The following is a 136,114-nucleotide window of genomic DNA, read 5'->3' as shown; positions in this document are numbered from 1 at the left end:
GTGCAAATGGAGCAGAGCTTATAAAAGTGAGAGACCCTGTGACCTGTGGGGCATTTTGTGACCATTTTGGTTCATCTTGGGTGCAGCCCTGGCTGGGCTCTGGTGCTGCCCAAGGTGGATCCCTTGAGGAGATCCTTTTAATAAATCCCTACTTTATTCTTTAGCTCCTGCAGTCTCTGTTCTAGGGCAGCCTTCTCAAGGCATCAATCCCAGGGATGTGCTCCCTAACTCACCTCTTCTCCTCCTTCTTTCCTTCCAGCCTGACCGGGAAAGAAGCCCTGACCCACTTCCCGTCGCTGGGCGCCCCGGGGGGCTCTGGCCCGGGCAAGGGGCACGTGAAGCAGTGCGAGCTGCTCCAGCTGTCCCGCAAGCAGAAGCGGCTGTGCCGGAGGGAGCCGGGGCTGGCGGAGACGCTGCGGGATGCGATCCGCCTGGGGATCCTCGAGTGCCAGTTCCAGTTCCGCAGTGAGCGCTGGAACTGCAGCCTGGAGGGCCGGCCCAGCCTGCTCAAGAGAGGTACAAGGTAGTTGGTGTGCAGGGAAACGCTGGCTGCAGCCCCCGGGATGTGCCAAATTAAATCTCCCACAATGTCGTGGTAGAGAAGGAGACAGCACTCCACACTCCATTTTCAAAGCAACACTCTCCATTTGCAGAAGGCTTCAAACTGTTTTTATTATAGCATGCATGCTTTTTATACATTCTTACAAAGTTTGTAAGTTTACACTTTACTCACTTTACTCAGACAAACAAATTACTCATTGGAATAGGCAGCTGCAGGTTTCTCTTATTCATCCTTCTTTCTTTCTTGTTTTCTATGTCAATGACCTTGGTAGGAAATTCTTTCTGTGGTAGACATGGATCCTCTTCTCAAACTTCTCTCTGGCTCACAGAAGTCACTGTAAAACCTCTTCCACAGCTGTCATGCAGGGAAACTGGCTGCAGCCCCCAGGATGTCCCAAATTAAATCTCACATGAAGCAAAGTGACAGGAGTGCTGAGAGCTCTGTTTCACCCAGAGATGGGAGCTGGGCAGTTTGGGCTCCTCTGCCACAAAATAAGCCTTGTCCTCATCCTCCCAGCATGGTTTGTTCGGGATTGGAAAGTGGGAGGAGGTTCACATCCTTCTTCTCTGAGAGCTCCTTACACTGAGCTTCCTCCTCTGCTGGGGTGGTGCTGTGGGAAATCAGGGTCAGTTAAAGAAAAAAATCCTTTTAGTGCCTTGGATATTCATGTATGTAAACCTCTGTTATTCTCAAATACAAAATTTAAACCTCTTTACTGTTTGAAAAAGCTATTTATCTGCATGCAGACATCTCAGTGCATGTTGACAAATCTCTCCTAAGACTCTTTCACATAAATTTGGAGAAATTTGAGCAGAGTGGTCAGAAGACCCACTGGATTTTTGTTTCCCAAAATGATTTAGATGAAGAAATTGCCCTGTAAGGTCTGGATTTGAGGTAGAAGGGAACATAATAAATCCTTCCAATGCTTGAGAAAAATACAATGAAGATGGACATTGAAATTATTTCTTAATAAAAATTCTCTGAGAATGCATATAGGGTTTGCCAGACCTGTCCTGATCCAACCAAAGCCTGACTGTTACAGAGTTTCAGCCCTTCAATAACTTCTATTAGCACTTAGTAAGCTTCAGTCTTCTGATTTATTGAGTTTCAGTCCTTTGATAATGTTTAACAACTTAATGTTTTTTAAAAAAAGCACCTGAAGAAGCCAATATTAATTTTGATGAAAATCAATGCTAATTTTAATTAACATTGGGATCAAAACTTTTTAATGTTTCCTTTTAAAATTATCAATTTTTATTACATTAAATATCAACTTAATATTTTATTAAGTCAGCACATGCAAGATCAGATTTTCTTCATTCCAAGGCTCTAGTGTGAATTCTTAGCAGGCAGTGGAAGGAACTGTTCATGATCTATTTTGAGTGTCTTTCTCACATCTGCACCTTCATCAACCTCAAAGAACTTGAAAATGACAATTGAATAATCCTCATTTTCAAATAGCTGGAAAACATTTAATTATCTGGCAGTGGCATGCCTTAACATTTCCATGGGCTCCTGACTGACAAAATAAAATATCACCTGTAATTTCAAACCTGTTTTGGCAGATGGGAATAAGTGTTTGAAAACTTTTATTACACGATTTTAAGGATCAAGTGATGATTTAATACAGCCAAGTATGCTGTGTGCACCCCTGTGTGACAGGACACTTGGCTGGGAGCAATTATTAGTTCTCATTTTCCTTTAGCTTGCAAAGGGGTTTGTTTCTTTCATAAAGTACATGAACATGGCTTTCAGCTGCCACTTTTGATCTGTTTGTGACATTTGTTGGAACTTTCTTGGAAATTGTCGGTCATGCAGCTCTCCCCTGTCACCCAGGTAGTGATGAGGTATTTTAGAAATGTTTAAATCATTTGATATCACCATGGTCCTAGAGGAACCATGAAGAAAAATACAGATTTTTAGCAGTCCTAAATGGTCTTAAGGGTGCAAGAGAGTGAAAAAAGTCCTCCCCAGTGAGATGGGCCATTTTTGTAACAGGTGAAAAGCCACATTCAATTTGCAATCACAGCTGACAAACTTCTGTGACTAATCTGGATCATCAGTGCTTTTCCTGCTTCTAGAGATGCCAAAAAGCAAACAAAAAATAAGCCAAGGGTTTTCTGGTTCTGGAAATGCCAGATTTATTTTACCAGTCTGTACTGTTTGTTGCTCTTGATAGTTTTCTGGGTAAAACTGGGAAACTCCTTTTGCATTATCTGCAACCTTTCTGTGGCACTTATGACACCTATTACTCCTCAGTGATCCATGCAAAATCCTCCTGCATTTCTTCACCACTTCTTTAAAGATCCACAGAAAGAGTTAGACTTTAAATGGTTTCAAGCCACCTTGTTACACAGGGGCAGTTGGTGTCTTTATAAAAACATGTAAAGCAGTGATGCCCTTTTAGTGTCCTGGGTGTGCCATTAAGGGCTGCTGGAAGTCAGGTAAAGCAGGATTTCATCTCAAACAACTCAGTGGTCTGGGAAAGAAGTACCTTTAGCAAAGAGGTCAGAGCCAGCCACTCACAAAATCCTTCCTGAGAAATGAGAATGAGTGCTCTGCAATCCTTCCATCCCTTAATCCACTCCTTTGCCTCCTGCTGGTTGGACTCTGACCTTCCAGCAGTGGTTTCACCGTTGTCATGAGGAATCCAGGAATGGTACAGCAGAGGAGTGGTGACTCACAGATACAGAATTTCCATGATGGGAGATTTGGAGAAAAAAATTCTTCTGAGCAAAAAGGCCCTGAGCAGCTGGCATTGGAACCAGCCCTGCTTTGAGCAGGAGGTTGTTCTGAAGACCTCAAGACTCCTTCCATCCTAAATCTTTCTATACTTCTATAGCTTTTTTTGGTTGGTTGGTTTTGCTGTTGTTTTCAGAGAGATGCCTCCTCCACCTGCTCTGAAACTCTCTCACTCCTTCACTACAGCATTGAAAACTCTGATCCTGAGCATCTTTCCTTTGGCAGTCACCCCACAGTGAAACTCCTCCCGTTGCAATTTTCCCTGTGGTCTGGAGCACACCGCAGCACACAACAGTGGTGCCATTGCAGCAGAAATCCTTCTGTATTTATAGGCTGCCGAGCTAAGAAATCCTGCTGGAGAGATCAGGGCAAGGCTTGGACACATGGAAGGTCCTACCAGAGGGAGCTGGTTTGCTGCAGCCTCCTGAAATTCATCTCTGTGCTGGATGTTTGCAGCCAAACTGCCCAGATGTTCCCCCTGCACTGAGAGTTTCAGGTTCCATTTTGTCCCTGACAAGACATTCAGTGGGGTCAGGGGAGTGACCCATTCCCAACCCAGGCCCTGAGAGCTCAGAATTGGCCCCAGGCCCCACTGCCTGTGGTGACAGGAGCTCTGTTGTCACTGTGGGAGGAGAGATAGCAGGACACATGGAGCAGCCTCGGTTCAGATCCCAAACTGTGCTCCTTGGAGCTGATTGCTGCCATTTGTGGTGTGTCCTCCTGAAAATCCAGCTCCAGCAGCTGCTCTGCCACGCTGCCCACAAGAGCTGAAGAACAGCTTTTACTTCCCTCATTTGTTTTGTGAATTAACAATTAAATGGTGATTGATTCCTCATGACAGAGTGGAGGGAATCATCTTAGACTTTTCAGACAAGTATTTGGCAGCCTGCTGATGTTGAAGCTTTGTTTGAAGGAGACGGAGACGTTTCAAAGTCTGCTGGGTATCTGCAGTTGCTGCTGTCTGCAGTGGCCTGACCACAGCAGTGGCCTCTGATTTCCAGTGGGCTGAAAACTGGCAGGAAAACATGGGGAAACCAAAGCATCTGAAATAGCAGGAGCAGTGTGGTGATCCACAAAGTCAGATTTAGCAGGGGCTGTGGAGCCGACGGGGCCTGCTGGCTCCTCATGGCATGGGAAAGGACCTCCGGAATGCTCTCCTCACCTCTGGGATCAATGTGTCAGAGGGGATGTTGGGAATCTGGTAAGCATTTGGGGATTGGCTGCTGGAATGATTTAGCAGATTTAGGATCTCAAGTATCAGTTATCCTCTCTTAGCTTCTTTGGAGAGGCTTAGACACTGTTTGAAAATGTGTGAGCATCATGCTGCTGTCCACAGCCTGCATTGACCACGTCCCATTCCAGCTTTTACAAAACTTTTGGTGGATTTTTTGACATTCTTTCATTATCTTTAGAGTACCCTGAGAAATTTTGTAGAGGATCATCAACCAGAAAGATTAATTGCAAATTATTGCCTCAGTGGTCACGGTAACCAAAATGGTGAGGCAGACTGTTGGTTGATCTCCTTGTCTCCTCCATATTTCCCCAGCTCTCCCCTCATGCCCATGCTGTTGGTAGATCTTCATCTAAAATTCTGCAATTCCAAAGAGCTCCTATGAAGTCTACTGAAGTTGCTAATGAAGCCTCTCCATTATGTTCATGATTAGTCACATTTTTCATTCTTCTTGCTGGCAACCAGCAGGAGATCTCTTTGTCCTGCTCTCTTGGTCATGTTTATGGTGGACATCACTCAGATTTCAGCACTCAGTGTTCTGATCCACTATTACAGCTGCATGGGAGTTCTCTGAGGGAACAGAATGATGGAGAGATTTGAGGTTGGACTTGGTGAGTTCTAGAACTGGCTTCCAATGCTTTGCTCCAGGCAGGGCTCAGTGCAAGTCTAGGTAAAGTCTCTGTGGTTGTCTCTCTCTCTTCCTTTATTGCAAAAAACAGATTTTCCTTCTGATGTGAAAGGAAATTTGGCATTTTCACACGTGGAATATTTGTTTGCTTCATTATATTTTCTTACATGTAATGTGTAAGTGCTCTGTCTTCCATAAACCAAATTTTTTATATTTTGTCTGATCTTATCCATTCCTGCACTCAGAGCTATTGATCAGTCACCTGTCTCTCTCTTCCTTGCACTAATTCCTAAATTTTGGACTTGTTAAACAATTTTGCATTAATAGTTTTTTTCCTGTAAATGAACTCTAGAGGAAATATTAAGATTTTCCTCAGGACTGAATAGCAGAGGAGCTAAATATAAATAAATAAAAATATTTTAGCATTTGGGTCAGGTTTGTGTCAATCACTGTTTCTGAAACTTCTGTGAAGCTCATGGGTATCAATATTCCTATTCCTGTCTGATCTCATGTCTCTACACTCAATTTTCATTCAGTCATTGTACTTTGATTCCTGGTTAAAAGGTCATAGTCACACCATGACCTCAGGGATTGTAGCCAAGCTGGGAATCCTGCTTTGGGGAGGAGAACAGCTTCAGAACACACCCCCACAGTCACTGGGAGTAGATAATTTACAGGGAATTCAGAAAACCCACACACGTGTGTGATTTGCCTTCTGGCCAAGATGTCCTTCAACATGGAACCCTTCCCATTCCAACTACATGTGGTCTTTTCATAGAAAATACCACTACAGTCCCAATTAAAAACATTTTTTCAATAAGAGGTTGGATTTTGGGACACTTTCTCAGTCTCTACTACAGATTTCCTGATTTTATGACATAATGTGATTTCAATGATGGTCTGTCATTGCGCCAATCACCTCTGTGCTGGGGACAAACAGAGCTTGGTGGCTGTCATATTTTGCAGTTGGGTGTTTTCCCAGGACTGTTTGTCTGTTGCCACCCTTCCCTTGTCCACATTGAAGCAGTCACGGGTGAGACTGGGGTGTCACTACACCGATCCCTTCAACCTCAGTTCCTCTGCTGGGGATGGTGTGGGAGCGCCACAGGAGTTTGGTCTCTTGGTACTTCTAATTATTATGCTTGGGTTTAGGCAGGAGAGGCAGGGAGGTGCCTTTTCTGATCCTCCCATCTCCCAATCCTTCTCCCATGCAGGTTTTAAGGAAACAGCCTTCCTGTACGCCGTGTCCTCGGCCGCCCTGACGCACTCGCTGGCGCGGGCGTGCAGCGCGGGGCGCATGGAGCGCTGCACCTGCGACGACTCCCCGGGCCTGGAGAACCGCAAGGCCTGGCAGTGGGGCGTCTGCGGAGACAACCTCAAGTACAGCACCAAGTTCCTGAAAAAGTTCCTGGGGCAGAAGAGGATCGGCAAAGACCTGCGGGCCAAGGTGGACATCCACAACACCAACGTGGGCATCAAGGTAGGAGCTGCACCGGCGGGCTTGGGATGAAGTTTGGACTCAGTGCGAGTCTTCCAACCCATCCTGTGTGTGAGAGGAGTGTTCACTGCCCTGCTCTCACACCAGACCTGTTCACCTGTGTGTCCTGGGCCTTGTGGTGCTGAGAGTCCCTGGGGAATCTCCTGAGCTCTTGTGTGAGGAGATGCAAGTTGAGTGGCAGAGGAACATCCTGTGTCCTCCAGTGGTCCCAGGGTGGGTGACAGGGAGACACAAAGCAGTGACAGCGGTGAACCTCCGCAGCTGAATGACTCCAGGGGTTATGCCAGGGCCACAGGTGGTTCTGAGGACAGCTGGAGTTTAGAGCCAGTGGCATGTGTGAAGCAGATTAAAGACTGAAACTCTTGAGATCAATTATGAGTCTGCTGGTGAGTTGCTACGGAACGAGTCCTGTCACAGGTTCGGGTCAGAGAGACCATCACATTGAACATTTTGACCTGTAGGTTACAGGCTACTGACTCATCATTGCCTTCCGTTTACTGAGTCAAATTGTTTAATTAGAGCACTGTCTTCATTTGAATATACCAAAAGGAATCCACCATGTTGGAGATACTCAGTTTTATGACTGACTACTCCTACTGTGCCAAATAGAATTAATAAGAACTTATTTAAGAACTTACTTGGTGTTTAGCTGGTTGTCCTCAGGCTATCCACTCTCTGGCTCATCTGTCAACTCTGTAGCTATTCCTCTTCTTTGGTAGGGTTTTTTGGGTTTTTTTTTGGGTGTGTTTTTGTTTTGGTTTTTAATTTTTGTTTGTTTGTTTTTGTTTGGCTTTTTAAAAAAAAGTATTATTATTAACATTTTTTCCTCCACAGAATAGAAATAATGCAAATAAAACTGAAGTGCTTGCAGTACTTGTCTGTGATCTGAGGTGTTGCCTCTACCAGAACTAGGTCCTGGCAGATAATAACCACCACTCTTCTTCCTCATCAGGCAGTGAAGAATGGCCTCAAAACCACCTGCAAGTGCCACGGCGTGTCCGGCTCCTGCGCGGTGCGGACGTGCTGGAAGCAGCTCTCGCCTTTCCACGAGATCGGGCGGCTCCTGAAGCTGCGCTACGACGACGCCGTCAAGGTCTTCAGCACCAGCAACGATGCCGTGGGACACTCGGAGCTGGCGGGGCCGCACAGACACGGCCACTCAGCCAAGCAGCCCGCCCTGCCCCGCCCCACGGACCTGGTGTACGTGGAGGACTCGCCCAGCTTCTGCCGGCCCAGCAAATACTCCCTGGGCACCGCGGGCAGGACCTGCTCCCGCGAGGGCAACTGCGACAGCATGTGCTGCGGCCGGGGCTACAACACCCAGAGCCGCCTGGTCACCTTCTCGTGCCACTGCCAGGTGCAGTGGTGCTGCTACGTGGAGTGCCAGCAGTGCATGCAGGAGGAGGTGGTCTACAGCTGCAAGCAGTAGGGACAGCCCCGAGGGGCGAGGCGAGTCCAGGGGAGCAGCAGGGGGACAGGGACATGACTCTCTGCTATGGGGTGAGGGCAAAGGAGACCACCAAATGTGTGCATTGCTCTTCCAACCTCGGCATTGAGATGCTCCAGACCTCAGCATTGAGATGCTCCAACCTTGGTGTTGAGATGCTCCAACCTCAGCGCTGAGATGCTCCAGCCTGGGGAGAGCTTCTGTGTGAGCAGGGAAAACCAGAGGCTTTGTCGGGTATGGGGTTAGGAAGGAGGGACAGAGAGCAGGGGGGATGTGGGTACAGCAGAAACCCTCATGCAGCCACAAATGTCCCTCAAGTTCAAACTTGTACTCACCTGTGAGGGAATATCCTCCCTGCACCCCTCAGGTGCACTCCTGGAGATGCATTGGGGTAGTGACACTGGGACACTGAGGCTTGTGCCCTGGATCCTGCAGAGAAGAGAATTAAGGGACCGGGAAGGCCACAACCAGAGACTGGCTCCAGGTGTGGCAGGGCCAGCCGTGCTCCTGCACTGAGGCAGAAGGACTCTGGCAGTGGGGGATTGCCAGTGCCGTGCCCTGGGAGCTGGCTGAACCCTTTCTGCTGTCAATTCACCAACACACTGATGAATAATCTCATTTTGGCCCAGGAATTGTGCCTCAGGAATACCAGTTTACAAACGAAGGGAGCTCACGTTCATCACCTCCCAGGTCTGTAGTTCGGGTATGGGACTCCAGGTGCATTTTAACCACGTTTTAACCTTGCTGTTCCAGGTCACCTGGAACTGCTGCAGTGACAGTGTTTGAGCCACGGGAACTCAGCTGAGGGCTGTGAAGCCACCGCTCTGCAGCATGTGGCCTCACAGGGGGTATTTATTGGTGGTGATCCAGGGTGATGGTGTCAGTTATGCACCTCTCTTCCTCCTCCCCCCCAGTCAATCAGTCAATGAATGAATGAATGAATGAATGAATGAATCAATCAATCAATCACCATTTTGTCCTATGTGCAGCACACTCTGCCTGGTGCCCAAGGTGTGTCCCATCCCACAGTCTTGCCCTGTGCCAATGACAGGTAAAGGCTCTGAAAGGGAATTAGGAACCACAGGAACCGGGGCATCTGAAAAAGGTGCAAGTCACGAGTGACAATCCCTGCCCTGAGAAGTTGGGTATATCCAGCCCTGCAGGGTGAGGGAAGGTGACCCAAGGAAAAGAGCACAGACAGTTGGAGAGTCACGAGCCCCTGACTTTGAACCTTGTTTTTCCCTTTGACTTTTAGCTGAACACACCAGACACAGCCTGTTCAGTTCCTTTGGTTGTGATTTAAGGAGCAGTTTTGGGAATGGCAGTGAGGCACCCCCAGACCTGGCCACCAGGTAAATGCAGGTGTAGCACAGCCTCTCTGGGTGTTCAGCTCTCTGACAGTGCATTTTCCTGCTCCAGGGTTTTCCTGGTTCATCCTGCAGCAGCTCTGGATTGTCCCTGAGGTAACAAACTTGCTGTATTTACTCATTCTTGGCAACAGGTACAAACCAGCCAGAGTGGAGATGGGCAGGTGCTGCAAAGAACATGGGAATCCTAAAGCTCAAATCCAAATTCACTGGCAGTGTAAGGGGTGAAGATGCTGGTTTGGGTAGCCAGATGGGCTCATCCACAGGTGGAATTGGGCTGAATTCCAATAGGATGGAGCCCTCCTCAGAGGTGTGGGATCTGCCTGGGTGCTCAGCTCGGCAGCGTGGAGCTGCTGGAGTGGGGCAGCTCAGCCACTCATTTCAGCTGCTCTGAGCAATTCCCCGCAGTGAGGAGCATGTGCTCACACTCTCTTTACCTTGACTTTGTTGCCCTTTTGGTTTTTACAACTGTTTTTGACTTCTGCTCCCTCCAGTGCTGGCACAGAGCAGTCTCAGGGCAGATTGAGCAAACTGGCTGTTTGGAGGCCACTTCCCTCTCACCAGCTACAGGTCTTTTAAAGGGCTTATTCCTTTTTATCCCTTTTCTGGCTCAAGTTGACTTGAACTGAATTAAAGAGTTTATGACAGACATAATACTGCAAATAGGCCTAATTAGCCTTACTTTTTTTTACCTCCTAAATACCCAAGAGCAGACCATTATTTATATGTTACTTTTAATCCTTTTGGAGTTGAAATCTTCCCACGAGTCTCAATTTTGAGCACTCAATGAAAAAGCTTCCAAATAAGCTAAAATTGGCATAGTGAGTGAAATGAGCAGGAAACTCGCTGTGGCTGAACTATTGATCCCAAACCCTCTGCCCCACTGACCTCCAGCCTTGTCCAGCACCAGAGAGGAAGGGAATACCCCATCTCAGGAGGGTTCTTTGAGATCCCATGCCATTACATGGATCATTCCCATTTAAACAGGGACTGTGGCTCAGTGGAAAGAGCTGGATCCCATTCCTTGGGAAGCAAGTGGAGGAGACATCATTCTGTCCTCTTGCTCTTATCAAATCTGCACAGGAATTGCTGAATAAGAACTGGACAAAACCAAATTTCAGGGAAAATTAAGTTTCTTCGTGTACCAAAGGGGACTTTTGGAAATTCTTTGTCCTGTGTGGCTTAGAGCTGCTGGAGAAGATCTGAGGAAGAGATGGTTCATTCTCTGGTACCCTGGGGTGGGTTTGGGCTCAGTGGGATGTGGAGGTTTGGCATTGGGCTGGAGTGAATTTGGGTTGTTCACTGTGAAGCCAGGTCTGGACAAGGACATCTGATGTCCCCCAGCTTTGCTCTGGTTAACTCAGAGCCCTCTTCAGCCCCTCCTGACACTGCTGCAAATCTTCCTGTCCAACCCCTGCCAGGCAGCACAGCCTCAGGGGCTGGAAACCAAATGATGAACATTGATGGGAAAGAAATAATTTTAAATGCCTGATTTGAGGATTGGGAAAAGACTTGAGCATGGTTTTAGTTTGAGGCAACACTGATGTCAATCCTTTTGATTTTTAGAGATTTTTTTATCATTGAGTTTTTTAGAAATGGTGCCATGGATAAGGGAGGGACAAAGTTTGCTTGGGACAGATATTGTGGCTTTGAGGTTTTTATTTCATTCAGTTGTCCAGGGCTGTTTTGTTGGGTTGATATTACAAAATGTGATTTAATTCAACTGACAGCAGTGGGAGCAGGGAGCAAAACCTGAGTCTGTTTGGCCCTCAATATTCTTGGGCTTGAATTGTATTTTCCTCTGAACCAAGACCAAGCATCATCTTGAGTAAAGCTCTTCTGCCACCTCCTGGAGATCTGGTCTGTAAAGATCTGAAAGTCCATTTGGACTTTTTAATTGTGTCACACACCTTACAATGTACTGCAAATCCCGTGGATTTGGTTATATGTGTAAATGACTGGAATGACAAGGGGATTGCATTAGTCTTGACAAAGAAATCTTCTTGGCAGCAAATCTGAAACCTCATACCCTACCTATAAAAAAACCCTTTTCCAAGTGCAAATGTGCCTCATTGACTACTGATGGTAAAAGTCTGAGCTGCACAGACTTTGCTGGGAGTGTTTTGGTTTGGGCTGAATCTTTTCCTCTGCACCTAAAATCCAAATAACCTGGGAACAGCCATAGCTCCAAATGAGGGTCCTCACTGCCCACACAGAGGCTACACTGCTCACACAGGTTAGTCCCTGTCCCTCTTTGGACTTCCTAGTCCAGCTTTTATTGGTGGAATAGTGTGTTGCATTGCTGGGCTTGGTAGTCATGGATCCACCAGGTCTGTTGCAGGGAGGAAATAGAAATCCACCATCCATCCATGCATCCATGCATCCATCCATCATCCATGCATCCATCCATCATCCATGCATCCATCCATCATCCATGCATCATCCATCATCCATGCATCATCCATCCATGCATCCATCCATCCATCCATCCATCCATCCATCCATCATCCATCCATCCATCCATCATCCATCCATCATCCATCCATCATTCATCCATCATTCATCCATCCATCATCCATCCATCATCCATCCACCCATCCATCCATCCATCCATCCATCCATCCATCCATCCATCCATCATCCATCCATCCATCCATCATCCATCCATCCATCCATCCATCCATCATCCATCCATCCATCCATCCATCCATCCATCATCCATGCATCCATCCATCATCCATGCATCATCCATCCATCCATCCATCCATCCATCCATCCATCCATCCATCCATCATCCATCCACCCATCCATCCATCCATCCATCCATCCATCCATCATCATCCATCATCCATCCATCCATCCATCCATCCATCCATCCATCCATCCATCCATCCATCCATCCATCCCTCCATCCATCCCTTTTTACAAGGGGATGGAGTGACAAGGAAAGAGGAAATGGCTTCCCACTGCCAGAGGGCAGGCTTAGGTGGGATAGTGGGAAGGAATTCCTCCTCGTGAGGGTGGGCAGGCCCTGGCACAGGCTGCCCAGAGCAGCTGTGGCTGCCGCATCCCTGGCAGTGTCCAAGGCCAGGTCAGACGGGGCTTGGAGCACCGTGGGATAGTGGAAGGTGTCCCTGCCCATGGAGGGGGTGGAATGGGATGAGCTTTATGGTCTCTTCTGATCCAAACCATTCTGGGATTCTATAAAAAGTTTTACTGAACCATTTCTGATGTTTATGGGTTCCACCATCCCCAAGTGAGGAGCTGAACCTGCTTGGGAAGAAATCTCATCTTGGGAGGCTGCCCCATCTAATGGTTATAGCCCAGTAATTCCTGGAGGCTTATCCAGGGATCCGCTGCTCTGATGGAAGGGCAGGGCAGTGCCCAAAAAGGGCCAAAAGGGCCATGTAAACCAAATCCCACCAATGAGGGGAATAACAAACCCCACTCCTGCAAGAGTCACTCTACACCTCATGTCAGAGCTGGAGGCCAATTTCAGCAATATAATAAAGATGTCACTTGGGAAAAAAAAAAAAAAAAGTCTGTGCTTTAAGGGAAACAAAACTTTTGTCTACCTCAAGATGTACAACTTGTGTGACAAGACGTATGGGTGTTATTTATATTTCTTGTATTTCCTCTAGAAAGAAAGTGGTGCTATGGGGTTTAAGTTGCATTACAGTCCTGTTTGTACCTTGTGTTAATTTTTATATATTCATTTTGATGATAATGTGCATATTTGTATTGTCCAGTGTTGCACAAGTCTCTGTTTTGCTGTGTTCTTGTCAGTCAATAAATACCAGTTGTTTTTTAAGAATGTTCATTTTTGCCTTTCACCTCTGGGAAATACTTTTGATTAACCCCATTCCTCCACAGTCACAATGATGTTATTCCTGTAGTTCTCCTTTTCAGACACCCTGTGCAGGAGATAACTGGGAATGCCCATTCCTGCCCACCCAGCTGTGAGGGCTGCCCAGGTAGGCTGAGCTCAGGTGTTTTTGCCTTGAGGAAATGTGACTGTGGTGAGCCAAACCTCATCCAGGACATGTCAGTGGCAGCTTTCCTGGAGCAGCAAAACAAACAATTCTCCTTTGCCTGGTTGCTGTCCTTTGGCCGTGCCATGTGTTTGGGTGTGACAGCCTGTGCAGCTTGGGAACTGGGCTGATGGAACTGGGGCAGGTTTTGTTGAGCCTCAAAGACATGACTGCAAGGTGCCCTGTGCTCTGCAGGCTCTCCCAGGGGAGCTGTGGAACCCCAGCTCAGTCTGTGCAGGGAGGGATGATGGACTGGCCTCGTGCTGCAGTGACCGTGCCACACCAGGGGCTCCTTGCCCTTCATCTTGGGCACACAGGAGCTGCTGACTCTGGCAGTGGCTGAGAGTGCCTTTACCAGGTGGTCCCAAATAGCTCCTCCAGACCTTGGTTTGGCACCAGGCCACCATGGCAGGGTGACATTTCCTCACATTGTGGTGCTCAACACCACCACGAGGCCAGAGGAAGGGCCTTGGCCGTGGCTGTGTCTGATGCCCAGGCCAAGCTTGGTGTGGTTAAGGGCACATCCAGTGTATGCCCAGGCCCAGAGCTGCCAACTGTGGCCACACCAGAGCCACTTCACACTGTGGTTTTCCTTCTGCTTGGGATCCTATTACTTGGTCCCTCTTTCCCCACCACCATTTGAATCCTCTGCCCAGAATTTCCCTTCTGGACTGTCAGAAGGGTGTTGCCAGCCCTACGTGTCAGCACGTGGCTGTCCAGCTCTTTGGCCTGTACTGAGTGAAAGTGTGCCAGGAATACCCCCAGAGGGGTTGGGTTCTCCTGGGTAAAGCACCCCAGTACACTGGAGATGATCAATATATCAAAACACTCACAGCTCCTCTCCCAGCCCTTTTCCCACACCGACTCTTCAGGCTCTACTTTACCTTTCCCTGTTGTTTCCTAAGGTCTGCCCAGCTTGTCCCTCAGAGTGGTGCAGTTTGTGACAAATCTGCTTCCCTGGAAAGCTAAAGCAGCAGCAGAACTCTCTGGACAGGCTAAACTGGGTCAGTGGCATTTTCTTGGGGACTGGATGAGGCCAAGGGGAGCAGACCTCACATCTCACACTGTGTCTGTCTGTCTGTCTGTCTGTCTGTCACAGGCACCAGCACAGCTTAGGCTTGGGTCAGCCTGGGATCCCCAGGAATGTCCCTTCTCCCCCAAACCAGCACTACTGAAATGGGGTCACCACCATCCCTGGAGGTTCAGGGAAGCCACACAGGTCCCAGGTATCAGCCTTTTCAGCTGCCTCATGGATGAGCATTGGGCTTGTTTTGTATCCTCGCTTATCTCCAGTTAATGCTTCTCCTGCCCCAGTGTGGTACCTACAGAACCTCTTGGGTGGATGAAGGGTGCTGACTCAAGTGATTTTTTGGGACAGACAGTACCAGGGTGCGTTAGGAATCCCTACCCTGCCTGGCCATGCTGCCCTGGGTGTGGAAAGTAGATTTGTAGGAAATTCTTCAAACTTGTTTCTATTTCCATTTCTCTCTCAACAATATCTGCCCTATTCCATGGCATTTTTAAGTCAGCATTTCTTAACTCAAGGTTTGCATACAGATGCACACTATGTGAGCATTCTGTCAGGCTTTGAGAATTTTCTACAAATCCATTTCCCACACTGGGAAGCAGCAGTGGCTCCAGGCTCTCCTGGGTGCTCAGGGCACAGCAAAAGGCCAACACGAGCTGGGCTTTAGAGGGATCAGGAAGAGGAGCTATGGGGAGACAGGTTTTGCTTCTCTGCTGGAACACAATTGTCCCAGTGTCACCTTCAGCACAACCTTCTGGGCTGCTTTTGCCTCTCAGCTCTTCCAGGGCACCAACAGGCAGCAGGGCTTTAGGCCCAAGGACTAAACAGAAATGTCAGGTCTTGCTGTGAGAGGGAAAGGTCCTAGAGGGAAAAGTGGGGAGCTGGGTTGCAGAACATGGGGAGGTGTCCCACCCTTCCTCAGCAGTGTCACAGCACAGAGCCTGGGCACACAAGGGGCCAGCCCAGCCTTAGCAGGGGGATGGCTTTCCTGAGATCATCTGTTCCTGGGAGAATGGTGGTGTGAGGAATTTGTTTTCTTTGTGGTGTTGAGTGGAAGGGGTCGTGTGAGCACTGGGTGGGTGCAGTGAAACCTCCTCGTGCTGCTTGTTGCTGTCACAGTGGGATTAAAGTGTCATGGGAAAGAGCTCCTGGCAAAGCAGGCCAGAGGGATCCCTGCTCATTTGTGCGGCCACGCTGAAAATCCCTGGCCTTTGCTGGGTGCAGGAAATCAGGACCTGTGGGGCTGGGTCTTGTGGTTTGGAAGACGTGCTGGGCTGGGGCAGACACGCTGTGGCAGCTCCCAGCCATTCCTGCCACCTCTTCCCCAGGCACTGGGGACTCCAGGGAGCTCTTTGAAGTCACAGGAGAGCAGCAGGACCCTGGACACAGAAAGGCTTTTAAGGTCCCTTCCAACCAAAACATTTCTGTGATTCTGTGAGAAAACACAAGGTAGTTTGCAAGTCACACCTTAAATATAGGGAATGCTGGAAATGTCTTATCTTGGCACATCAGTGTCTTCCCAGTCAGGCTCCTTCTCTAAGCAACATCATGGAAGACAAAAGTACCATTGCTTTGGGGGCAAGCAGCTCAATGGAAACATTTCATAAATAGCACAAATCACAATCCTGTTTCATGCCATCACTGGGGGGCTCTAGCAATTCCCAGTCAAGCAATTTTTCCCTCTCCTCCACAACTGCATCTAAATGGTTGTGTAAATCCAACACCCCCTACAGAGACAGCAGCAAAGTGTGAACTGTGTGTCCATCTCAGCACTGTCCCCATTCTCAGCCTGGCTGCTGAAACACCACCTGAGGCTGTTTGCTCTGACATGTGGGGGTGATGGCTGGCTGAGATCCCTGTGCTCCCTGTACTGCTCCTGCAAAACCCCTTTCTGTGCCCTGGTTTGTGCTGTGGCAAAGCCAGGCCCCAGGACATGTTCCTGACCCTATGCCTGTGCGTGCTCCAGGCTCCACTTTTCTAAAACTGACCATTTCTGTGGCTTCCAGCCTAACCTTGGGTGTCTCGAGCTGCAAATCTGAGTGAGCCCAGGAAAAGAAGGAGGCACCTCCCGGGCAGGAGGTGTATTAAAGGTTTAGGACAAATGAACTCCACTCTACTTTTTACCCAGCTTATACAAGTTTTAAATCCCACAGCCGTGCCTGGGACAGTGGCCTCTGCAACCTGTGTTGTGTTTGCTAATGCCTTTCTTCTGCACTTGTCTGAAAGGCTTTGGGTAAAAGTTTCTGCCAGGCCTCATTTTTGAAGTGTATGAAACCTTCTGCCAGCTTTGCTTGGCCTGGCCTGGCTCTGGCTTCCAGCCTTTGATAGAAACCTGGGATGTGAGTTTGGAGAGATCACCTCAGCCAGCTCCCAGCCAAACCATGCATTCCTATCAGCATCCCCTGTGACACAGCAATTTGAAATATTAATGGCTATAGGTAAGAAATCTTGGCAGCCACATGAGACAGAAACTACCCAATGAAATATAAATAGCTGAAAACTTTCTAGACCTTTTGTCCATGGATAGAGGCACATCCCAAGTTTTCTGTACTTACTGACAATCTTCATTTCCTAGTAAGGTATTTTCCCAATGAAATTACATTTCTCTGCTCTTTTTCAACCCAGGGTTATGAATGTTTTCCAAAGGATTTTGGAGATTCTTCTCCTTTTTGTCTTGGTTAGTGGATATCAGGTCTGTAGAATCTGATGCCTTGGATCCACCAGATCTTGATGGTGTTGTCAATATCTGTTGGTGAAACATTTTAGATGCAGAAAAACCTCCCAAGACTCCATGGGAAAGGTCCTCAATGGCACATTAGAAGTGCTCAGCTGCTGGCCCTGTTTTAGAGCCCTGGCAGAACCCTTGCCAGATATTCTACCTGCAGGGATGCTTTTAGCTGAATGTACAACACAGCCCTTAGATTTTGTCACCTTTGCTCTATCTGCTGCCAACTGCTTTCCTACAGCCCTACAAGCAGCTGGGAATGGATTTTAGCTGTTGGATCCCAGGCCCAGCATGTGCTGAGCCAGAAGACATTTACTGCAGCACCAGGTGCAGTGTCATGAGATGGGAATGAGAGTTCTCACATTTCCACTGCTTTGCACCTTGATAGACCGGTGCTTATGTAGAGAAATTGCAGATGGCTGTGGAAAACTCTGCTGAACAGCTCTGCTGTGTCCCCCCATCCCACACCACATCCCCCCAGCTGCTCCAGGTGTTTCCTCTGCAGAGTTTTTCTGGTCTCCATCTGACCCTGGTAGGTCTGGAGACACAACTCCATGGATGGGCAGGATGGAGAATTGGACAATTCAACCCTACACTGCTGAAATGTCTCCATAAACTCTTGGATTCAGCTCTTGCCCATTAATTCAGTTACTCTGAGTCACCTGCTGGCTCTGCCATGGATCTGATCCTGCTTGATCCTGTTGTAGAGACCCAAATCCATGCCCTGGTGTTGCCTCAATTCCACCTTCTCCTTGCCTGCAGCCTGGTCTGATTTGGCTTTCCTCCAATGTCCTTTACCTCCCTTTGTTTTTTATCCAGTTTCTGTTTCCTCCCCCAACCCTCGACTTAACCCAAATTCTTTATCTTTCCCTCTGTGTTGCATTTGCCAAAACCCACCTGCCTCTTCCATTTCTCCATCCCCTCTTGCTTTTAGCAGGGAAGTTATTCATGGCATTGCACTGCCCCAGGCAAACTCCGGCACAAAAATACCTTGGGAGCACGGGGGCATGGCTGGGGTGAGTAGGACAGGCAGGGCTGCAGCCAGATCTCACACACAGGCAGCTGGAAAAAGGCCTTGTGTGGAAGAGAGAACTGCTGGGGGTCTCTCAGCTCCTGCTGTGGCCACAGCTGTCAACAGGGTTGGTGTCAATACTCACACAGTCACTTCTGTGTCCATCAGAGTCACCTGGTGCCAGAGCTGGGAGATAGAAACACGTACTTGTCCCCTTTTGAAAACCTCAGCTGCTGTCCAAAATCAAGCTTGTTTTGGTTTTCCTCTCTTTCAGTTCTGGGACAAGTTCTCCTGGTGTTTAATCCACTCCCTGAATTCTACAAGTCTAGAGATGGAGGGAAGGAAACAGAGGAAAAGAAAAAGAGCAGCAAGTTCCTCTTGGCTAAGGAACTGTAAGATCACACAACTAAGGAGACAACAGATCCCCAGGGAGAGCAGGAGGCAGGACACAAGTGCAGATGAGGTGGGAAACCTTTTCCCAACCACGTTTGCCAGGACAGGCTTGCCTGTTTCCCTGGACAAGCCCAGCAGCATGGAAGACAGGGAAATAAAGATCAGTGGCTTGTACTGATCCAGGCTGTGACTTTTGTGTTACTGACTTGGGAGAGGGGGAGAAGGATACCCTCCCTGCTATCTAAAAACACCCTGAGGTCACCTGAAACCAGCACATTTTACTTTTTTTTAAAAAATCTCCTTAAGCGCATTTCCCGCCCCTGAGCCGAGCTGCTCCCCGCGAGTGCCCAGGGGCTCCGGGAGCCTCAGCCCGTGCAGGTGTTGGGAGCACGGAGGGCTCTGCTCCCACCCCGGCCCCAGGAAGGATGGGGGGGCTGCTGGAGGGGGTGACACACGTCAGGAACCAGAGCTGCCAGCGTCAGGTCTCACGTTTCGGCTCTGGAGGGAGCTGGGTCAGGTTTGAACAGGAGGTTTTGTCTGGGGCTCGTAGCCCAAGGTCAAATGAGATTTCTGTGAGACAGACAGTGACATGTCCCACTGGGCTGCTCTTACAGAGATAACCCAACGCCCCCCGAGCAGAGGTTTGGGGATGAGCAGAGTGGGCCACCCTCGTGTCCTCTGAGGCAAAACTCCAACATCACCTCCTCAGCTCTGCTGTTGATGTGTTTGGGACTGTGGGCAGCTCCTCCAGGCCCTGCTCTGCTTTGGGCAGGACAGCACAAAGATGCCCAGGCTCATAGGAGGCCTCCAGAGGCTCACATAACACAGACATCAATTGCCTTTAGCATTAGTAAGTGAGGGCATGTGCATTCCTGTGGAAGTTTTGGAGGATAAGTCTGAATTCCAGCTGAAGGAGTGATGTCGTCCCGGTCTGCATCTGTGTGTGGGTGGAATTCAGTTTGGCCTAAAAGCACCCTGGGGCTTGGGAAGAGTAATGAACACTGTGGGAGCACTTGGTCCTGGGCTGTCTACCATTGCCATGATTTCAGTAAGAATTCATGTAAACCTCCAAAAAAGCTCAACTTCCACAGTGGCTGAAGGGTTTCTGAAGGAAAAGAGGACCACCCTCATTGCCTCCTCCATCAGCTGTCACTGTGCTCTGGGCCAGCACCTCAGCCCGTGAACGAGGCACAACTTTCCAACCTCATCTCCCCTGGAAGTTTAACTCTGGCTGGTCTGGCTTGGCTGCAGGTCCACCATGTGATGTCCTCATGGTCCTGAGAAGGTACAACCTGTGACAGCCACCTACAGACTGCTCTAGGTGTACAGGTTACCACTCTGTATTGCTCTTCCCAAGGGATGAATTTGGTCATTTAAAAAGCAATCAAGTGTAAGAAAAGAAAAAGAGAGATTCTAAAGCATGAGACCAAAGAGGTTTGTAGTGACTGGAAGCAGTTCCTTAATTCTCCTGTACTTCATTTTCTCCTTCTTTGATATGAAGAGAGGCAAATATGCCTCTCTCAAAGTGAGTGAGTCACTTCTCAATTGAAATAATTCTCTGCTAATAAATGGAAATAGAATAACATGACAGCCTTCTCTGAGGCCAGAGTTGCAGACCAGTGATGTAAAGGTGCAGTTGCTTTCACCTGCAACACCTAGCTCCTTCCTGTCCCTTTGGGTTCCACACAAGGTCTCCTGTATTTTTTCTACTGACTGGGCCAAGTAATTTGCTGCTGTGAAGTTAAAAGGAGAGGTCTGGGAAGCTTGGGGTCATTAGCAATGATGTTTAACAAACCTTGGGTTACTGGAGAAGTGGGGAGGAGGGGAAAAGGTCCTGTGGAATCATGGGCTGGTTTCACTGATGCCCAGGAGATGATTGAAAAGCTGACAGGAGATAGAATATAAATCTGTGTAGCCTCAGCTGCAAACTGCTGCCTCACATCGTCCATTCCCTGTTAGAATAAACAGATCTTGGAAGTCTCTTTCTGCCAGGTCTGCCATTTATCTCCCTCTTTGATCAATTCAGAAGGATATGCTGCTTTTTTCTAGGTATGAAGGATACTTTCTCTCATTCATTTGATGAAGTAACAGCATATATTCTGTTTTAAAAATCCAAAATAAAGATTGCCCATTATGAATCAATATAAATGAAACTGTAAGGGAATTATTCTGTAATAGGGACATTCCTTGCAGGGTTTGTTCCTACTGGTGATGGGACTGGTGTAAATTATTATCAGCAAAAGTTGCAGAAGACCCAAATAATTTTGCGTAATTAAATGTGTAATTAAAAACCAGAAGCTAGTTTTAAAGAAGGATTACATCACAACCAAAGTATTTAAATATCATGGTTGAGGACCATCCATGTCATGCCAGCACCCTGCGGACCCTTCAATATCTTCTTCACCAGGTCCCCAGTCTTGAATGCAACTCCCTTCTTTCTCCATTACCTGTAACAGGTATTTAGGAGTGGGTTTTATCCAAGTGCTCGGGCACGTGCAGTGTGGAGGGTGAGTCCCTGTCCAGCTGCAGGGCTGCAGTGTTCATCCCCTTCCAGCTGTGGGTTCAGCACAGCTCAGCCACCTCCCACACGGATCCTGACCCAGTCAGTGATGGCACAACCTGCACCCAGATCCTAAACCTGCACCCAGGAGAGCACTGAGCACTGTGAGGAAGAGGGCCCTGTGCTGGTAAAAATCCCACAAAGACATTCTGAAAAGAGTGCCTGCCCCCCTTTTCCCCCGGATCAAAGCGAGAGCGCTCAGAGCGGGCTCTGAAGGAAAGCAGATGCTGGGACTGGGTGCACTTCAGCCCTGTGTGGTCTCCTATCTCTGTTCTCACCATTGCCTTTGGGGACTGCTGTGTGTCCTCTGGGTGAGATGCTCTGCAGCCCATCCACAGTGCCCAGAACTACCTGTGAGCCCCCTCCCAACAAGATGCCATTTCTTAGATCTCTGAGCAATCTGCTCTGCTCAACCTCTTCTTCCCCAATTAATAACGTTGCTGTCAGGTTGGATTACAGCCCTCTGCCTTCTTTGTCTCAGCTTAAAATACTTGTGGTTTCATATTCTGTCAGAAGAGATATATAAGAGAAGAGCTTTTCTCAAAGTGCAGATGATGATGGAAAAGGAATGTGTTGCTGCAAATTCCTGAAGGAGCCTTTATTGGATTCCTCAGGACATATTGAAAAGCAAAAATATAGGGAGGGAGTGAACAGTACAGGGAGAACAGGGAGCTCATAGTGTGGTATTGTGGGAGAGATAAGACAAGCCTGTGGCTTGAGCAGAGATAACAGTGACGTTTCTACAGTTATCTAGGCAATTTCTGTCATTCCAGTTGGAGAAACGAACCCCCACCCAACACCTAAAACAGAACTGAATGTCCTGCTAAAGTTGCTTTATGGAAATGCAAGTCCCTTGCCTTTTACTGTCTTTGTGACAGGAAGAAATTTCCAGTGATGGAGTGACTGGACATGGGCACAGAAATCCTGAGTGATTTCTGCTGGAGGAACACACTTGCTTCTGCCCTGACTTCACAATATCAGCTACCACTACAACTCCTGCAGCTCAGAAACTAATTTCTGAACTATATAAGACCCCAAACTTGTCTCAACTCGGAGCAGAAGCAATTGTAAATCACATATCTGGAGAAGCACCCATGCCACATTTATCTCATAGGATTTATACCTTCTGGCTTTCCTGTGGGAGACAACATAGGTGTGGCATTTACTTTTTTTAAAACCTTATTTACTGATTATTTAAAATATTATTTCTCAGTGTCTCCGACATATTTTCATGTGAAGTGTTGTGTTTCCATCTGGATCTGTGTTCCCTGTAAATGAGGGATATTTGCTGTAACTCCATTTGGGCTTCTTTTGCTAACTGAGACAACAATTTTTCCACTTGTCAGCCTCAGATTTTGATACTGGAATAGACTGAACACCTGTATTTTACAGAGCAAACCCACTCCTGATTTAAGCTGATATCTCTGCATTAATTCTGTTGCAATCTCTATGCACTGGAGATTAGTTTCTAACTGGGAATTTGACAAGTTGGTAATTCTTTAAAGAAGTTTCAAAAAAACTTAGAAGTGTTACACCTACCGAGGATGAAATATGAAATGTGGATTTGAGGCTGATAAAAACAATAGTGATAAAAACAAAAGTATCCATCACTGTCCTTGGCAATGCTGGGATGGATTGAAGCTCTCCTGCCAAATCAGGACCTACCCAGAGAGAAATGGAGGCGGCCATGAATAGAATTCCCATTTCTGGGAAGAAGGGTAAACTGTGCCAATAAAATCAAGGTCCACAGCTAATATCAGACTTGATGATGTGAGAATGGTTTTTGATGTTCCACCCTCAGAGTGCGTTTATTGAAAACAGTTTCCTCCCAGTAGATAAACTAAAGTTCAGGGAATCCTTTTGAGCTAAAGCCCAGGGTGACTCAGACAAAGTCAAACCAAGCGAGAGATGGAAGAGAAAGTTGGGAAATTCTTGTGTGAACTGCACGGTTGGAAGAGATGGTCAGATAAAGGAGGATAAAATAACGGACAAGTTGCATCACCTGGGCAAGCAGGTGGGGAGAAAAAGAGAATTCCTGTGTTGGGGAACAGCCTGGTGCTGTGGGCAATGTGGACATCAAGGTATCAGTCCTTTGTTCTTCTCCCAGCAGTGGCTGAGTCCCTGCCCTTGCTCCTCCTCACTCCAGTGTCTGCATTATCCACATCCTGGAGGGAACTATGGAGTTGTGCTGGTCGTCCTACATCAGGCAGGCTCTGGGTGGTTTTATCGCACCAAAGTGTCCCACATGCCTTGAAAGGATCAGTACCTTGGGATAAAAACAGAAAGAAAAAACATAGTGTGAGTGGCTGTAGGTTTGGATATTTGATTCAACATTTAAGCAAAGGGTTTTGATGGAATATGTCAGTGAAGAAGTGGGAGTGGGCTAAAACTGATTTGTAGAAGAAGAGTTGTGCTAGACCAATCAAAGTGTTAGATAAAGCAACTGTTTTCCTAAGAACTCTGAATTCCAAACTAATTTGAAATGAATTTAACCTCTTGTCTTCTAACATGGAGGAAGAAGATCCTTTAACTTCCATTACTTACAAGTTCAGAAAGAAATTCTTTGTTTGAGGATACTAATGATTAACTCTTACAAATTCTCATAATACCAGAACAGAGGGATGTTGCCTGAAGATTCATAATGAAGCTTCATAATCACTCCCTTGTGATTCCTTATCAGAGGTAACCTATGTTTTTCTACCCAACTTCAGTCACTCAAGTGAGAACAAGATCTATAAATCCACTTGCTTCCCTCACAGTCACCAGGTAAGAGAGGTAACAGAACCCTCACCCCAGAGCTCAGCAGTTTTGGTGGCATCTCTTCTTGAAAAATCCATGTCAGCTGTATCTTTATATAATGTGTAAATAGCCCCAAGGTGGGAGGCACTGCCCAGACAAGCAATAGTGATATCCTGGGGGTCTCCATGTCCCTGACACTGTAATAGCAGAGGGCTGTAATTGAGGAGTTGAGGATGGGGTGATGCATGTTTACAAACTCCTCAAAGCCCATTCTGCTGCCAGTTTGGAGTCTGTCTCTGGAAAGCATCAGAGGAGAAGAAAAGTTTACGAGTACACCCAGCTACTGAGCAAATCATGCTGCAGCCATGAAATGCAGAAGGGAGATGTTCAGAGGGTGGGAAGAGTAGGGGAGGAGAAAGAAGAGAGCAACCACACAAACGTAGAAGGTTTATTACCATCAGATCCCTTCAGTGTGGTGTTGGCTTGTGATTATTAAGTTTGGCATCCATATGATGGGATTGAGGAGGGTAATTTCTTGTGTTCTCTGGTACAAGGAGAGGGCTATAACCCTGAAGAAAATTTTATGAACATACTGTTAATAAATATTTTCAATGCAGCATGGCTGACCCTTGGTAATTGCTCTGGGTATTGCTGGATAACAAATAAGGGCCCAGCCATCACCAACCACCCTTTTCAAATGGAGGAGGAACAGAGGAGCAGGTGTGACATTGATCTGACAAGGACTGAGTGTGGAGAGCCCCAAGATTATTGAGTAAATCAGAGGCTGTGCCCTGCATATCCTCAGGGGCTCAGTCGTTGCTCTGGGATGGGCATTCACCTCGTAGGACGTGTCCTCTCCTGGGTCTGACACCTGCTGGAAATGTCCCCCTGCCCATGCCAGGCCTGTCTGCCTGAGGCTGCTGTGGGCAGGACCATTTCCAGGTATTCATTTCTGTTTCAGCAGCCAATTAACTGATTCGGGTGTCACTGTTCTTCGTGCTGCCACGCACGACTTCAGTAAATCTCTCACAACAAAGTCCTTGTTCCTCCAGGCTCCTGCACTGGTGTTTGGAATGATATTTTCAGTTGGGGAATTTCTTCCTGCCATGTTAGTCTATTCTCATATCACAACTGAGGCGTGATCCCCACCCAGAGCAGTACCCCCAGATGGACCCTGGATAGAACCTGCACAAAACACATTCTCAGTAATGCTTAACTTGGTGCTTGCTCTTAGAGAAATCATTTCCCTTAGGGAAATTTGTCTTTAACTTATTTAGGATGTAATTTTAAAATAGATATTATTTTATATTATAAATAATAATTGTTTATTATTATGAAACTATTCTTTTCAATTATCTAAGGATGAATTTTAAAAAAGGGGAAGCCTTTGCCCTGTTGACGTCCAGCCCATGGGACATGATCGCATTGGAATTATCCAGTTATCTTTAAGCTCCCTCATATCTTAATTTTCTTTCTACATTCTTCTTCTACAGTTGGGTTCTCAACCCCTTCTATTGTTGTCCCAAATGTTTCTTTTGTTCACTAGGAAGAGAGAAGTTCCCTTTTTTCACATGATGGCCATAACATCTGTTACTTTTGCTATTTTCTGTTGCCTTGTCTGATCTGAGTTCCCTCACTGTTGTTGTCATATAAAATGATGCTTGACCCTAGATCTTGGGTTTCTCCAGTTTTGGAGAAGTTCCTCTTTGGTGGGCCCATGGCTCTCCTGATCCTTTTCCCTCCCTGTGTGTATTTCCATCCCATCACTAAAGCTGAGTGCAGATGGCAGGGGTTGGGCAGTGCAGTTGTCTGCAGGGATCTCTGAGCTGTTGTGTCTGCCAGGGGCTGCTGTGGCAGGACAGCTGTGCTGGTTCCCTTCGTCACGGGGCGGGTGGCACAGGGAGAGCAGGATGCAGGGCAGCCCCGCAGGGGCTGTGTACAGGGCACGCTGCTGCATCCCTCCCCCATCCCTTACTCCACCAGACACCTCAGAACAGCCCGACTGAGAGCCAGGGCAGCAGGAGCAGGTAAGACGGGTCTGCTGTGCCTGTGGCTTTTCCGTGTGCCTGCACCCAGCAGTGAGAGGCACTGCAGGCCCCTCCATCGGGAGCGCTAATGATTCCTCCTGCCCGGAGGACACGGCGGGATCGACGCAGGGTCAGCAGCATTTCCCAGTGCCCAGCACAGCCCAGGGGTCAGCAGCTAATCATCACTGCTATCTCGCTGTGCTGTCCAGCCCAGGGCGACTGGAGGTGCATTAAAGATTAAACAAGAGCTGGGGGGTCTAGGGAGTGTGTTGGAGTCATTCCAGGGTGGGTGGGCAGTGGTTGGCCCAAGCAAGTGGATTTCTGCGGCAGCGGCCTCGACTTTAGATCTTTCAGCCGAACAAACTGGCGGCATCTCTGTTGAGACAAAAAATGCCTCTAGCTAAAATTCCACTATCTGACCTCAGAAGGGCTCCAGCTGCTTCTGCCACCAACGGAGCAGCTCGAAGAAGAGTTTTGCAGAGGTTGGCCATGCTGAAAGAGAAGCCCATTTCCTCAGAGCGCCTGGCAGGACAGAGCCTTCATCTTCCTCACTTCAGCCTAAGTGCTCACACAGTGTGGCAGAGCATTGGCTACTGTCCCATGAGTGCCTGTCACCTGCCAGAACCAGGCCATGGAGATTTACTGTACGACCTGGACACCTCTTCCAAGATGGGAGGATTAAATGTTCCCCTTGCTTGCTATGCTCATTCCTAATGTCTCCAGCCTTTAAAATTGGTCCTCACCGGAATACAAATATTTTCACAGAATTAGGAAAACACTTTCCATTTGGGGTGTGCTTAGTGGGACGGGCTGATCCCATGGCTCTGAATACACTGAAGTCAGTCTCGATGGTGATTCAGGCAGGCAGCTCCCACACCTTCCTCCTCTGCAGGGCTATCAGTGTGTTAATGCCCAGTGCTAATGTGTCTGCTCTGACTCCTGTGACCATGGGACCACGTTCATATCTGGCTTTGGGTGCCCACAAATTGTCACCACGATCTGAGCCTTCAGAGCCTGACGGGAGGGCGGCAGGGAAATGGTGTGTCTGGCACTTTGGACCCTGTCTGGAGCTGTGTGGGCTGAGGAAGCAGTGCTGGCTGACTGATGTGCTGCACATCATGCCCTTCACTTGCCAAGATCCACAGCTTTCCACTGAGCCTCAAGTTCAGAGCTGTTTTTGGGCAATTAGAAAGGGAAGAGCAGAGGACAAGATTCATCCGGAGTACAGTGCTAGATCAGAGTTACAGCCATGAAGTGAAGGTGGCACTCCCCATTCCTTGTGGCAAGAACTTCAAGGACAAACCATTTCAAGACTTGCCATTTAGTCAGGGATCCTTCCTAAGGGGTCCTGACATGAAGCTCTGCCAGGGAAGGTTTAGGTTGGATCTCAGGGAAGGGTTCCTCCCCCAGAGGGTGCTGGCACTGCCCAGGCTCCCCAGGGAATGGTCCCGGCCCCAAGGCTGCCAGAGCTCCAGGAGTGTTTGGACAGCGCTGCCAGGGGTGCCCAGGGTGGGAGTGTTGGGGGGTTTGGTCAGGGCCAGGAGCTGCACTGGATGATCCCTGTGGGTCCTGTCCAACTCAGGACATTCTGTGGTCCTGTGGCTGTATGACATGGTCAGGGTTCTTTGTCAGAGCTTCCTCAGCTCCTTCAATGGCCCCACCTGAGCTCTGGGCTCCCTTTCTGGCCAGTGGAAGAATCAGGCCCATGAAGGACAAACACTCTCTAAGCAGGGCCATGTGAGTTGCCCTGAGCCTTTTCCCTTCCCTGAGCATGAGCAGAGCCCAGGGTCACTGGCTGATCCTTGCCTTCCCAGCCCCAGAAAGGAGCTGAATCCCATCCACACAGTGTCAGGCCCTGGACACTCACCTGCATCCTCCCTGTGCTACAGGGCAAGAATGACATCAACGAATGAATGTTTTCAATGGCAAGAATGACATTAATTGAAACAATTTTTAGCTCTGCTGATCATCTAGGATTGCTTTGAATCATGACACTTCTTACTCCTCATCTGGACTGATTGTAAAGCTTCCTCTCAACAGGCTCCCACCCGAGTTTGCCAGAAAAGCTGCTCAGAACATGCGCTGCCGTTGCTATTTTTATCAACTGAGCATTTTGTATTTTGTGTGATACAAGGGAAGTGTTATTCATTTACTGGAATTATCCTTTTATCAAGTCAGTTTCCTATTGCATTTCACCCTTCAGTGCACTGGCAGTTCATTCTTTTAACAAGGCTGTTTCTATTCTTGAAAGTATATTTAAGAGGTTTTGTAATTTCACTGTGAGATACAGAGCATTTCCTTTTCTTTTAAGGAATGTGTTCCAAGTATCCTTAAATCCTGGAGAACTTGGAGCAACAGTGAACAAATGTATCAAGAAATTAAAAGATAACAACCTAATGAAAACTTTCCCCAAATTATCTTTGAAAAGAATCTGCTATTGTATGTTAATTAAAAGCCGTTTTTACTTGTCAGATTTTCTTTTCTGCTTCCTGTTGTAGTCTTTGTTTCCCCTAGTCCTGACTTGTGCTGGAAATCTGCTTGTGGGTCTTTTTGTAAACTTCTGGTGAGATTTGTGAGGGGCTCAAGCAGTGGTGACTGAACTGTGCAATGTGTGATTTGGGCTTTTCAGTCACTCACAATCCCAAATCCAGCTTTTTCGAGGAGTTGCCCACAAAGCAGGACATCGTGGGGTGATGGACCAGGCAACAGGCAATGGTAGGGCAAAGAGGTGAGGCTGAATTCTGTCTCTCTGGGGTCATAGGCCATGGGGCCAGCACTGAAACCATGAGCCACGTTGGGACAGGAATTGGGAAGGGGGTTGGAATCCAAGAGTGAAACCACAAATTGTCTTGGCATTTCCCAGTAGATCACTGTGAATTAGCAGCAGAAATGCCCCTGCAGTGGGTGTCCATTAACCAGGGAGGAGAAGGAGTTGCAGAAAGGGCAGAGTTGTGTTCAGTACAACCCTGAGCCCTCAGAAGCTCCTCTGGCTCTGCTGGGACCCACTGAGAGGGCTCAGAATGAAGATGCGGAAGGGCCACACCTGTGGAGAGATTCCTTCATCACATCTGCACCCAGCTCTTCGACAGGGGCCACTTTGGACTCTGGGCTCATCCTGCTCAATCACCAACTGTCATTTGTATAATTTTTTTCATGTTCAATCAAAAATATTCTTCCAAGGTTCGATCATTCAGAGGTCTGGGTGGGGGGAGTCAGTTGTGTGGGCCAAGGCTTACCATGGGAGCTTTGAACAATTCCATTTAGGTATATCTTCATGGAGGAATCAAAGGTAAGAGGATCTTTTTTAACCTAAGATTTTATGATGGATCAACATGGTGGAGAGCAGCCTATTGGAGATTTCAGAAGTGAACTTCATTTCTGGCAGTCAAACCATAATAAATGCTGTGGATCTCTATGTATTTTTTGTAGTCCTTGTTGGACCATGTCTGAGTTCCCCCAGCCTCCTCAAACACTGTATCACATAATCAAAAGCAAAAAAGCTGGCTTTAGAACATTTGAACCCACAGGTAAAATTTGGATTTCAAATAAAACCTGGTTTGCACATAGAGGAAAGCAGTCATAAAAAAATTCAGCTAGAACTCAGTTAAGAATTCAATCTGTGGCATTCTTTACTTAACCCAATTAACCTAAGACAATGATTCTGCATAGGATGATGAGATACAGACAAATTTTTTCTCCCAAGGACTAAAAACAACCTGTACATGTGCTTGTCAGAAAAGTTTTGTGAGTTAACCAAGCAGACAAGAACCTAACAGTTACCTTGGACTAAAAGGACACCTTACAGATCTCAGGGATGAATATGTGAACAGGGCAAGCAGGTAGGAGACTTCCACAGGTTGATCTTCCAGTCTCTAGAACTTCCAGTTGAGGGGCTCAAGGAAGAAAACATTTCTGGAGTAACAGAAACCTTGTCATTGAAGAGTAAAAATAGATCACAGCGATCAGACATGGGCAGGTTGGGTGAAAATTGATGTCAAGGACTGAGTTATTCACTGGTCGTGGTCAGGGTGGCTGTGGAGAAGGGCAAAGTGGAGATGGTTTGTAGCAAGTTATTCTGTGCCTGCAGAAGCAGGGCAGGAGGTCAGCCCTGGGTCACTGGGGCTGTGTCACCAGCCAGGCTGTGAGTGACACTGAAGGCTTGGATCAGGGCAGTTGTGACAGGTGAGTGACCAGTTTCATTCTTGAGGTGGCACCTATAGAGCAGCTCCTCATCCTGAACTCCACCACACTGAGGTACCCCACCAGAAGTGTCCCAGAGCAGAGGGATTGTCCTCCCTGGAAACAACCACGTGAAAATGGGGAGAGACTCATGAGCACAGGGACTTCAGTCTCAGTGCAGCCATGCAGCTCTCACTGTTAATTCAAACAGGACTGTCACCACTCCTCTGGTGTGACAGGGCTGTGCTGAGGGCACTAGGGTGTACCCCACAAGCAGGCACTGTGGGGAATGGTTCTCACCATAGGGATTGACAGCTCTTCTAGGTGGGGGTTTCTGGAGGAATGAGGTCCTGCCACCAGGACAGGTCTCTGCTGACACCTGGGGCCCTGTTCTGCACTGGTCCTTTCTCAATTACACACTCACTGCATTTATGGAGGCACCAAACTCACAGGCCCTCCTGGTTTCAGCTGGGGTGGATTTGGTTCTCCTCTTAGTGCTGTGTTTGGATTTAGTATGAGAGTAATGTTGATTACACACCAATGTTTTAGCTGTTCCTGAGCAGTGCTTACCTCAAATCAAATCAATCTCTTTCCCAGGCTCTGCCAGCAAGCAGGTGCTCAAGAGACTGGGACGGAGCAGAGCTGGGTCAGGTGACCTGAACTGACCAAAGGGATATTCCACACCATTGACTGTCATTTCCAGGAGAGAAACTGAGGGAGCTGCCCAGGAGCTGATGATTGCTGTGGGTAGTGGGTGATAAGTAATTGTGTTGTGCACCACTGTTTTTTCTTGGGTTTTAGTCCTTTGTACTCTTTTCATTACTATTATTATTATCATTATTATTGCTTACATTTATTTTGTTTCAATTATTAATCTGTTCTTATCTCAATCTATGAGTTATTTACTTTTTTCTATTCTCCTCCCCACTGGGGGTGTGTGTGGGGTGAGTGAGAGGCTCTGTGGTGTTTATTTGCTGTCTGGGGTTAAAGCACAACACAAGTACCTCCTGCTACATACTTGCCCTGGCACTTTCTTGACTGGCTTCATTCTCTAACCAGCTTGTTCCTGTCACCTTCCTTAGTGATTTCACCTGGGCAGAGCCCGGGACATGGCACTGGGCTAAAAGGATCTTGGACTTGATGGAGATTTGACAATCCTATGTCCTCATGTCTAAACCAGGAGGGCTCTGTACACCTTGTGCAACTCTCAGCTATATTTAGCTGTAATGTACACACTTTGTGTAATTCTGGGAAAAAACAGACAGCTGTCATGCTGCCCAGGATTGAATGAAACAGCTTTTAAAAACATCTAATTTGTGATGCAGTTCAGCAAACAAAACCAGTGACCAGATGAAATATATTCTACTGTGTCTAAATGAGGGTGAATGGCTTAGTTGGGAGTGAAAGAGTCCTTCAACTGAATGTATAAAAACTTAAGAGTTAAAGAGAAAGTAGGTTCTTAGCAAGACAAATTGAAGCTCCCACATCTACATTTCAAAGCCTTCATTGTCCCAAGGCAAGACAAACAAAGTGGCATTTGCATATTCACTGACACTGGAGCAGTGTCCAAAGGCATCAGCCTAATGGAAGAACTGAGAGGAGGGAGGTGAAATTACCATACAATGATTTCCCTCAAATTGAAAAATGAGATAGAAGGAGTAGGAGGGGAAGCTCTTAAGAGAATCCTTTGATGCTTGTTTTTTCTGAAAGGAAGGCGTACATGGGAGGTTGTGATTTACAACTGCAGTTCAGTGATAGCTAAATCTGACTTGAGGGCTCTCAGTGATCCAGACTCCCGACTCAGGGAGCTGAGCTGGAATAAACTTCTTGTGCCAGCTCAGGTTTGCTCAAATAGGGCTGATTGGTTAACTTTGTGCCAGCCTTTTTCATGTCTGATGTGCCATCAGCATGCAAAGAGAAGCAGAGTTTTGTTGGACCTTGCTCAGCCTGTCTGGGGGCCTTTCCATCAGCCTTTGGTGCTCTCCTCCCACCCATGGAACCTTCAAGTCGCTGCCTCCACACATCATCACCTCCCCCAGATGTAGACCACAACCTTCTGTGTTTCTTTCCACTTCATATTCAACATCTTGTCATGGACCTTCCTTGTCCTTGTCATGGACCTTCTCGTGGGCCTTGCCTGGCTCGGTGCTCCCACATCACCTCCACTGTCACAACAACACCAACCTTCCCAACTGTCGCCCTGATTTTTAAGAGTTTTCTAAAGCCTTCTGAGTTTACATTCTTGTAGAGAACTTTCTCACACAACTTTCTGTAAACAACCTATTGTTTTGCAATCTTGCATCGAGGCGGAGAAATTTGATGTACAGGTAGTTTGTCCAGTGTCGGTGGAGAGGTGGCTCGTTCACCCTCCAATCCACTGGCACCTTTTGAGAACTATAAATGATTGGAGTCAGAAGAAATAAATTAGTCTCTTCATCGTGACCATAGCTGTGGTGCATCGTTTTTCCTTGTGTCATCTGGTGACACCCAACCACGTCCTCCCCAGGCCAGATTCCCACTCCCAGCCACAGTGAGTCCCACTGTGAGCAAAACATCCCTCTTCCACCTCCTGCAGACAGGATTCTGCTCCCTGATGGACTCCAGGCCGAGTGTCATGTGTGGGTGCTGCTGTGGAGCCACACTAGAGAAGTGCAGGAGCAAGGAGAAACCCTTGGGAAAGCCTATAGAAAGGACAAGGATAGTGGTGGCCACTCATTACTGTCTGTGCAACAAGGATCTTGTTTGGAATTTGTGACAGGATGACGATCTTGCATGGAGAGTGTGTGGGAAGCCTTGCAAGAGTGTTAAAAACTCCTTCCCCTCCACGAGAGAGTGGCAACCTGGGAAAGAGTGCACATCCATGGGAAGGCAACTCTCAAAGAAATTGAGCCATAGGAACCAAAACAGTGCTGGTGGAAAGAGACCCTTGGAAGTGTCCAGGCCAGCCTTCCCTGGAGCAGGATGAGCCCAGGGCTAGATCAGGATAACCAGGGCTTTGTACACCTGAACCCTGTAAATACTGGGGGATAAAGACTCTTGGCAATGGCCCCAAGGCTGCACCACCCTCCTGGACAGTGAATGTGTCCTAATGCCTCACCTGAACCTCCCAAGCTCCAGTTTGTGTTTGTTGACCCCTCCTGTACTGTCTGGCATCAGTGACAAGAGTTTGGCTCTGTCATCCTTGTGTATTGGCATTTCAAAAGGTCACAGGCTGCTCTAAGACATTCTCAGTCTCCTTTTGCCCAGCAGAAGAGGTGATGCCTTCCCTCCACCTGTCTGCCCCACCAGCCTCCCCCTCTACCTCTCCTGGCAGATCATGTGCCCCAGGCTTTGACCATCTCGGTTGCCTGGCCTGGTCCCTCTGCATTTTCCCCCCATTGTTTCTGAACTGGCAGCTCACAACTGAACGCAGTGTTCCAGGGGCACTGAGCACTGACAAGAGCTTCCTTCTGCTTTCAGCTGTTCTCCTCCACACAGACTCCAGCAGGCAGCTTGTCTTGTTTGCAGTGAACGACTGCCAGCTCCTTTTCACGCTGGCATCCTCTATCACCACCAGCCTTTGGCAGCAGTATTGCATCTCAGCCAGTCTGCTCCAGGTTCAGCTGAGTTTTCTGCTTTTTCTGCTTTTCCTGCGCAGATTTTCCCAGACTGCCACTGATACTGTTGGGAATGATGATGCAAAAGCCTCTTTAGCTGTTCCCAGCCAGATGTGTTGCCCTGTTTCATCATTCTGCATGCACTGTCCAGATCTTTGTGTGCTTTGCTGCTCCCAGGACCTGTGCCAGGCTTTGGTCAGGGTGTGCCACATCCCTCTGCCTCCCACCACAGTGATCAATTCCAGACTGAGAGCACTGAGAGCTCTGCTGAGAGCTTTACTTGTCATCCCTTAGTCAGAGAAGCTCCTCTTTTCCAAAGTGTGCACATTGATGCCTTTGCACAAATGCAGGCATGGCCATGTGCACACACACACCCACACACAGCCCCACAGCCCCACACACCCACACACCCACACACCCACAGCCCCACACACCCACAGCCCCACACACCCACCCCCCGTGTGTGTTCCTGCACACGTATTTACACACATGCACACCACACACCTGCACACTGCAGCCACTCACATGCACAAAGCCACAGGCACATATCACATCCCAGGATGGTTTGGCTGGGAAGGGATCTTAAATCCCATCTCAGTCCACCCCCCTGCCATAGCAGGGACACCTTCCACTGTCCCAGGGTGCTCCAAGCCCTGCCCAGCTTGGCCATGAATGCTCCCAGGGATCCAGAGGTAGCCACAGCTGTTCTGGGCACCCTGTGCCAGGGCCTCCCCACCCTCACAGGGAAGAATTCCTTCCCAATATCCCATCCAGCCCTGCCCTCTGCCAGTGGGAAATCATTCCCCTTTATCCTGTCCTTGTCCAATGTCCCCCTCCAGCTCTCTTGGAGCCCCTTTAGGCACTGGAAGGGGCTCTAAGGTCTCCCTGAATTCTTCTCTTTGAAAAAAACCCAAACCTTCTCTGAAGTGTCCAGCAGCAATGCCCAGAATCAATGCCCACAGGATTTCTGGGACAGGACATACTCTTATCCTGGTCATCTATTCACCATGCCATAGTTAGTTTGGACCAGGGCCATGGCATCCAGCCCCTGGGGTTCCTTGAGCAGCAGAGGTGTCAGGGCAGTGGGTGTGTGGAGACATCTGTGTCCCACAGATGTGAATCCAAAGATCCATCCCAGGACTCACCCTGCAAGTACAGGTCCAAGGTCCAGGCCAGGTATGGATTTTCCCAAACCTGATCAAGGTTTACTCATTTCAGGGACATCCAAAGAGGACTTGCTACCACCCCAGCTGGAAATGGAGCAAAGAAGGTCATGATGAGGGACCTGTTGACTGTCTGGAGGAAAGATTCATTTCACGAGCTATAAAGATTGTGATGACCACTTTCTTTCTCTTGCTAAAGATCAGTGACACCTGTGGTTGGGATGCACTGTCCCAGAGTGGATGCACAGTGTGGAGAAACTCTGGAGTAAGGAAGAAGCTGCCTGTGATGATGAGTCCATGGGAAGGTGAATCTATGTCTCTTCTGGAAAAAGTGAAGCATTTCAGAGCTCTTTGAATCCGACTCAGATTGGCCTCTGACTGTGATACAGCCTGATATGGGATATTTCCATAGGACCATCACCCTCTCTCTTCCCAGTATCTCATGTGCCTCCTACTGTCAGATCTGGCTTGTGCTCAGAAAACAAAGTCAGACAACACAAAGCTCTGTGCATTCATTGCAGTGACTCTTGCAGAGTGACCCTTCAGGCTCTTTTCTTCCCTCCACTGAACTTCTGAGCATGGCTTTGGTTCTAGCACTGCCATGACAGCAAATACTTCAATTCCCATGAGAACTGAGATTATTTCTGTGACTGGGATTTTAAAAGTCACAAGGATTCAGTTGGCAGAACCTGCAGGGTTGATCCAGGGGCCTGCAAGGGAAAATACCACCTGACAATAAGAAATGGAGCAAAATCACAAGTTTATTGTTTCTGTTCTCTCCAGGCAAAAATGTCAGGTTATGATAGCATTCATCAGGGTATCTCTGTAAATCAGTCATGATGATTTTCCTTCCTTGTTCTTAAACCAGAGACACTCAAGAACAGCTTGTGTAGTTGCTGGGAGTTTTGGGTGAATTCCCTGACCCTAGTCCAACCTCTTCTTTTTGCTCCCATAGTGGCACTTCAGAAGACTCACAGAGTCTCTCTCCTGTTCCCAAGGTAATAGGATCATGGAAAACTGGATCATGAACCCACACAATGATCTGTAACCACAGAGAGAGAACAAATCCAGGATTTGCTCTGAGGGGCTCTTGAGGAACTGGCCCAAGGCCTGAAGCCTTGTTCCTGCTGTTTCACATTCATTTTAATCACATTTCCTCCATGATACATCATCATGTTATACAGTGCCTTCTTTCCCATTCATTCCTAAAGAGCCATTCACAACTCCCTTTCTGTGAAATATTTTTCCCTGAAATTCCTCGTGGAAGACACTGGGCAGAAAGCCATGGAAGCTGCTGTTCTGTCAGTCCTCAGAGCCACAGGATCACAACAGGAGCCCTCCTTGCCCTGTGCACAGTGCTCAGCAGGGGGGACAAAGACACTAATTTTGCATCAATGGCTTTGCAAAATAATCAGAATTATTTTTGCCAAGCTGAAAGTCTCAAAAGAGTTTAAATTTTTAAAGAGGAAAAGATTGAAATGTCTGACATGTGAAAGTAGTGAAGAGAGCACCATAAGAGGGCTACTGTGAGTGATGTCTTACCTAGGGGCTCCAGGAGTTTCCAGTTTGACCAAAAAATGCTTGTGGGAATATCGACAGAGAATACTGTGAAGATTTTCAGGGAATGCTGAACACCCTAAAGTGTGAGATTCTCAGAGGAATTTGAGCCCAGTAGTGTATACTAAGACACAGGAAGCAAAATGTCTCCATTGATGCCTTCCTCAGAAAGACCCCGTCAGGAACCAAGTCCTCCACACTCACTGCTTTCTTATCTTTGCCAGAGCAGATGACAATTCCAGGGCTGAAACAAATTTGGATGCTTGAAAAATCAGTTAAAAGGAATTTTTGGAAGCATCTGAAAGTATTCCTGCACCTTCTCCAACTCAGCGTGGTGCTCTGAGCTGGTTTGATGGTTGTACAGAACAAGGGTGACCCAAAGCCAGCTCTCACCCCGTCAATACCTGTCCAAGGAGCACCTGAGGGCAGGAGGGGACGGGGAGGGGGGGTTAGGCAGGAGGTTTGACAGTTATTGTTCACTAAAGTGAGCAGCCCAGCCTAATGCGGGTCAGTCACTCCCCGCTCCTGCCCGGTCAGCTGCAGTATTAGTGCTGGTCAAAGGTCTCCCCAAACATTTACCATCCATTAAAAGCTAACCTTTCCATGGGATGTTTGAGCTTTGAGTCGCTGGATAGCTGCAGGCCATGCACAGGGCTCGCTGCCTCCCCGGGGGTCTCTCCTGTCCAACCCAGGGGAGCAGCATTCCAGAAGTGGATGCTCCCTCTGCCTCCCATCACTCCTCCAGCAGCCTGAGAGCTGTGAACAGCTTGCTGGCAGCTGGACATTCCTTGTGGGCACTGTCAAGTTTGCTGGTCTTCTCTCTCCAAAAATAAACAGCAAAATATATTTGAGATCAGGGCTTAGTAGGAAATGGTTTTAAATGGTTTTTCTTTCCTTTGTGGGGCAGGTTTTCAAAGATTTTGAATTTTTCCCATCATATATTGTGATCAAAGCAGAAATCATGGGGTGTCAGTTTGATTTTTCAGGGGGGTCTATCAGATTTGTCATTTAAATTTAACTTGGTGGATGGTAAGCAATCACAGGACGGTGCTTTATGTCCGGCACTGAGAAGGAGAGAAAAGGAAAATGCTTATGAGAAAGATCCTAAAGGATCTGACAAAGCTGCAGAGAGCTCAGGGAGAGCTTTGCCACACTCAAGACTGAACAAGAAGCTCAAGATCTGACTCAGCATCAGAGTTAAACGTTTAAGATTAGGCTAATGGCTCCATTAAAGCCTTTTACTGTATGGGATTGGATATGGCAACAAAACAGAGGCTTCACTTTAGGCCTGAAGAGAGGTATAATAACAATAACAATAATTTGTTGCTATTAATGTTGTTGTGATTATTGTTGTATTTCAGTCAAAATAGAATCATGCTTTAATTAAAATACATGCTAATCTCGAACCTGTAAAAACAACGAAACCTTGTGGACAGTCATAATTAAGAATTTAACACTGAGTTGGATCCAGTTCCAACATTTTAACTGGAATGATAAGAACTTTTTCTCAAATCCTGGGGAGATGTTACTCTGAGGACAGTGATTTTACCACAGCTTGCTCCATCTACACTCTCAGATGACCCTTGGCTGTCAGCACTGGGTTCTTCCTCCTTTTCTCCAACCCCAAAGTTTACAGTGCAGAAGCAGCAGCCCTGGTTCACTCTCTCATGCTCTCATCTTTGCTTTGTTTTTTAAATCCCATGTGTAAAGACATCCTACTCCCTTTTGCTTCACAAAAGGGATTTCTTGCATTTTCTCCTTCCTTCCCTTTCTCCCCTATTTTCCAGTTCTCCCTCCTTTAACCACCTCTGTCCTACCTCAAGGTTTGAGAGATGTTCCTGGCAGACGCCTGATGAGCCTCACTTTGCTGGCAGCCCTGGTCACCTCTGACTTCATGGCTCCTACTTTGGAGACAGTTTTCATTTTTGATTTTTGCTTGAAGTGTTTCAGCATTTTCCTGAAAATAAAGCATAATATATCCTTATGAGTGCTTAAATGGGAGAAAAGGGATTTTTTTACCCCTGACACTTAGGAGTGCTCAGATTCTGGCTGCCTCTGGAGGAACCAGGGTGCTGTGCATTCCCACTACCTGATGTGCAATGGTTTTCTTCTTTAGGTCCTTGGACCCTCAGAGCTGATGGATTTGGGCCTGAAACTTTGACCTGATTATTTTTTGGATTTCAAAATTTTTGGACTTGAAATGAAGGACTTCTGTCTGTGAATAGGTACAGAAAGAATGAATTTGGGTTTAAAGCTGCTGAAAGACTGCTCCTCACACTGCTGCTGCTTTTACCCTCACAAGGAGAGAAGACAAATCTGAATTCCAAATTCCTTGTACAGTTTCTGCTACTATTGCTCTGGGTGAAGTGAGCTCTGTGGAATTTAAAATAGGATGAACATGGGAAATGGAAACTGAAAGGGGCAGAAAGCTTTTTCCTGTTAAAGAAGGCTTTTCCAGGGAATCATCACCTGCTGGATAAGAAGGCATCAGCCAGCATGAGCATTTCTCAGAGCTCTGGCCAGGAGAGATCAGCAGAGCTTGACTGCAGGGACAACTGAGACAGCCCCTGCATTAAATCAGCCTCACAAAGTAAGTAGAAACTGCCTTAGAATGTCCCCATCAAAGCCTAATTATCTGCTGACTTCTTAGACATGAGAGAATTTTCTTTGTCTATTTAATTTCATGCTTATCATCAAACTAGTCATTAAATAGCTGAGTATTAGGGGAAAAATGCAAAGCTTTCTGGTCTGTCTTGTTTAATCCTTCAGCCCCTCCCTTTCCTCCTCCCCGTCCCACTTTCTGGCACAGTCAGAAGAGGGGAGAGCAAGCAGGGTGTCCTGCTGGGCACTGTGGCAGTCCCTGGGTCCTGGTCTCCTGGTGGACAGGATCTAGGAGTCCTGGGAAATGCTGGGAGGGAAAATCCCCCAGTTCCATGCCAGAGCCCAGCTCTGGTTGCTGGCAATTTGGACTTGCTACACCCATGGGATGTAGCAGAGGTGCAGAAGCCACTAAGAATGGGATGAGACCCAGAGGTCTGATCATTACAAGGAAAATGAATTGTCTGTGAGTCAGGTGAATAATTTAAAACAGAACCAAAATGATTGAACAGCAAATGGTGCTGGGCTTTCCTGTCTCATAACATATTAGTGGAGGACATTACATGAAATTGGAAAATAAAAAATTGTCAGTCACTGGAAGTCTTTTGTATGTCAGATGAATCAAGGATGCAGAATTGCTGCTTTGGGCAATATTTGAAATCAGGAACATAGAAACATTTAAGCAGTGATTGGCTACTTACACTGATGCCAGCCCTGTCCCACTGCAATTCTTGCTCTAGGTCTCTTCAGCTGGGCTGTGTGGAGGGAATAGGGCAGGACTGAGCCTGCTGCAGCTTTCTGCAGCCTGATTGAAAAACCTTGTTCTGGCCATGGCAGGATTTTGGCTTTGCTAATTCAGGACACACCCAGGGAGGCAATTCCCAGCTTCACAAGGATCCGTGGCCATGTCCTGTCTGCTTCTCTAGTGTAGTATCTCTCCTTCTGAGGGCACATCACTGTCCAGTCAGACTATACAGCAAGAGAATCTCATCCCAAAGACCCTTGATTAAGTGTTTTGCCTTGATGCCAATTCCTGCTTTCTGCAGTTTGGATTCTAATGTCCAGGAGGAACCATTCCCTAGTAGCAGCCTCCAAGCTGTAAACTTTTGACCTGAGCTAATTACTGAATCCACTTTATAGAAGTAATGAGGTTCTGAGCCTCTGCAATGCCTTGGAGGCTCTAGAGAGTCCGAGCCAAAACCTGAGCTCCCTAATCAGTTCTGACTGTTTTTTTATTCATTTACTGAGTGCCCTGAGGCACTGCCGCTCCTTGAGCTCCCTGTGAGGAGCTGCAGTGCTGCTCTCCCCAGTTTGCAACTGGGCAAAACATCCCAGTCAGGGCTGCAGGTACACTCAGCACCTCAGTGATGAGAGGAGGAGACACCAGTGGGGTCAGAGCAGCAGGACCAGGAGAGTTGTGCTCAAGTCTTTCCTCAAATCTACTATTGGGCAACTGGGATCTCCTCCTTCTGCCTCAAAACCTCCAACAAAGAAACAGATAGAACTTTGCTATCTGTGGGAGAGCACTTGGATGGCTGTGGGCAATGTAATGATGAGAAGAGGGAAGGTGTGGCTGTACAGGACCAATCATGGACACTGGCAGCAGGAGCACACCAGGAACAGGCAGTGGGAACACTGCAGAGATGTTCCTGTGCTCTCAGCAGCTTGTGAAATCCCATCTCCCTCACTTTGTTGAGTCCTTTCCACCCAGTACAGGCAGGCCTTAACCAGCAGTCCAAAACTAAGCCCAGAGAAGTTGTGGATGCCCCCCTGCATCTGTTCAAGGCCAGGTTGGATGGGGCTTGGAGCAATCTGGATTTTTTCTAATGGAAGGTGTCCCTGCCCTGGCAGGGGATTGGAAGTAGATGAGCTTAAAGGTCCCTTCCAACCCAAATACTTCAGAGATTGCATGACTCTGTGATTCTGCCTTTCCCTGGGAATATTCAGGGTGCCAGCAGCTGAAGAAGAGCTGGAGACCTGCAACAAAACCCTCAGCCCCAAGCCCACCACTGGTCTCCAGTAGCCCAGGAAGCTGATGGTCCCAGCTTCCCCTCTCAAAGGCTTCCCCTTGCCCTTATGCTTGCTCTGTCCCCATCTCTTACATGCTGAGGCACTCCCAGGGATGACACTGGGGAGAAGGTGACTGTGTCACCCAGGTCAGGACCCTGCTGACCAGCTCCACCTCCAGCCCTCCACTCCAGCAACCTCCCACCCTGGGGCTGTGTGGTGACAAGAGCATCCCCACTTCCCAAGATGGGAATGGAGAAGGGAAGGTGTGCTGTCCCTGGCCACTCTCACGACTGAGGTTTGAGGCATGAACGGTTCTGCAGGCAGATGTGACCTCCTGACGCCAAGCCCCCTGTGCTGCCATGCTGGGCCCCCTCCCTGGGCCTTGTCTGTGGGCAGTGGGGGACCTCAGGGTGAGCTCTGCCCCCACAGGGAGACCCCAAGGTGAGCTCCACTCCACGCTGGGCAGTGGGGAACTCCACCCTGAATCACCCCCAGCCACGTCCTGCCTGCCCATGGCAGAGCCCCGGCAGACAGAGCTTTCTGAGCCTGCCAAGCCTCTCTGTGCCCAGCCGTGCAGTGTGGGCAGGAGCAGTGTCAGCTGGGGCACAGGGAAGGCAGAGCTGCCAGAATGCAGGAATGGCCCTGCTGCTGCTGCTGCTGCTGCTGCTGCTGCTGCTGCTGCTGCTGCTGTGGATCCCAGGGAGGCAGTGCTGGCAGGAGCAGGGACAGGGATTTACATTGCAAATCCACACAAGGCTGAGCTCGAGCACCCGGGGCCAGCACAGTCATTATTGTGGTCTTGGCAAACCCAGCTCTCCTTGCTGAGGGTGATGTGCTTGGTAATTACATGAGACTGGCTCATCTCTTTCTGTTGTTCCTCTGTCTCCCTTCAGACAAAGGGTTGGAGATTCAAAGTGGGGACTTTGTGAGCATCCTTGTGTTCAGCCTGACAACTCAGATAATGGCATTTATCACACAGGTTTGAGGTATCACCTCACCTGACACAGGCAACTGCAATGAAAAGGATATTTTTATTTTGAGTATAAAAATTCCCAAAAAATACATGTGATAGTTCTAATTTTAGCTCATAGTTATGCAAGAAGGCTGTGGCATCTGAAACACTCAAAAATTCAGTGTTTTAAAAGACCTGTAGCAGAAAAGCAAAGTGACTGGGGGAAACAAGAGTGGTTCTCCCAACCAGCTCTTGCTATGAACACTGGGAAAAGGGTATTGGCAGGTGGAAATGCACCAGTCTTTTGCCATCAGTGAAGATGGGCTGATTTTGCATCATTTGCTGTGAACAAAGAACTTGATTTGGAGGCTGTGGGGAAGTGATGCAGAAAAATCTGTGACTGGACAAGTAGGGATAAGCTGTGAGTGCTTGTTACCAACCCACATTTATAATATTCTACAGTAATACAATTATAGCATAAATTTTATAATATTACATGTTTTTTATAATTCATCAAACCATCCAGCAGGCATTAAAACTTTATCTTGCAAAATTCAGATCGACAAGTAAGCTATAACCAGTTCAGCCAATTCAGTGGTGGATGTGGCCAACAGAGAGTGTTCTTGAATTCCAGATACCTTTCCAAAAATAAGAAGAAAAAGTTATAAGAACTATGTTAAAAAAAAAAAATCAATCTCTTCAGGATGCATGTCAGTGCTCTTCATTTTGCTGTCAGTGGAGCTGCCCTGGCTGTGGGCAGCATGACCAGAGAGGTGAACACACCTAAGTAGGCTCAGGACACATTGATTTACCAGGGACTAAAGTGATTATGGGATAATCCAAAACACTTGAAGAGAGCAATAAATCTTGGCGCTCTTGTGCCACCTCATATGTCCCCAGTTGCTGCACCATCATGCTTGGGGTAGTGGGACAGTGTTGGCAAACTTGAAGAAGCTATGAAATTTATTTCATTAAAACAGGGAAGAGTGGTAGAAGTAATTTTGCAGATTTCATTTGGTGTTAAATCCATCTGCCTTTTAGTGGGGCAGATAAAACCCTGCTGCCAGTGGGATCGGTAACTGGAGTGGGAAATGCAACTGGACCTGGGAGGAGTCTGAAATGTGAGGTAAGAGATGCAAGGCTGGCTGCTGGGGGTAGATTTTTTTGTGATTAGACCATTTAGTCTGGTCAGAAAAAGCAGATAAGCTGTAGGGAAAACAAGCCCTTCTCTGAATTTGAAATAGAAGCAGCAAATTGACAGATGGCTCAGGATAGCAGGAGCAGTACAGCGGGGCCAGCTAATCACTGGAGATAAGATCTGCAACACAGGCAGACTCCCAGCCCCGCTGTGGCACCATCCCTGTCCCTGCAGACGTCCTGTCCTGTCCCGGCAGGTGGGGAAATGCCACGGCACCAAGGGGTGACCTCATGTCCCAGGGGACATGTGCAGCTCCAGCTGTGGCAGCAGTGCCTGGTGCAGCCCCGCTGCCAAGGAGGCTGAGCCAAACCACGGCCAACCTCAGCCTCTGAGGGAGCCTCAATCTTAGGGAATATAAAAGCTCGTGAGACACAATCTGCCTCTCCATCCCTTGGCAGGTGTTTTCCAGACCCAAGGAAATACGATTCATGTTACCCACAGGTACCAAAACCATCTTGTGAGAAGATGGTGAAATTAAATTCCTGAGGAAAAGGTTTGTAAGAGCATCAGGAGAGTCAGTGCTAGAGCGGGATCTTCTCCTCAGTGGGGTGTGTTGGGTACTGTGTACAAGCTTGGTAAAGAGATCCACTCCAAAGGGATCCCTATCTCCAACTGTGCTGTGCATTCCTGAGTGTCACTACAGTCCAGAGCTTCCTGGGCTATCAGAAACTCCTGGGACCCCTCTCACAGAGCACCTGACTTACCTGGGCCTTGGGAAACGGCCTGGAGAGCACCACCCTGCTGTGGTTACACTGAGCCACACCAGGCTGGCTACTATGGACCCACAGTAGCTACCCAGAGAAGCTGTGCCTGCCCCATCCCTGGAAGTGTCCAAGGTCAGGCTGGACAGGGCTTGGAGCAACATGGGACAGTGGAAGGTGTCCATGCCCATGGCAGGGGGTGGCACTGGAAGGGCTTTAAGGTTCCTGGGATTCCATGATTCTGTGACTAGCACAGGAGCTGCCAGGCAGGACTGAATGGTGAATTCCATCCTTTATGCCTCCATCCTGTCCCCACACTTTCTCCTGGTCTGCATTAACACAAGAGCCTTGGGAAGGTTTTAGGAAAATTCCTCTATGACATGCATGAGAAAGCTCTCCCCCTCACTGCTGCAGACAATCCCGTTTTCCCTCCTGGGGGACTCGGGCTGGATTGACAGGAGCCGACATCCATCCTGTGGGTGCATGCAGCTCCCGGGGCCTCTTTGTGTCAGGCTGCTTTAACAACAAACAGAGCACAGCCCCTGCAGCATCCCAGCCAGCGGGGAGACACGGGGAGAGGGACCCGGCATGGCCAGCTCCGCATGCCTGCATTACCCCGTGGATGAAATGCAGATGAAAACAATTTTCAGTTTTTTGGGTGGTTTTTTTTTTTTTTTTTTTTTTTTTTCATTTTAAGATCCCCCATATTGAAAAAATGTGAGTACAAGGCAGACTGACATCCAGATTTGACTTGGGAAACAGTTCAGCATTAACCTATTAAGCTAGTGAACTCCAGTTATCCAGATTGGTTTACCAAAATTAGACCCAGGAAATGGCTACTTATTCAGTGGGAAAGAGAACATAAAAGATCTGTCCCTAAAATTTCCCAAAGCAGCTGATGACGTTGTCTCATTTCAATGGAATTCTTGACACATTTCAGAGAGATTTGACCCCTGGAAAAATCAGGATAAGGGTACCTGGTATTGCTCACAGATTTTAAGATTTTCCTATGTAAGTGTAACATTATGCACATCCACTTCAGGGTTAATAGTGCCCAGACAGAATCTGCCATAATATATGTATTATGTATTATTATTAAACAGGGTTGCCCAGTAAATAAATTCAAAAGATTTTCAAAGCCAAAGCTTTTAAGGCCAAAACTCAGAGATTTCTGTGGGATTTGGAATTGAGGGGGGATGCCATTTCAGTTGAAGGCAGCTGAGGTTCCTAACAGGTTCCTGATGCTGGGCAAAAGGAAGGTGTAGTGGCAGGATTATTGACATTTCATTTGTGCACTGTCTGGGAAGGCAATGTAATTTCTTGCCCCTTCTGCCTCCTTGGCTATGTTGGAGGAGGCTCTTTGCTCCTGAATTTCATCAAAAAGGTCAAACAGGCAGGATCAGCAGGGAAAAGGCATGAGGAACTCAGTCCTATATGGAGAACTGAGTTGTGTTTAATCAATATTATGATAATATAACATTTATAGCACAGTGGAGGCATGGGGCTACTAACAGAGCCAGGCAGTGCCTACACCAAAAATCCATCAAGGTCAGTATTTCACCTCCAGCAGCCCCGTGTGTGCCACCAGGGATGGATGAAAGCATGAGGAAAATACACTTGCCCAGGATTCTCCAAACCTCCAAGCCATTTGTGTCTCAAAGATCCCTCAGGCTGGGGGATGCTGCAGTGTTCCTCACCACTGGGTATATTTTGTTTTTATTCCTATTCCTATTCCTGCCATGTTTCCCTGCCTCATTGCAGAAGGGAGGAAGGGAGTGAAATAGCAGAGATGCTCCTTGACTCCTTCCCTTGGCCTGGCCTTCCCCATCCTTTCCACATCCCTTTCCCTGAGATATTTATGCAGAAGGGAATGATGGTCTGAGCATTTGTGACTCTCACAGCCACAGATCAGTCTCTAAACTGACTGTGACAGTTGTGCAGAAACATTCTTATTTTGGGAAGATGAGCAGGAAGGTGCAATGTGTCTTTAAAAAGCTCCTTGCCCAGGGAGACCTGGGTCCAGCACATCACCCAGGAGCCCAAGAAATTTGATAGATGAGTTTCCAGCATTCTTGTCATGTCTCCCCTTCTCGTTTTGCCCCCTTCCCCAGGCTGGAAGTGCTGAGAGGCATGCTGTGAGGTCTGCCTTGTGTCCGGGAGCCTGTCAGAGCTGGGACATGCAGCCCATGGCCTGCAGCTGGACTCACTGCAGTCTCCATCAAGCACTCATCCAAACGTCTCTCCCGGGCGGAATGCCCTGGGGTTCGGCACTCCTTTGTTTTGAAAGTCACAGTTATTTGTATCAGCAAAGCATGCAGAGAGTGTCCCAAAACGAGAGGGAGGGGGGAAGAGAAAGAGAGAGGGGACAGAGAGTTTCTGTGCCTGGTGGGATCACGCTCAGAGAAACAGGGAGAGACGCATTATTGGCGTCTGATATTAAACAGAGCATCAGTGTTTTTGGGGAGAACCCAAGTGCCATGGCTGTGAGTGGGACATGGGCTCATGCAGGCAGAGCAAAGGAGACTCTGTGAGGATCCAGCTCTCCCTTGGGTGCTGCCAGGCTTCACAAGGCAGAGGAGAGCAATGGCAACAGCAATGGGGTTTGAAAGCTGCTGCTGAATGCACACGGGGTCTGCAGATTGTGTGATAGAAAATCCCCCAGTTGGGGTTCTGCGAGAGCAGGGAATATAAAATCCCTTTTCTCCAGTAGGTGCTACACAGGAATGACCTGGGGACATGAGAGACAGTGATAAGTGACTCTCTCCATCCCCTTTTATCCTGTTTACAATACAGAGGCTTTCCTTGAACAAAACCCTTTTTTTCCTCTCCATGCTCCTGGCTGTTGTGTCTAAATGAGCCAATTTGCTGAAGAACTCCTCCTGGAAGGACTTGAAGTCTAACAAGAACAGACGCTGGGTTGCAGCATGTTGTTTCTGGCAAAAATCAATTTTTTTCACAAAAGAACGGAAATCTGCTCTTGTATTTTCAGTGCTTGCCATTTCATCAAGGCTCCTGTGATACCTCTCACAGCCTTGGCCAGGAGGGAATCCCAGAGTCTATTTCCATTCAACCTATTTCCAGAAGTGTTTGAAAATGGGGTCTAATGGCCCAGGGAAGGGGGAGCAAAGGACAGGAGTGGATGTGTTTGTTACTGCTGCAGTTAATAGTTTTGTTGATATGCTGTTTATCCTTGGGCTGATTTGATTTCTGGGGCTTGAGTTGCTGTTTGACATCCAGGGGATAATCTCTTGCCAGAGGCCTGGCTGGCTGCATGGCAGGGCAGGGCAGACTAAGTTTGATGCATCATCTGAGACACAAGAGATGGACCCACAGGGACAGAATCTGTCATTAATTAAAGATGTGTTGTTGTTTCCCTCTTTTATATCTGTGTGGTGCTCAGGGATGTGTTCTCCTGTGACAAGGCTGCATTCTTCAGGTGCTCACCCTGAACTGCAAATGAGCAACAACAGAAAGAACCCAACACTTTGGAGACTGTTCCAGCCCCCAGGTTTCTCAATTTGCCCAGTCTCACATCAGGAGGTGTCTGCCTTCAGCTTCCCCACCTCTGAAAGTATTTTCTCACTTTTCCTCCATCGTTTGTCACCCTTCAGTAGCCTGAATTTTTGCTGTACAGTTATTTCGGTTTTGCCTAAGCTAAGTGCAGGACAAGGCTGAGGATGCTGAAGGAAGTTTAGGACTTAAATAAGTGTATTTTATTTTTTGCATTTTATTCAATAGTATTAGAGCATTTTATCTGGATGGACCCAGTTTAAGACATAATTCTTGTTGATAAAGCAGGTTTACCTTCACATCACAGGTGGGACAGGCAGCACAAACCCAGAAAAGGGCAGAATCAGCTCAACATCAGGGGAATTCAAAGCCTGAGGAACAAGTATAAAATGACAACATTTATTAGAAGGAAGAAATAGTGGAGAAGGAGAGAGCTGAGTTCTTGTCTGGACCACGAGGACAGAGGCTACAGACTTTTCAATTATTGATCTTGTGGTATGGAGTTGAATGCTTTACAGAATACAAGCCTTTCCCAATTTTTCCCAATCAAGCTCTTATTAGCATGAAGTTACGTTTGTTGACAAGAACTATTTTCCATTAAACCACAGTGACAAGACAGAGTTATGGTCCTAATTTGAGCTTTTTGATCAATCAGGGTTTGTACCTCTGCCTCTGATATCCTGCTGCCCTGACTAACTGGGCTATACCTTCCCACCACGTTGGTTTTTTTTATAATTTACCTTCTCCTTGCTTTTCCCATGAAGTAAAAGGTGACAGGAATTCAGGTGGCTCAGCAGACTCTGACCATAAAGATACTGGGTGTTGTAGCCCAATACAAGGAAAAGGTGTGGCTTTAACTGTGGTGGATTATCTGGTCCAAACAATGAAGAGTAAACTGAAAAGCAGTCTCTCATGCAGCCCCAGGGAAAAGCTCTGTCAGATAGGGCAGGAACCTGCAGTTCCACCATGAATGGGTGACATCCTGTAGGAGAGAATTTAGTGTATCTCTAAGTATGGAGAAAAAACAGGATTATTAAGAAAGCAAACCTATTTGCAGGATAGACACCCTAAAGTGACCTTGCCCATGTGTGAACAAACCTGTGAAGTGCAGGCAGTTCCCTGCAAAGAAACACTGAACAGGACAGCAAGACACGGTGCAGGACAGGTGTAATGGTGAAAGAGCAGGACGAGCTGTTTTAGAAGGGATACCTGGAGGAAGCATTCATCCTATGAGGAAGGAGGTATCAGCTCAGTATCTGCATCTCCAGGTGTGTTGGTCACCAGGTGACCTCTGGAGGTCCCACCTGCAGAGCTGTGTCCAGCTCCTCCTCGGCATCAGGAGGATGTGGAGCTGCTCAGGGCAGGAGGCCATGGAGCTGCTCCAGGGCTGAGCCCCCCTGCATGGAACCACGGTGGGAGACCTCGGGATGTTCACCTGGAGAAGAGAAGAATCCAGGGAGAGCTCAGAGTCTGGAGAGCTGAAAAGGGACTGAGGACAAGGCATGGAGGGACAGGACACAGGGAATGGCTCCCACTGGCAGAGGGCAGGGCTGGATGGGATATTGGGAAGGAATTGTTCCCTGGGAAGGTGGGCAGGCCCTGGCACAGGGTGCCCAGAGCAGCTGTGGCTGCCCCTGGATCCCTGGGAGCGTCCATGGCCAGGTTGGACAGGGTTTGGAGCAGCCTGGGACAGTGGGAGGTGTCCCTGCCACGGCAGGGGACAGTGGCACTGTACCATGAATCCATTCCGTGCTCCCGTGCGGGGGATGCAGTTCCGCGTCCCCACGCGACTCTCGCAGCTGACACCCCTTTCGGTGACCGTGCCGGGAGGCTGCAGCCGCTGTTTCCGACGCTGCGGACGGAGGCAGCCACCCACGGTTCGTGTGGGAAGGGCCGCCCCGCCCGGCCCCTCCCGGCCCCGCCCGGCCCCTCACGGCCCCTCACGGCCCCGCCCGGCCCCGCCCGGCCCCTCACGGCCCCGCCCGGCCCCGCCCGGCCCCGCCCGGCCCCTCCCGGCCCCTCACGGCCCCGCCCGGCCCCGCCCGGCCCCTCACGGCCCCGCCCCGCGCGCGCCACGCCGGTCCTGCAGCGCCCCCTGGCGGCCCGCGGGGCTCAGGGGCGGGACCGCGGCCCGGGGGAGGCGGAAGCGGAAGCAGCGAGAGGCGGCGGGGCCGGAAGTGGCGGGAGGTGACGTGTGCGGAGCGGAGCTGGTGCGGGATGGAGGGGCTGTACCAGCAAACCAACAAGTGCGTGAGGGATGGGGGGTGTGAGGGGCTGTACCGGCAAACCAACAAGTGCGTGAGGGATGGGGGGTGTGAGGGGCTGTACCGGCAAACCAACAAGTGCGTGAGGGATCGGGGGGAGTGTGAGGGATTGAGGGGAGTGTGAGGGATTGGGGGCAGTGTGGGGGATTGAGGGGGGTGAGGGCTGTCCCGTCAAACCAGCCGTTGTCTGGAGGCTCGGGGGCATCGCCTCAAACCTACAAAATAACTTTATTTAAAGTGTGAGGGGCCGGGGGTGCGCGGAGCTCGGGCCGGGAGCCCAGGGCCGACACGCACAGACCTCAGCGCCCTTGAAAAGCGTTTCCCCATAAAAGCCCAGGCCGGAGGGAGCAGAACCCCGAACCGCGTGTGCCACATCAGCCCCGAGGGCTCGGCCGGCCCGGGGCACCGGGAGCGGCGATTCCCGCTCACTGATTTATTTACTGCTTTATTTAAAGCACGCCCGCTTATAAGGATTTTTGCAGCAGGGTTTAAGGGGTCCGGCTGCCGCAGTTTAAACCACCTCTGGGAGGCGTGTGGCTCCTTGAGGATAAATCCCACATTTCACAGATAATGCCGCTCTGGAGAGGGAGGAGTGGTGTGGGAATTGCAAAATAAGGCAAAAATTCTTGCAGTTCTGTTGGCAACCCATGTGAATAACTCATGGGAAAGCGGCCAAAGGACACAGTTAAGTCAGTATTCCAAATTCCCATGGTAATTTGCATCTTTGTGGGGTTTTGTTAAGGGAGGTGGGGTGGTAAGAGACTTGAATTGAATTATATGTTGAATTATTGTTTCTCTGTCGCTGAATAATGAGAGTGACCGTGTAGGGAAGAGCAGGACATCCTGCTGGAGATCTGGAAATGCAGGAATGTCACAGCAGCTGTTCTGGATATGGGGACTGGACGTTGTCCTGTTCCCATTTCTGTAGTGCCTTATTTTGTGATCATTGAATGGTTCAGGTTGGAAGAGACCTTAAAGCCTGCCTAGTTCCAGAAGAATTTAACAAGCCTCAATACTTTTTTTTTGTTTTGTTTTCCTATGCCACTGCTTGTCCAGCCACAGTAACTTTTAATTATAATTAAAAGCTTTTAATTTCAGTTAATGCCTGTGAATTCACATGTTGTGAGACTGTAAAAATCATTCCCACTGTCATCTCCAGACCAAGCTGAACAGCTTGTTTTTGTAGAAAAGTTGTTCTGTGCTTTTCGTAACCTTCACCTTGATTTCTTTTTAAATTAAATTACTTTGTAGGTGCATATGAGGTGAGAGCACAGCTTGCTTCCTGCTGAGGACCTGGTGGTCAGGGATGGGCTGTCTGCTCTGACACTGTGTTGCTGATTCCTGTGCTCTTCTAAAAAGTGCATATCAGTAAAAAGAGCTGAAAAGCGAGGTGCTGAGAAATGATTCTGTGTCTGTTAGCTGACTTCTCTCTTCATTTCTTTTTATGTCCTGACAGGCAGGTCCATGAGGTCCAGTCTTACATGGGGCACCTGGAGACTTCAGACAAAGAGTCAGTGCACTGTAAGTAATGAGGGAGGGAGGTTGATTTAGTTTACATCTTTAACCCTGTATGCCTTCTCATTAAATTTACAGTCATTACTGGAACAAATTTAGCTCCTGAGTCATTGTGATCAGCTGCTGAGACACATCACCAATTCAGAATGCATTGAAATCGTGTTGCTGTTTAACTTCAATAAGGTGGTGTTTTGTATGAGCTCAGACCAAAAAAGACAGGACAAGAATTTGTTTCATCTTCCTGTTGTAATCCTTTAACTGTCAAGAGAGTGCTTGCTGTGGATGCTTCTTTAATGTCGTGGTAGAATGCCAGATTTTTGGTGCTGTTAGATTTTGGAACTCATGGTCAGGGTGTCTGTGCAGGCCCTCCTCACAAACAGATCAGAGCCCCCACAGTGATGCACTCGTGGAGGTTTTTGAACACCTGGAATTAATGAACACCTTGGTGTGGGCAGAGCTGCAGATTGAGAGCACCTCTGGGCTGGTTTGTGAGGAGCTCAGAAAGCTGAGATGTGTCTGAGCCTGCCCTGCTGTGGTGTTATTCCCTCAGCATCCACCAACTGGCAGCTTTCCCCTAAAGATGCTCAGTGCAGTTTTGGGGAAGATGCTGTGATTCTGTGTGCAGGAACTTCAGCAGGATGCTCCTGACATTGCTGCTACATCAGAGTCAGAACCTGTAATTCCACCTGCTTATGGGAAGTGTGTAGAACCATTGGGTCTGAAATTGCCTCAGTAAATTTGGACTATAACCCTGTGCTGATAAATGACTGCAATAATAAGATGCTCTGATATCTGTGGCAGGACTTTTTACCCCAGTGTAGAATTGGCACGTGTATTTTGGACCTGAGTTTGAACCATTAATTCCTGCATGAGTCACTTCTAGTGGGTTTCATCAGGAACTTCTGAGGTGAAAGGACACTGCATTGACTGGATTAATTTCTGCACGTGTTCACTGGCTTTTCTTACCTTAAACATATCTGTGAAACATGACTGGGCTCTAGGAAGGGCTTGATAAATTTCCCATCAATAAATAGTAACTTACTAATTCTGGTTGTGGTTTTTGTGGTAGTTGTATTACTCCTTCTACAATGCCAGACTTCCCAGACTGCTGTTCACTGGCGGTGATATTGAAAGCCCTGAAAATTAGTATAATTTGCTGTTTTTCTTCTATTACTTGAGACCATTTCAAGAGATAGCATTATGTAGTTTCCATCATTTACAGTTGGTTTGCCAGTTAACATAAATGAATAAATATATGTATCTATTTCTCTCTCTATAAAGTGTATTTCAGAATTTATGGAAACTAGGATTATCCATGGTTGAAAAGCAGGAATAAGGTCCAGGAAATCAAACTTGCAGTTTGCCTTTTCCAACTTGGAGCAAATAGTCCCTTCTTGCTCAGAAAAAGGTGTAGTGGTGTAGTTTGGTCTGACAAAAGTTGCTGTGAATGTCTGTCAGCTCTCCTGTGTTGAATTCAGTGCAGTAAATGATGGAGAGCTGCATTAGGACAATTTCATTGATTTGTCTCTGGTTGTGAGTCAGTCACTCTTTGGCTGTGGGAGATCCAGGGGCAAAGACAAGGTCGTGTGTGCTCTTTGCTTCTCTGGGTGCTGCTGAGAGTGGTTTTCTGGGAAGTCCTGGTGTGTGGAGTAGTTGGCAGGTGATTGATGATGCTTCTCTCTGTTCTTGTGACAACAAATCCTGCTGAGGGAGCAGGAAGGGGCTGCAGGGGGAATGTGTGGGCTTGAAATCCTAATTCATGGAGCTGATGGGGAAAGAGGCTCAGATGTCTGGAATGAGCAGGGGCTTTCCTCGCTGCCTTCTCAGAGGAGGAGGGAAAGGGGAGAGTGTCAAATTACTGACCTAAAGAAGTGACATTTCATTGTATTTATAGTTCTCAGTTACCTGGTTATTTTCATCCAGTAAAGATTTGCATCTGTCAGGTTTTGCATATTGTTTTGAATGCTTTTGAGCATTTGCCTTCATCAGATTGCAGTTGTCTAATTCAAGTCAAATCCTGTTTCTATTTCTTTGCAGTGGTAGAAAATGAGATTCAGGCAAGAATAGACACCATATTCAGCAACTTGGAACGTCTGGAAATCCTGTCCAGCAAAGAACCTCCCAGCAAGAGGCAGAGTGCCAAACTGTGAGTTCACTGTTTTGCTGTGATTGTGCAGGGTAGTCTTTGTAATTATTTTAATTAAATTTACTGAAGCCCTTTGCCTTTTGATTTGTGTGAAATCTTTATACTTTGCATAACTGATCTCTGTGCACTACAGTAGCAAAATTGAGGCACAGAGGCAAAATCACTTTCCTGCATTTAACCCCAGGATCATGAGAATCATTAAAGCTGGAAAAGGCCTCAAAGATCATCAAGTCCAGACTGGTGATGCAGCTGGATTCAGATGAGCAGAACATGCTCTCTCTGGATGCTCTCTCTGTCACTTGCTTTTAATGGCATTTTAGAGCTGGAGAGTAAAATTCCTTCATTTGGTGTCATTTTCTCTGGGCCATTTTCCAAGCTGTTGGTGACTGAAATGAAGAGTTTTCTAAAGTGAGCAATAGTTTGAGCAAGATGTTGGACCACAGACATCAGGACTTGCTGTTCTTAATTAATTGTGTGACTCAGTTATTAATGTTTAGTCCAAAAAGGTCCTTGTAGATAGTAGGGGTGGATTTCATGTCACCTGTATTAAAGAAAGAGGCCAGTATCTGAAGTAGTCATTGATTTCTTTGTAGAATCCTGGAATGGTTTGGGTTGGAAGGGGCTTTAAAGATACATCCCAACCCCTCCATGGGCAGGGACACCTTCCACTAGACCAGGATAGTCTGGTGATCACACATAAAATTTTATCAATCATTTAATTAGGGACAGTGAAGTTCTGGACATGATTTGTTTCAGCCCGGTGGAGATGTCTGAGGTGTCTCCTGTATTGCCCACTGACTTTTGAGCTCCTTTTAATAAAACATCAAACTTTTAACCTCCTGTTAATAAAACCTCAAATTAGAACATGTTGCTAATTAAAGAAACTGTAAAGCATCATCTTTTATGTTAAGTGGGAGGGTCCTAAAATAGAACCTGTACAAATGCTACCATCTTCCCAAATCTGTGTTAAATGAGTAATGGATAGTTACATAACACCTGAAGAGACAATCCATGGGACAGGTTGTCCAAGACAGCTCAGGAGATCTGCTTCACATTCTGTCATTAGCCTGAAGGCTAAATAATCGATTAAAATGAATAATCACCTGTGTAGTAGAAAAATGAGACAGGGAGGATGTAGGTGTGGAATTTCAGGCTAGCATTGGATGTCCTGCATCTTGTAGCGAAGCAGAGCCCATCATTACTTGTTCAATGCTATTAATTTACAATTAATTGCTCCTTTGCTGGTACAAAAAGCACCAGAAAAACAGAGTGTTTTTGTGCTGCTGGTCCTTTGCAGGAGAGTGGACCAGCTGAAATACGACGTGCAGCACCTGCAGACAGCCCTGAGGAACTTCCAGCACCGCCGGTACCTGCGGGAGCAGCAGGAGCGGCAGCGCGAGGAGCTGCTGGCCCGCACCTTCACCACCAACGTAAATATCCCTGCTGGGGCTCTCTCTGCTCCAGCAGCTCAATTCCAGCAGGGGGGAGGCAGGCAGCGTGTAAACAGGACTCTTGGAAGCTGCTGAGAGTGTGAGTAAAGGTAGAGAGGAATCAAAACATGTGGGGAGAAAGTGCCGCTCTCGAGGAAAAGCTGGGCTCTTAAGATAACAGGAAAAGGCTCCAGAGTGCTCCTGTTTTATTCAGTGCAATCCACCTGGATTTACATAGCAGTTGTAAAAGGGTCAGTGAGGTAGGTACCAAAGTGTACATTTCACTTGGATTTGTGTCAAATGTCTGCCAGATCCTGAGATCTGTGAAAAGCCTGACTTTTACACACCCTGCTGGCAGCAGGTGTCAGCAAACTTCAGTGTAACCAAACACAAATCACACAGCTGGGACAAAGCCCTTGTTTTTTGCCTAGAAATGAATCAAAAGTTCCCAATAACATGAATGTGTTCCACTTGTTCTTGTTAGTTCCTCCATTAGGAAGTCCCCCCGGTGCAAATTGCTGGGGGAATTTTGCTCTGAATAATGTAGGCTTGCTTTCAGATTTCACTTTTCTGCAATTGAAAAGTTAGTCTTGGGGTTTTTTTTTGAGTGTTTTTTTTTAAATTTTGTTTGTTTGGTTTTTTGTTAAAGGTTTTTTTTTTTTTTGTTATTTGTTTGTTTTTGGCTTTTTAATACTATTTTTACATTTTTGTTTGATTTCCCTCTTTATTTCCCTTCTTTGTTAAAGGCATCTCACCTAACATTTTGTAAGTCATTGTCAGCACAAGAAAGAAAGAATGTGAGCAATCCTAATTAACTGAGATTTGGGCAGTTTAATGCATTTCTCAAAGCCTGCCGTAAAGATAATGTCTGGTATTTTGTTGGCTATTTCAAAATTATAAACAAGGCTTGAAGGAAACACTGCAATTTGTTGTTTTTAAACACTGTGGTGTTTCCCTGCAAGTAGGGACAAGTTTTCCTACAGGAAAATTTGCTGTTCAAAAACAAAAGGTGTGTGAGTGGAATAGTTTAAAGAGCAGTAGCAGGCTTACAGCATGCTAACCCATGTGCAAATGGGTTATTTTCTCCTTCAGGGCTTGAAAGGTATGGTAGATGAAAAAAATACAAAATATGTATTTCTTTTTAGTTTGCTACAAAAATGTGGCTTTAAAATGATCCTTCAATAGGAAAATGATGATTTATTTATCAGTTATCAGCCTCTCTTGGTTACAGCTTTCCACAGTTCCTATTCATATACTCCCCTATTCTATCAGAGATGTCAGCTGAGTGTGTGAGTAAATCACTGGAACATCCAGAACAGCTTTTGGAACACATCTGTAGCAGTGTTCTGAACAGTTTGCTTAATTCAAGAGTTAAAAATGCTATTCATCTTTAAAGCTTTTCCTTGTACCTGGAGAAAATCACAAGCAGAAAAACAGCTCTGGTGCCATCCCATCTCCTTGAGGAGAGTCACAAATCTACTTCTCTATTTTTATTGCTGCCTTATAGTGGATAAAAAAAACTTGTACAGAAATGAAATCTGCTGGTTTGAAAGTTGTTAAATATCTGGAATAAGAGCCATTCACATGGAAATCTAAGTGCTTCTGCTCAGAAACTTGTGTGAGCCTTGGTGCTGTGTTCACAGGGGCCCAGGTTTGTGTGTTCTGCCATAGCCCCTTCATCCAGGGCCCCTGAGAGCTCTGTCCCTGATTCTTCCTTCTCCACAGTGAGCAAAACCCCTGCCCAGGCAGGGCAGCATCAGACCTTAGGTCCTGCATGGCATTTTCAGATGAACATTTGGGGTTTTTACCAAAGAGTCTGTGCAGAACACATTGTGCTGTATGTGTGTGTCACCTGCAGCTGCTGGGCACACCGGGTGCCATTCATTCACATGACTGTGAGTTCTGCCTTTGGGGGGTTCTTGTTCTGAGCACCTGGAGCAGGTGATCAGTGTTCCCAACACTTGTCCCTTACCAGTCCCCAGTTCCTGCTCTAAACCATGTGGGAGTAGTGAGCCATTTCCTTGCCCCTCTGGATGGAGTGGTGTCCAGAAACAGTGACCTGGAGACCTTTGGCAGACAGGGGTGATCCCATCCCTGCCCTCCTGTGCAGTCCAGCTTAGAGTTTTACCCTGTCATTTCCATTTCAAGATTCCCAGTTCCTAGTTGAGTGAATGCATCTTTTCTGGAAAAACATGAAAATTTCTAATTTTTAATTTTTTTTTTTAAATAGGGCCCTGGGTGATGAGTGAGCCAGAGCTCAGGGAACCAGGCTCATGTCTGTTTGCCTGGACTGCCAGAAATTTGCACTATTTTGTAATGTTTAGAATGTCATCTCCAAACATTTTTTCAGGCCTTTTGTTGCTCAGAAATGTGGTGTGAAATCTTCTACAAGTCTTTCACTTGTAGTGATCAATGACTAAGCACCTTCTTGGAGTTTAACACCTTCTTAAACACCTTCTGTTAGCTTTGACGTTCTCTTCTGCAGTACCCTTTCCTGCTGAGATTATAAAAATTCTCTGCTTTTACTCTTTTCATCCTTGAGATCTCTTTACAGTTGAGCAGCTGCTCAGCTTTGCCTTTTGGCTTCCTCCCTATCTTCTCTAAATGACTCTTTTCACTTAAATATCAATGTTGTATTTAAAATCACCATGAAAAAAAAAAAAGTGTAAGCACAGTCCTGGCAGTCCTGTTGGGTTCTGGCCGTGTCTGCTGGTGCATGTTGTGTTTCTGAGTGAGCAGGTAACCGAGTCCCTGCTTTCCCCACAGGACTCTGACACCACCATCCCGATCGACGAAACCTTGCAGTTTAATGAATCCCTGCAGAGTGCCCACCGAGGCATGGATGAGCTTATTGGCAGTGGCACCAACATCCTGGCGGGGCTGAGGGACCAGAGAGTCACATTAAAGGTGGGGGCATCATTTTTTACCAGAAAGACCCCACATTTTTCTGTGTTCATGCTGAACAGGCTAAGTAGAATCAATATATGTATTGTCTCAGTACATTGCTCTGAGCTGAGGATGCTGGAAAGGCCCAAACTTCATTTAAACAACTTGAAATCTTTACATTTTACCATCCTGTTAGGAATACCTTTAAGATCTCTTGGGGCTGGCTGGCCTTCACCTGCAGGCAGCATCTGGAGTGCTGAATGTTATGTTTGTTTTTCTTTGGGTGATTGTTGTTTGTTTGTTAAGGTTCAGGAAAGGCAGTAAGTGGCTGGCAGGGAGATGTTGGTTCAGATTAGCATCACTCCAAGCAGCCAAAAAGCTGCTGTAGAGCAGTGGTTAAGATTAGTAATAAAGATAATGCACCTCAACAGTTCCTCCTTCCCTGCTGACAACAGCTGCATTTCTGCATGTCTCTTCATAGCAAGTATTTGCCTTTTATTTTATTTTGTATACTGTTGAAAGTGATGGTCAATTCTGAGTGAAAAGCTCAAGGATATAAAAAACTTTTTAATAAGAAGTGTGTGGGGAGAAACTGGACTTGAGAAAAATGTAGGGAAATGCTTCTTGTATTCATCTTCAGATGGGGATAACTGCTGTTCTTGGTTTTGTGGCACTGCTTTGTTTTGGGATGTGTTTGCCAGATTTAGGCATTTTTAATGACATAAATCCCAGATTTGGTCAGGTCTGTCACACCTGCAGCTCCATGGTGTGGCAGGCAGTGCAAGCCGGGTCTGCACTCAGGGAGCTGAGCTGGGTGTGCATGGGCACTTTGCTGTCCTGACCCCAGGGTTCCAGGCTGCCTGGTGTTCCCTGAGCCCTGCACAGGACCAGCACAGGCCCAAAGCAGGGCTGCAGCTCCTTCCCTGCTCCCTAGTCTGGTGAGCAGGCCCTGCACCCACAGATCTTATGTGGAGACATTAAAGCAGAGTTTGAAGCTGAGTTCTTTCCAAGATGAGGTTTAGCTTCTGCTTCAGGTCACTTGTTCACTGACCTGGTGAGTATGGATTTGTTTTAAGACAAGGTCCATTACTAGAAAAACCTTGAAGAGGACTCAGTGGGTGGCTCAGTGTTCATTGCAGAGGAATGGTGTTGCTGAGCAGTCTGGCCACAGGAGTGGTGGGGAGAGGGAGGGGTTCTGCTGCCAGCTCATGAGGAAAAGGCTGGAAGGACTCAGTGCATGGAGAAGATTGGGGTTGTGAATGCTTTTTGGAAAGAGCACCTTCCTTGAAGTTCCTGCACCCCTGAGAGGATTGTAAACATTTGTCCACTGTGTTGAGCACTGGGTTGCTTTGGTGACTGTTCACATTGGCCTGAAACATCCAATCATCAGTGTCCCTGTGCTGCACACAGGGAAGTGGAGTTGATTCTCCAAGCTGGGAAATCACTGATCCAAGGCAATCTCTCATGAAGGACTGGATGAAGCACATGGATTCTGGAGGGTTCCTGAGAAGAAGGTGCATCCCACCACAGGAGAGCTCACAGGTGCCATAGAGGAGCCCTGGCAGGAGCTGGTGCCCTGCAGGGATGAGGAAATGCTTTTTCTTGTAGCAGCACCAGTCCAGCATGGCTGCTTTTGCTGGCTGGCTGGCTGGCAGTGACTGCCTGGTTCCTGCTGGGTCTCCCTGGGCCTCCTGGCTCTTCTCCAGCCTTTGCCAGGCACGTGAGCTCTGGGCCAGTCCTGCAGCAGGGACTTGCTGGGTCTGTGCTTTTGGGGCCATCACGTTCCTGGGTGTTCAGGGGGATGTTGTTTCTCCCTCGCAGGTGAGGAAATGTCTGTTCATGTTCCTTTTCCCCTTAACTCAGTTTTTCTTACTCTGAGACCGACTTTGTTGCCTGAGAACATCTGTCAGAAGCTGTTGTAGAGACAGCTTACAAAGAGAAATGTGTTAATGTGGAATCATGGAACATCCCATGTTGGAAGGGCCTCCCAAGGATCATTGAGTCTAACTCCTGGCCCTGCAGACACCCCAACAATCCCACCCTGTGCATCCCTGGGAGCGTTGTCCAAATGCTCCTGGAGCTCTGGCAGCCTCCAGGAGTGACCATTCCCTGGGGAGTCTGGGCAGTGCCAGCACCCACTGCTGGAAGATTATTTTCCTGATATCCAACCCAACCCTCTCCATGCCCAGCTCCAGCCATTCCCTGGCTCCTGTCCCTGTCACGGAGCAGAGATTGGAGCTGCCCCTCAGGAGGAGCTGCAGCCCCTGGGGAGGTCTGGCCTCAGTCCCTTCTGCTCCAGCTGAACAAGTGACCACAGCTGTTCCTCCTGTGGCCCCTCCAGACCTTCCCCACCCTCGTGTCCCTCCTTTGCACACTAATAGCTTTATTCTCTGTAACTTTGTGTATATTGGTATAAATAGACAGGTATGGAATGAGTATTCCCTAGATTGTCCCTTTAACTGATCCAGTTGTACAAATCCACTGTTCCATGACTGCAGGAATTGAGTTTTCCCTTTCTATTGTTTGCTTTAATTTTAAAGCTTCATATTTGGTTTCTGTTCTCCCAGCAAGGTTTGGTTTTGTTCTGAAGCACTGTGGAAGGATTCTGCAGAGACAGGGAGGTGCTGAGCCTGAGAGCAGTGTGCAGGGGGTTAATAGGAGGTGTGGGAACTGGAGAAGATGGGTTACTTGGGACTAGCAGAGACACAGCCTGACGTCAGTGAGGGGCCTGAACTGCCTTGAACACAAGGCATTGATAATGTAGTTTGGCATTGCAAATCTCTGTTTTATGGACTGAAAAACATCTGCATGTGAGTCTAATAAGTTGGTCTAAATTCTGTCCTTGGAGAGCCTTCCTGATCTTGAGTCAGGTTTGTACTCAAAAAAAATATCCAGTTTTCACATTTTCACTCTTTTGAGACCAAAAATAATGTGGGCTAAAGAAGAGAGGCTGAAGTTTTTATTTCAAAGTCAAAGCATGGGATTCAGCAGTGTGATGGGAATCTGTGCTGTTCACCTGGCTCAGAGATGAAGGCAGTGTTACAGCATCCTCAAGTGGGGTGTTCTCTCAGGGACAGCCCAGGTGTCACTGTGAGGGACTGTCCATTGTCCCTCCTGGCAGTTGCCCTGTGCACACCTGGGTGTGAGGAGGGTCCTGGCCACTGTCCTGGACAGTGTCTCAGTGCTCTGCCTGCCCACAGGTGGGTCACTGTGTCCAGCTTTCCAGGAAGGGTCCTTCTCACCTCCTGTGCCACCGGGACTCTGCATCCCTGAGTCCTCTCCCTTCTCCCCACTCAGGGCAATATCCCACCCTGACCTGTGCCTGGAGCACATCTCTGTGCCTGTATTTCATACTGTTTCCTCCAACCACTTCCCTGAAATAAAGCAGTAGGATTCCTGTTGTGTCCTTGCTGCTCATCTATGGTGGATATAGATCACCAATAGGTAATCTATATCACCTATTGGTGATCTATATCACACCATATTCCTAATAATGCCAGGTGTCCTGCGTGCAGCACCCTGTGCTTTTCTGTGGAAGGATTTCAGGGCATGGCATTAATTACACGTTTATCTGCCTTTTTTCTGCTATTTACCTTGCTAGTGTCTGGACCTTCTCAGTCTGTTGGTGTGAACTGTACTTTAGCAAGGGGAGCTCTGCACAAAACCTTGGCTGGTTGGAGCTCTTTTTAGACTGTGACTGGAACAGGACCAGCAGAACTCTTACTCCTCCCAAAGGAGTGTATTTTTCTGAGACACTTTTTATGTTGTCTCTGTCCAGACAGATTGTTTTGTCTTTAACCATATTCCTGTTCATGTGTATGAATTAATCAGTCCAAACACCCAGTTGTTCCCAGGGTCCCATGGCCACCTCCTGCGGAATGGTAGGGATGGTTGGCTGAGAGAAGTTCCATGGATTACAATCCATCACTCACCACCCATGGTGAAATACTCTTGGACTGTGGAGTAAGAATGCTCAGAGCATGAGGGTGATTGTGTCTCTGCTGTGTTGTTGTCCTCAGGGCACTCACAAGAAGATCCTGGACGTTGCCAACATGCTGGGCCTGTCCAACACGGTGATGCGGCTGATCGAGAAACGCGCCTTCCAGGACAAGTTCCTCATGCTGGGGGGCATGGCCGTGACCTGCCTCATCATGTTCCTCGTTGTGCAGTACCTGACATGAGCTGCTCACCTCCTGCAAGAGGACTGTCTCCAGAACTGACTTTCCTCTGAGTGCTGCTTTGGATGAGCCCTTCCCGTGGACTTCAGAGTTTACAAATCCCACTCGGACAGTGTCACGTGGAAGGCATGTCGGGAAATGGATGGATCTGGAAATGGATGTGTCTGGGGACACTGTGCTTGAGAATGGCCCTGTGAAAATAACCCCTGGCCTTTACTGCTCTCCCCTCAAGCCTGCAGGTTTAATGGTCTGGTTAATAGGAAGCAGAAGTGAACATTGTGTCCAGCTGTAGCAGGGCAGGAATGTCCCTTTGGGCACACAGGGATGGGAGGATGCAAAGGCACAGCCTAGGATGCAGCGAGTCTTTCCTGTGCTGGCCAGCACTGACCTGACCCCTGCATTTTACAGTGCAAGAATGGCACAGAGAATTTCACAGTGTTCATGGGCCTGAGTTCAGCCTGTGGGACTGAGTGTGCAAAAAGAGTTGGGAGGTGAAGGGCTCCCATCTGTGCTTCCATTTGCTTGGAGGAGGAGGATGTGTGGGGAAGAGTCTTAGAACACGGTTATAACCTCAGTTAACTTCACACACAGTATTAGCCAGCACAGATCTCTCTGGTTTAGACTGAAATGCTGCTCTGCTCCTCTGAGGGGTGTTCTGGTGCCTCTCTCTGCCCTGCTGCTTCCCAGGGGATGTTGAGTGCCATGCTCCCTCCTGCTTCCACTGGGATACACATCAGGCCTGTGGCATCTCCCTGGGCCTCCTGCCAAATCCAGCCTCCAAAACTGACATTTCTAATGCTGGAGCACAGAGGTTTGGGGAGCTGTGTTTGTTTCCTGAGGTGCTGGTTGGGTTTGGGGCTCTGGAGCTGGAACTTTTGAGTGGATGGAGCAGGTGAGTCCCCCTGTACTCCCTGGAGATGTGGGATTATCCACAGAGCTGGAACAGGCCAGAAGAAATGGTGGGATCAGCACAACAGGCCCTGGCACTGAAAGTCAGCTTGATCAGGAGAGTTTCCTCAAGTCTGTGCCTTGGGATAGGGATGTCCCCACCCTTGGGAAGGGCGTTCCCTGTGGTACCCTTTGCACCTCTGGAGTCCTGTGAAGGACACTCAGATGTGTCTCCTCCTGGCTCACACTCATCCCCTTGGGGTCATTCCCTGTCCCAGTGAAACATTGGAGCTGTGAGATCCTTGTCTCAGCCTGGCACTGCCTCCCCTGCAGCCTGGGCGTGTCTGATAGAGGGGCCATCCTGGCATTTTGGGCATCATCCATTTCAGTCACCCCACAGATCCGTTCCTATCCCATGTGTGGCAAGTCTGGAGCATTCCCTGATGTCTGACAGAGGCACAGAAGTGTCATACCCAGATGATGTGGCCTCGTGCTGGCAATTCCTTCCCTGTTTCCTGTCTGCAATGGTTGTGGGTCTCTGGATTAGTAACTAATCACAAGCTCTACATTTGCTGACCGCACTGAGCTTTGCTTTCAATATGTGAACTGTTGCAAACTGGGAGAAAGGGTTTTAATAATAGAAAAAAAATTTTAGAAGGAATTCTAGGGAATATGGCCTATGAGACAGGGCCATGCTGGTGACCAGAGCTGAGGTGGGGCCCAGCCAGACACCTGGAGCAACCAGTGGCCCCTGTTTATGGGCTTCTCCACGTATTTGATATTTCTGAAGTGTTTCCTGCTCTTGAAGTTCCCCATTTGTCCAGGTTTTCCAAGGAAATACTGTAGCAAAGCATGGAACTGGTTTTCATTTGAGCCCAAGGAAGTAAGGAATTAAAAGGAAGAGGAAATCTGCAGTGATGGGGCATCTGTCTTGCTGTGTAATAGAAATCATAAATCCAAATTTGCCTGAAATTTATTTTGGATATGAAATCTGATGGATTCAGTCCTTGAGAGGGCAGCTGAGCACTTGTAAGAGGTCCCTGGCAGTTCTAATGAACTGATCCAGTTCCACTGGATTTTACAGTGCTGGGGTTTATGGTTTAAGGCTGTCATTGTTTAAAGTTTCTTTAGTTGTGACCTGGTGTAGCAGGGTTTGTCTTACACCAAGATGGAGCCAATCTCTTGGCTCTTACACACAATCTTTCCTTTTGGGCTGTGGTAGGAACCATAAGATACTTGGAACTGGATTTTATTTTTCTGTTTCTGAGCCTAGCTTGGCATTTTAATAGATGTTTTCCTGTTGATTTATTTTGCCTTCTGAAGTCTCCTTGTCCCTGCACAGGCTGATTTCCCCTTGGTGAGCCAAGTGTCCTTGCTACCCATGACATCCAAAGGTGACACAGGGGGCTTGAAGGAACCACCTGGGGAACTGGATTTGGGGACGTGTGACATCAGACACGTTTGTGGTGCCTGTAAATCCAAAGAGATTCCAAGGGCAGCTCAGGTGGTTTGTGTGAAACCCAAAAACCTGCATGGCAGTGGGACATGGCAGGGACATGGGCGGTTCCTTCAAGTCCCACATCTCCCCTTTGGATGCAGTGGGAAATGAGCTGGAGCCCTGGTGGGATTATTGTCCCTGCCAAAGGAAACGAGCTGGAGCCCTGGAGGCTTTGCTGCTGCAGCTTGGTGGTGTTTCCTTCCTCACCAAACACCTCACTTCTGCTTCCAAACTGTGGCACGAGTTCCAGCTCTGGGGTGAGCTGGTCTCAGGAGGGGACTCTGTGGGAATTCACTTGCCTCTGGAATAAAACTTTTTACCAGTATTTTATACATAAAGGAGCAAGGGTGGGACATGATTCATGTGATGTTCTGTGAATAAAGATTTTTTTCAAGCAAAATGAAGTTTTTTTTTTACCTTAGCCAACATGTTGGGGCCAAAGTAAATGAGCAGGACCAGCTCCTGGTTCAGTGTGGTTGGAGGAGGGGGCTGCTGTGGGGGGCTCCCATTTGGGTCACAGTAAGAAATGGGTCCCACTGCACTGGGGTTGGAAGGAGTAGGAGCCTGTGCTGGGCCTCACTGGTCAGACTGGTGGGATGTGCCAGGCTGGGGCAGCCCCAGAGCTGTGGTGAAAGGGGTGGGTGATGGAACAGGATGGGGGGCAGCTGGGGGCACATCCAGGCCTCCCCCTTAGATCCTGAGAGGGCCTGACCTTCCTCTCTACCTGCCAGTGATGCAGGTGAGGGGGTTCTAATTAGGAGAAGTGAAGGAAGAGCTTGGAGAGCAAAATGTGGTTGTTGATGAAGAGATTGTGGGTTTATAATGTAAGATCAAGGGGTTGGATTATCTTCCTCTTGCTCTTAAATTGTTTTGAAGTAATTCCAGTGCCCACAGCTACAAAACACTAAATCAGAAAATACCCAGCAAAGAATGCAGAAAGTTGTCAGTGCTGTATGTGTGAACTTGATGCAGAGGTGGGACCAGCCTGTGGCAGTGCTGGGACGGGGCTGCACTGGGTCCTGTCCAGGGTGGGCCCCTGAGGGGCTTTGACACTGTGAGCAGCAGCTGGAAATGGGACTGATGCTTCAGGAGGGGGTGTGAGTGTGACTGGGCATGTGGAAGAAATCCAGGAAAGGTTTTATGTCCTGGTTTCATCTGGGATTGAGTTAATTTTCTCCCAAGCAGTTGTTCCCAGGGCTGTGTTTGGGATTCAGTATGGGAGTGATGTTGATAACACAGCAATGGTTTGTGTTTACTCTAAATTAAGGACTTTTCAGTTTCCCAGCCTCTGCCAGTGAGCAAAGGCTCAAGAAGCTGGGAGGGAGCAGGGCCAGGACATGTGACCTGAACTGGCCAAAGCGATATTCCACACACCAGAGAGTCATTCCAAGTATATAAACTGGGAATGATGGGCTGGGAGGGGTCAGAGGGTGGTGAACAACTGTACTGGCCAGCACTTGTCTGTCTTGGGTTTTATGTCTCCCCCTCTCCCTCCCTCATTATTTTTTTATTATTTTTAAATATATCTAACTTCGTTTCAATTATTAAACTGTTCTTATCTCAACCCCTGAGTTTTACTTTTTCCCCCCACCCCAATTCCCCCATCTCCCTGTGTGGGGGGCAGTGAGCTGTGATGTTTAGTTGCTGGCTGGGGTTAAATCTGAGAGGGAAAAGTTTTAAACAAACTAAACCAGTCAGTATTTGAGTACTTAAAACCCATGAAATGGGGGTAAGGTATGTGCAGAATAGAGGGGGAGATAATGAGTGATAAGAGATGATGATTGGGTGGGACATAATTAATTTAGAAGGAAGATAGTGTAGATAAGTACCAGAGGATGCTTGTACTTGGCCCAAAGCCTGCTCTGTGTCTGCCTCTCCCTGTTCACTCTTCCTCAGGTTAACCCTGGAATGTCTGAGAACAAGGGCATGTGTTAAAAATCAACCTCCTTTAGAAGCCCATGGTAACACTGCCCAGGGCTGGAAGTCTCAGCTGGAGGAGGAAAATAGCTCTTCCCAGGCCATAAAAGGTGAAGGTGTTGTGGTTCCCCAGCCAAAGGGAAAAGCTCTGTCAGCTCCCTGCTCCTGCCTCACTTTCTCTCCACAAAGTCCGTGGGTGATGGAGCCCTCTGAGCGAGCCCTACACCCCACGGGAATCCTGGCATGGGGCTTCCCTCTTCCCCCCCAGGCATCGTTGGGCTCCTGTTACACCCTCTTGGATATCTTTGTGCCTTGGCTTAGGGAGGGGAAGGGCCAAGAGAAAGGAAGGGGGACAGGGGAATCAGGGATCAGAGTTGTATCAATGTTCTGGAAAGGGGCAGTAGAAATTAAAGCCCAGCAGGACTGGAAATTATCCTGGAGTCGCAAATACGGGGCAGGAATATTGTCAAAGCCCTTGGCTGTGCTGGACACAGCAAAAGGGATCTGCTGCTATGGGCCATTATGGGATGTCTGCATCGGGTGTGCAGGGATGGGGTCAGGAAAGCCAAGGCACAGAGGGAACAGCACTCGGCAGGGATATAGGTCAGCACAGAAGGGCCAAGAAGAGAGCACCCTGCTCATGGAACAGAAAGGAGAAATGGTGGCAAGGGACAGTGAGCTGGGGCTGTCCAGCCTGGAGAAGAGAAGGCTCCCAGGAGACCTCAGAGCCCCTTCCAGTGCCTAAAGGCTTACAAAAAAGAGGGAGAGGGACTTCTTACACAGGCAGTGATAGGACAAGCGGAACAGTTTTTAACTAAAAGAGGAGATTTAGATTAGATGTTAGGAAAAAATTCTTCCCTGTGAGGGTGGTGAGGCCCTGGCACAGGCTGCCCAGAGCACCCAGGGCTGCCCCTGGATCCCTGGAAGTGTCCAAGGCCAGGCTGGCTGGGGCTTGGAGCAGCCTGGCACAGTGGAATGTGTCCCTGTCCTGGGCAGGGGTGGCACTGGATGGGCTTTAAGGTCCCTTCCAGCGAGGTCTGTGATTTTGACTCTACATCCCATCTGCTCCTGGCAAGGACATCCAGCCTCCAGGGAATGGGGTGAAGGCTCTGGCACGGCACGACCCACCCAGCACAAGAAACTGAGGATTCAACCCAGGATATGTCACAGCAAAATCCTTTCTCTGTCACCAGCATGGAGGCGCCCTGTGACACCCCTGAATAATGTGTCAAATACAACACAAGCAGAGCTGGGGGAGGCTCACCCAGCATTCCTAAAGCACTGCAGGAGCAGCAGAGCCACAGCCCCCCTGCCCTTCACAGGAGGTGGCAGGTGCAGGACGTGCTCGAGGACATTGCCCAGAAAGATATGGGATTGCCACTCTGGGATGTGAGATCTCAGGTGTCAGTCACAGGCGGGCTGCACCCACCCTACAAGACAGACCCCTTCTCATGGACCCTACCCACCAGCTCTTGTGGGGTGTTGGAAATCACAACCACAACCTTCCAAGCCTGGTCCTCTCCAGAAAGGCTGGGCTGCTGGATTCACCCCAGACTGAGGGAACAATGGCTCCTCCTCCACAGCACAGATATGTGAGTCCCAACAGGAGCAGCTTTCACCCACTGCCAATTATGGCATTTACCTGTAAAACTCTAATGCTCTGGCCCACAAATCTACAAATGAGCTACTGCTGTCAAAGCAGAAGCAATCACAGCTGGTGTTTGTCACCACTTTCATTCCAAGTGACAAAAAAGAAATGAAGGTGAAAAGGAAAGGTTCCCATGTCAGCACTTATTGGCTCTAAAGAAAAGCATTGTCAAGGCATTTAAAACATTTTTATTCTAAATTGCCAACAAGAACCTTGACATAAATTGACAGAACTTTAAAAGAATCCTAATTTTGCACATTCCAGTCAACATGTAGTTATTTTCTAGTGTTAATATACAGATGGTGGAAATCCAGTTTTTAGGGGAAAATAAGAAGGAATTAATCTCTTTCTAGACAAACACTATGTCTGGCTTCTTAATTCTTTATAGTTGTATCTTTAGATCCCATTTTGTACTTTGCATGTTTAGAAATGTACTGCTTGATCTGAACATTTTCAGTCCTAAACATGTATTTTTATTGATTTAAACCATTCCTACTCCCTTCCTCCCCTAATACAGAACAGGTACCCAAGAGCTCTCAAACATGTTTCAAGCATTAGAAAACTGCAAAACTCTAATGGAAACTGGAAAAACACCTCAGTGTCCTCCTGAAACTTCCCCTGTTTGGAGTTGTGTGTGATGCAAGGAACTTGCAGAGGATTCTCTGTTAAGGTCTGCCTGGGGAAGTCCCTCACACACAGGAGACAAAGTAAGGCCTAAGGTGACAAAGGTAAGGCTTAAGGTGTGAAGGTGCAAAAGTTAAGGTCAGGATGCTCTCAAAGCAGTCTGCAAATGACAACACGATTTAAAACTCAACCTGAACATTTGCCATACCCTGAGTGGACAAACTCAGATTCCAACAAAATAAAAACAAAAAGTGCATGCACAGTAAAATACTTCTAAGTTTGCCTGTTACAAAAACCAGAGACTTGGCAATTATGATGTTTTTCCTGTTCACAGGGAGCCACCAGGGCTGGGATGGGAAGGTTTCTGTGTACATTTATCAGTCTATTTTTTCAAGAACAGTAACAAAATTCACCAAGTAAAGGTGAGGGTAACTTTTAAAACAAGTGGTTGGGGGAAACATTTGGTAACCAAGGACAGTTCCACATATTCAAACATTACAAGAAACACATCATGCAATAAAAGCCAGGTGTAGAGTCCTGCCATCAGGTCCAGAGCATGCCTGTCTTCTGCAGGAGCTCTCCCATCCAAACCAGGGAGACACTTACTGCTGGGGCAAAACTAAGTTCCAAGGGGAGGAACTAATATTCCGAACTCTGGAAAGGACAAGGTAAAATTTTTGCATGAGATGGGCAAAGATACAACAACTTCCCCCGCTCCCGCAAGGGACAGTGGCCTCTGCAGAGGCAGCACTTGTCCCCTTGGCAGCAAGGCTTGTCTACAACTGGCATTTCAGTTTGGTTTGCCAGACTCAGCCCAACACTGTGGCAATTGCAGTCCTTGGCTGTGCAGGAGCTGTGTCTGCAGTGCCCAGAGAGCACCAGGTTCAGTTGCTCCCAGTGGGAACCAGAACAATCATTCCTCAAAGGATCTTTAAGCTGTTGCTTTGCTGCTAAAGGCAAATAAAAATCTTTGATTTCAGCATTAGACGCTTCCCCATGGGGAGCTCCTTCTCTCCCTCCCCCAGATGGAATTTGATAGCTTCTTCTCCCAGTGGTGCTGGTTTAAGGACTCTTTCATCTCAGCTCTGACTTAGCTGGGCCTGACAGTGAACAGAGCACAAAACAAAGGAACAATTTGGTTTAAGTCAGGGGCAGGGTGGGGGGTGAAAGGGGATAATGGGGATGCTGTGGAATGGTGTGTTTAGAGAGACAGGAAGTGGCCAGGAAGCAGCTCTGCCTAACCTGGGCCACAGGAATGGAGCAAGGAAAGAACAGAGAGGATGCCTCAAAGGAAGGACACAGAAGATGATCCCAGCAGCAGATTCCCTCAGAAGCTGCTCTCAAGAAGCAGCTGTTCCATACAACCCCTCCTGTCCATGCAGTGGGAGCCACGAAGTGCTGTTACAGCCAGAGATTTCAGGAGCTGTCCCCAGCTCTGGCCTGGGTGCCTCAGCCCCATGCTCAGTACTCACAGGCCTGCAGGCAGGGTGTACGGGAGAGTCTCAGGGGGCCGCATCCGTGAGGGCAAGGAGTTGTTCTGGTCCCTGATGGTGCTGGAATTAAGTGACTTTGGTTACTTCTGGCAAATGCACTGGCTCACATTTATGCATTTTACTGCAGCAAGGCCCTGGGGGATGGTGCTGTGCCACCATGCTGGTGGTGCTGAGGAGAGCTGGATGTGCTCTGAACACTCAAAGGTCTTGTAAAGAGCCTGAAAGGTGGAACCAGGCAGTGCTGCTGTCAGCCCCTATGGAAGAGCTCACACAGAACTCGGAGCTGCCAGGGGCAGGATTATTGCTGGACTGTAAATGAACCGGTTAAATAAACCTTAAAACACCTTGGGCAGCTCTGGTGGTTTCACCACATCCCCTAGCCAGCCAGGGCAGCCCCTTCCTGTTCACAACTGGGCACTGAGCTCCTTGCTCCCCCTGCCCCAAACTCTGACCACCCTTTGGAAAGGGCACCAGGGAGGGTTCTGCTGACACAGGGCCCAACTTCAGCACATCTGCCAGGCCCCAGGAGGCAGGAGCTCACAAGAGATCTCCCAAGGACTCAAGGGGACCACTATTCTCTCTGCACATTGCCCAGACATCCATCAGACATCCCTGAACACAGGCCACAGGCACACAAGAGCAGTATCAGTGCTCCTGAGGGTTTCCTGCTCTGGTCCAGGCCATGTGAGGAAGCAGGACACACTGAACCAACAGCATCTCTCCTCCCAGGGTTGTACAGCAGCAAAGGCAGCTCCTGTCCAGCCACTGAGGTGAGGCTGGGAGATGGCTGCAATATTTGTATAAATAAACACTGATGTAAAGAATCAAACTTGCATTCCCTACCTTTTCATGGCAGAGTTGATCACACCCCACACAAAAGTAGACTCAGATCCCTCCAGCAAGTCTGTGAAAGAAAGCAGATGTTGTGACCCAAAACTAAGAAACCCCAGAAACCACAATCAGATCAGTGCCTTAAATGACTTCCCACTGCCAGAGGGCAGGGTTGGATGGGATACTGGGAAGGAATTGTTCTCTGTGAGGGTGGTGAGGCTCTGGCACAGGGTGCCCAGAGCAGCTGTGACTGCCCCTGGACCCCTGGAAGTGTCCAAGGCCAGGTTGCATGGGACTTGGAGCAGCCTGGGATAGTGGAATGTGTCCTGGCCCATGGAATGAGATGAACTTTAAGGTGCCATCCAAGCCAAACCATTCAGGGATTCTGTGATCAGAAATATCTCTCTCATATTTTTCCATGTTCAAGAGAGAGGAAAAGTTGACCTATGAGGAATGTGTCTGCTTCACTGAGGAACATGTTTCCATTGCTATCACCACACAAAAGGTACAAAAGTATGGGAGGAAGGGATGCTTGGAAATCTTTTCCCATGCTCGTTCTGGCAGGCATTTTGGATTGCTCTCTATAGCAAGCCAAGCCTGCTGGGTGGAGAGATCCATGTTCATATGAAGGAGCATAAGCAAAGTGTCCTACAAGGCAGCCCTGAGCAAACAGCACTCCTGGCCTCACACTGTCCCCAGAGGATCTGGAGGACATGGCCAGGAAGAAGGCAGCAGATGGGCAAGTTCCTCACCTGTTTCCCAGTCTTCAGCACATGGAGGTGCCTGCCATGTGCTCCCATTATTCAGCTGCTCCTGTGGGGACTCACAGGACCGGCTCACTTCAGGAAGAGAGAAAACACAGTGACCAGCAGTCCTTAAATCCATTAAACACTTTGGCTCAAGCTGCAAAACACCTCTGGGCTTTAGAGGAAGCCCCACCCAAAGCAAACAGGTTGGGGACAGCTGAAATGCAGCAACTTCAAATTTGCCTTTTTCAATGAAAAGGAAAAGACTCTGCTCTCTGGAACTCTGAGCAGGAATTCTGGAGTGAAGAGGAAACCTGCTGACATGGATGCAGGCATCACTGCCTGTGCACCTCTACAGAAGACAGAAAACTGTGTGCCCTGTGGTGTGCAAGAGTTAAATGGAGATCAGTGCTGCAAGAGGAGCAGCCCATCCTTGTGGCCATAAATGCATCCCACTCCTCCTTCCAGAGGCACTTGCTGCACTATTATGGGTAAAACCTTTCCATTCAACAAGCCTGGTAACAAAATACATGCAAGGCCTACCCAGAGCATCTGCCATGTTCTCAAGAAACTGCCCAATGAAGCCAAGCAAATGAGATCAAGTTTCCCTAAAGCTGCTGTGTCACACACAACTATAGACAACCATTTGCCTCCCACTTTTGGGTTATTCCACGAGGACACCTCAGTTCCCTAGGAGCACAGGGGGTCTCTTACCCACATCTTGCTCCACGAAGGCTTTGTCATTGCACTTCATGATGTGGTCGCTGAGGTCAGCCTGAGGAACCAGGTGACGAGCATTGAAGGGGCATGTGGCCAATTTCTTTGCAATTTCAGGGTTGCTCTGGACATGGGAAAACCAAAATTATGTGCCACATCTCTCATATTCACTTACCTCTTGTTGATACGTAGGAAAAAAAGACTGGTATATTTGTGGTGTTGCTTTGAAAAATACAAAAGTAAACAAGAAATTGCAATGTATTGGTTAGACACTTACTAAATACAAAAGGGGAAATGAACATGACTTTTCCTCCAAACACAATTCACAGAAACTGAGCCATCCTGACTGAAGTGGAAAAGACTCTCAGCAAACTCCCTAGAGTTCCCTGCAGTGCTGGTGATATGACTGCATGGCTTAAAGCAGAAATGAAATCATTTTAAAACCAGGAGGGGAGAGACATCATATCAAAGCAGTGTGACCCCCCTGCGTGGGGAATGACACGCTCTACTCCATGTTGCAGAAGGCTGAATAAATTGCTTTTATTAAGCTAAATAATATTACATTAATACTTATTATACTAGAATTATATTATACTAAAGAAAAATCTGTGACTGTCTGGAGACAGTCATGACACAGCTTTGACCCAAGTGGCCAATCAATCCAAACAACCATCACCGGTGTCCAATTAACAAATCACTTTCAGTAAACAATCTCCATAACACATTCCACATGTGCCAAACAAGAGGCGCAGCAAATAGAGATAAGAATTGTTTTCTTCTTTCTCTGAGCTTTCTCACTGCGACTCACAACTTCCCAGGAAAAATCCTGGGAGAGAGAATCATGTTTCTCTCTGTTCAGAGAATGTGAATACTACAACATCAGGCAAATCTAAACCCTTGAGATGTATTTTAACTAAGTGGGCATACAGGCAGAGAAATTCCATAAGCCTTTTAGAAGAGCCAGAGAACTGGGAGCATTCCACCTTGATTTCCATTATGGCAGGCACCAGTTCTAGTGGCAGAGCTCAGCTGTCACTATAAATTATATAAGTAAATTATTTTATTTATAAATAAATTATATAAGTAAATTGCAGGAGTAAATTATCTCCTGCAAGTGACAGAGCATTACTGGGAAAACCCCAGCTCTGCCACTGGACCAGTGCTTGCCTGGCTCTGCTGGTCAGGGATTAGACTCACACCCAAGGCTGCTCCAGGCAGTTCCTCCTCCACCACTGCTGATCCCTGGCTTCAGCACATCCAAAGCCCTTGGCACTCCCTGCCTGGTACAGCCAGGGCTGCCATGTCCATAGGTGTCCATCGCTGCTGTCACCTGGCATGAGCGAGTGGCTTCCCACTGCCAGAGGGCAGGGTTAGATGGGATACTGGTAAGGAATTCCTCCCTGTGAGGGTGGGGAGGCCCTGGCACAAGTTACCCAGAGCAGCTGTGGCTGCCCCTGGGATCTCTGGAAGTGTCAAAGGCCAGGCTGGACAGGGCTTGGAGCAACCTGGGGCAGCGGAAGGGGTTGGCACTGGATGAGCTGTGGGGTCCCTTCCCACCCAAACCATCCTGTGATTGCATGATTCTTAAAGAGTTCCAGCCAAGAAGATCCAACTTGCTCTGCCTGCAGTATCCCCGTTTGGGTCAGGGCTCTGTTCTGCACAGAGCAATGGGAGACTGAGCCAGGTGGAAGCGTTAATTGGATTTTATGCATAAGGGGTGCAAAGGAAACTCAACAAACTTGTCCCAAGCAAGAGGGACAATCTCCACCCAGACCCTTGCCACTGCAAATAACACACTGTGGCATCTTCAGATGGACCAGTGACAATCCCCAAGCTCTTCTGCTAATTACTTATACACTGGCTTTATCTGCTTGATGATCACTATCTCACCTCATCTAGAAAGTGGAAAAATGAATATGACCTCCCTGTGAAGAGACCAGAGACTCCTCCCTGAACTAACCACGAAGGATCTCTGTGTCTCCTTCCAACAGAGCCAGACTGAATGGGTGAATTCCTGTGTGCCTGGAGCTATCACTAAACAAATTCTGAAGTTACATGAAATAAAAGTTAAACAGAGCTACTTGTCAGGAAAGGCAGGAACACAGGGGGTATTTGCAAGCACAGAGTCACTCAGTCACTGCCTGTCCAACTCACCTCCTTACACTTCACCAGGTGATAGGGAAACCGCCGTGCTCTGATCCAGTGGTTTTTAACCAAGGGGCACTGGATTAACCTCTCTGGATCCAACATATCTGGTGGAACAGGAGAACAGGGAAGAGCATCTGGTCAGGAAGATGAGAATCACTCACACAGTGCACTGGGGAAAACCCCACACCACCACATCAGGGCTGTGGTCTGAGGGAGTTAAACCAGTTGCTCTTAGTTTGAAACCATTCATTAAGGCAGGCACCTGCTTTGCATAACCAAATTAATTAAACCTGAAGTTCTCATAACTGGGACATTAGTTAAAACAGAGGAGAGTCAGCACCACTGAGCGTAATAACTCTTCAGATTACCTTATTAGAGAGCCAACCACCCTTACTCCAAGGGAAAGCCAGCAGCACTTCCCAGCTCTCCTGGAGGAGGATCAGTGGGATCATGTCACACCCACCAGCGCCTTCAGCAGCTGAACCAAATCTTTTTTCCATCAACAGCTTGTTTTGCTGGAGGCAGAATGTGAGGGAACTGAGTTACATTCTGGAGGCAGCAGTGTGCCTAACATGATACATGAGACTCTGAATGAAGGTTTTAATCATGTAATTATTTAGGAGCTGAGGTGTTACTAAAGCAGCAAAAACACTGAGGAACAAACATACTGAACATGAAGCAGTGTGAATCCATGCATTCATAATTGTCTATAAAATATATTACAATATAAATATTAATAAAGATGCATATTCTGAGTGAGGAAGAGAAGCAGCCAGGAGGAGACACAAGGCTCCACTACTGCCTGTGGGTCTGTTTGTGGGGTACACACCAAGGAGCTTGGGCTGCTCCCATCCTTTCTGCTCTGCCACTCTTGCTGCAGGGGCTTTCAGCACATTTAGGATTTGATTATGCAGGAGCTAACCCAGCTCTAGGCACTGGCTGCTGCTGCCTCTGCCCTCCTCTCTCACACACGTGGCTCCATCAGACCTCAGGCTGGCAGTTGTTAAAATGCTGTTCCAGAAGTCCCAACGAACAGAATTCAGGCTAAGAGGCACTTGGAAAGAGAAGGGACAGACAGGATCCTTGTCTCCATCTGGGCTGTGCAGTGCTGCTGCCTCTGAGCACCTCTCACCTCAACAGGCCACTCGGGGAAATTAGAGCACCTGGCTTTGCATTGGCTCAGCTGCCTCTGGAAGAGCAATCACAAGTGGATTTGTCACCGAAAACGCTGTGAAAAATGAAACACTCTAACACTGTAATTTCAGTATTAGAAAGCAGCATTACTCTTTTTTTGGCACCGGCTGCGTGGGAGATGCTCCCTCCTCCAAACATCCTCTCCTCCCTTCTGAGGAGGGTTTTTTCTCATTGAATGCATTCTAACTATGGGGTCTGGCCAAGATACACCCTTTATCAGGTACACAGTCTTTATTCTCACGGCTAAGATACCCAGTAGTGCATATTAATCACTGATATATGTAAATACAGGATTAAGCACTGTCTGTTTAAAGAATTCACAAGACTAAAAAGTATTTGGCAGAGATTTTTCCAATAGCTTCTCTCTCTGAACTGGCGCCACACTAGACCAAGTGTGGTTCCAGTGAAGGGAAAGGGGACAGAGACGAGCAGCAGAGGAGAGCAGAGCCCCCAGCAGCACAGGAGCAGCTCAGGCAGCCAAGCAGTTGTAATTTATACACGGCTGAAACCACCAAAGGCACCACAACAATGCCACGTGCAGGGAGATCCTGGTACCTGTCCCTGTCCACACTGCATTGAAACGGATCCCAAAACCTCCTGGAGCGGCTGAGCCGGGAGACACGGCTGGAAGGCACGCTCGAACCGAACAAAGTCGTTTTATTCAGTGAAATCCTACAGGCTGGACCTCACCCGCACGAGCTGCAGCTGCTGCGGCGAACTGGGCTGCAATCACCGAGAGGAGGGCTGGCTCGGGCACTGGGCATGGGGACAGACCCCAGTGGCGCGGGTGTGGTCCCCGCCATGCCCGCACCGACGAGCGCTTTCCCGTCCCACCCCAACCAAACCTCAAGCCTCACCCAAGTCCTCCTCGAGCTCCATGGCGGGGCCGGCCGGGTCCGCTCTGGGGCTGCGCCTGCTCCGGGGTGGAGTGCGGGGTCGACTGTGGGGCCGAGTCCGCCTCGAGGCCGGCTGCGGGGGTGGCTGTGGGTCCGAGCCCGCCGCCGCCTCGGGGTTGGCTGTGGGGGCGGTGCGGGGGTGGCTGTGGGTCCGAGCCCGCCGCCGCCTCGGGGTTGGCTGTGAGGGCGGGTTGGACTCGGCTGTGGGTCCGAGCCCGCCGCCGCCTCGGGGTTGGTTGTGAGGGCGGGTTGGACTCGGCTGTGGGTCCGAGCCCGCCGCCGCCTCGGGGTTGGTTGTGGGGGCGGGTTGGACTCGGCTGTGGGTCCGAGCCCGCCGCCGCCTCGGGGTTGGCTGTGGCGCCGGGCCGGTCTCGCCCTTCCCGCCCGGCCGCGGTTGCCGGGGCAACGCCGTGCGCGCGGCGCCATCGAGGGCGGCCGGGCCGGGACCCTGAAACCGCCCTGAGGTGTTGGGGAATGTTCAGCCGGAATAAACCCATGTAGATAAAGGGAGATAGGCTTAAAGTCATCCTGATGTTTTTGACTGGGACTGCTGCAGCCTTAGGCGCTGGTTACGAGCTGCCCCCGGACAGTGAATCACAATTGTCAAGGTTGGAAGAGACCTTTGATATAATCGAGGCCATCCAGTCCAACTGTCCTCCCACTGTGACCCCTGTAATATATATTATGGAATAATTCGTGCTTATCTAAAATACATGTATGTAATAAATGATGCCTGGGCAAAAAATCCTTAAAAGTTTTAAGCCACAAGCCGCAGCCGAGGAAAGGCTTCGAAACCACAGCTGGCAGCAAGCAGAAAGACCTCATTTACAAACGAAAAAGCATGGCTCTGTGCGAAATGGGCCCTTTCCTGGACCATCTCGGAGACACCCAGCGATGAATACACGGGAGATATCTAGATCGAGATAGTCAGAGTCGTCAGGAGCATAGTCAGGAACGTGCATCCCAATACCAGGTTCCCTTAACTCAACATCAGCATTCATCGCTTCCCAGAAGTGACTTTTGTACAGCCCAGCACAGAGAAAAGGAGACCCAGGAATACGTGAAGCAACAAGAAGAATAGGAGAACCTCTGCCCCAGGCGGAAAAAAAACGTATAAAAACTGACTGGACAGAGACAGCATCCGTGAACAGAATAGATCGGATGCTGTAGAGGTCGGACCTGTGTTCACCCAGCGCTGATCCCCGGGCTCGGCACGGTTTTTTTGATTGTGGCTATCTACTACTGAATCTCGGTTGTGAAATAAAAATCTTTTTTATTAATTCAGCTTGATCATTTTTACCTATAACACCCCTAAACCCCTAAACCTCATCACCCAGCACCAGATCCTGACACCTCCTGAACACCCCAGGGGTGGTGGCTCCTTCCAAGGCCTGAGCATCCTGATCTAATCTGAATCTCCCCTGTCTCAGCTCAAGGCCATTCCCTGGTCCTCTCACTGCAGGCACAGCACAAGAGACCGGTCCCAACTCACTTCAGCCTTTCAGGGAGGTGCAGAGTGTGACAAAGTCGCCCCTGAGCCTCCTCTCCTGGCTAAACAAACCGGTCTCCCTCAGCCTTGCCTCATAACTGTGTGGGTAGTGTGGTGACTGGCTCTCGCAGATGAGGAATGGATATTACGTGTGTTAAAAGAAGACATAAGACAATTTGTTTTGGCTGGAATGCAGTTGATTCCGTCTGTAATTGCACAGTAGCTGGCAGAGTGCTGTGCTTTGACTTTAGTATGGGAAGAACACTGATAATGTTGCTCACAAAAATTGCATTGATTACCTTGGTGTGTAAAAATCGAATAATTACACAGTCTAGGGAGACATCGATTATGTCAGAGTTGCACAAGCATGGGTGCTTGGTGGAGTTCCACAAATCAAGCATGCCAAATATTAAAACTTTTTACTATTTGTACATTTTAGCAAACAAATGAGTTAGTGTTCATTGGCTACATGTAACATAGCACTTTTATTAATTAGTATTCTATCTTCTGTTGGCTAATGATTCTCTCATTTCTCATGCTAGTTAGTCCACATGCTCAGTCTTTATCTTCTTCTGGGTCAGGGGGTTTCTTGGGTCAGTGGTCTGTGTGTTGATGGCCGCAATCCACCCCTGCTGGAATTATCTTTTACCCACTTGGAGCTGATCTTAACACAATTGCTGAGTTGACTTTGTTAGTTTCTCCCTTATCTTGGGAGTTCTGCCAGATGTCCTTGAAGACATCTGTAAATTCTACATTCCTGGTGTCTACTATAATGGTTTGTCCTCCTTCACAAGCTTTGTTAACTTCTCCCTAGCTCTGAGATCAATGAAGCATGTCCAGCCTAAACCTTAACAAGGCAATTCCAGGAACAAGTTGTCTTTCTAACGCCTTGATGTGATTTACAGTTTGCTGGCTGCTCTCTATTTCACAGATTAAGTCTCTCTTCTTGTCGATTAGTCTTGAAAGTATACAAAGATCACACATCGAAGAACATAATTTCTTAAGAAAATTTAACATACTCCACAATTTGCAGCAATAACACACTGATGGTTTGCATGCTCAGTTGTGTTTATCCTGTGTCTGGGGCTGTTTCAGTCCCCTGGTGCGCCTGAAGCCAGAGCAGGAGATCAGGAAGCTGCAGCCTCAGCAGAGACTGTACCTCTGTCAGCCCAGAATGTCTCCCTGCACTGACTTGGAGAAAAAAACTCAGCAAGGTGTTAGAAGACCCCAGACCAAAACTTGGACTAAGGGGTGTGTGCAAGCACATGGTGGGGGGCAGGTGCTCAAGTCACAGGAATATTGTTGCCTGGGGATTTCTTTGCACCAGCTTGAGCTCACCTACTGCTCTATTAAATTATTTGCTTTTATAATTCTGATGCCTGAGACTCTGCTTTGGGAAACCAAGGCTTGGGCCCATCATTCTGCCTCTGCTTCATAGATTCACAGTATTGTCAAGGTTGGAAAATCTCTCTGAGATCATCAGGTCCAGCTATTCCCTCAGCAGTGCCAAGGTCCCCAAGTACCACATCTACATGTTTTTTGAACACTTCCAGGAATAGTGACTCCAGCACTGCCATGGGCAGCTTGTTCCAATGTCTTACCACCCTTTCAGGGAAGAATTTTTCCCAAATAGCTAACCTAAACCCTCCTGGCACAACTTCAGGCTGTTTTCACTCACTTTGTCCCTTGTTCTCTTGGAGCAGAGCCTGAGCCCCACCTGGCTGCACCCTCCTGTCAGGGAGTTGTGGAGAGTCAGAAGGTCCCTCTGAGCCTCCTTTTCTCCAGGCTGAGCCCCCCCCAGCTCCCTCAGCTTCTTCTCATCAGACTTGTCCTCCAGTTGTTTCTTCTCCTCCCTGGGCAATCCATACTCACAGCCCCCTTCTCCTCGGGGCAATCACCCTCTTTTGGAACTGACTTCAAATGAGGAGTCTCATACACATTTGAGCAAAGGCACTGACCTTCAATGCCCTGATTTCCTTTAGGGGAAGAAGATACACTACAAGGTTTCCCACTGTTCTAGTTAGGAGTTACAGGCCAATGTTTTTCTGGCAGTAGCCAGAAATTTGCCTAATTTAATTCCAGCAGGTGACTGAAGGCTTACCAGTGCTCTCTGACAGCAGCAAGAGCAGAATAATCTTAAGGTACAAGAGATAATGTGTTTATAGAATCAAAACTCTACATCAGGAGAGGAGTGTAGACTTCTCTTGAGTGGAAATACTACAAAAGACATTTTCAAGCACAGAGAAGCTGGCCTGTTCTAGTCCTGTCTGCAAAATTATGTCAAAAACTGTTTCCAGAAACCTAAGATGGACTAAATCTGTCAAAGCATTGTGTCTACCTACACACATGATCTGCAGTGGAGTTTTACTCTTTTGCAAAGGCTGAAAAGGTCTCAGTACATGTTCCATCCTTCCTACTGGGAATAATGAAAGCTCTCTATATGCCTCATGCACCCCAAACTTCCCAGAGGAACAACTTTCCTCCTGACTGTATGTGCCTGGAGTGTCCACAGAGGGAGGGACCCTGCACAGAGAGCTAACAATCATTGTGTGAACAATCACTGCACAAACATCCCTGAAATACCCTCCCTGAACCACCCCAGGTCAACACTGCTCTGCTTGGGCATCTTGACATCATACCTGTAGGGGAAAGGATGACACAGAGGCATGGGCTGGGATGCAACAGAAATTTAATGCATCAGAAGAGAAAAACAGGTCAATCCAAAAGAGGGATCCAGTGCAGGAAGCACCAGGGACAGATGAGAGTTTGTGTTCCATGGACATGGCAGAGATCCCAGCTGGTGTCCATCTGCCAGATCCAGAGAGGGAGCAGGGCCAGCAGGTGCTCCCCAGGATGGCTGGGTGGGGATCACAGCCCCGGGGAGCACAAGGGAACAAGGGCACAGGAGGGAAAGGAGAGAGATGCAGGGGACAGAGGCAGGGATGGGCTGTGCTTCCCAAGAGCCCAGGCTGGCCCCGTCCCTCTGCAAGGGCTGCTGGGGTTGCTCAGCCCCTCAGGAAGCAAGAAGCCGATGCTGCGTGCCCAGGGCGGTTCCATCCTGGGAGTCCCTGGGTTCCTTGCCCAGGGCCAGCGGCAGCAGCTTCAGCAGGGGAAGCACCTCGTGCCACAGAGGCCACTGCCCAAGCCAGAGAGGCCAAAGCCCCCGGAGCTGATGGGCACTCCCTGAGAGCTGAGGATGCTGCCAACAGCAGCCGAGGTGGAGGATCCCACCACGGTGTTCTGGGGGAAGGAGCTGAGGATGGGGCCGGGCAGGGTCACCACCACGGGCGAGGGCTGGATGAACACGGTGGAGTCCTGGCACTGCCTGACACAGGGCTCATTGCAGCTGTTGGCCAGCGGGGTGGGGCCGCAGGGCTGGCAGGGCCGGCACGGGCTGTAGCAGGACATGTCTTGGGGCTGCAGGTGCACCTGGCACAGAGAGCAGAGGGAAGTGAATCACAAGTTGTAGGTAAGGATCCAAATGTGACCTCAGCATGAGGGAGCCAAGGCATGAGCTGGGAACGAGAGGTGAAGGCTGTTTCTGGAGGCACATGGGCTCTTCCCCTCATACAAACCCCACCAAGAGCTCAAGCACAGGGACGTCCCCAACCAGCCCAAAACTGGGGCAATGCTTCTGCCAAGACCCAGCAGTCACACACCTCCCACTCCTTTCCTCCTCTCACAAAAAGCATCTGCACGATCTCACATGGGACAAAGTCACAGGTGTGTGCAGAGAAATCCCAGAGAAGAAGGAGGAAATGGAGAATGAGCTTCAAACTCACCTTGTTCCAAGGAGATGGAGGTGAGTGGAGTGAATGTGAGAGTGGGGAGAAGAGCCTGCTTTTATACAGCTCTTGCATTGCCCCAGGCCCACAGTCCTGCACAAGGGTGGCAATTTTTCAACAGACTCATCTTCAAAGGAAATTATCCCACATAGTGGCAGCGATTCACGTTTTGTTTCCATCTACGCTGCCTTTCCATTTCCTCATTTCCAACATTCCTGCCCTGCATGCAGGATTCTTTCATGTTCTGTGATGAGTAGCAAAGGATATCCCAGGCAGAGCCATGTCAGTGAGGGCACATGACCCAAGTGCAGGATGAAGGCAGGGAATGTTGGTTTAGGGCAGTCAAAGCAACTCTTTGCAGTATCCCCTGCAGGAAGAGTCCCAGCCTCACACTGCACATGTCAGAGGGCACCCAAATAATCCACTTTTAATGGTCATTTCTCTTCCTTTTTTCTTTTTTCCTGTCTCTATGCTCTCTGCAAGGGTCATGAGCTGCAGCGTGTCCAGGCAGCCAGGCTGTGCCAATGTTTCAGCTCTCTTCCTCTTGATGCCCTTTGCTCTGGAGGGGACGTTTGCCAGGCGTTAGGAAAGCCAAAGCCCACCTGGAGCTGAATCAGGCAAAGCACATGGAGGGGCAATAAAAAGGTCTTCTCCAGACAGGGCATCAATAAAGGCAGCCCCAGAATTCAACAGGGCAGCTTCCCTGAGGGCAGGGGGTACAGGAAAGGTGAACATCCTCAAAGGTTCATGTCCTTGGTCTTTATCATCAGGAACTGCTATCAGGAACTAAAGTTCTGGTACTCCTTGGAACAACTGGAACAGAAAAGATTTCCCCAAGCAGAACAGAATCCAATGGGGGAACATTCAAACACACTGGTCTGAAATGAGTGTGTGTGAATCGATGTTATGTGTTCACTGGGGTCAGTACAAAGCCTTTCTCAATTCCTTTTGAAAGTCACAGTGACCAATGAATGCATCTGAGAACTGGAAGAAAGCCACTGAGTGCCTTGTCTTCAAGAGAGGCATCAAAGAGGAGTCAGGGAATAACAGGCCAATCAGGCTTGTCTTGATATCTGGAGAGGTGATAGAGAAAATCACAACAAAATCCAACAGGCAGCGCTCAGGGAGGAGGTGTGCTCAGAAAGGCCCTGGATGCAAAACCAGATTTCAAACTGCACCAAGGAGTGCTGCACTTCCCTGCCCTGCAGACGTGGAGGCAGCTGGGCTGCGTCCCAGGAGGGCAAGGGAATGCCTTCAGTAGGCAAATCTCCAAAGCCAAACTCTCCTGACCCATGGCGAGTCACGCTCTAATTTTGGTGTGAGGTCAAGCCAGGAGTGTGTGATGTCTGCAGGCTTTGTCCCAGGCAGGGCTGAATTCCCTTCCAGCAAGGGCAGCTCCAGCCATAACCCCGGAAAAGCATCTTCAAGCGCTGGGCTGTGCCCACACACCACAGCTCCAGGCAGCCCAAAGGCCATTGCCCTCAGCCTGACTCGCTTGGCAGCACTGCCACAGCTCAGGGTGTGCGCAGAACTGACAGTGTGTGGCACGACTTTGTGTGTCCTCCAGGTCAGGGTGCAAAGGGTGCAGCCAAAATGCATCCTGGGTTGCAGAGAGGGGGAAGAGAAGGCACTGTCCCAAGAGTCAACACAACCCTCAGGCAGTAAGGAAGTACAGAACTCCACATGGGTCAACTTGAGCCTTGATTCCTGCCCATACTATTGTGTTCCTGCACAAAGAAATCCTTGTGGGACTTCTCATCCCACCACATGGTAGAAGCCTCCATGACTTAGTGGGAATGTCAGAAATGGGGAAATGAAATGGCAAAAGAGATGAAAACCCAACCACAATCTGTGCCATTGGGTAGAATGTTTTCCTTTGAGATGAGTCTGTAGGAAAATTACTGTCCTTGTGCAGTGACTGTGGGCCTGGGGCGGTGCGGGAACAGTATAAAAGCAGGACCTTCTCCTCACTCTCTCATCCACTCCTCTCACCTCCATCTCCTTGAGCACAAGGTGAGTCTGAAGCTTTTTCACATCCCTCTCCTCCTCACATGGGATTTCTCGGTCTGTACATGCTTTTTTATCCTTTATGGATTCTTGCCATGGATGAGGGAAGGAGGCAGAAGGTGCAACAAGGGCAAAGGTTGAGGCTTGTCTGAGCTGTTTCCAAAGCTATGGACCACACAGGGATCTTCCTTGGGTAGCTCTTGGTAGGGCTCCTCTGAGGAAAGGAGAAGCCTGTGGGTCTCTCTGTACAGCCCCTGGGCTTGTCTCCAGTTGATGCCTTTGGTCCCTCATGGTGGGGTGACAGGCTGATCCTCACCCACTGCTGGTGTTCTGCTTTCCCCTGCCCTGTCTCACAGGTGCACCTGCAGCCCCAAGACATGTCCTGCTACAGCCCGTGCCGGCCCTGCCAGCCCTGCGGCCCCACCCCGCTGGCCAACAGCTGCAATGAGCCCTGTGTCAGGCAGTGCCAGGACTCCACCGTCATCATCGAACCCTCGCCCGTGGTGGTGACCCTGCCCGGCCCCATCCTCAGCTCCTTCCCCCAGAACACCGTGGTGGGATCCTCCACCTCGGCTGCTGTTGGCAGCATCCTCAGCTCTCAGGGAGTGCCCATCAGCTCCGGGGGCTTTGGCCTCTCTGGCTTGGGCAGTGGCCTCTGTGGCACGAGGTGCCTCCCCTGCTGAAGCTGCTGCCGCTGGCCTTGGGCAAGGAACCCAGGGACTCCCAGGATGGAACCGCCCTGGGCACGCAGCATCGGCTTCTTGCTTCCTGAGGGGCTGAGCAACCCCAGCAGCCCTTGCAGAGGGACGGGGCCAGCCTGGGCTCTTGGGAAGCACAGCCCATCCCTGCCTCTGTCCCCTGCCTCTCTCTCCTTTCCCTCCTGTGCCCTTGTTCCCTTGTGCTCCCCGGGGCTGTGATCCCCGCCCAGCCATCCTGGGGAGCACCTGCTGGCCCTGCTCCCTCTCTGGATCTGGCAGATGGACACCAGCTGGGATCTCTGCCATGGCCGTGTGATGGAGATTCTGAGCTGACCCTGCTGCTCTCTGCACTGCAGTCTCCACTCAGAGTGACTTTGTTCTCATCTTTTGACTCATTAAATTTCTTTTGCATCCCAGCCCATGCATCTATGTCATTCTTTCCTCTCTTGTCAGTCTTCCAAGATTCTCAGGGAGGGAGGTGTTGTTCAGGGATGGTTTTGTGTAACAGATTTAGGAGAAGGTCTTTGAGTTCCTTTTAAGACATGAGAGTTAAATCTGCTTTATCACGGTATTGCTGCTTTCTATCCTTCTTGATATGTCTGGAGCTGGTAGAATGAACCAATCCTCTTCACTGGCCCTGTCTGCTCCAAGGATGATTTTCTGTCCAACCAAAGCATTCTCCTCTCCACATCCAGCGATCCCTGTGCCTAAGCCAAGTGCTCCGACCTCCTCACCATCCTGGCCACCCTGCACCAAACTCACTCCACTTGGTCCAGGTGGTTCTTACATTACAGCATGTGCCAACACAGGGGATGGCAGCAGGCGAGTGCTGAGCAGAGCAGCATCGTTGCTCCCCCCCAGCTCCTGGTTCCACTCCTCTTGCACAGCCAGGGATGCTGCTGACAGCCCTGGGTGCCCAGGCACAGGGGGGGCAGTCACCCCTGTTCTGATGTGGTGACTGCCAAAGCCCCTTTCCCTGGCCCTGCTTTGGGGCTGCTGCTTGCCAGGGGCTGAGGGGGATGTGGGGAGACATGGCTGGTTGGTCCCAAGTCAGCTGCCCTTCAGGGCTCTGGGGATATGTGTGTCACTGTGCCCAGCTGTGTCCTGCAGCAGTTCAGCCCTCCCTCAGCTGCTTCTGGACAGCCCTTTGAGTCACTCAGCCCACACCTGCTGCCTCTCTTCATTCCCAATGTCTTTTCCTGCCACCATGTCTCCAAAAACTTTCCTAGGAAGCCCTGGGCAGACACAAGGAAGGAGCAGGGCAAAGAGGACGAACACTGCCTGTGAGCCTGTGTGGTGTTATGAGCAGCAGTAAACACTGAGCAGTTCTTCTCATGATCTGCTGACCCAGGGGGAAGGGGGAGAATTGGAAAAGCAAGGGAGTGACATACCCTGGTGTCAGGATCAGGATATTCTATGAAGGAATGGGAGAAAAAAGAGAAAACCAAGTGGTTCCAAGGGAATCATGTGGCAGCAGCAGACCAATGCCCAGGCAGTGTCCGAAGAATGGCTTCTCTGGGAAGACAGTCCACAGATTTTTTGCTAAGCATGATATTATATGTGCCCAATGTTGTGGTGTTATCACCATCCCTGGAGGGATTTAAAAGACATCTACTTGTGACACTTGGGGACATGGTTAAGTGTTGAGCTTGGAAGAGTTGGGTTAATGGTTGCACCCCTTAATCTTAAAGGTCTGGTCATACCTAAGTGATTCTATGATTTTACATGACCTGGAACAGCCCTTTGGTCAGTTGAGGTCATTTGTCCTGGTTGTATCAGCTCCAGCTACTTGCCCACTCCTGGCCTCCACTGTGGGTGATGCAGTGTGAGAAAGAGAGATGGTCTTGATGGTGGGCCAGCCCTGTGCAGCAACAGGTCAGGCTTCGGTGTGTTCTTTGCACTGGTTTAGCCACGTTTAGTGGCTAAACATTTAGCCACATTTGTAGTTTAGCTACATTTGAAGCACAGAACAATATTGGCTGCTCTGAAGACAATGACCTCCATCCCAGTCAGGCCAGTACAGACTGGTGTAAGAGACTTAAAGACCACAATTGCCTTAAACACTGTCAAAGCCACAGGATAAGATAAGCCACTACAGTGGGAACTTGAGAGAGGGATTTGCATCTGAAAGGTGATAATTCCAGGCCTGATCTGGGGAGCATCCTTGTTAACACATCTGGACAAATATTCCCACTGTGGCAGGCTGTGGAAAAGGAAGCAACTGCTTACACACATTCCTTCCCAAGCTCTGGGAACTGTATCTACACCCTGAGGATACCTAGAACTTGGACTGTACAAAGCTGATACCAGAGAAGAACAACTCGGGGAAGTTGTTCCCCAACACTGAGAAGACCAGAAGGAAAAACCAACAGGATTCTGCTGGATCCATGGGGCGGTGATATCTTTCAACTTGAACTGTCTCTCTCTCACTCTCTTCCTCTCTCTCACCGTCCTCTATCGCCTATTTCTTTATCTCTACCTCACATTTACCTTTAAATAACCTTCATCCTATTAACTTTAGCATATGGTCTCATCTGTACCTTAATTTGGGCAGAGGCACTTCTTAATAATCACATCAAAACAACCGGTCCTCCGTTCCATCTCCTGTTATACCCTGGGCTTTTCCTGGTTTGTGCCTGCCCCTGAAGAGTGATGGCAGCCAAGCAAGATAAAGTGCCTGACCTTCTCTCCTTTCTCTTCCTCTCTCCTCCTGTCCACTTCCATGAGACTTCTGCCCTTCCAGAGCCCTCCACAACCCAGGCTTCTCAACAAATGTCAGCAGTGGCCACATGCCCCTTCTGCAGAATGAGCACCAAGGCCAAGAGGGAGGTCTGGGCAAAGCTGGATCTGATGGCCGGGGGATCGGTTGGGGAGTCACGGCTTCCTTCCTCACCTGCAAGTTACAGTGTCTCAGGAGAATTTTGGGAGCATCCCAGGATTTATACTCATGGGCTCAATGTCCAAGTGGAAACTAGCGATGACTGGTGTCCGTCAGGGATCAATATAGGGACCAATGTTTGTTAATATGTTCATCAATAACATAGACAGTGGGACTGAGTGGACGCTCAACAAGTTTGTGAATGACACCAAGCTGAGGCTTGAGGAAAGTATTTCAATTCAGAGGGATCTTGGCAGATTTGAGAATGGTCCCATGTGAAACTCAGGAGCTTCAACAAGGCTAGCACTGGAAGAGAAATTGTCTAGACCAGCCCTGCAGAGAAGGAACCAGAAATCATGGAGGTAGAAAAATTGGACATGAGCCAGCAATGTGTTCTTGACATCCAGAAATTCAATCATGTCTTGGTCTGCACAAACAGAAATACAGCCAGCAGGTCAGCTCTCCTTAGACCCCACCTGGAACCCTGAATCCAGTCTGGAGTCCCCAATTCAAAGTAGGCATGGACCTGTTAGAGCAGCTCCAAACAAGGGCTGCAAAAATGATCACACGGATGCATTGCCCCTACCATGGAGAAAGGCTGAGGCACTTGTTTTTTCAGGCAGGAGAAGAGCAGGCTCTGAGAAGACCTTATTGCCGCATTTCAGTATGCAAAGGGGACGGATAAGGAAGTTGGAGAGAGACATTATATCAAGGCCTGCAGTGCTTGGACAAGGAGCAACACTTTTAAACTGAAATAGGGTAGATGAAGATGAGACAGAAGGAAGAAGTTAATGACGTGGTGGGAAATGGAAAATGGCAGGTCCCATGATAGGAAATGTTCAGGATGAGTTTTAATGGAACTTTGAGTAACTGATATAGATAGAGTGGCACAATACTGTTACAAAGGGTTTGCCTGGCATCTGATGGGAAGCTGGAACCGGTGTCCTTGCAGCAGCACATTCACTGCTTGGTACTTCCAATGCAGTGCTGAGCTGACTGAGAAACAATGGAAAAGTGTGTGAAGAGAGTACAAGTTAGCCATTGAACTGTTTACAGAAATCCCCATTCTGATGCAGAGGCAGAGAAACTCAGCACCCAGAGGGTGACTCGGTGCACACTGAGCACTCCCAATGCCAGCCTGTGCTGGCAGCCAGTGCAAAACCAGCCCCAACAACACCCTCCCAGAAACAGCCCTGGGGCAACATCTCTGCCTTGGGACAGTGTCTGCAGAGCAAAGGATGACACAAAGGCACAGGCTGGGATGCAGCAGAATTTAATGAGTCAAAAGGGAGAAAAGAGGGGGATCCAGGAGGAGGCCACAGTGCAGGGAGCAGCTTCAGCAGGGGAAGCACCTCGTGCCACAGAGGCCACTGCCCAAGCCAGAGAGGCCAAAGCCCCCGGAGCTGATGGGCACTCCCTGAGAGCTGAGGATGCTGCCAACAGCAGCCGAGGTGGAGGATCCCACCACGGTGTTCTGGGGGAAGGAGCTGAGGATGGGGCCGGGCAGGGTCACCACCACGGGCGAGGGCTGGATGAACACGGTGGAGTCCTGGCACTGCCTGACACAGGGCTCATTGCAGCTGTTGGCCAGCGGGGTGGGGCCGCAGGGCTGGCAGGGCCGGCACGGGCTGTAGCAGGACATGTCTTGGGGCTGCAGGTGCACCTGGCAGAGAGAGCAAAAAAAAGTCACGAGGGGTGTTTGAAGAGCAATCCATCATCACACCATGCAGCTGCCCTATCAAGCCAAGATGCGAACAAGAGCTGGAGGTGTTGTACTGACGCCCACAGGCTTCTCCTTCCATTTAGCCAAGAAGTTCCCTGCTTAGAGCAACCAAACTCAGGGTAATCCCACCTATCCCATCATTCATTTCAGCCAAGTCCCAAACTCTCCCTGTGCACCCTTTCTGTTCCTGTCCCTCTCACATCATTAGCAGCCCTATGACCTGGCACAGAACAAAGGGGCAGGTATGTCTAGAAAACAGGAGGGAGAGAAGGAGTGAGAGGAAAAAAGCATTCAAACGTACCTTGTTCTCAATGAGATGGAGACAAGAGGACTGGATGTGAGAGCGAGGAGAAGGGCTGGCTTTTATACTTCTCCTGCACCACCCCAGGCCCACAGTCACTCCACTAGGGCAGTAATTTTCCAACAGTCATCACCAAAGCAAAATATCCTCCCTAATGCCACAGGCTGTGCTTTTGTTTCTGTCAACGCTGCCATTTCACTTCCTCATTTCTGACATTCCTGCTCTGCCTTGCATGATCTTTTCATGTGCCACAACTAGAAGATACCCCATGAAGAGTTGTGCCAGTGAGTGCAGAAGTAGAGGAGGGGTCCTGGGCAGGCAGATGTTGGCTTGGAACAGTGAATTGGTGTCTGTAATTGCAGTGGGTGAGCTCCAAGTCAAGGATTGCCTGAGAAATGTCAGCCCAAACACGCAGAGGGTAGAAGGGAGGCACAGGCCTCATCTACCTGGCCTCAGGCTTGTCTCAGGCTGTGGTGGGGGGCTGTCCTGAATGCTTTACAGAGTTAAAGGTTTGTAGAAAACATCTCCCTACCATCTGGGACACCTCCCTGGGCTTCACGTGACGTGACTTCTCCTGGCGTTAGTGCTTCCTCATGCTTCCTTTCCCCTGACCCAAAGGCTGCCTCAGCCTGGAGCACAAATCAGCACCACTGGAGAAACTGAAACGTGCCCAACTCCTGAGTGAATGAGAGCTGGAAGGATCCTGTGGTACCACATGCCCGGGGACACTCAGGGAGGGGACAAGTTCAGAAGGGCCCTGGGTGCAAACCCAGTTCTCAAACCACATCAAGCAGGGCTGCACTTCCCTGCCCTGCAGACATGGAGGCAGCTGGGTCGCGTCCCAGGAGGGCAAGGGAATGCCTTCAGTAGGCAAATCTCCAAGAAGAGGCTCTCTCTACCTGTGGGGAGTCTCCGTCTAATTTTGGGTTGGCCATGTGTCAGTCTTGTGACGTGCTCTGTGCAGGCCCATGACCCACACACTGCTGAATTCCCCTCCAGCAAGGGCAGCTCCATCCACGCCTCAGGAAAACCATCTTCAGTCACTGGGCTGTTCCTTGTACAGAGCTCCAGGCAGCTCAAACAGACATTGCCCTCAGCGTGAACTTGTTAGCATCACTCCCACAGCTCAGGGGGCTCTCAGGACAATCAGCTTGTTTTGGAAAAGTATCCTCGGCTACTATGGGGCCAAAGAGTGGGGCCAAAGTGTATGGTGATCTCAGGAAAATGGGAAGAACAAGGTATTTACTGAACCTCCACACACCCCTACAAGACTGAGAAGGGACCCAACTCCAGGAGGTATCTCAAGGAATCCTGGCGTTCAGGAGAGCAAAGTTATCTTCCCTCACAACTGCTGATAGCACACTGATAGCACAACTGCTGATAGTTGGTAACTCCACAATGCAGACATGAGAGGGGACAACTTTGCCAAACAAACTGCCACATGAGGAGAAGACAGGCTTGGAGGGAGGGTATGCTCAGCTGCCTGCAAAGAGAGTAGACAACAACCAGAGCATATTTCCCCAGATAGGTGTCAACTGTCTGCACAGACCCCTCCAGCACATGCAACTCATCTTCTGCACGTACTGATGTGTCACTGCCCAGAAAACCCTTGGATCTTTCATCTCAATGCTTGAAATAATCCTTGGAGGCCTATTGGTCACGTCAGAAATGAGGAAGTGAAAATGGCAGTGTTGATGGAAACAAAAGCACAACCTGTGGCGTTAGGGAGGATACTTTGCTTGGGAGGCGAGTCTGTAGAAAATTACTGCCCTTGTGCAGTGACTGTGGGCCAGTGGCAGGGCAGAAGCAGTATAAAAGCAGGACCTTCTCCTCACTCTCTCATCCACTCCTTCAGCTCCATCTTGCTGGGAACAAGGTGAGTTTTGAAGACTTTCCTCTTGTCCTCTTCCTTTTCCTCCTTTTCCACCCCTTATGGGTTGTCTCTGCACATACCTCTCTCTGTCATGTTCTGGGGCCCCAAGAATGCTTACTCTGGGAGAGGAAAGGATGCAGCCAGTGGGGAGAGGAAAAGGTTCAGGCTTCACAGAGATGTCTCTGGAGCCATGGCCTACGTGGGGTCCTCCCTGGGCCTGCAATTCCTGCTGTGTTCTTCTGAGGGAAAGGAGATGCCTGTGGGGTCCTGGTGGAGTTCTTTATGGATGAGGAAAAGGGATTCCCTCATCTGGGGGGGTGACACATTCCACTTGAAACATCCCTCATGCCTTCATTTTCCCTCTGCTCTCTGTGCCAGGTGCACCTGCAGCCCCCAGACATGTCCTGCTACAGCCCGTGCCGGCCCTGCCAGCCCTGCGGCCCCACCCCGCTGGCCAACAGCTGCAATGAGCCCTGTGTCAGGCAGTGCCAGGACTCCACCGTGTTCATCCAGCCCTCTCCCGTGGTGGTGACCCTGCCCGGCCCCATCCTCAGCTCCTTCCCCCAGAACACCGTGGTGGGATCCTCCACCTCGGCTGCTGTTGGCAGCATCCTCAGCTCTCAGGGAGTGCCCATCAGCTCCGGGGGCTTTGGCCTCTCTGGCTTGGGCAGTGGCCTCTGTGGCACGAGGTGCTTCCCCTGCTGAAGCTGCTCCCTGCACTGTGGCCTCCTCCTGGATCCCCCTCTTTTCCCCCTTTTGACTCATTAAATTCTGCTGCATCCCAGCCTGTGCCTTTGTGTCATCCTTTGCTCTGCAGACACTGTCCCAAGGCAGAGATGTTGCCCCAGGGCTGTTTCTGGGAGGGTGTTGTTGGGGCTGGTTTTGCACTGGCTGCCAGCACAGGCTGGCATTGGGAGTGCTCAGTGTGCACCAAGTCACCCTCTGGGTGCTGAGTTTCCCTGTCTCAATGGATCTGAAAAGAATGATAAAATCCCAGAGTGGGTTGGATTGGAAAGGACCTTAAAGCTCATCCAATTCCATCCCCTGTCATGGGCAGGGCCACCTTCCACTATCCCAGATTGCTCCAAGCCCCACCTCAACCTGGCCTTGAACATCTCCAGGGTCCAGGGACAGCCACAGCTTCTCTGGGCACTCTATGTCAGGGCCTCACCACCCTTGTAATAAAGGATTACTTCTTGATATTCAGTCTAAATTTACTCTCTGTCAGTGTGAAGCCATTCCTCTTGTCCTGTCACTACATATTCTTGTAAATAGTCTCTTTCCATCTTGACTGTAGATTCCCCTCAGGTACTGCAAGGTCACAATTACATCACTCCAAAGCTTTTCCTCTCCAGTCTGAGCAATCCCAATTCTCCCAGCCTTTCCTCATAGCAGAGCTGCTCCATCCCTCTGATAATTTTGCCTTTCTCTGGAGTCGCTCCAACAGCTCCACATCCTTCCAGTGCTGGAACCCCTGAGTTGGAGGCAGCTCTGCAGGAGGAGTCTCACCTGAGCCTGGCAGAATCCCCTCCCTTGTCCTACTGCCCAAGTGGTTTGGATGCAGCCCAGGACACAGTTGGCTTTCTGGGCTGCCAGAGCACAGTTCTGGTTCGTGGCAGGCCTATCGTCCCACAGGCACACCAAAGTTCTTCAGAATAGAATAGAATAGAATAGAATAGAATAGAATAGAATAGAATAGAATAGAATAGAATTACCCTACATAGTCCAGGGACAACCATGCACCTCTGTCGCCCTGGTTATCAAGAGTTTTCTAAAGCCTTCTGAGTTTACATCCTTGTAGAGAACTTTCTCACACAACTTTCTGTAAACAACCTATTGTTTTGCATTCTTTCATAGAGGCGGAGAAATTTGATGTACAGGTAGTTTGTCCAGTGTCGTTGGAGAGGTGGCACGTTCACCCTCCAATCCACTGGCATCTTTTGAGAACTATAAAAGATTGGAGTCAGAAAAAATAAGTTAGTCTCTTCATCGTGACCAAGGCTGTGGTGCGTCGTTTTTGCTTGTGTCATCTGGTGACACACCTCTGTCCTCTTTCCTCTTTAAGCTGAAGGTTTGACACAAGTACTCAGCAGTGAATGTGTTACTGACAAGACAAAGGCCCAGCTTCCCCATCAGACTCCAGGAGGTCCCATCCTAACCACAGGATTCCCAAAAGGGGGGACACAGTGCAGTGGGCTGCCTTCTCACTGATGTGTGTTCCCATGGAATCACAGAATGGTGCCCGGGCACCCAGGGCTGTCAGCAGCATCCTGGGCTGTGCAAGCAGGGCTGGAACCAGGAAATGGGGGGGGGCAACGACGCCGCTCTGCTCAGCACTCGCCTGCTGCCATCCCCTGTGTTGGGGACCAGCTGTAATGCAAGAACCACCTGGACCAAGCGGAGTGAGTTTGGTGCAGGGTGGCCAGGATGGTGAGGAGGTCGGAGCACCTGGCTGGAGAGAAGAGGCTGAAGGCACAGGAAGTGTAGGGAAGGCCCATGGCTGAGTGTGGGGAAAAGAATGCCTTAGGAGAGACCAAAAATGATCTTTCTCATCATTATGAACATTGAAGAGCATCAGGCCATGCTCTCCAACCCCACTCTCCAACCCCAGTTCAGTAGAGAAAATTAGAAAACAGACTTACCTATTGCATCACTAAGAATATTTAAACCTGAGCCTGTGTTAACACCGTGTGAACAACCATTCCCCAAAATCCCCTCCCACAACCAGCCCTGAGCAACACCTCTCTCTTTGGGCATGTTGGGAGAGGATCTGCAGGGGAATAAATGAGAGGAAAACACGGACTGCAAGGCAAAAGAACTTTAATGATTCAAAACAGGAAAATTAGGTCAATTCAAGCTGAGATGCCAATGCAGAGAGCACCAGGGACAAACAACAGTCTGTTGTATTCCAAGCAGGTGCCCACTCAGAGGTGAAGGCAGCAGGTGCTCCCCAGGATGGCTGGGTGGGGATCACAGCCCCGGGGAGCACAAGGGAACAAGGGCACAGGAGGGAAAGGAGAGAGAGGCAGGGGACAGAGGCAGGGATGGGCTGTGCTTCCCAAGAGCCCAGGCTGGCCCCGTCCCTCTGCAAGGGCTGCTGGGGTTGCTCAGCCCCTCAGGAAGCAAGAAGCCGATGCTGCGTGCCCAGGGCGGTTCCATCCTGGGAGTCCCTGGGTTCCTTGCCCAGGGCCAGCGGCAGCAGCTTCAGCAGGGGAGGCACCTCGTGCCACAGAGGCCACTGCCCAAGCCAGAGAGGCCAAAGCCCCCGGAGCTGATGGGCACTCCCTGAGAGCTGAGGATGCTGCCAACAGCAGCCGAGGTGGAGGATCCCACCACGGTGTTCTGGGGGAAGGAGCTGAGGATGGGGCCGGGCAGGGTCACCACCACGGGCGAGGGTTCGATGATGACGGTGGAGTCCTGGCACTGCCTGACACAGGGCTCATTGCAGCTGTTGGCCAGCGGGGTGGGGCCGCAGGGCTGGCAGGGCCGGCACGGGCTGTAGCAGGACATGTCTGGGGGCTGCAGGTGCACCTGTGAGACAGGGCAGGGGAAGGCAGAGTCGAGAAAGACCTATGTCAGAGCAGGCTGTTGGCACAGCGTGATGGAGAATAGCAAAGAGGAGAAGGACAGCAGGAGGCTGCTTAGAGAGGCCAAACAGCCTCACTGTTTGCTCAAGCCCTGGAGAATCTCCTGAAGAGTTATCAAGCCCAGTGACTTCCACACCTAGGCGAGAAGTCACGAGACATGTCAGAAAAAATCCAGCCTCTCTCCATGCACAGTTTCAGCCCTTTCCCTCTCCCATAACAAGCTGTTCTCAAGAACCCACATGGGATTAAAGCAGAGAATGTGATCAGAAAGCCCAAAGGAGGAAGAATAAAACAAAGGGCTTCATACTCACCTTGATCCCAAGGAGATGGAGGTGAGAGGAGTGAATGAGAGAGCGAAGAGAACGCCCCCCTTTTATACTGCTCCTGCACTGCCCCAGGCCCACGGGCACTGCACAAGGACAGTAATTTTCCAACACATTCACCTCCAAAGCAAAATATCCGCCCTAACGCCACACGTTGTGGTTTGATTTCCATCAACGCTGCCATTTCATTTCCTCATTTCTGACATGCTTGCTCTGTGTTGCAGCTCCTTTCACGTGTGCCACACGAGGCCCGAGGACACCCGGGATCAGAGCGTGTCCGTGCAGGCACAGGATGTGTCCCCATGCCGGAGGGTCCCGTGCAGGCAGGGCATGGTGGCTCGGGGCAGTGCCTTGCCATTGCTGGCAGCTGCCTCTGCAGGGACAGCCCCAGCTCTGCCCTGCCCCAAAGAGCAGCAGAGCACCCAAAGGCTCCTCTCCTCGTCCTGCCTGCTGCTCTCTCCTCCTCTCACCTCACTCCAGCGCCCACTGGACACTGCTTCTCCAGGGAAATGCTTTCCTCTCCCTTCCTCTTGGTGCAGATCGTTTGGCAGGCTGAGCATTCCAGAGTTGGGGTTGGAAAGCCAAAGCCCAGCTGGAGCTGAATCAGGAAAGCTTGTGGCGGGAAAGAAGAAGATCTTCCACACAGGGCAACAGCAAAGGGGAGGGAGGCTTGAGCCAAGGCTGACTGGGGCAGCTTCACTGGGGGCAGGGGTTACAGGAAAGGGGAAGGTTCTTCAAGGCTCCTGGGCCTTGGTCTTTTAGTGGCAACTTTTCATGTCACAGGATCAACCTCCTGATACTCCTCAGAAACAGGGGTAGGGAAAACCTCCCCACGGCAGAGGAGGAGGATCAGCTGTGGGAACATTTAAACAGACTGGAACAATTTAAGTGTGACTTGGTGATGGGCACATGAGTGTTGGTGTCAAAGAAAGCACCTCTGAGCTCCCTTTGGGAGGTGCCAGCAGTCAGGGAATGCAGCTGAGGACTGGGAGAAAGAGATGGTCAGGGAGGATTCAAGTAGCAATGTACAGACCCTGGACTTCAAACATGCCAACACTTCCACCCACTCAGGTATCTGGCAGGTGAGATGTGCCTTCACAGGCACCTGTGAAGAGCAAAAGAGATAAAAAAAGCTGGCAGCATCTTAGGGGCACCTCGTGGTTCCAAAAACTATGAAAAGTCAAGGCAAAACACAGGAAAACAGGAGGAGATGCTGATAGAGGGACAGAATGGACACAAGGACTCCTCTTCCTGGTGAAAGATGCCTGGCTGTGGAAGGGAGCTCACCTGGAGGCTCAGGAGCTGAAAGAAGGGGTTTCAGAAAACACTGCCCCACTGCTTTGGACACATCCTGGGGTCCAAAGCTCGGTGACTTCTGTGGGGCATTGGGGCTAAGGCCCACCCCTTTCCAATGCTCCAAATGCCTCCTCAGCCTAGAGAACAACCCAGAACCATTGCACAGTAAAAGAAACCTCCTCCATTTCCCCAGGAAGTGAGAGCTTTTGGGAAACTGCAGTGCCATGCACTTGGGGATGCTCAGGGAGGGGATGCTCAGGGAGGGGGATGCACTCAGAAAGGCCCTGGGTATGAAACCAGCTCTCAAAATACTCCAAGGACTGATGCACTTCCCTGCCCTGCAGACATGGAGGCAGCTGGACCGCGTCCCAGGAGGGCAAGGGAATGCCTTCAGTAGGCAAATTTCCAGGGAGAGACTCTCCCTACCAGTGGCAAGTCACGCTCTCATTTTGGGTTGGCCGTGTGTGAGCCTTTTGGTGTGAGGCCAAGCCAGGAGGGTGTGATGTCTGCAGGCCTGTCCAAAGCAGGGCTGAGTCCCCCTCCAGCAAGGGCGGCTCCATCCTGGCCCTGGGAAAAGGGATGCTTGGCCTGTGCTTGTGTGTCATCCAGGTCAGGCTCCACATTGTGCAGCCAAAGGGCATCGTGGGTGAGGAGAGAGGGAGGAACAGAGAACGGTCCAGACACCCAACACCTCCCCCAGATACTGAGGAGCAGCCAAATGGCACAGTGCTCTGTTTGAGGCTTGATTCCTGCCCATGATCAGAGAATTAATGAATCACAGAATCAGAAGGATTGGTAAAGACGTCCAAGATCATTGAGTCCAGCCATTACTCATGTGTTCCTGCAACAAAAATCATTTGGCTTCTCATCCCTTAACATGAAAGGGATCTTCATGACCTAGTGTGGATGTCAGAAACATGGAAATTAAATTACAGCATTGATGGAAACCAAAACACACCCTGTGGCATTAGGGAGAATATTTGGCTTTGGAGATGAGTCTGTAGGAAAATTGTTGCCCCGTGCAGCTACCGTAAGCCTTGGGCGGTGTAGGAGCAGTATAAAAGCGGATCATTCTCCTCACTCTCTCATCCACTCTTCCCATCTCCAGCTCCTTGGGAATAGGTGAGTTTGGAGCCCTTCTCCTCCTCCTTGTCCTCTACCAAATACATTTCTAAGCACATTACTTGTCTTCAGCTGGGCACTAGGGCTCCTTGCCATGGGTGAGGGAAGGGGGGAGAAGGGGTGGCATGGACAGACACTGGGGCTTGGCTGCCTCCTGACCTATAGGCGAAGTGCAGAGCACTATGGACTTTGTCACGATTTGGGGAGCTGAGAGAAACAGGGTCATTCTCATTTTGGGGTGACAGGCTGATCCTCACCCACTGCTGGTGTTCTGCTTTCCCCTGCCCTGTCTCACAGGTGCACCTGCAGCCCCCAGACATGTCCTGCTACAGCCCGTGCCGGCCCTGCCAGCCCTGCGGCCCCACCCCGCTGGCCAACAGCTGCAATGAGCCCTGTGTCAGGCAGTGCCAGGACTCCACCGTCGTCATCGAACCCTCGCCCGTGGTGGTGACCCTGCCTGGCCCCATCCTCAGCTCCTTCCCCCAGAACACCGTGGTGGGATCCTCCACCTCGGCTGCTGTTGGCAGCATCCTCAGCTCTCAGGGAGTGCCCATCAACTCCGGGGGCTTTGGCCTCTCTGGCTTGGGCAGTGGCCTCTGTGGCACGAGGTGCTTCCCCTGCTGAAGCTGCTCCCTGCACTGTGGCCTCCTCCTGGATCCCCCTCTTTTCCCCCTTTTGACTCATTAAATTCTGCTGCATCCCAGCCTGTGCCTTTGTGTCATCCTTTGCTCTGCAGACACTGTCCCAAGGCAGAGATGTTGCCCCAGGGCTGTTTCTGGGAGGGTGTTGTTGGGGCTGGTTTTGCACTGGCTGCCAGCACAGGCTGGCATTGGGAGTGCTCAGTGTGCACCGAGTCACCCTCTGGGTGCTGAGTTTCTCTCCCTCTTTGGTCAGGATAGAATTTCCTTACATTGTCCAGGGACAAACATGCACTCTGCACTTCTTTTCCTGTTCCTTTCTCAGCTCAACTCTGTGATACCAGGACTCAGGGGAGAATGTGTTTCTGACCAGACAGAGGTACTGGATTCCCATCAGACTCCATCAGATCCCTTGGATCTAAAAGGTTTCTGACAGGGAGGGACAGAGTGCATTGTGTTGCCTTCTCACAGAGCTCTGTTATCATGGGAGCACAGAATGGGTTTTGTTGGAAAAGATTATTGAAGATAATTTAGTCTGACCCTCCTGCCATGGATGGTATCTCAACTCCTGCATATTTCAGTTTAAATCTCCTGCCCCTTGTCCAATCACTTGATATAATGTCTCTCTCCCATTTCCTTACACCACCCCTTGATGAACTGAAAGGCTGCAATAAGGTCCCCCAGACCCTGCTCTTCTCCTGACTGAAAACCTCAACTGCTCCAGCTGCCCTCCAGAGCAGGGGTGATGCATCCATGTGACCATTCTCTGCAGGGCAGCTCTCCTTCCATGCACCCCACAGTCCCTATCCCTATTGGTTTCTGAGATTGCCCCAAAGTGGTGTCAGGTCCTTGCACTTGGCTTTAGTGAAGTTCCCGAGTTCCACGTGAGACCATTCCTCAAGTCTGTCAGGATCCCTCTGGATTTAAACCCTCCCATCTAGAGTAGCTCTTGCTCCCCTCAGCTTCATGTCATTGCTGAGGGTCACAAATCCTTAAAGTTGGAAAAGACCTCCTAGATCATCACCTTGCCAAGATAGCCCTATGGCAAATCAAGCACATCACAAAGTGCCATGAGGGCGCACCCAATCCCACTGTCCATGCCACTGATGCTCCCAGACACCGAGGGCTGTCAGCAGCACCCTGGGCTGTGCGAGCAGGAGTGGAACCAGGAGATGTGGATGCTGCTCTGCTCAGCCCTCGCCTGCTGCCATCCCCCATGTGGGAAATGAATTTGTAGGGAATTCTCAAAGCCTGACAGAAGGCTCGCATAGCATGGATCTGCTGACAGACATTGTTGAGAGAGAAATGGAACTAGAAGCAAGTTTCAAAGGATGGCCTTGCAAATAGAACTAAATACTTTAGAGAAATAGAACTATGAAAGATACATTGTATTAAGACCCACAAGGGGTAATTTTAGATGATCGGCTTTAAAGCATTTACAGCATGATGTGAGAAAAGCTGATTGAGAAAGAAACACCTATAATGTGTTGTAATTAAGAAATAGTTGGCTTCTAATTATAATAGCGTGAATGATAAGATCTGTATTGTCTCACCCTTCTTATGAGATTGAACATAGAATAAAAGGTTTTAAAACACCTCTCAGCTGCCCCATCTCTGGGTCTCAAAAAGGTTTATTCCAACCCCCCCCCCCCCCCCCCCCGCCCTGTATTGGGCACAGGCTGTAATGCAAGAACCACCAGGACAAAGCAGAGTGAGTTTAGTGCAGGGTGGCTGGGATGGTGAGGAGATGAGAGCACTTGACTCAGGCACAGGGATTGCTGAGCATGGAGACAAGAATGGTTTGAGAGATAAAATGGTTTGAGAAATAAAATCATCCTTGGAGTAGACAGAGCCAGTGAAGAGGTTTGGTTCATTCTGTCCATCTGCAGACTGTGAGACCCTGAAGTCTTAATGGATAAGGAGTCAAAACATTTCCCTGTTTTTGAAGACCAGGGAGCTTTGGTGAACTGGGGCAGGTGAGCTCTGGCTGTGTAATGGCCAACCTCAGATCTAGTCTGACAGAGGGGGAATGATGGGCTTTGAATGAGAAAGGAGGTGGGTGCTGGTGCCTCTTGTCACTTGAAGCTGCCCTCCCTTGCCCAGACTGCTGGGCTGTGGGGCTCCCTCTGTTCCCCAGGGGAAGCACCAGGACATTCACGTGTGGCCTGACAGTTCATCTCTGCTGATGGGCCACACTGGGCCAAAACCAAAGCAACTGTGCTGGCTGTGATGGGCAGCTGTGTTGTCTTAGAAGGTGTCAAGGGCTCCTGAAGGGTCCCCTGATCCACAACATTACATGATCAAGTGTGAAGCTCCCCCCTGCAATGGAGGAACGTGGGCGTCCCCAGCTGAAACTGAGTGAATATAAACCAAATAGATTTAATGTTCTGTGGATTTTCCCTGGGATTTTCTCCCACCTCTTCTTTGAGACTTCCCCCACCACCTGACAGGTCCAGTCTGTGACCACTTTGACCAAGACTGCGCAGCAGCCAGGACTCATCCCTGGGCCTTTGGCAGGAGAGATCTTCCCAATCTTGCCCCTTACCTCTCCTCCTTCCTTTTGCCTTGTCCATGTCCCTGGGTGATGTGGTTGCATTTTCATCTTGCAATGCTTTCATATTGCTGTATTGCTTGAGAGAATAAGAGCCAAAATGGCTACAGATGTGTTTTCCTGTCCAATCACATTGCTCTTCAACAATCCCTCTGGGTGTACTTACAAACACCGATCATTCAGTGTTGGTTCTCTCTAATCAATCTCAAGGGATGTATTAACAAGAACCTGGGTTACCCCTGACCTTCTGCAGTGGGTCATAACACAGACACATGGAGAAGGATAGAAAGCAGCAATGCCATAATAAAGCACATTCAAGTCTCCCATCTCAAAAGGCACTCAAACACCTTCTCCTAAATCTGTCTCACAGAACCATCCCTGAGCAACATCTGCCTCCCCGGGAACCTTGGGAGACCAACAAGAGGGAAAGGATGACACAGAGGCATGGGCTGGGATGCAACAGAAATTTAATGAGTCAAAAGATGCGAACAAGGTCACTCTGAGTGGAGGCCTCAGTGCAGAGAGCAGCAGGGTCAGCTCAGAATCTCCATCACACGGCCATGGCAGAGATCCCAGCTGGTGTCCATCTGCCAGATCCAGAGAGGGAGCAGGGCCAGCAGGTGCTCCCCAGGATGGCTGGGCGGGGATCACAGCCCCGGGGAGCACAAGGGAACAAGGGCACAGGAGGGAAAGGAGAGAGAGGCAGGGGACAGAGGCAGGGATGGGCTGTGCTTCCCAAGAGCCCAGGCTGGCCCCGTCCCTCTGCAAGGGCTGCTGGGGTTGCTCAGCCCCTCAGGAAGCAAGAAGCCGATGCTGCGTGCCCAGGGCGGTTCCATCCTGGGAGTCCCTGGGTTCCTTGCCCAGGGCCAGCGGCAGCAGCTTCAGCAGGGGAAGCACCTCGTGCCACAGAGGCCACTGCCCAAGCCAGAGAGGCCAAAGCCCCCGGAGCTGATGGGCACTCCCTGAGAGCTGAGGATGCTGCCAACAGCAGCCGAGGTGGAGGATCCCACCACGGTGTTCTGGGGGAAGGAGCTGAGGATGGGGCCGGGCAGGGTCACCACCACGGGCGAGGGCTGGATGAACACGGTGGAGTCCTGGCACTGCCTGACACAGGGCTCATTGCAGCTGTTGGCCAGCGGGGTGGGGCCGCAGGGCTGGCAGGGCCGGCACGGGCTGTAGCAGGACATGTCTTGGGGCTGCAGGTGCACCTGGCACAGAGAGCAGAGGGAAGTGAATCACAAGTTGTAGGTAAGGATCCAACTGTGACCTCAGCATGAGGGAGCCAAGGCATGAGCTGGGAACGAGAGGTGAAGGCTCTTTCTGGAGGCACATGGGCTCTTCCCCTCATACAAACCCCACCAAGAGCTCAAGCACAGGGACGTCCCCAACCAGCCCAAAACTGTGGCAATGCTTCTGCCAAGACCCAGCAGTCACACACCTCCCACTCCTTTCCTCCTCTCACAAAAAGCATCTGCACGATCTCACATGGGACAAAGTCACAGGTGTGTGCAGAGAAATCCCAGAGAAGAAGGAGGAAATGGAGAATGAGCTTCAAACTCACCTTGTTCCAAGGAGATGGAGGGGAGTGGAGTGAATGTGAGAGTGGGGAGAAGAGCCTGCTTTTATACAGCTCTTGCATTGCCCCAGGCCCACAGTCCTGCACAAGGGTGGCAATTTTTCAACAGACTCATCTTCAAAGGAAATTATCCCACATAGTGGCAGCGATTCACGTTTTGTTTCCATCTACGCTGCCTTTCCATTTCCTCATTTCCAACATTCCTGCCCTGCATGCAGGATTCTTTCATGTTCTGTGATGAGTAGCAAAGGATATCCCAGGCAGAGCCATGTCAGTGAGGGCACATGACCCAAGTGCAGGATGAAGGCAGGGAATGTTGGTTTAGGGCAGTCAAAGCAACTCTTTGCAGTATCCCCTGCAGGAAGAGTCCCAGCCTCACACTGCACATGTCAGAGGGCACCCAAATAATCCACTTTTAATGGTCATTTCTCTTCCTTTTTTCTTTTTTCCTGTCTCTATGCTCTCTGCAAGGGTCATGAGCTGCAGCGTGTCCAGGCAGCCAGGCTGTGCCAATGTTTCAGCTCTCTTCCTCTTGATGCCCTTTGCTCTGGAGGGGACGTTTGCCAGGCGTTAGGAAAGCCAAAGCCCACCTGGAGCTGAATCAGGCAAAGCACATGGAGGGGCAATAAAAAGGTCTTCTCCAGACAGGGCATCAATAAAGGCAGCCCCAGAATTCAACAGGGCAGCTTCCCTGAGGGCAGGGGGTACAGGAAAGGTGAACATCCTCAAAGGTTCATGTCCTTGGTCTTTATCATCAGGAACTGCTATCAGGAACTAAAGTTCTGGTACTCCTTGGAACAACTGGAACAGAAAAGATTTCCCCAAGCAGAACAGAATCCAATGGGGGAACATTCAAACACACTGGTCTGAAATGAGTGTGTGTGAATCGATGTTATGTGTTCACTGGGGTCAGTACAAAGCCTTTCTCAATTCCTTTTGAAAGTCACAGTGACCAATGAATGCATCTGAGAACTGGAAGAAAGCCACTGAGTGCCTTGTCTTCAAGAGAGGCATCAAAGAGGAGTCAGGGAATAACAGGCCAGTCAGGCTTGTCTTGATATCTGGAGAGGTGATAGAGAAAATCACAACAAAATCCAACAGGCAGCGCTCAGGGAGGAGGTGTGCTCAGAAAGGCCCTGGATGCAAAACCAGATTTCAAACTGCACCAAGGAGTGCTGCACTTCCCTGCCCTGCAGACGTGGAGGCAGCTGGGCCGCGTCCCAGGAGGGCAAGGGAATGCCTTCAGTAGGCAAATCTCCAAAGCCAAACTCTCCTGACCCATGGCGAGTCACGCTCTAATTTTGGTGTGAGGTCAAGCCAGGAGTGTGTGATGTCTGCAGGCTTTGTCCCAGGCAGGGCTGAATTCCCTTCCAGCAAGGGCAGCTCCAGCCATAACCCCGGAAAAGCATCTTCAAGCGCTGGGCTGTGCCCACACACCACAGCTCCAGGCAGCCCAAAGGCCATTGCCCTCAGCCTGACTCGCTTGGCAGCACTGCCACAGCTCAGGGTGTGTGCAGAACTGACAGTGTGTGGCACGACTTTGTGTGTCCTTCAGGTCAGGGTGCAAAGGGTGCAGCCAAAATGCATCCTGGGTTGCAGAGAGGGGGAAGAGAAGGCACTGTCCCAAGAGTCAACACAACCCTCAGGCAGTAAGGAAGTACAGAACTCCACATGGGTCAACTTGAGCCTTGATTCCTGCCCATACTATTGTGTTCCTGCACAAAGAAATCCTTGTGGGACTTCTCATCCCACCACATGGTAGAAGCCTCCATGACTTAGTGGGAATGTCAGAAATGGGGAAATGAAATGGCAAAAGAGATGAAAACCCAACCACAATCTGTGCCATTGGGTAGAATGTTTTCCTTTGAGATGAGTCTGTAGGAAAATTACTGTCCTTGTGCAGTGACTGTGGGCCTGGGGCGGTGCGGGAACAGTATAAAAGCAGGACCTTCTCCTCACTCTCTCATCCACTCCTCTCACCTCCATCTCCTTGAGCACAAGGTGAGTCTGAAGCTTTTTCACATCCCTCTCCTCCTCACATGGGATTTCTCGGTCTGTACATGCTTTTTTATCCTTTATGGATTCTTGCCATGGATGAGGGAAGGAGGCAGAAGGTGTAACAAGGGCAAAGGCTGAGGCTTGTCTGAGCTGTTTCCAAAGCTATGGACCACACAGGGATCTTCCTCGGGTAGCTCTTGGTAGGGCTCCTCTGAGGAAAGGAGAAGCCTGTGGGTCTCTCTGTAAAGCCCCTGGGCTTGTCTCCAGTTGATGCCTTTGGTCCCTCATGGTGGGGTGACAGGCTGATCCTCACCCACTGCTGGTGTTCTGCTTTCCCCTGCCCTGTCTCACAGGTGCACCTGCAGCCCCAAGACATGTCCTGCTACAGCCCGTGCCGGCCCTGCCAGCCCTGCGGCCCCACCCCGCTGGCCAACAGCTGCAATGAGCCCTGTGTCAGGCAGTGCCAGGACTCCACCGTGTTCATCCAGCCCTCGCCCGTGGTGGTGACCCTGCCCGGCCCCATCCTCAGCTCCTTCCCCCAGAACACCGTGGTGGGATCCTCCACCTCGGCTGCTGTTGGCAGCATCCTCAGCTCTCAGGGAGTGCCCATCAGCTCCGGGGGCTTTGGCCTCTCTGGCTTGGGCAGTGGCCTCTGTGGCACGAGGTGCTTCCCCTGCTGAAGCTGCTGCCGCTGGCCCTGGGCAAGGAACCCAGGGACTCCCAGGATGGAACCGCCCTGGGCACGCAGCATCGGCTTCTTGCTTCCTGAGGGGCTGAGCAACCCCAGCAGCCCTTGCAGAGGGACGGGGCCAGCCTGGGCTCTTGGGAAGCACAGCCCATCCCTGCCTCTGTCCCCTGCCTCTCTCTCCTTTCCCTCCTGTGCCCTTGTTCCCTTGTGCTCCCCGGGGCTGTGATCCCCGCCCAGCCATCCTGGGGAGCACCTGCTGGCCCTGCTCCCTCTCTGGATCTGGCAGATGGACACCAGCTGGGATCTCTGCCATGGCCGTGTGATGGAGATTCTGAGCTGACCCTGCTGCTCTCTGCACTGAGGCCTCCACTCAGAGTGACCTTGTTCGCATCTTTTGACTCATTAAATTTCTGTTGCATCCCAGCCCATGCCTCTGTGTCATCCTTTCCCTCTTGTTGGTCTCCCAAGGTTCCCGGGGAGGCAGATGTTGCTCAGGGATGGTTCTGTGAGACAGATTTAGGAGAAGGTGTTTGAGTGCCTTTTGAGATGGGAGACTTGAATGTGCTTTATTATGGCATTGCTGCTTTCTATCCTTCTCCATGTGTCTGTGTTATGACCCACTGCAGAAGGTCAGGGGTAACCCAGGTTCTTGTTAATACATCCCTTGAGATTGATTAGAGAGAACCAACACTGAATGATCGGTGTTTGTAAGTACACCCAGAGGGATTGTTGAAGAGCAATGTGATTGGACAGGAAAACACATCTGTAGCCATTTTGGCTCTTATTCTCTCAAGCAATACAGCAATATGAAAGCATTGCAAGATGAAAATGCAACCACATCACCCAGGGACATGGACAAGGCAAAAGGAAGGAGGAGAGGTAAGGGGCAAGATTGGGAAGATCTCTCCTGCCAAAGGCCCAGGGATGAGTCCTGGCTGCTGCGCAGTCTTGGTCAAAGTGGTCACAGACTGGACCTGTCAGGTGGTGGGGGAAGTCTCAAAGAAGAGGTGGGAGAAAATCCCAGGGAAAATCCACAGAACATTAAATCTATTTGGTTTATATTCACTCAGTTTCAGCTGGGGACGCCCACGTTCCTCCATTGCAGGGGGGAGCTTCACACTTGATCATGTAATGTTGTGGATCAGGGGACCCTTCAGGAGCCCTTGACATCTTCTAAGACAACACAGCTGCCCATCACAGCCAGCACAGTTGCTTTGGTTTTGGCCCAGTGTGGCCCATCAGCAGAGATGAACTGTCAGGCCACACGTGAATGTCCTGGTGCTTCCCCTGGGGAACAGAGGGAGCCCCACAGCCCAGCAGTCTGGGCAAGGGAGGGCAGCTTCAAGTGACAAGAGGCACCAGCACCCACCTCCTTTCTCATTCAAAGCCCATCATTCCCCCTCTGTCAGACTAGATCTGAGGTTGGCCATTACACAGCCAGAGCTCACCTGCCCCAGTTCACCAAAGCTCCCTGGTCTTCAAAAACAGGGAAATGTTTTGACTCCTTATCCATTAAGACTTCAGGGTCTCACAGTCTGCAGATGGACAGAATGAACCAAACCTCTTCACTGGCTCTGTCTACTCCAAGGATGATTTTATTTCTCAAACCATTTTATCTCTCAAACCATTCTTGTCTCCATGCTCAGCAATCCCTGTGCCTGAGTCAAGTGCTCTCATCTCCTCACCATCCCAGCCACCCTGCACTAAACTCACTCTGCTTTGTCCTGGTGGTTCTTGCATTACAGCCTGTGCCCAATACAGGGCGGGGGGGGGGGGGGGGGGGGGGGTTGGAATAAACCTTTTTGAGACCCAGAGATGGGGCAGCTGAGAGGTGTTTTAAAACCTTTTATTCTATGTTCAATCTCATAAGAAGGGTGAGACAATACAGATCTTATCATTCACGCTATTATAATTAGAAGCCAACTATTTCTTAATTACAACACATTATAGGTGTTTCTTTCTCAATCAGCTTTTCTCACATCATGCTGTAAATGCTTTAAAGCCGATCATCTAAAATTACCCCTTGTGGGTCTTAATACAATGTATCTTTCATAGTTCTATTTCTCTAAAGTATTTAGTTCTATTTGCAAGGCCATCCTTTGAAACTTGCTTCTAGTTCCATTTCTCTCTCAACAATGTCTGTCAGCAGATCCATGCTATGCGAGCCTTCTGTCAGGCTTTGAGAATTCCCTACAAATTCATTTCCCACATGGGGGATGGCAGCAGGCGAGGGCTGAGCAGAGCAGCATCCACATCTCCTGGTTCCACTCCTGCTCGCACAGCCCAGGGTGCTGCTGACAGCCCTCGGTGTCTGGGAGCATCAGTGGCATGGACAGTGGGATTGGGTGCGCCCTCATGGCACTTTGTGATGTGCTTGATTTGCCATAGGGCTATCTTGGCAAGGTGATGATCTAGGAGGTCTTTTCCAACTTTAAGGATTTGTGACCCTCAGCAATGACATGAAGCTGAGGGGAGCAAGAGCTACTCTAGATGGGAGGGTTTAAATCCAGAGGGATCCTGACAGACTTGAGGAATGGTCTCACGTGGAACTCGGGAACTTCACTAAAGCCAAGTGCAAGGACCTGACACCACTTTGGGGCAATCTCAGAAACCAATAGGGATAGGGACTGTGGGGTGCATGGAAGGAGAGCTGCCCTGCAGAGAATGGTCACATGGATGCATCACCCCTGCTCTGGAGGGCAGCTGGAGCAGTTGAGGTTTTCAGTCAGGAGAAGAGCAGGGTCTGGGGGACCTTATTGCAGCCTTTCAGTTCATCAAGGGGTGGTGTAAGGAAATGGGAGAGAGACATTATATCAAGTGATTGGACAAGGGGCAGGAGATTTAAACTGAAATATGCAGGAGTTGAGATACCATCCATGGCAGGAGGGTCAGACTAAATTATCTTCAATAATCTTTTCCAACAAAACCCATTCTGTGCTCCCATGATAACAGAGCTCTGTGAGAAGGCAACACAATGCACTCTGTCCCTCCCTGTCAGAAACCTTTTAGATCCAAGGGATCTGATGGAGTCTGATGGGAATCCAGTACCTCTGTCTGGTCAGAAACACATTCTCCCCTGAGTCCTGGTATCACAGAGTTGAGCTGAGAAAGGAACAGGAAAAGAAGTGCAGAGTGCATGTTTGTCCCTGGACAATGTAAGGAAATTCTATCCTGACCAAAGAGGGAGAGAAACTCAGCACCCAGAGGGTGACTCGGTGCACACTGAGCACTCCCAATGCCAGCCTGTGCTGGCAGCCAGTGCAAAACCAGCCCCAACAACACCCTCCCAGAAACAGCCCTGGGGCAACATCTCTGCCTTGGGACAGTGTCTGCAGAGCAAAGGATGACACAAAGGCACAGGCTGGGATGCAGCAGAATTTAATGAGTCAAAAGGGGGAAAAGAGGGGGATCCAGGAGGAGGCCACAGTGCAGGGAGCAGCTTCAGCAGGGGAAGCACCTCGTGCCACAGAGGCCACTGCCCAAGCCAGAGAGGCCAAAGCCCCCGGAGTTGATGGGCACTCCCTGAGAGCTGAGGATGCTGCCAACAGCAGCCGAGGTGGAGGATCCCACCACGGTGTTCTGGGGGAAGGAGCTGAGGATGGGGCCAGGCAGGGTCACCACCACGGGCGAGGGTTCGATGACGACGGTGGAGTCCTGGCACTGCCTGACACAGGGCTCATTGCAGCTGTTGGCCAGCGGGGTGGGGCCGCAGGGCTGGCAGGGCCGGCACGGGCTGTAGCAGGACATGTCTGGGGGCTGCAGGTGCACCTGTGAGACAGGGCAGGGGAAAGCAGAACACCAGCAGTGGGTGAGGATCAGCCTGTCACCCCAAAATGAGAATGACCCTGTTTCTCTCAGCTCCCCAAATCGTGACAAAGTCCATAGTGCTCTGCACTTCGCCTATAGGTCAGGAGGCAGCCAAGCCCCAGTGTCTGTCCATGCCACCCCTTCTCCCCCCTTCCCTCACCCATGGCAAGGAGCCCTAGTGCCCAGCTGAAGACAAGTAATGTGCTTAGAAATGTATTTGGTAGAGGACAAGGAGGAGGAGAAGGGCTCCAAACTCACCTATTCCCAAGGAGCTGGAGATGGGAAGAGTGGATGAGAGAGTGAGGAGAATGATCCGCTTTTATACTGCTCCTACACCGCCCAAGGCTTACGGTAGCTGCACGGGGCAACAATTTTCCTACAGACTCATCTCCAAAGCCAAATATTCTCCCTAATGCCACAGGGTGTGTTTTGGTTTCCATCAATGCTGTAATTTAATTTCCATGTTTCTGACATCCACACTAGGTCATGAAGATCCCTTTCATGTTAAGGGATGAGAAGCCAAATGATTTTTGTTGCAGGAACACATGAGTAATGGCTGGACTCAATGATCTTGGACGTCTTTACCAATCCTTCTGATTCTGTGATTCATTAATTCTCTGATCATGGGCAGGAATCAAGCCTCAAACAGAGCACTGTGCCATTTGGCTGCTCCTCAGTATCTGGGGGAGGTGTTGGGTGTCTGGACCGTTCTCTGTTCCTCCCTCTCTCCTCACCCACGATGCCCTTTGGCTGCACAATGTGGAGCCTGACCTGGATGACACACAAGCACAGGCCAAGCATCCCTTTTCCCAGGGCCAGGATGGAGCCGCCCTTGCTGGAGGGGGACTCAGCCCTGCTTTGGACAGGCCTGCAGACATCACACCCTCCTGGCTTGGCCTCACACCAAAAGGCTCACACACGGCCAACCCAAAATGAGAGCGTGACTTGCCACTGGTAGGGAGAGTCTCTCCCTGGAAATTTGCCTACTGAAGGCATTCCCTTGCCCTCCTGGGACGCGGTCCAGCTGCCTCCATGTCTGCAGGGCAGGGAAGTGCATCAGTCCTTGGAGTATTTTGAGAGCTGGTTTCATACCCAGGGCCTTTCTGAGTGCATCCCCCTCCCTGAGCATCCCCTCCCTGAGCATCCCCAAGTGCATGGCACTGCAGTTTCCCAAAAGCTCTCACTTCCTGGGGAAATGGAGGAGGTTTCTTTTACTGTGCAATGGTTCTGGGTTGTTCTCTAGGCTGAGGAGGCATTTGGAGCATTGGAAAGGGGTGGGCCTTAGCCCCAATGCCCCACAGAAGTCACCGAGCTTTGGACCCCAGGATGTGTCCAAAGCAGTGGGGCAGTGTTTTCTGAAACCCCTTCTTTCAGCTCCTGAGCCTCCAGGTGAGCTCCCTTCCACAGCCAGGCATCTTTCACCAGGAAGAGGAGTCCTTGTGTCCATTCTGTCCCTCTATCAGCATCTCCTCCTGTTTTCCTGTGTTTTGCCTTGACTTTTCATAGTTTTTGGAACCACGAGGTGCCCCTAAGATGCTGCCAGCTTTTTTTATCTCTTTTGCTCTTCACAGGTGCCTGTGAAGGCACATCTCACCTGCCAGATACCTGAGTGGGTGGAAGTGTTGGCATGTTTGAAGTCCAGGGTCTGTACATTGCTACTTGAATCCTCCCTGACCATCTCTTTCTCCCAGTCCTCAGCTGCATTCCCTGACTGCTGGCACCTCCCAAAGGGAGCTCAGAGGTGCTTTCTTTGACACCAACACTCATGTGCCCATCACCAAGTCACACTTAAATTGTTCCAGTCTGTTTAAATGTTCCCACAGCTGATCCTCCTCCTCTGCCGTGGGGAGGTTTTCCCTACCCCTGTTTCTGAGGAGTATCAGGAGGTTGATCCTGTGACATGAAAAGTTGCCACTAAAAGACCAAGGCCCAGGAGCCTTGAAGAACCTTCCCCTTTCCTGTAACCCCTGCCCCCAGTGAAGCTGCCCCAGTCAGCCTTGGCTCAAGCCTCCCTCCCCTTTGCTGTTGCCCTGTGTGGAAGATCTTCTTCTTTCCCGCCACAAGCTTTCCTGATTCAGCTCCAGCTGGGCTTTGGCTTTCCAACCCCAACTCTGGAATGCTCAGCCTGCCAAACGATCTGCACCAAGAGGAAGGGAGAGGAAAGCATTTCCCTGGAGAAGCAGTGTCCAGTGGGCGCTGGAGTGAGGTGAGAGGAGGAGAGAGCAGCAGGCAGGACGAGGAGAGGAGCCTTTGGGTGCTCTGCTGCTCTTTGGGGCAGGGCAGAGCTGGGGCTGTCCCTGCAGAGGCAGCTGCCAGCAATGGCAAGGCACTGCCCCGAGCCACCATGCCCTGCCTGCACGGGACCCTCCGGCATGGGGACACATCCTGTGCCTGCACGGACACGCTCTGATCCCGGGTGTCCTCGGGCCTCGTGTGGCACACGTGAAAGGAGCTGCAACACAGAGCAAGCATGTCAGAAATGAGGAAATGAAATGGCAGCGTTGATGGAAATCAAACCACAACGTGTGGCGTTAGGGCGGATATTTTGCTTTGGAGGTGAATGTGTTGGAAAATTACTGTCCTTGTGCAGTGCCCGTGGGCCTGGGGCAGTGCAGGAGCAGTATAAAAGGGGGGCGTTCTCTTCGCTCTCTCATTCACTCCTCTCACCTCCATCTCCTTGGGATCAAGGTGAGTATGAAGCCCTTTGTTTTATTCTTCCTCCTTTGGGCTTTCTGATCACATTCTCTGCTTTAATCCCATGTGGGTTCTTGAGAACAGCTTGTTATGGGAGAGGGAAAGGGCTGAAACTGTGCATGGAGAGAGGCTGGATTTTTTCTGACATGTCTCGTGACTTCTCGCCTAGGTGTGGAAGTCACTGGGCTTGATAACTCTTCAGGAGATTCTCCAGGGCTTGAGCAAACAGTGAGGCTGTTTGGCCTCTCTAAGCAGCCTCCTGCTGTCCTTCTCCTCTTTGCTATTCTCCATCACGCTGTGCCAACAGCCTGCTCTGACATAGGTCTTTCTCGACTCTGCCTTCCCCTGCCCTGTCTCACAGGTGCACCTGCAGCCCCCAGACATGTCCTGCTACAGCCCGTGCCGGCCCTGCCAGCCCTGCGGCCCCACCCCGCTGGCCAACAGCTGCAATGAGCCCTGTGTCAGGCAGTGCCAGGACTCCACCGTCATCATCGAACCCTCGCCCGTGGTGGTGACCCTGCCCGGCCCCATCCTCAGCTCCTTCCCCCAGAACACCGTGGTGGGATCCTCCACCTCGGCTGCTGTTGGCAGCATCCTCAGCTCTCAGGGAGTGCCCATCAGCTCCGGGGGCTTTGGCCTCTCTGGCTTGGGCAGTGGCCTCTGTGGCACGAGGTGCCTCCCCTGCTGAAGCTGCTGCCGCTGGCCCTGGGCAAGGAACCCAGGGACTCCCAGGATGGAACCGCCCTGGGCACGCAGCATCGGCTTCTTGCTTCCTGAGGGGCTGAGCAACCCCAGCAGCCCTTGCAGAGGGACGGGGCCAGCCTGGGCTCTTGGGAAGCACAGCCCATCCCTGCCTCTGTCCCCTGCCTCTCTCTCCTTTCCCTCCTGTGCCCTTGTTCCCTTGTGCTCCCCGGGGCTGTGATCCCCACCCAGCCATCCTGGGGAGCACCTGCTGCCTTCACCTCTGAGTGGGCACCTGCTTGGAATACAACAGACTGTTGTTTGTCCCTGGTGCTCTCTGCATTGGCATCTCAGCTTGAATTGACCTAATTTTCCTGTTTTGAATCATTAAAGTTCTTTTGCCTTGCAGTCCGTGTTTTCCTCTCATTTATTCCCCTGCAGATCCTCTCCCAACATGCCCAAAGAGAGAGGTGTTGCTCAGGGCTGGTTGTGGGAGGGGATTTTGGGGAATGGTTGTTCACACGGTGTTAACACAGGCTCAGGTTTAAATATTCTTAGTGATGCAATAGGTAAGTCTGTTTTCTAATTTTCTCTACTGAACTGGGGTTGGAGAGTGGGGTTGGAGAGCATGGCCTGATGCTCTTCAATGTTCATAATGATGAGAAAGATCATTTTTGGTCTCTCCTAAGGCATTCTTTTCCCCACACTCAGCCATGGGCCTTCCCTACACTTCCTGTGCCTTCAGCCTCTTCTCTCCAGCCAGGTGCTCCGACCTCCTCACCATCCTGGCCACCCTGCACCAAACTCACTCCGCTTGGTCCAGGTGGTTCTTGCATTACAGCTGGTCCCCAACACAGGGGATGGCAGCAGGCGAGTGCTGAGCAGAGCGGCGTCGTTGCCCCCCCCCATTTCCTGGTTCCAGCCCTGCTTGCACAGCCCAGGATGCTGCTGACAGCCCTGGGTGCCCGGGCACCATTCTGTGATTCCATGGGAACACACATCAGTGAGAAGGCAGCCCACTGCACTGTGTCCCCCCTTTTGGGAATCCTGTGGTTAGGATGGGACCTCCTGGAGTCTGATGGGGAAGCTGGGCCTTTGTCTTGTCAGTAACACATTCACTGCTGAGTACTTGTGTCAAACCTTCAGCTTAAAGAGGAAAGAGGACAGAGGTGTGTCACCAGATGACACAAGCAAAAACGACGCACCACAGCCTTGGTCACGATGAAGAGACTAACTTATTTTTTCTGACTCCAATCTTTTATAGTTCTCAAAAGATGCCAGTGGATTGGAGGGTGAACGTGCCACCTCTCCAACGACACTGGACAAACTACCTGTACATCAAATTTCTCCGCCTCTATGAAAGAATGCAAAACAATAGGTTGTTTACAGAAAGTTGTGTGAGAAAGTTCTCTACAAGGATGTAAACTCAGAAGGCTTTAGAAAACTCTTGATAACCAGGGCGACAGAGGTGCATGGTTGTCCCTGGACTATGTAGGGTAATTCTATTCTATTCTATTCTATTCTATTCTATTCTATTCTATTCTATTCTATTCTGAAGAACTTTGGTGTGCCTGTGGGACGATAGGCCTGCCACGAACCAGAACTGTGCTCTGGCAGCCCAGAAAGCCAACTGTGTCCTGGGCTGCATCCAAACCACTTGGGCAGTAGGACAAGGGAGGGGATTCTGCCAGGCTCAGGTGAGACTCCTCCTGCAGAGCTGCCTCCAACTCAGGGGTTCCAGCACTGGAAGGATGTGGAGCTGTTGGAGCGACTCCAGAGAAAGGCAAAATTATCAGAGGGATGGAGCAGCTCTGCTATGAGGAAAGGCTGGGAGAATTGGGATTGCTCAGACTGGAGAGGAAAAGCTTTGGAGTGATGTAATTGTGACCTTGCAGTACCTGAGGGGAATCTACAGTCAAGATGGAAAGAGACTATTTACAAGAATATGTAGTGACAGGACAAGAGGAATGGCTTCACACTGACAGAGAGTAAATTTAGACTGAATATCAAGAAGTAATCCTTTATTACAAGGGTGGTGAGGCCCTGACATAGAGTGCCCAGAGAAGCTGTGGCTGTCCCTGGACCCTGGAGATGTTCAAGGCCAGGTTGAGGTGGGGCTTGGAGCAATCTGGGATAGTGGAAGGTGGCCCTGCCCATGACAGGGGATGGAATTGGATGAGCTTTAAGGTCCTTTCCAATCCAACCCACTCTGGGATTTTATCATTCTTTTCAGATCCATTGAGACAGGGAAACTCAGCACCCAGAGGGTGACTTGGTGCACACTGAGCACTCCCAATGCCAGCCTGTGCTGGCAGCCAGTGCAAAACCAGCCCCAACAACACCCTCCCAGAAACAGCCCTGGGGCAACATCTCTGCCTTGGGACAGTGTCTGCAGAGCAAAGGATGACACAAAGGCACAGGCTGGGATGCAGCAGAATTTAATGAGTCAAAAGGGGGAAAAGAGGGGGATCCAGGAGGAGGCCACAGTGCAGGGAGCAGCTTCAGCAGGGGAAGCACCTCGTGCCACAGAGGCCACTGCCCAAGCCAGAGAGGCCAAAGCCCCCGGAGCTGATGGGCACTCCCTGAGAGCTGAGGATGTTGCCAACAGCAGCCGAGGTGGAGGATCCCACCACGGTGTTCTGGGGGAAGGAGCTGAGGATGGGGCCAGGCAGGGTCACCACCACGGGCGAGGGCTGGATGAACACGGTGGAGTCCTGGCACTGCCTGACACAGGGCTCATTGCAGCTGTTGGCCAGCGGGGTGGGGCCGCAGGGCTGGCAGGGCCGGCACGGGCTGTAGCAGGACATGTCTGGGGGCTGCAGGTGCACCTGGCACAGAGAGCAGAGGGAAAATGAAGGCATGAGGGATGTTTCAAGTGGAATGTGTCACCCCCCCAGATGAGGGAATCCCTTTTCCTCATCCATAAAGAACTCCACCAGGACCCCACAGGCATCTCCTTTCCCTCAGAAGAACACAGCAGGAATTGCAGGCCCAGGGAGGACCCCACGTAGGCCATGGCTCCAGAGACATCTCTGTGAAGCCTGAACCTTTTCCTCTCCCCACTGGCTGCATCCTTTCCTCTCCCAGAGTAAGCATTCTTGGGGCCCCAGAACATGACAGAGAGAGGTATGTGCAGAGACAACCCATAAGGGGTGGAAAAGGAGGAAAAGGAAGAGGACAAGAGGAAAGTCTTCAAAACTCACCTTGTTCCCAGCAAGATGGAGCTGAAGGAGTGGATGAGAGAGTGAGGAGAAGGTCCTGCTTTTATACTGCTTCTGCCCTGCCACTGGCCCACAGTCACTGCACAAGGGCAGTAATTTTCTACAGACTCGCCTCCCAAGCAAAGTATCCTCCCTAACGCCACAGGTTGTGCTTTTGTTTCCATCAACACTGCCATTTTCACTTCCTCATTTCTGACGTGACCAATAGGCCTCCAAGGATTATTTCAAGCATTGAGATGAAAGATCCAAGGGTTTTCTGGGCAGTGACACATCAGTACGTGCAGAAGATGAGTTGCATGTGCTGGAGGGGTCTGTGCAGACAGTTGACACCTATCTGGGGAAATATGCTCTGGTTGTTGTCTACTCTCTTTGCAGGCAGCTGAGCATACCCTCCCTCCAAGCCTGTCTTCTCCTCATGTGGCAGTTTGTTTGGCAAAGTTGTCCCCTCTCATGTCTGCATTGTGGAGTTACCAACTATCAGCAGTTGTGCTATCAGTGTGCTATCAGCAGTTGTGAGGGAAGATAACTTTGCTCTCCTGAACGCCAGGATTCCTTGAGATACCTCCTGGAGTTGGGTCCCTTCTCAGTCTTGTAGGGGTGTGTGGAGGTTCAGTAAATACCTTGTTCTTCCCATTTTCCTGAGATCACCATACACTTTGGCCCCACTCTTTGGCCCCATAGTAGCCGAGGATACTTTTCCAAAACAAGCTGATTGTCCTGAGAGCCCCCTGAGCTGTGGGAGTGATGCTAACAAGTTCACGCTGAGGGCAATGTCTGTTTGAGCTGCCTGGAGCTCTGTACAAGGAACAGCCCAGTGACTGAAGATGGTTTTCCTGAGGCGTGGATGGAGCTGCCCTTGCTGGAGGGGAATTCAGCAGTGTGTGGGTCATGGGCCTGCACAGAGCACGTCACAAGACTGACACATGGCCAACCCAAAATTAGACGGAGACTCCCCACAGGTAGAGAGAGCCTCTTCTTGGAGATTTGCCTACTGAAGGCATTCCCTTGCCCTCCTGGGACGCGGCCCAGCTGTCTCCATGTCTGCAGGGCAGGGAAGTGCAGCCCTGCTTGATGTGGTTTGAGAACTGGGTTTGCACCCAGGGCCCTTCTGAACTTGTCCCCTCCCTGAGTGTCCCCGGGCATGTGGTACCACAGGATCCTTCCAGCTCTCATTCACTCAGGAGTTGGGCACGTTTCAGTTTCTCCAGTGGTGCTGATTTGTGCTCCAGGCTGAGGCAGCCTTTGGGTCAGGGGAAAGGAAGCATGAGGAAGCACTAACGCCAGGAGAAGTCACGTCACGTGAAGCCCAGGGAGGTGTCCCAGATGGTAGGGAGATGTTTTCTACAAACCTTTAACTCTGTAAAGCATTCAGGACAGCCCCCCACCACAGCCTGAGACAAGCCTGAGGCCAGGTAGATGAGGCCTGTGCCTCCCTTCTACCCTCTGCGTGTTTGGGCTGACATTTCTCAGGCAATCCTTGACTTGGAGCTCACCCACTGCAATTACAGACACCAATTCACTGTTCCAAGCCAACATCTGCCTGCCCAGGACCCCTCCTCTACTTCTGCACTCACTGGCACAACTCTTCATGGGGTATCTTCTAGTTGTGGCACATGAAAAGATCATGCAAGGCAGAGCAGGAATGTCAGAAATGAGGAAGTGAAATGGCAGCGTTGACAGAAACAAAAGCACAACCTGTGGCATTAGGGAGGATATTTTGCTTTGGTGACGACTGTTGGAAAATTACTGCCCTAGTGGAGTGACTGTGGGCCTGGGGTGGTGCAGGAGAAGTATAAAAGCCAGCCCTTCTCCTCGCTCTCACATCCAGTCCTCTTGTCTCCATCTCATTGAGAACAAGGTACGTTTGAATGCTTTTTTCCTCTCACTCCTTCTCTCCCTCCTGTTTTCTAGACATACCTGCCCCTTTGTTCTATGCCAGGTCATAGGGCTGCTAATGATGTGAGAGGGACAGGAACAGAAAGGGTGCACAGGGAGAGTTTGGGACTTGGCTGAAATGAATGATGGGATAGGTGGGATTACCCTGAGTTTGGTTGCTCTAAGCAGGGAACTTCTTGGCTAAATGGAAGGAGAAGCCTGTGGGCGTCAGTACAACACCTCCAGCTCTTGTTCGCATCTTGGCTTGATAGGGCAGCTGCATGGTGTGATGATGGATTGCTCTTCAAACACCCCTCGTGACTTTTTTTTGCTCTCTCTGCCAGGTGCACCTGCAGCCCCAAGACATGTCCTGCTACAGCCCGTGCCGGCCCTGCCAGCCCTGCGGCCCCACCCCGCTGGCCAACAGCTGCAATGAGCCCTGTGTCAGGCAGTGCCAGGACTCCACCGTGTTCATCCAGCCCTCGCCCGTGGTGGTGACCCTGCCTGGCCCCATCCTCAGCTCCTTCCCCCAGAACACCGTGGTGGGATCCTCCACCTCGGCTGCTGTTGGCAGCATCCTCAGCTCTCAGGGAGTGCCCATCAGCTCCGGGGGCTTTGGCCTCTCTGGCTTGGGCAGTGGCCTCTGTGGCACGAGGTGCTTCCCCTGCTGAAGCTGCTCCCTGCACTGTGGCCTCCTCCTGGATCCCCCTCTTTTCTCCCTTTTGACTCATTAAATTCTGCTGCATCCCAGCCTGTGCCTTTGTGTCATCCTTTGCTCTGCAGACACTGTCCCAAGGCAGAGATGTTGCCCCAGGGCTGTTTCTGGGAGGGTGTTGTTGGGGCTGGTTTTGCACTGGCTGCCAGCACAGGCTGGCATTGGGAGTGCTCAGTGTGCACCAAGTCACCCTCTGGGTGCTGAGTTTCCCTGCCTCTGCATCAGAATGGGGATTTCTGCAAACAGTTCAATGGCTAACTTGTACTCTCTTCACACACTTTTCCATTGTTTCTCAGTCAGCTCAGCACTGCATTGGAAGTACCAAGCAGTGAATGTGCTGCTGCAAGGACACAGGTTCCAGCTTCCCATCAGATGCCAGGCAAACCCTTTGTAACAGTATTGTGCCACTCTATCTATATCAGTTACTCAAAGTTCCATTAAAACTCATCCTGAACATTTCCTATCATGGGACCTGCCATTTTCCATTTCCCACCACGTCATTAACTTCTTCCTTCTGTCTCATCTTCATCTACCCTATTTCAGTTTAAAAGTGTTGCTCCTTGTCCAATCACTGCAGGCCTTGATATAATGTCTCTCTCCAACTTCCTTATCCGTCCCCTTTGCATACTGAAATGCGGCAATAAGGTCTTCTCAGAGCCTGCTCTTCTCCTGCCTGAAAAAACAAGTGCCTCAGCCTTTCTCCATGGTAGGGGCAATGCATCCGTGTGATCATTTTTGCAGCCCTTGTTTGGAGCTGCTCTAACAGGTCCATGCCTACTTTGAATTGGGGACTCCAGACTGGATTCAGGGTTCCAGGTGGGGTCTAAGGAGAGCTGACCTGCTGGCTGTATTTCTGTTTGTGCAGACCAAGACATGATTGAATTTCTGGATGTCAAGAACACATTGCTGGCTCATGTCCAATTTTTCTACCTCCATGATTTCTGGTTCCTTCTCTGCAGGGCTGGTCTAGACAATTTCTCTTCCAGTGCTAGCCTTGTTGAAGCTCCTGAGTTTCACATGGGACCATTCTCAAATCTGCCAAGATCCCTCTGAATTGAAATACTTTCCTCAAGCCTCAGCTTGGTGTCATTCACAAACTTGTTGAGCGTCCACTCAGTCCCACTGTCTATGTTATTGATGAACATATTAACAAACATTGGTCCCTATATTGATCCTTGACGGACACCAGTCATCGCTAGTTTCCACTTGGACATTGAGCCCATGAGTATAAATCCTGGGATGCTCCCAAAATTCTCCTGAGACACTGTAACTTGCAGGTGAGGAAGGAAGCCGTGACTCCCCAACTGATCCCCCGGCCATCAGATCCAGCTTTGCCCAGACCTCCCTCTTGGCCTTGGTGCTCATTCTGCAGAAGGGGCATGTGGCCACTGCTGACATTTGTTGAGAAGCCTGGGTTGTGGAGGGCTCTGGAAGGGCAGAAGTCTCATGGAAGTGGACAGGAGGAGAGAGGAAGAGAAAGGAGAGAAGGTCAGGCACTTTATCTTGCTTGGCTGCCATCACTCTTCAGGGGCAGGCACAAACCAGGAAAAGCCCAGGGTATAACAGGAGATGGAACGGAGGACCGGTTGTTTTGATGTGATTATTAAGAAGTGCCTCTGCCCAAATTAAGGTACAGATGAGACCATATGCTAAAGTTAATAGGATGAAGGTTATTTAAAGAGGTAGAGATAAAGAAATAGGCGATAGAGGACGGTGAGAGAGAGGAAGAGAGTAAGAGAGAGACAGTTCAAGTTGAAAGATATCACCGCCCCATGGATCCAGCAGAATCCTGTTGGTTTTTCCTTCTGGTCTTCTCAGTGTTGGGGAACAACTTCCCCGAGTTGTTCTTCTCTGGTATCAGCTTTGTACAGTCCAAGTTCTAGGTATCCTCAGGGTGTAGATACAGTTCCCAGAGCTTGGGAAGGAATGTGTGTAAGCAGTTGCTTCCTTTTCCACAGCCTGCCACAGTGGGAATATTTGTCCAGATGTGTTAACAAGGATGCTCCCCAGATCAGGCCTGGAATTATCACCTTTCAGATGCAAATCCCTCTCTCAAGTTCCCACTGTAGTGGCTTATCTTATCCTGTGGCTTTGACAGTGTTTAAGGCAATTGTGGTCTTTAAGTCTCTTACACCAGTCTGTACTGGCCTGACTGGGATGGAGGTCATTGTCTTCAGAGCAGCCAATATTGTTCTGTGCTTCAAATGTAGCTAAACTACAAATGTGGCTAAATGTTTAGCCACTAAATGTGGCTAAACCAGTGCAAAGAACACACCGAAGCCTGACCTGTTGCTGCACAGGGCTGGCCCACCATCAAGACCATCTCTCTTTCTCACACTGCATCACCCACAGTGGAGGCCAGGAGTGGGCAAGCAGCTGGAGCTGATACAACCAGGACAAATGACCTCAACTGACCAAAGGGCTGTTCCAGGTCATGTAAAATCATAGAATCACTTAGGTATGACCAGACCTTTAAGATTAAGGGGTGCAACCATTAACCCAACTCTTCCAAGCTCAACACTTAACCATGTCCCCAAGTGTCACAAGTAGATGTCTTTTAAATCCCTCCAGGGATGGTGATAACACCACAACATTGGGCACATATAATATCATGCTTAGCAAAAAATCTGTGGACTGTCTTCCCAGAGAAGCCATTCTTCGGACACTGCCTGGGCATTGGTCTGCTGCTGCCACATGATTCCCTTGGAACCACTTGGTTTTCTCTTTTTTCTCCCATTCCTTCATAGAATATCCTGATCCTGACACCAGGGTATGTCACTCCCTTGCTTTTCCAATTCTCCCCCTTCCCCCTGGGTCAGCAGATCATGAGAAGAACTGCTCAGTGTTTACTGCTGCTCATAACACCACACAGGCTCACAGGCAGTGTTCGTCCTCTTTGCCCTGCTCCTTCCTTGTGTCTGCCCAGGGCTTCCTAGGAAAGTTTTTGGAGACATGGTGGCAGGAAAAGACATTGGGAATGAAGAGAGGCAGCAGGTGTGGGCTGAGTGACTCAAAGGGCTGTCCAGAAGCAGCTGAGGGAGGGCTGAACTGCTGCAGGACACAGCTGGGCACAGTGACACACATATCCCCAGAGCCCTGAAGGGCAGCTGACTTGGGACCAACCAGCCATGTCTCCCCACATCCCCCTCAGCCCCTGGCAAGCAGCAGCCCCAAAGCAGGGCCAGGGAAAGGGGCTTTGGCAGTCACCACATCAGAACAGGGGTGACTGCCCCCCCTGTGCCTGGGCACCCAGGGCTGTCAGCAGCATCCCTGGCTGTGCAAGAGGAGTGGAACCAGGAGCTGGGGGGGAGCAACGATGCTGCTCTGCTCAGCACTCGCCTGCTGCCATCCCCTGTGTTGGCACATGCTGTAATGTAAGAACCACCTGGACCAAGTGGAGTGAGTTTGGTGCAGGGTGGCCAGGATGGTGAGGAGGTCGGAGCACTTGGCTTAGGCACAGGGATCGCTGGATGTGGAGAGGAGAATGCTTTGGTTGGACAGAAAATCATCCTTGGAGCAGACAGGGCCAGTGAAGAGGATTGGTTCATTCTACCAGCTCCAGACATATCAAGAAGGATAGAAAGCAGCAATACCGTGATAAAGCAGATTTAACGCTCATGTCTTAAAAGGAACTCAAAGACCTTCTCCTAAATCTGTTACACAAAACCATCCCTGAACAACACCTCCCTCCCTGAGAATCTTGGGAGACTGACAAGAGAGGAAAGGATGACATAGATGCATGGGCTGGGATGCAACAGAAATTTAATGAGTCAAAGGATGCGAACAAAGTCACTCTGAGTGGAGACTGCAGTGCAGAGAGCAGCAGGGTCAGCTCAGAATCTCCATCACACGGCCATGGCAGAGATCCCAGCTGGTGTCCATCTGCCAGATCCAGAGAGGGAGCAGGGCCAGCAGGTGCTCCCCAGGATGGCTGGGCGGGGATCACAGCCCCGGGGAGCACAAGGGAACAAGGGCACAGGAGGGAAAGGAGAGAGATGCAGGGGACAGAGGCAGGGATGGGCTGTGCTTCCCAAGAGCCCAGGCTGGCCCCCTCCCTCTTCAAGGGCTGCTGGGGTTGCTCAGCCCCTCAGGAAGCAAGAAGCCGATGCTGCGTGCCCAGGGCGGTTCCATCCTGGGAGTCCCTGGGTTCCTTGCCCAGGGCCAGCGGCAGCAGCTTCAGCAGGGGAGGCACCTCGTGCCACAGAGGCCACTGCCCAAGCCAGAGAGGCCAAAGCCCCCGGAGCTGATGGGCACTCCCTGAGAGCTGAGGATGTTGCCAACAGCAGCCGAGGTGGAGGATCCCACCACGGTGTTCTGTGGGAAGGAGCTGAGGATGGGGCCAGGCAGGGTCACCACCACGGGCGAGGGCTGGATGAACACGGTGGAGTCCTGGCACTGCCTGACACAGGGCTCATTGCAGCTGTTGGCCAGCGGGGTGGGGCCGCAGGGCTGGCAGGGCCGGCACGGGCTGTAGCAGGACATGTCTTGGGGCTGCAGGTGCACCTGGCACAGAGAGCAGAGAGGAGAAGACCGTGAGCGGTGTTTGAAGAGCAGCCTCACCACACCATGAGGGAGAGCCTTTCTCTCAGCCCCTGTGAGCACCACCAAGAAGACCAAAGCCAGGGACAACCCCTCCCAACCCACAGCTCAGGAGACACCTCAGTCTGTATCCAGCCTTTCTCCATGATACATCTGCCCTCTCCCATGGTAAGCAGCCTCAAGACACAGCAGGGAACAAAGACAGAGATATATGATCAGAAATCCCAGAGAAGCACGAGGTGGAAGACAAAAGGAAGGAGGAAGGGCACAAGGAGAACCCAGAGGAAGACAAGAAAGGGCTCAAGACTCACCTTGTTGCCAACAAGATGGAGCTGAAGGAGTGGATGGGAGAGTGAGGAGAAGGTCCTGCTTTTATACTGCTCCTGCACCGCCCCAGGACCACTGGCACTGCACAGGGGCAGTAATTTTCCTACAGACTCATCTCCAAAGCAGACTGTCCTCCCAAATGCCCCAGGTTGTGTTTTGGTTTCTGTCAACGCTGCCATTTCATTTCCTCATTGCTGACATGGCCATTAGGCCACAAAGGATCTTTTGAAGTGTTGGCATGAGAGGCCTGAGGCTTTCCCGAGCACCATCACGTCAGTACAGGCAGAAGATGTGCCCCCATGTGCTGGAGAGGTCTGTGCAGGCAGGGCATGTGGCTGTGCGAAATAATATAGGAAATATGTGGGGAGTGTTTTTACAAACCCCTGTGAGGAAACAAGTCTTCCCTGTATGTGGGCATGCTGCATCCCTCTGCCTCCCTGGTGCCTCCCTGCTCAGGCCACGACTCACTGGGCATCGCCCCGCTAGGCAGGTTTGGTACACTGCTGGTTTCAAATGGCTTTGCCCCAGGAAATCTTCTCCTTCGGGGAAGACATCTCCTGTTTTATTTCGCAGAGCTGTCTCCTCTCACTGCCATCTCTGGGGGACTCCAGCCTGTGCTGTCAGCAGGCTTGTGGAAGGAGATTGTTGCTCTCCCTAATTCCTGAAGAACCCCTTTGGGGTGGGGCCTCACTGTCCTCTCTGTCAGAGGGGTCTGCAGGCTGTTGGGATAGCACCACATTCCTCCCTCTCTCCTCACCCCACAGCGCAATTTCCTGCATGTTTTATACCATAATCTGCAGGACACACGAGCATGGGCCTCTTTTTCAATACACATTGTCAGTTCTGCAAGCACCCCTGACCTGTGAAAAGCATCCCTTTTCCCAGGGCCAGGATGGAGCCGCCCTTGCTGGAGGGGGACTCAGCCCTGCTTTGGACAGGCCTGCAGACATCACACCCTCCTGGCTTGGCCTCACACCAAAAGGCTCACACACGGCCAACCCAAAATGAGAGCGTGACTTGCCACTGGTAGGGAGAGTCTCTCCCTGGAAATTTGCCTACTGAAGGCATTCCCTTGCCCTCCTGGGACGCGGCCCAGCTGCCTCCATGTCTGCAGGGCAGGGAAGTGCATCAGTCCTTGGTGTAGTCTCAGAGCTGGTTTTGTACCCAGGTTTTTCTGAGCGCATCCTCTCCCTGAGCATCCTCATGCATGTGGCACTGCAGGATCCTGCCAGGCCTCAGGATCCTGCCAGGCCTCAAACTTTTGGGCAACTCCACTTCTTTTCCAGGAAAACCATCTTCAGGCACTGGGCTGTCCCCACACACCACAGCTCCAGGCCGCCCCAAAGGCCATTGCCCTCAGCCCGACCTGCCTGGCAGCACTGGGGTGTTCTCAGCACTGACAGCATGTTTTGAAAAAGTGGGCTGGACTTTGTGTGTCCCCCAGGTGAGGGTGCAAAGGGTGCAGCCAAAGTGTGTCATGGGGTGAGGAGAGGGGGAGAAAGAGAGTGATGTTCCAAGAGCCAACATATCCCTGAGGCGGTGAGAGAAGAGGCACCTGACTCCAGAGAGTTTGTTGGGTGATCACGGAGTTTTTGATAAGACAGAGCTCCTTCCACAAGCCTGCTGACAGCACAGGCTGGAGTCCCCCAGAGATGGCAGTGAGAGGAGACAGCTCTGCCAAATAAAATAGGAGATGTCTTCCCCGAAGGAGAAGATTTCCTGGGGCAAAGCCATTTGAAACCAGCAGTGTACCAAACCTGCCTAGCGAGGCGATGCCCAGTGAGTCGTGGCCTGAGCAGGGAGGCACCAGGGAGGCAGAGGGATGCAGCATGCCCACATACAGGGAAGACTTGTTTCCTCACAGGGGTTTGTAAAAACACTCCCCACATATTTCCTATATTATTTCGCACAGCCACATGCCCTGCCTGCACAGACCTCTCCAGCACATGGGGGCACATCTTCTGCCTTGTACGGACGTGATGGTGCTCGGGAAAGCCTCAGGCCTCTCATGTCAACACTTCAAAAGATCCTTTGTGGCCTAATGGCCATGTCAGCAATGAGGAAATGAAATGGCAGCATTGACAGAAACCAAAACACAACCTGGGGCATTTGGGAGGACAGTCTGCTTTGGAGATGAGTCTGTAGGAAAATTACTGCCCCTGTGCAGTGCCAGTGGTCCTGGGGCGGTGCAGGAGCAGTATAAAAGCAGGACCTTCTCCTCACTCTCCCATCCACTCCTTCAGCTCCATCTTGTTGGCAACAAGGTGAGTCTTGAGCCCTTTCTTGTCTTCCTCTGGGTTCTCCTTGTGCCCTTCCTCCTTCCTTTTGTCTTCCACCTCGTGCTTCTCTGGGATTTCTGATCATATGTAAGATATCATATATATCATATATCATATATCATATCTCTGTCTTTGTTCCCTGCTGTGTCTTGAGGCTCCTTACCATGGGAGAGGGCAGATGTATCATGGAGAAAGGCTGGATACAGACTGAGGTGTCTCCTGAGCTGTGGGTTGGGAGGGGTTGTCCCTGGCTTTGGTCTTCTTGGTGGTGCTCACAGGGGCTGAGAGAAAGGCTCTCCCTCATGGTGTGGTGAGGCTGCTCTTCAAACACCGCTCACGGTCTGCTCCTCTCTGCTCTCTGTGCCAGGTGCACCTGCAGCCCCAAGACATGTCCTGCTACAGCCCGTGCCGGCCCTGCCAGCCCTGCGGCCCCACCCCGCTGGCCAACAGCTGCAATGAGCCCTGTGTCAGGCAGTGCCAGGACTCCCACGTGGCCATCCAGCCCTCGCCCGTGGTGGTGACCCTGCCTGGCCCCATCCTCAGCTCCTTCCCACAGAACACCGCCGTGGGATCCTCCACCTCGGCTGCTGTTGGCAGCATCCTCAGCTCTCAGGGAGTGCCCATCAGCTCCGGGGGCTTTGGCCTCTCTGGCTTGGGCAGTGGCCTCTGTGGCACGAGGTGCTTCCCCTGCTGAAGCTGCTCCCTGCACTGTGGCCTCCTCCTGAATCCCCCTCTTTTCCCCCTTTTGACTCATTAAATTCTGCTGCATCCCAGCCTGTGCCTTTGTGTCATCCTTTGCTCTGCAGATACTGTCCCAAGGCAGAGATGTTGCCCCAGGGCTGTTTCTGGAAGGGTGTTGTTGGGGCTGGTTTTGCACTGGCTGCCAGCACAGGCTGGCATTGGGAGTGCTCAGTGTGCACTGAGTCACCCTCTGGGTGCTGAGTTTCTCTGCCTCTTTGGTCAGGATAGAATTTCCCTACATTGTCCAGGGACAAACATACACTTTATTTGCTCTTCTTTTCCTTTTCCTTTCTCAGCTCCACACTGAGACACAAGTACTCAGGGCAGAATGTGTTCCTGATGAGACAGAAATACTGGATTCCCATCAGCCTCCATCAGATCCCATCCTAACACAGGATGTTCTCAGAGGGAGGGACAGAGTGCATTGTGCTGCCTTCTCACAGAGCCCTGTTACCATGCGAGCACAGAATAGGTCTGGGTGGAAGACACCATTATGGTTTATCAGTCCAACTCTGCTGCCATAGATATGGATATCCTTCACTGCATCACATAAGGTTGGAGCAAACCTGACCTTGAACTCTTCCCAAGATGGCACACCCCATCATTCTCTAGGCAACATTTCCCAGTCTCTTATCCCACTCATCACTGTAAAATTCTTCCTTATGTCCTTTCTGTATTTAACCTATTTCAGTTTAAAACTCTTGCTCTTTGTCCAATTATTGCAGGCCTTGAGAAAACGTCTCTTTCCAACTTCATTCATCCCCTTTACATATCAAAAGGTCTCCCCAGAGCCTGCTCTTCTCCTGCCTGAAAAATCCTCAACTCCCTCCAGCCTTTCTCCATGGTAGGGGCAATGCATCTGTGTGATCATTTTTGCAGCCCTTGTCTGGAGCTGCTCTAACAGGTCCATGCCTACTTTGAATTAAGGACTTCTGACTGGATTCAGAGTTCCAGGTGAGGTTTAAGAAGAAAAGATAAGAAATGGAGAATCCCCTCCTTTTACCTGCTGGCCATGTTTCTGTTTGTGCAGCTCTGGCCTGATGGAATTTCTGAGCTGCAAACACACATTGCTGGCTCATGTCGACTTCTCAATCTCCAGTGTCCCCATGCCTTCCTTAAAGACTGCTCTCAGTCCTTTCTTCTCCTAGGCTGCTCTGATATTGTGGATTTCCAGAATGCAACTTTCCTGGGAGAGTTTCTGGGGAGAGGGAGGCAGGGAGAAGCATCAGGTGTGGGCTGAGGGTCTCAAAGGGCTGTGCAGCGTTAGGGTTAGGGTTACCTGAGGGAGGGGAAAGGCTGAACTGCTGCAGGATGCAGGTAGGCATGGTGACACATGTCCTCAGAGAGTCCAGATTTGAAGTTGTCGCTGTTGAGATGGTCTCAACACACAGAAGAACAGCATGCACTCCAGAAAGTTTCTCACTGTTTATTTTAACAGCATCCTGTCTTTTATACCTTCTCATAAAGTTTATACCTATTCATTGGCTACAATAAATCAACATAATGTTCATTAGCCCAGAGTGGTCTCCACCACTGTTTTCCACCAACATCCAACTGCAAGGCCCCCCTGTTTATCTTTTCTTCTCCTTGGTTTTCATGTTGATGACCTTGGTAAAACTCTTTTCAGAGGCAAAGGTGACTCTTACCAGCTTCTCCTCTTCAACTAACTCTTTCTGGCTAAAAGACCAGCTGTCAGCCCCTTCCACATGAAGTTGGCTTTGTAGTAGCAACCCTGTCACATCGTTCAGTGTGGAAGATCGGACAGCTACAGAAGCTGAGCTGGTTAGTGCCACCGACCTTTTGGCCCTGGTACAGTGAAAGCTGAGGCAGAGATAAATTCAAGGCAAGAACAGAAGTGAAGACATCATGTCTGGTCACTCTGACCGTCTGACGCTGACCACTCTGACCAGGGAAGATGGAACAAGGATTTTGCTGGTTAAAGAGGTAACAAGGACATTACTAGAGTAAGAATGATAATCAAGAAGATTGTATTTCTAAAGATACTGGGACAAAGAGGTCTGAGTGGAACATTTTGTACAAATGTAGTGACCTATAAATACTGGTGAACTTGTGTAATAAACTGGCTTTGCTTTGCTGGCATAAACTGAGTCCGTGTCTGTCAATCCCTACACTTCAATCTCTGAAAAGGATGAGGTGCTTTTTGGTGTCCAGAAACACTGCCAGGAGTGTTCCTGGACAGCAAGGATTGTCATCAACATCCTGGGCTATCAGAGCACAACTGTCAACAGGATATCAATGGGAGCAAAGATCCCACTCTGCTCAGCACTCCCCAGATGGTATCAATATGCCGTGCTGCCTACTGGACTGTAACACAAAAAGATCTCCAGCAAGGGAAGTGAAATACATGAAGATTGACTAGAGTGGTGAGTGAAGTGGGACATTTACTTGTGCATGAGAGGCTGAGGACAGAGGCTTGCTGACAACAGAGAAGAGAAAGCTTGAAAGCTTTGTTGGGAGAACTAAAAGTATTTTTGGAGTATCTGTGGTCATTGAACTGTGTGATGTAATTCTTGCAGGTAGAGAGAGGCAGGGTAATTTAGAAAGGTGACACTAAATATGAGTAATCAACGCTGTGTTAACATAAAGAATGCGACGTTGACAATCATGGCAACACCACTTCCAACAACGCCCTCCCGGAACCACACAGCAACACCTCTCTTGCTGGACATGTTAGGGGGGCATGTGCAGGGGAAAGGATGACACAGAGGCACGGGCTGGGATGCAGCAGAGCTTTAATGAGTCAAAAGATGAGGAAGAAGTCATTCTGAGTGGTAGATAGAGCACTGATGCTCTATCCCTGGGCTTGTACCATCCTGTGTGTCCCTGGGTTCCTTGCCCAGGGCCAGCGGCAGCAGCTTCAGCAAGGGAAGCACCTCGTGCCACAGAGGCCACTGCCCAAGCCAGAGAGGCCAAAGCCCCCGGAGCTGATGGGCACTCCCTCAGAGCTGAGGATGCTGCCAACAGCAGCCGAGGTGGAGGATCCCACCACGGTGTTCTGGGGGAAGGAGCTGAGGATGGGGCCGGGCAGGGTCACCACCACGGGCGAGGGTTCAATGACGACGGTGGAGTCCTGGCACTGCCTGACACAGGGCTCATTGCAGCTGTTGGCCAGCGGGGTGGGGCCGCAGGGCTGGCAGGGCCGGCACGGGCTGTAGCAGGACATGTCTTGGGGCTGCAGGTGCACCTGTGAGACAGGGAAGTGAGAAGCAGAGCACAGGGCTGAGTGAGGGGATTCTATTTGTCCATCATCTGGAGAAAAGCCAGACGCGCAAAATTGCACAGTGTTGTTTAGAAAGGCCCACCAGCTTCCCTTCCTACTCAGCCATAAGGAATCCCCCTAAGAGTGACCAAGCCCTGGCCTCCTCCACAGCACAGCAGACAGTTCAGCCAAAACTCAGCCTTTCTCCATGCACAGTTTCAACCCTTTCCCTCTCCCATAACAAGCTGCTTTCAACAACCCACACAGGACCAACAGGGTGAATAGGCTCAGAAAACTTAAAGGAAAAAAAGAAAGGGCTTCATACTGACCTTGATCCCAAGGAGATGGAGGTGAGAGGAGTGAATGAGAGAGCGAAGAGAACACCCCCCTTTTATACTGCTCCTGCACTGCCCCAGGCCCACGGGCACTGCACAAGGACAGTAATTTTCCAACACATTCACCTCCAAAGCAAAATATCCGCCCTAACGCCACACGTTGTGGTTTGATTTCCATCAACGCTGCCATTTCATTTCCTCATTTCTGACATGCTTGCTCTGTGTTGCAGCTCCTTTCACGTGTGCCACACGAGGCCCGAGGACACCCGGGATCAGAGCGTGTCCGTGCAGGCACAGGATGTGTCCCCATGCCGGAGGGTCCCGTGCAGGCAGGGCATGGTGGCTCGGGGCAGTGCCTTGCCATTGCTGGCAGCTGCCTCTGCAGGGACAGCCCCAGCTCTGCCCTGCCCCAAAGAGCAGCAGAGCACCCAAAGGCTCCTCTCCTCACAGCACGTCCTGCCTGCTGCTCTCTCCTCCTCTCACCTCACTCCAGCGCCCACTGGACACTGCTTCTCCAGGGAAATGCTTTCCTCTCCCTTCCTCTTGGTGCAGATCGTTTGGCAGGCTGAGCATTCCAGAGTTGGGGTTGGAAAGCCAAAGCCCAGCTGGAGCTGAATCAGGAAAGCTTGTGGCGGGAAAGAAGAAGATCTTCCACACAGGGCAACAGCAAAGGGGAGGGAGGCTTGAGCCAAGGCTGACTGGGGCAGCTTCACTGGGGGCAGGGGTTACAGGAAAGGGGAAGGTTCTTCAAGGCTTCTGGGCCTTGGTCTTCATTTTAGTGTCACAGGATCCTGATACTCCTCAGAAAGTCTGGAGCAGGGAAAACCTCCCCACGGCAGAGGAGGAGGATCAGCTGTGGGAACATTTAAACAGACTGGACTGACATGAGTGTGTGCAACGTGGTGGTGGATGCATGAGCCTTGGTGTCAAAGAAAGCACCTCTAAACACCCTTTGGGAGGTCCCGGTAGTCAGGGAATACAACTGAGGACTGGGAGAAAGAAAATGTGCACCCTGATTTCTAGAAGGCCATGACTGAAATCTGGCTTGGCTGTAGGTCTCCAAGGGTTCTGATGAATGGGCTGAAGTGCAGCTGGCAGAGACTCAGTCTTGGTGCACCACAGGCTCAGACTGGCCCCAGCACTGTTTAACCCCTTTGGGCAAAGTCCTGCAAGGCTGGAGGGAGAAACTCCTGTCCCCCACAGGCTGGGGCTATGGGGCAGCCAAAGAGCTTTGCGGTACAGAAAGGGGGTCCTGCAGGGCATCATGACACAGCCCTGGGCCTTTGTGGAACTGGCACCTGACAGCATCCAAGATTGCGTTAGGAAGGGGTTTGTTCTCCAACTGTGGAATGTGACCCCTCTCCTTGGCTCTACAGTGCTGAGAAATCAGCGCCATAAAGAGCAGTTGCCCAGTAGAAGAGAGGCACAATCATACTGGTGCAGGTCCAGCAAAGGGTCTCAGAGCCCATGAGTTGACTGGAACCCCTGGAACAGGAGGGGCTGCTTGACTGTCCACCCTGGACGAGAGGGGGCATCTGGGCTCACTGCTCAGCAGTGGCTAAAAGAGCTGTGGGAGGAGTCCAGAACACAGAGCCAGGCTCTGCTGAGTCTTCTCCAGAGAAGGGACAAGAGGAAATAGGCACACTGGAAATAGGGAAATTCCGGGGAAACATAAAGAAGATATTATTAGTGTGAGGATGATAAAGAACTTGCCTGTGGTTGACACGGGCAGGTTGAGGATTGTTTGTGCTTGTAGAAATTCAGGACTTGGCCCTGAGTATCCTCCAAGAGCTGATCATGCTGTGCAGAGGGGTGGTTGGACTAGGTGATCTCCAGAGGTTCCTTCCAGTCTCAGTCTGTCATGGGGAAAAAACAGTGATGCACAGCTGCCTCTGAGAAGGAAGAACTGGATGTGAACACTGGAACTAAGGGCAGTCTTGGCTGTCACACCACAGAAAGTGGAGAGGAAGAGCTGATGTCAGGGAGGAAATGGGTAGCAATGTACAGCTCCCAGACATCAAAAATCTTACACTCAGTCAGGCATCTGGCAGGATGGAGGCACCTGTGAAGAGTAAAAGAGGTTAGAAAAGCTTGCAACAGCTTAGGCATCGTGTGGTCAAGGATTAAGGAAGGTCCAGGAAAAACACAAGAAACCAAGAGGAGCTCTGAGAATAGGGGATATGCTCAAGAGAGCCCTGGGTACAAAACCAGGTTACATCAAGGAGTGCTGCACTTCCCTGCCTTGCAGACATGGAGGCAGCTGGGATGCATCCCAGAGGGCAAGGGAATGCCTTCAATAGGCAAATTTCCAGGGAGGGACTCTCTCCACCTGTAGCGAGTCATGCTCTAATTTTGGGTTGGCTTGTGTGTCAGCCTTTTGGTGTGAGGCCAAGCCAGGAGTGTGTGATGTCTGCAGGCTTTGTTCCAGGCCAGGATGAGTTCCCCTCCAGCAAGGGCAGCTCCAGCCATGCAGAGAGAAAACATTTCCAGTACTAGGCTGTAGCCAAGCCCAGAGCTCCAAACAGCCACACAACACACCTTGCCCCCACCAGGACCTTACTGTCTGCAAAAGAGGGTGGAAATCAGTGTTACCATTTTTCCCTGGTCCCATGATCCCTTCCTTCCAGAGACACCTCCAGTACATCCTCTGCCTGTGCTGTATCCCTTCCTGCGAAAGCCTTTGGTCTTTCATCTCCATACTTGAAAGGATCCTTGGATGCCTAATGATTATGTCAGGGATGAGGAAAACAAATGGCAATGTTGATGGAAATAAAAGCACAGCCTGTGGCATTAGGTAGGATATTTTGCTTTGGAGGTGAGTCTGTAGGAAAATTACTACCCTTGTGCAGTGACTGTGAGCCTGGGGTGGAGTAGGGGCAATATAAGAGAGAGTTTGTCCTCACTCACTCATCCACTCCTCTTGCCTCAGTCTGCTTGGGATCAAGGTGAGTCAGGTCACTTTTCTACTCTCCTTCCTCTTCCTCCTCCTGTTTTCCAGTGCATACCTGTCACTTGGTCCTATGCTGCATCATGGGACTGCTCTCTGTGAGAGGTGAAATGTGAAAGAGGGTCATATGGAGGGAGGCTGGGGCTTTGCTGAAGTGAGTGACAGTCTGGGCAGGAACATTCTGAGATTGGTTGCTCTTGGCAGGGAACCTACGGGCTAAATGTGAGGAAAAACCTGTGGGCATCCTTGCATCTGCAGCTCTTGTCTCCATCTTGGCTTGAGTCATGGTGTGGTGACAGGCTGCACTTCAAACACCGCTCACGGTCTGCTCCTCTCTGCTCTCTGTGCCAGGTGCACCTGCAGCCCCAAGACATGTCCTGCTACAGCCCGTGCCGGCCCTGCCAGCCCTGCGGCCCCACCCCGCTGGCCAACAGCTGCAATGAGCCCTGTGTCAGGCAGTGCCAGGACTCCACCGTCGTCATTGAACCCTCGCCCGTGGTGGTGACCCTGCCTGGCCCCATCCTCAGCTCCTTCCCACAGAACACCGTGGTGGGATCCTCCACCTCGGCTGCTGTTGGCAGCATCCTCAGCTCTCAGGGAGTGCCCATCAGCTCCGGGGGCTTTGGCCTCTCTGGCTTGGGCAGTGGCCTCTGTGGCACGAGGTGCCTCCCCTGCTGAAGCTGCTGCCGCTGGCCCTGGGCAAGGAACCCAGGGACTCCCAGGATGGAACCGCCCTGGGCACGCAGCATCGGCTTCTTGCTTCCTGAGGGGCTGAGCAACCCCAGCAGCCCTTGCAGAGGGACGGGGCCAGCCTGGGCTCTTGGGAAGCACAGCCCATCCCTGCCTCTGTCCCCTGCATCTCTCTCCTTTCCCTCCTGTGCCCTTTGTTTCCTTGTGCTCCCCGGGGCTGTGATCCCCGCCCAGCCATCCTGGGGAGCACCTGCTGGCCCTGCTCCCTCTCTGGATCTGGCAGATGGACACCTGCTGGGGCACAGATTTCCTTCTGTCACTCATGCTCTCTGCACTGGGACCTCCCGACGGACCAACCTTGTTTCTGTGTTTTGTCTCATTAAATTTCTGCTGCATTTCAGCCCATATGTTTGTGTCATTCTTTCCTCTGCAGGTTCTTTCTCAATATGCCCAGGGGAAAATATGTTTTTAAGAGCTGTTTTTGTGAGGGTTTGCTTGGGATGAATATGCAGTGATGGATAATAGCCTTGTATAGGTTCTACACAAGATGGAGTTCAATTTCACCAAATTAACCCTTCTCTGGTTCTTCACAGTTGGAGCTAGAATGGTGCTGATAACACAAAAATATTTTGGGTTCTTCTGGGCAGTACTTGCCCAGCATCAACCCTATCTCTCCACCCTCTTCTGCAAAAGGCCATGAAGGTGGATGTGGTCAAGATGTTGGGAGAGGACATAGCCAGGCTGCCTGACCCTCACTGACCAAAGGGATATTTGATACCTTGTGACATCATGGTCAGCAAAAAATGCTGAGAAAGGAAGAGGGGGCTGGCAGGAGGGCATTTATTAATACATTGTTTGTCAAGAAAGAAACTGCTAAGTGTACTGTGTCCCTGCTTCCCAGGAGAGGCTGGAAATTGACAATTGATGGAAGGTGATAATACAACTCTTTTTCCTCCTGTGTTTTTGCAGTCTTTCCTTGCTTTTCTTCATTAAACTACCTTTATCTCCACATACAGTATATTATCTTCTCCGACCATACTCTCTGAGGAAAGGGAGTGATTGAACATTTTGATGGGCACCTGAGGTCCAGGAAACATGAGACTGTGTGGGGGATAAGCAAATAGAACTCTCCATTCTCATCCATGAGTGATGCAAGTTGTTTTGTTGTGCAGGCTCAGAAAGTCCTTTCCCATCTTAGTGTGAGGAGTTGAAAAATACTAATTAACTCTATTGACTTAATGTGGTGTTTGAGGTATCTGGTGTCAGGGTGGTGTAAGAAGAGAGAATTTTTTGATGTGGCAACAGTGAAACTTGTCCTGAGGTGGCTGGTGGCATCTTTTAACACAACCCTGGAGCTTGACCAGTGCTATCAGAGGACGGGGGTCCAGACAGGGGCCCAAATCACTTCTGAGAATGTCACGAGTGAGTCATGCATCTGAACTGCATTTAAGAACACAGTAGTTGAGGCAGACACCCAAATCACACATGAGAACACCAGGGCTGAGGTAGGGACCCAAACAACACCTATGGTAATTGTCCCGGTAGTGGGAAAAAATCGTGGACAAGGAGGTGAATGGGACCATCTCAATGGTGAATTGAGTCAAGGGGAGAAAGGGTCTGGTCAGGAATCCAGTCCTTCAGCAAAGAGGATGCACCATGTGTGGAAGAGCATCTTCCTGGTTCTTAAAGTTTAGAGAAACATCTCTCTCCATGTGCTCACAGGCCAGCACCTCAGCTGGGAGGGGCGGCGGAAAGGTGACCCATGTCACCTGTGCTCTCCCACTGAGGTCCAGGACTGCACTGGATGGCCCCCCTGGTTCGTCCTGGGGAGGATGGAGGAAGTGGGGTGGTGAGAGCCTGCCTCCGAGGTGGAAAGTAGTGTACATGAGCTGAGGAGGGAAGACAGCTGAAAGAAGTCTGTCAGTTTTCTTGCAGAAGAAGTGTTTGAGAAGTGTAAAAGAATAATTCCAATTCTTCTGGAAGTGAATTGCCCATGAAATGAAGCCAGGTCAAAGGACCTGCATAGGAGATGTGTTTATTGGGAGTGAAATGGCTCGGGGGATGTTGAGGCATCCCTGTGGATGTGATCAATAAGTTAATAATTATGAATCCACCACCTAGTAGTCAAACAAAACCAAACCACCGTAAGAATGATTATTTACTGCCTTTTCTGTGGACATTGTAGGACCAGTGGTGAGGAGAGCATTGCCCTGGGGAAGTTTGGGGTGCATGGTGAGCCTTCAACAGTCACAAAAGGAAGGGAGGATGGGGCACTGTGCAGTGGGTCTCCTTTGGGTGCTATGATTTGGAGGTTTGAGGTCATCCATGACTTCTAAAGGCAATGGAAGGCAAGGTAAAGAGTGGAGAGATGAGAACATGAGAGGAGAGAGGTAAAGTAACAATTCCTCTTTCTCTGGCTGCCACTGTGCCAGTGAAGAAGAATCAAGTGGGAATGTCTTCCCTCTGGTTTAGCTAAATTGATGTAAAGCCTGTGCCATGCCGTATGACATGCTCAGCAAAAAATTGTAGACATGCTCTCCAAAGTAGCTGTTCTTCAGAGCCTGGCTGGGCATTGGTCTGCTGGTGCAAGGTGGTGGGTGACTGCATTTGTACAACTTGTGTTTTTTTTCTCTTTTGTCCCTTTGCTTCTCAAACAGCCCTTCTCTTGACCTGAGGGTATTTCACTGTCGCTTTTTCAGTTCTTGGTTCTGTGACAATGGAGGGAATATGAATGGCCTGTGGGAGCTTAGTGCTGATTGAGGTCAACACACCACACAGACCCACAGGCAGCTCTTGTTCCTCTCACCTTCCTCCTTCTCTGCCTGTGCCTAGGGCTTCCTGGAAAACTATATTGAGAGATGGATGCAGGGAGAAACCCAGGGCAGGAAGACAGTCAGCAGGTGTGTGCTGAGTGTCTCAAAGAGCTGTCCAGGAGCTCTCCTGAGCAGTGCAGTGACAGAAACACAGGCTGTAGAGACTTGCAGCTGAGAGAGGGGAGTGGCTGAGCTGCTGCAGGACACAGCTGGGTGTGGTGACAC

General features: G+C 50.0%; 15 protein-coding genes, 1 long non-coding RNA gene and 1 pseudogene across 19 annotated transcripts; 9 read left to right on the top strand and 8 right to left on the bottom strand.

Annotated features, from left to right (window-relative positions):
• The first annotated feature begins 215 nt into the window (after positions 1-215).
• Positions 216-8,090, top strand: WNT9B (Wnt family member 9B). Its single transcript, XM_053999913.1, has 3 exons — positions 216-516; positions 6,378-6,643; positions 7,614-8,090. The coding sequence occupies exons 1-3, from the start codon at positions 216-218 to the stop codon at positions 8,088-8,090; spliced, it is 1,044 nt and encodes a 347-aa protein (XP_053855888.1).
• A 39,212-nt stretch (positions 8,091-47,302) lies between these two features.
• LOC128819639 (uncharacterized) lies at positions 47,303-49,348 on the bottom strand. 2 transcript variants are annotated; one of them, XR_008440733.1, is made up of 5 exons: positions 49,189-49,348; positions 48,663-48,888; positions 48,194-48,435; positions 47,748-47,824; positions 47,303-47,393 (listed from the first exon to the last, which is right to left on the bottom strand). It is a non-coding gene; the product is annotated as an uncharacterized LOC128819639 (long non-coding RNA). The 2 variants fall into 2 exon arrangements; XR_008440732.1 differs by lacking the exon at positions 47,303-47,393 and having other exon boundaries at positions 47,630-47,824.
• A 292-nt stretch (positions 49,349-49,640) lies between these two features.
• Positions 49,641-65,793, top strand: GOSR2 (golgi SNAP receptor complex member 2). 3 transcript variants are annotated; one of them, XM_053999831.1, is made up of 6 exons: positions 49,641-49,699; positions 51,174-51,238; positions 53,270-53,378; positions 54,676-54,808; positions 57,575-57,715; positions 61,714-65,793. In XM_053999831.1, exons 1-6 carry the CDS (start codon positions 49,671-49,673, stop codon positions 61,873-61,875), a joined length of 639 nt encoding a protein of 212 aa, XP_053855806.1. In that variant the 5' UTR covers positions 49,641-49,670; the 3' UTR covers positions 61,876-65,793. The 3 variants fall into 3 exon arrangements, with proteins under 3 accessions (XP_053855806.1, XP_053855808.1, XP_053855807.1); XM_053999832.1 differs by lacking the exon at positions 49,641-49,699 and adding an exon at positions 49,789-49,795; XM_053999833.1 differs by lacking the exon at positions 57,575-57,715.
• A 2,195-nt stretch (positions 65,794-67,988) lies between these two features.
• Positions 67,989-76,832, bottom strand: LOC128819578 (gametocyte-specific factor 1-like). Its single transcript, XM_053999835.1, has 7 exons — positions 76,434-76,832; positions 74,389-74,486; positions 72,232-72,358; positions 71,524-71,610; positions 70,784-70,844; positions 69,920-70,000; positions 67,989-69,101 (listed from the first exon to the last, which is right to left on the bottom strand). The coding sequence occupies exons 1-7, from the start codon at positions 76,453-76,455 to the stop codon at positions 69,050-69,052; spliced, it is 528 nt and encodes a 175-aa protein (XP_053855810.1). The 5' UTR covers positions 76,456-76,832; the 3' UTR covers positions 67,989-69,049.
• Positions 76,833-81,063: 4,231 nt separating this feature from the next.
• On the bottom strand, positions 81,064-81,821 carry LOC128819595 (feather keratin 1-like). The gene is made up of 2 exons (XM_053999842.1): positions 81,744-81,821; positions 81,064-81,390 (listed from the first exon to the last, which is right to left on the bottom strand). Exons 1-2 carry the CDS (start codon positions 81,819-81,821, stop codon positions 81,064-81,066), a joined length of 405 nt encoding a protein of 134 aa, XP_053855817.1.
• Positions 81,368-84,436, top strand: LOC128819601 (feather keratin 1-like). Its single transcript, XM_053999848.1, has 3 exons — positions 81,368-81,392; positions 83,722-83,759; positions 84,110-84,436. Exons 1-3 carry the CDS (start codon positions 81,368-81,370, stop codon positions 84,434-84,436), a joined length of 390 nt encoding a protein of 129 aa, XP_053855823.1.
• A 4,215-nt stretch (positions 84,437-88,651) lies between these two features.
• On the bottom strand, positions 88,652-89,476 carry LOC128819686 (feather keratin 1-like; the record flags this gene model as incomplete). Its single annotated transcript, XM_053999912.1, has 2 exons — positions 88,652-88,992; positions 89,354-89,476. Coding segments are annotated over 2 exons (450 nt in total), but the record flags the coding sequence as incomplete, so codon positions are not given.
• Positions 89,477-91,035: 1,559 nt separating this feature from the next.
• Positions 91,036-91,962, top strand: LOC128819685 (feather keratin 1-like; annotated as a pseudogene).
• Positions 91,963-94,361: 2,399 nt separating this feature from the next.
• Positions 94,362-97,874, bottom strand: LOC128819598 (feather keratin 1-like). Its single transcript, XM_053999845.1, has 3 exons — positions 97,850-97,874; positions 95,125-95,162; positions 94,362-94,757 (listed from the first exon to the last, which is right to left on the bottom strand). Exons 1-3 carry the CDS (start codon positions 97,872-97,874, stop codon positions 94,431-94,433), a joined length of 390 nt encoding a protein of 129 aa, XP_053855820.1. The 3' UTR covers positions 94,362-94,430.
• Positions 97,875-101,624: 3,750 nt separating this feature from the next.
• Positions 101,625-102,382, bottom strand: LOC128819594 (feather keratin 1-like). The gene is made up of 2 exons (XM_053999840.1): positions 102,305-102,382; positions 101,625-101,951 (listed from the first exon to the last, which is right to left on the bottom strand). The coding sequence occupies exons 1-2, from the start codon at positions 102,380-102,382 to the stop codon at positions 101,625-101,627; spliced, it is 405 nt and encodes a 134-aa protein (XP_053855815.1).
• Positions 101,929-104,997, top strand: LOC128819600 (feather keratin 1-like). Its single transcript, XM_053999847.1, has 3 exons — positions 101,929-101,953; positions 104,283-104,320; positions 104,671-104,997. Exons 1-3 carry the CDS (start codon positions 101,929-101,931, stop codon positions 104,995-104,997), a joined length of 390 nt encoding a protein of 129 aa, XP_053855822.1.
• Positions 104,998-108,750: 3,753 nt separating this feature from the next.
• Positions 108,751-112,263, top strand: LOC128819597 (feather keratin 1-like). The gene is made up of 3 exons (XM_053999844.1): positions 108,751-108,775; positions 111,463-111,500; positions 111,868-112,263. The coding sequence occupies exons 1-3, from the start codon at positions 108,751-108,753 to the stop codon at positions 112,192-112,194; spliced, it is 390 nt and encodes a 129-aa protein (XP_053855819.1). The 3' UTR covers positions 112,195-112,263.
• A 2,636-nt stretch (positions 112,264-114,899) lies between these two features.
• On the top strand, positions 114,900-117,968 carry LOC128819596 (feather keratin 1-like). Its single transcript, XM_053999843.1, has 3 exons — positions 114,900-115,017; positions 117,229-117,266; positions 117,628-117,968. The coding sequence occupies exons 1-3, from the start codon at positions 114,993-114,995 to the stop codon at positions 117,952-117,954; spliced, it is 390 nt and encodes a 129-aa protein (XP_053855818.1). The 5' UTR covers positions 114,900-114,992; the 3' UTR covers positions 117,955-117,968.
• A 4,138-nt stretch (positions 117,969-122,106) lies between these two features.
• Positions 122,107-122,905, bottom strand: LOC128819633 (feather keratin 1-like). Its single transcript, XM_053999876.1, has 2 exons — positions 122,849-122,905; positions 122,107-122,501 (listed from the first exon to the last, which is right to left on the bottom strand). The coding sequence occupies exon 2, from the start codon at positions 122,478-122,480 to the stop codon at positions 122,175-122,177; it is 306 nt and encodes a 101-aa protein (XP_053855851.1). The 5' UTR covers positions 122,481-122,501; positions 122,849-122,905; the 3' UTR covers positions 122,107-122,174.
• Positions 122,906-124,896: 1,991 nt separating this feature from the next.
• Positions 124,897-125,837, top strand: LOC128819580 (feather keratin 1-like). The gene is made up of 2 exons (XM_053999837.1): positions 124,897-125,128; positions 125,511-125,837. Exons 1-2 carry the CDS (start codon positions 124,934-124,936, stop codon positions 125,835-125,837), a joined length of 522 nt encoding a protein of 173 aa, XP_053855812.1. The 5' UTR covers positions 124,897-124,933.
• Positions 125,838-128,762: 2,925 nt separating this feature from the next.
• Positions 128,763-132,760, bottom strand: LOC128819599 (feather keratin 1-like). The gene is made up of 3 exons (XM_053999846.1): positions 132,736-132,760; positions 129,434-129,471; positions 128,763-129,089 (listed from the first exon to the last, which is right to left on the bottom strand). The coding sequence occupies exons 1-3, from the start codon at positions 132,758-132,760 to the stop codon at positions 128,763-128,765; spliced, it is 390 nt and encodes a 129-aa protein (XP_053855821.1).
• LOC128819634 (feather keratin 1-like) lies at positions 132,738-133,133 on the top strand. The gene has a single exon (XM_053999877.1). The coding sequence runs from the start codon at positions 132,759-132,761 to the stop codon at positions 133,062-133,064; it is 306 nt and encodes a 101-aa protein (XP_053855852.1). The 5' UTR covers positions 132,738-132,758; the 3' UTR covers positions 133,065-133,133.
• Positions 133,134-136,114: the final 2,981 nt, after the last annotated feature.

Source organism: Vidua macroura, chromosome 27 (genome assembly GCF_024509145.1).
Source record: "Vidua macroura isolate BioBank_ID:100142 chromosome 27, ASM2450914v1, whole genome shotgun sequence".
NCBI lineage: Eukaryota > Metazoa > Chordata > Aves > Passeriformes > Viduidae > Vidua > Vidua macroura.
This window is presented reverse-complemented; position numbering and strand designations above follow the sequence as displayed.

Excerpts from the sequence above, each read along its gene's own strand:
- WNT9B (XM_053999913.1), top strand. The coding sequence starts at position 216 with ATGTGCTCCCTAACTCACCTCTTCTCCTCCTTCTTTCCTTCCAGCCTG. Across the intron at positions 517-6,377 it reads GCCCAGCCTGCTCAAGAGAG|GTTTTAAGGAAACAGCCTTC; the intron begins GTACAAGGTAGT and ends TCTCCCATGCAG. Across the intron at positions 6,644-7,613 it reads ACACCAACGTGGGCATCAAG|GCAGTGAAGAATGGCCTCAA; the intron begins GTAGGAGCTGCA and ends CTTCCTCATCAG.
- GOSR2 (XM_053999831.1), top strand. The coding sequence starts at position 49,671 with ATGGAGGGGCTGTACCAGCAAACCAACAA. Across the intron at positions 53,379-54,675 it reads AAGAGGCAGAGTGCCAAACT|GAGAGTGGACCAGCTGAAAT; the intron begins GTGAGTTCACTG and ends GGTCCTTTGCAG. Across the intron at positions 57,716-61,713 it reads ACCAGAGAGTCACATTAAAG|GGCACTCACAAGAAGATCCT; the intron begins GTGGGGGCATCA and ends TGTTGTCCTCAG.
- LOC128819578 (XM_053999835.1), bottom strand. The coding sequence starts at position 76,455 with ATGGAGCTCGAGGAGGACTTGG. Across the intron at positions 71,611-72,231 it reads CTTCGTGGAGCAAGATGTGG|TGAGCCGGTCCTGTGAGTCC; the intron begins GTAAGAGACCCC and ends CTCTTCCTGAAG. Across the intron at positions 69,102-69,919 it reads TACACCCTGCCTGCAGGCCT|AGTTCGGAATATTAGTTCCT; the intron begins GTGAGTACTGAG and ends TGTCCTTTCCAG.
- LOC128819601 (XM_053999848.1), top strand. The coding sequence starts at position 81,368 with ATGTCTTGGGGCTGCAGGTGCACCT. Across the intron at positions 81,393-83,721 it reads TTGGGGCTGCAGGTGCACCT|TCATCCACTCCTCTCACCTC; the intron begins GGCACAGAGAGC and ends CTCCTCACTCTC. Across the intron at positions 83,760-84,109 it reads TCCATCTCCTTGAGCACAAG|GTGCACCTGCAGCCCCAAGA; the intron begins GTGAGTCTGAAG and ends CCTGTCTCACAG.
- LOC128819595 (XM_053999842.1), bottom strand. The coding sequence starts at position 81,821 with ATGCAAGAGCTGTATAAAAGCAGGCTCTTCTCCCCACTCTCACATTCA. Across the intron at positions 81,391-81,743 it reads CTCCATCTCCTTGGAACAAG|GTGCACCTGCAGCCCCAAGA; the intron begins GTGAGTTTGAAG and ends TCTCTGTGCCAG.
- LOC128819598 (XM_053999845.1), bottom strand. The coding sequence starts at position 97,874 with ATGTCTGGGGGCTGCAGGTGCACCT. Across the intron at positions 95,163-97,849 it reads TGGGGGCTGCAGGTGCACCT|TCATTCACTCCTCTCACCTC; the intron begins GTGAGACAGGGC and ends CTCTTCGCTCTC. Across the intron at positions 94,758-95,124 it reads TCCATCTCCTTGGGATCAAG|GTGCACCTGCAGCCCCCAGA; the intron begins GTGAGTATGAAG and ends CCTGTCTCACAG.
- LOC128819600 (XM_053999847.1), top strand. The coding sequence starts at position 101,929 with ATGTCTTGGGGCTGCAGGTGCACCT. Across the intron at positions 101,954-104,282 it reads TTGGGGCTGCAGGTGCACCT|TCATCCACTCCTCTCACCTC; the intron begins GGCACAGAGAGC and ends CTCCTCACTCTC. Across the intron at positions 104,321-104,670 it reads TCCATCTCCTTGAGCACAAG|GTGCACCTGCAGCCCCAAGA; the intron begins GTGAGTCTGAAG and ends CCTGTCTCACAG.
- LOC128819594 (XM_053999840.1), bottom strand. The coding sequence starts at position 102,382 with ATGCAAGAGCTGTATAAAAGCAGGCTCTTCTCCCCACTCTCACATTCA. Across the intron at positions 101,952-102,304 it reads CTCCATCTCCTTGGAACAAG|GTGCACCTGCAGCCCCAAGA; the intron begins GTGAGTTTGAAG and ends TCTCTGTGCCAG.
- LOC128819597 (XM_053999844.1), top strand. The coding sequence starts at position 108,751 with ATGTCTGGGGGCTGCAGGTGCACCT. Across the intron at positions 108,776-111,462 it reads TGGGGGCTGCAGGTGCACCT|TCATTCACTCCTCTCACCTC; the intron begins GTGAGACAGGGC and ends CTCTTCGCTCTC. Across the intron at positions 111,501-111,867 it reads TCCATCTCCTTGGGATCAAG|GTGCACCTGCAGCCCCCAGA; the intron begins GTGAGTATGAAG and ends CCTGTCTCACAG.
- LOC128819596 (XM_053999843.1), top strand. The coding sequence starts at position 114,993 with ATGTCTGGGGGCTGCAGGTGCACCT. Across the intron at positions 115,018-117,228 it reads TGGGGGCTGCAGGTGCACCT|ACATCCAGTCCTCTTGTCTC; the intron begins GGCACAGAGAGC and ends CTCCTCGCTCTC. Across the intron at positions 117,267-117,627 it reads TCCATCTCATTGAGAACAAG|GTGCACCTGCAGCCCCAAGA; the intron begins GTACGTTTGAAT and ends TCTCTCTGCCAG.
- LOC128819633 (XM_053999876.1), bottom strand. The coding sequence starts at position 122,480 with ATGTCCTGCTACAGCCCGTGCCGGCCCTGCCAGCCCTGCGGCCCCACC.
- LOC128819580 (XM_053999837.1), top strand. The coding sequence starts at position 124,934 with ATGGCAGCATTGACAGAAACCAAAACACAACCTGGGGCATTTGGGAGG. Across the intron at positions 125,129-125,510 it reads TCCATCTTGTTGGCAACAAG|GTGCACCTGCAGCCCCAAGA; the intron begins GTGAGTCTTGAG and ends TCTCTGTGCCAG.
- LOC128819634 (XM_053999877.1), top strand. The coding sequence starts at position 132,759 with ATGTCCTGCTACAGCCCGTGCCGGCCCTGCCAGCCCTGCGGCCCCACC.
- LOC128819599 (XM_053999846.1), bottom strand. The coding sequence starts at position 132,760 with ATGTCTTGGGGCTGCAGGTGCACCT. Across the intron at positions 129,472-132,735 it reads TTGGGGCTGCAGGTGCACCT|TCATTCACTCCTCTCACCTC; the intron begins GGCACAGAGAGC and ends CTCTTCGCTCTC. Across the intron at positions 129,090-129,433 it reads TCCATCTCCTTGGGATCAAG|GTGCACCTGCAGCCCCAAGA; the intron begins GTCAGTATGAAG and ends CCTGTCTCACAG.